The 124,970-nt window shown below is 30.2% G+C and overlaps 8 protein-coding genes across 12 annotated transcripts; 6 read left to right on the forward strand and 2 right to left on the reverse strand.

The window, feature by feature from the left end:
- Positions 1-18,500: 18,500 nt before the first annotated feature.
- LOC109597244 (farnesol dehydrogenase) lies at positions 18,501-19,545 on the forward strand. Its single transcript, XM_020012891.2, has 4 exons — positions 18,501-18,658; positions 18,712-19,173; positions 19,230-19,373; positions 19,433-19,545. Exons 1-4 carry the CDS (start codon positions 18,554-18,556, stop codon positions 19,475-19,477), a joined length of 756 nt encoding a protein of 251 aa, XP_019868450.1. The 5' UTR covers positions 18,501-18,553; the 3' UTR covers positions 19,478-19,545.
- Positions 19,546-51,506: 31,961 nt separating this feature from the next.
- Positions 51,507-67,842, forward strand: LOC109597236 (proton-coupled amino acid transporter-like protein pathetic). 2 transcript variants are annotated; one of them, XM_020012880.2, is made up of 9 exons: positions 51,507-51,736; positions 60,571-60,643; positions 60,703-60,810; positions 60,940-61,090; positions 64,454-64,575; positions 66,020-66,104; positions 66,165-66,441; positions 66,496-66,682; positions 66,742-67,842. In XM_020012880.2, exons 2-9 carry the CDS (start codon positions 60,582-60,584, stop codon positions 67,148-67,150), a joined length of 1,401 nt encoding a protein of 466 aa, XP_019868439.1. In that variant the 5' UTR covers positions 51,507-51,736; positions 60,571-60,581; the 3' UTR covers positions 67,151-67,842. The 2 variants fall into 2 exon arrangements, with proteins under 2 accessions (XP_019868439.1, XP_019868438.1); XM_020012879.2 differs by lacking the exon at positions 51,507-51,736 and adding an exon at positions 54,770-54,903.
- Positions 67,843-72,362: 4,520 nt separating this feature from the next.
- LOC109597248 (cilia- and flagella-associated protein 298) lies at positions 72,363-75,927 on the reverse strand. The gene is made up of 3 exons (XM_020012895.2): positions 74,834-75,927; positions 74,178-74,434; positions 72,363-72,678 (listed from the first exon to the last, which is right to left on the reverse strand). The coding sequence occupies exons 1-3, from the start codon at positions 75,222-75,224 to the stop codon at positions 72,448-72,450; spliced, it is 879 nt and encodes a 292-aa protein (XP_019868454.2). The 5' UTR covers positions 75,225-75,927; the 3' UTR covers positions 72,363-72,447.
- A 1,339-nt stretch (positions 75,928-77,266) lies between these two features.
- LOC109597247 (uncharacterized) lies at positions 77,267-80,746 on the forward strand. Its single transcript, XM_020012894.2, has 4 exons — positions 77,267-77,878; positions 79,463-79,663; positions 79,732-79,880; positions 79,935-80,746. Exons 1-4 carry the CDS (start codon positions 77,855-77,857, stop codon positions 80,542-80,544), a joined length of 984 nt encoding a protein of 327 aa, XP_019868453.2. The 5' UTR covers positions 77,267-77,854; the 3' UTR covers positions 80,545-80,746.
- An 8,397-nt stretch (positions 80,747-89,143) lies between these two features.
- On the forward strand, positions 89,144-94,373 carry LOC109597246 (uncharacterized). Its single transcript, XM_020012893.2, has 2 exons — positions 89,144-89,282; positions 93,355-94,373. Exons 1-2 carry the CDS (start codon positions 89,280-89,282, stop codon positions 94,192-94,194), a joined length of 843 nt encoding a protein of 280 aa, XP_019868452.1. The 5' UTR covers positions 89,144-89,279; the 3' UTR covers positions 94,195-94,373.
- A 6-nt stretch (positions 94,374-94,379) lies between these two features.
- LOC109597240 (spondin-1-like) lies at positions 94,380-109,547 on the reverse strand. The gene is given in 12 exon segments (XM_049970059.1): positions 94,380-94,804; positions 94,857-95,026; positions 95,188-95,217; positions 95,271-95,366; positions 95,420-95,593; positions 95,646-96,495; positions 96,553-96,807; positions 96,866-97,072; positions 97,132-97,323; positions 98,429-98,628; positions 106,075-106,274; positions 109,220-109,547. Coding segments are annotated over 11 exon segments (2,631 nt in total). The 5' UTR covers positions 106,268-106,274; positions 109,220-109,547; the 3' UTR covers positions 94,380-94,540.
- A 99-nt stretch (positions 109,548-109,646) lies between these two features.
- On the forward strand, positions 109,647-112,953 carry LOC109604391 (probable DNA double-strand break repair Rad50 ATPase). Of its 3 annotated transcripts, none has more exons than XM_020020910.2 (10): positions 109,647-109,784; positions 109,856-110,020; positions 110,072-110,118; positions 110,169-110,267; positions 110,316-110,804; positions 110,860-111,026; positions 111,083-111,196; positions 111,251-111,501; positions 111,561-111,691; positions 111,741-112,953. In XM_020020910.2, exons 1-10 carry the CDS (start codon positions 109,754-109,756, stop codon positions 112,848-112,850), a joined length of 2,604 nt encoding a protein of 867 aa, XP_019876469.2. In that variant the 5' UTR covers positions 109,647-109,753; the 3' UTR covers positions 112,851-112,953. The 3 variants fall into 3 exon arrangements, with proteins under 3 accessions (XP_019876469.2, XP_019876470.2, XP_019876471.2); XM_020020911.2 differs by having other exon boundaries at positions 111,561-111,685; XM_020020912.2 differs by lacking the exon at positions 110,169-110,267.
- An 811-nt stretch (positions 112,954-113,764) lies between these two features.
- On the forward strand, positions 113,765-116,075 carry LOC109604392 (titin). Of its 2 annotated transcripts, none has more exons than XM_020020914.2 (9): positions 113,765-113,935; positions 113,988-114,031; positions 114,081-114,246; positions 114,303-114,512; positions 114,569-115,011; positions 115,065-115,214; positions 115,270-115,509; positions 115,564-115,730; positions 115,785-116,075. In XM_020020914.2, the coding sequence occupies exons 1-9, from the start codon at positions 113,896-113,898 to the stop codon at positions 115,972-115,974; spliced, it is 1,650 nt and encodes a 549-aa protein (XP_019876473.2). In that variant the 5' UTR covers positions 113,765-113,895; the 3' UTR covers positions 115,975-116,075. The 2 variants fall into 2 exon arrangements, with proteins under 2 accessions (XP_019876473.2, XP_019876472.2); XM_020020913.2 differs by having other exon boundaries at positions 113,766-113,935; positions 114,300-114,512.
- Positions 116,076-124,970: the final 8,895 nt, after the last annotated feature.

The raw sequence follows: 124,970 nt of genomic DNA on the forward strand, positions 1-124,970 counted from the left end.
TCGCTTAAAATTATCTTCGCCGAACCGAATTTGAAGTTGTACAATATCGCTGACTGTTAATTTAAAATGGAGCGCGCCTCGTTAACTAAATTATTTACCTTATTGTTGCCTGGCCGAAAGCCGAGAGTAAACACGAAAAGTGTGAATCGACGGAACAATTAAGGAAACGTGGAAAAGGCTGGACGTTTAAAGCGTAATCATCGAGTAAGGGGTTGGTTGGGGGGTAAGGGTTGGAAAAGAGTTCTGGGGCAGCCCGAGGCCAATATCAATCAGAGTTGGGGAACGGAACGTGAGCTTTATTTAGAGAAATATTCCGAGACTTTCGGCATTCGACTTTTTTTTTCTTGGCTGCAAGCTGAAATATAAACGAGGCACTATTGTAAATTAAACTTCTTCCAGATTCGAAGTTTTATGAATAGTGAAGTGCTTTTTTATTGGGGAATGGAGCGCGCGCACACACTATTGTGCGAGCGATGCGACATTTTTCTATTAAATTGTGTTTCGCCCGGGACAATATTACTATACGTGTACCCTTTTTAAGGGCACAATCGGGTTCAATCCATTGTTGGCGGGAGCTTCGTGATAAATTATGCGGACGGCAAATAAAATCGGCTTCGGAATTCTTAAGGATGTTTCACTATATCTATAACAACAAATTGCAACTCGAAAGTTATTTGTCCAATTTAAAGTTCATTTTTAAAAACCACCATTATTTGAATTATTGTACGATTTTGTATTATATAAAACTCCGTAATATTGGAGAATTCAGTATTTAAATATTCAATAGAGAGTTAATTATTCAAAAGAGATAAATTATATATATTTTTTACGACGTTGTTTACCACTACAATCTTTTTTTTAATTCAATCTAATTGGTAACTGTTAAAAAATTATTTCTAAAAGACATAAAATCTTCAACGAAAAAACTGTCATATCATATGCATCAAAATATATACAGGGTATACAAAAAACAATATTATCAATGATACAGAATAAAATAAATCATTTAAAGTCAATCCATAAATAATAAAATCGATAATATTAAGGGAGAATTCTGGTCTAGAAATTTGAAAAAATCGATTTTTCTTTTTTCTTATTACCAAAACTTAACCATTTAAGAATATTTCCTCAAAAGGATTTTTCGAAATTCAAATTATTTTCGGAGATACAGCTATTTTAGTGACGCAACATCCAAACCAGCTTGGCCGGAACGAACAAAAGACATTAGAGATGGTCCCCGTCTACCTGCGAGATCATCAATTCTTTTGCTTTTTTCGAAGTCGGGTGAAAGTCCCATGTATGAAGCAGGAATGACAGATTGAATAAATGTAAGTATAAAATATCACTTTGTAACAGACTGCACGTAACTTTACCTGAAACTTTAAACGCGTTTTTCTCGTAACTAACATATGTTTTTTTTTATTTTAATTCATGATTTCTCAAGTTCTACTATGAGGGTTACAATTGCCTATATCTTTTTCAATTTTAAATTTATTCTTTAAATATTAATAAACATCTTTTAAACTAATGAATAGTAAAAATATTGTTTGTATTTTTCTTATTACACTTGAAAAAGTACTTGAAAAATTAATTCCAGACAAGAATACCCTCTTAAGGTCAATTAATATATTATTGTTATTATAAGAAATCTATTTGTTCTTAAATAGATGACTAATCCAACACCAACATATATATCATATAAATTTTAAACAATTACACTTTTAAATTACCAAGATTACATTTGATAATTTTGTAAAACTGATGAAGGATTCCTTTATAAAGTATTATGGTTTATTTTGTTCCATTTATGGTACACTATTTATTCAGAGTCATTGCTCCTGATTATAATATTTACAATTTTTCAAGGAAATTCATTACACTTCCTATTTTCATTTAATATTTCTGCAAAATTTAAATAATTCTGTATTTAAATTATGTTGAAATATTAAACATTAATGAAACATTAAATCTCAAAAACTCAAAGGGAATAAAAGCAGATTTATGATGATGTCATTCATGACATTCGTTATAATTTGAATTAGAAATATAATTTCGTTTAATAAATGATATAAGACACAAATTATGAGTTTAGAAAATGTGTAGGTGGAAGAAATAATCGTCATCAACGCATTAAGATTTTCTAGGAGAAAATTACTTTAGGTGATGTCATTCAAGAGATCATTATCTTCAATATAGTCATTATATATATATATATATATATATATATATATATATATATATTTCGTAATATTCTTATATATATATATATACATATATATATATATATATATATATATATATATATATATATATATATATATATATATATATAAGAATATTACGAAAAATTACAAATAATCAAATATCTCAAGAACTACTAATTTTTGGATAAGGCAATATGGGATTCGAAAGACTGTAGAATCACCCTGTAAAATTAAAGTATCTGCTTCTGACTCACCCTGTACATATATGTCAACTTTATATATATTTTTATATGTCTAAGTTGCCAAAATAAATTTTTATTTTATTTTTCATAATCATATCCTTTTCTTTTTTGAAAAGTCTGCGTATTAGATGGCGGTGTCCGAGAAAATATTTGCAGTTTCTTTAAGAAATTCATTATACATTAAATTTCCTTTAATATCCTTACAAAATTTAAAGAATTTTTTATTTAAAAAGTTAACACAACATTAAATCCCAAGAATTTGAAATGAATAAAAGCACGTTTTCGATGGCGTTGTTTATTAGGTTAATATTTCCTTTTAAATATTAATTTCCATTGGAATTTGAAAAATATTTTTCTTTAATGTTATTACAAAAATTAGCGAATTATGTATAGGCAGGATGAAAGAAAAGTTAAACCATACTTTAGATGGTACTGTTCAATTTAATTAACATTAATTGGAATACAAATCTTAAAATTTCGATTTTTTATTTATAATATACAACAAAATTGCCTAAAACAAAGTCACATCTTAAGAATTCGAATGATATAAAACTAAATTCGTGAGGCGTCGTTCGTGAGGTCAAAGTTAGAATAGGCATTTCGCGAACAGGCAGTTAAATAATGTGATTTATTTAGATCAGTCGTAGAACGTATGTTCCCCGAAATAAAAACTTTTGTTATCTAATATATAGTTTCCGGGCCGCGGCCGTTTTACACGCCGACTGAATATTTATCCGAAACATCTTGCCGCGTCCGTGCACAAAAACTGCGGCGGGAAGTGAGCAAAATAAAAAATTCAAAACCGTAAAACCGATAATGGCCGCAACTATAACAATTTCTGTTTAGATAAAGGACGCATAAAATTTAATACAGATCGCAATAATAAACGATATACGTACGTACGGCTGTTATCATTGCTTTGGCCTTTTTAACTTGATACGCCCGACCGCGATCCCAACTTGCGGCTTGTAATTTTATTTTAAACCGCTCCATTCGAGAAATTGCAAATTGGACCGGTTTACGTTTTATGTTTCACGTGGATTTTATAGACAGCTAGGTGCCTCATTTATGTCCGCTTTATGCAAACACATTTACCGAACAATCGCATCCGAAACTAGCAGAACGCATCCCGCATAAGCTCTCTGCATTGAAAATTGTGAGCTGAGAGAATTCAGGTTGATTTACACGTGTACTTACTTATTCATCACACACACATCAATACGTATCGCGTACAACGGGAATCAACCTTAATGTTAATTACCTGAAAAAGAAATTTATGTTTTTAATTTTATACAAAGCTGAAATTGATGAAACAAAATTTAAATCACATTTATAAAATCAATTCAATTAACTTTTATCCTCCAAATATGACTCCAACCTCTTTATCAGGGTATTATAAAAAGGTTTAAACTTCTTTACCGATGCCGAATCTACTTGGCTGTGTTTATACTGGAACGTAGATGTAAATCTGAAGAAGGTATTGAAATTGATGTTGCTTTTTTCTTTAATTACAAGAATATCGAATATTAAAATTAGTTTTTCTAAAAATATTTTAACTATTTTTGTTAAAAAATGGTGAATGCGTCAGATAAAAAAAACACTCTATAATTAGAATAGTATTTACCATAATAATCATTAATTATTGTTGTCAATTTCCATCTCAATATTGTGAGTAAAAATCTTTGTTTCTGTTACTAACAAAATTTAATTAATTTTGAATGGGAAGTAAAAACTAACAAGGATATTTCAACCAACGTTGATAAAAATGGTGGATGCGCTATTTATTCATGCAAATTTAATTAAATCTGATGGGGAGGTAAAAACTGACTAAGAACCCACAATTTTTTTCTCGTGATATAATATGCATGTAACGTTATTGTAAAATAAAACATTAGCTTTTAGCTGGATGCGCCGTTAATTAAAATTATTTGTTACTTTCCAAATTTAATTAAATCTTAAGGGTAGGTAAAAATTGACTATCTTTTCTTCGTTCTAAGAACCCACAGCTTTTTTTCTCGTGATATAATATGCTTGTACTAATGTTTTTAAATTAAAATTAGTTTTTCCAATATCTAATAATTCAACCACCCTTGTTAAAAATGATGGATGCGCCATTTAAAAATCATATTTTAATTATAAGAAAATTATTTAATATAATAATCATTATTATTACCTCCCTTCTCGTTATTATAATTAAAATTATTTATTTCTGTCACTATCTAAATTTAATTAAATCTGATGGAGAGCTTTGACCTTTTCTTCTTTCTAAGAATGCACAACTTTTTTCTTGTGATTTAATATACTTCTACTAAAGTTTTATTATTGTAAAATAAAAGGTTAAAATTAGTTTTTTTAATACCTAATATTTCAACCACTTTTGGTAAAAATGGTGGATGCGCAATTTAAAAACCATATTTTATTTATAAGAAAATTATATAATATAATAATCATTAGTCATTATTATTAATTTCTTTCTCATTACTATAATTAAAATTATTTGTTTCTGTCAATATCCAAATTTAATTAAATCTGATGGGGAGGTGAAAACTGACGTTGATCTTTTCTTCGTTCATAAATCTACAACTTTTTCCTCGTGATATAATATGCTTGTAGGAAAGTCCTGTGACAGTAAATTGAAACATTATAATTAGATTTTCTGATACCTAATATTTCAACCACCCTTGCTAAAAAATGGTGAATACGCCAGTTAAAAACCATATTTTAATTATAAGAATATTATTTAATATAATAATCATTCATTATTATTATTAAATCCTTTCTCATTACCATAATTAAATTTTTTTGTTTCTGTCACTATATAAATTTAATTAAATCTGAAGGGGAGGTAAAAACTCATGTTGATCTCCCCTTCTATTCTAAAAACCCAGAACTCTTTTCTTATGATATAATATATTCTGATACCTAATATTTTAACCACCATTGCTAAAAAAATATTATTTAATATAATAATCATTATTATTATTAATCTCGTTCTCATTTCTATAACTAAAATTATTTATTTTTATCACAGTCCAAATTTAATTAAATCTTTTTGTTCCACAATGATCCTTTCTTCAGAATATTTTTTCCCGTACTTGACAAAAACTTTTTAGTTATATTTATCATTATGCTGATTAAAAGTTATTTCAAAGAGTTACGTAATTTTAAAGTTAAATGTTAAAAACGTAAATTGCTTTTTCTAGTAACTAATATTATAATAATGCATTGTGGAAATAGCACCAATAAAAGAACGACAACTTCAGCTAATTATGTAAAAATTTTATAGTATGGAGTTTTATGTTACGAGTTACAAAAAAACCACAATTTAAAAAGGAAATTAGCAAGTAAAATTCCAGAGTCGGATAACAAAAGCGTCATTTTAGTTGTAAAACAAAGTTTGAAATGTTCTAAAACGTAACAGTGACCCAGTTTGAATTGTACAATTAGAATCATTTATTATACATTCGTTTTTGTGACGCACCACTTTAAATTGAAATATTTATCTCCGACTTCCACACCAGATTAAAGGGGTGAGTTCCCGAGTGTTTCCTCGGAGCGCTTATCGAAGTTTCTTCGGGGTGGATTTCGCAAATTTGAATTGTATTATGGCACTTGACGCAGTCAACGACCCAAACTTTCATCAGAGCACATTTAAATTCGGATCCGTCACATTCCGACACCCCATTAACGTTAATACCAATAAGAAAGTGCATATGACGTCCTTTTAGATAAAAACGGCCATAACGGCAACGGTAATTATTATTCGGATTGGGGCGCCGAAAAGTTAATTCGTAAGAGGACACGTTTCAGCCGGGGACATTAAGAGATTGTGCTGAAGCGAGCAGCCAAAACATTCCGACCCTCCGGTTTTTAACTGCTCGGAAATGCTGAGAATGTAGTTATAATATTATCAAACTTTAATCCCCCACACGTTGTTATTTTAATTGTTGAATTTGTCTGGCGGGCGTAAAGCCCACTTTATTTCTATGGTGCGAAAAACGTCTCGCAGATTTCGCCAGTTCTACGTTCTTGACAAACTTAAATTTCTTTTTTAACCTTAAAAATATTAGGGTTAAAACGCCACCAACACAACAGGGAGGTGCGTTTTTAATTTTTTAACCATTGCTGCGGATAAAAATAATAGTATATATTCATTCAGTAAATTACTCGAAAGGCCCAAAGACAGTTGTACAAGTGTTGCAGGCCGAAAAGCCATTTTACACAAGCGCATAAAGATACGATTTGCCTATAAATCAGAAATATCTCCCTAATAAATCCTTGCGAAACTAGCGTCCCGTGCTTATTTATCATTATTTTTTCACCGCGCACACCGAATCGTTTTTTTATTTGCTGCAGGAAATAAACTACACTCCATTTTCCGTAAGCTGTCCCGCGCGAAAAACTATCCTGTACCAGACCATTGTCTGTCCAGATTTACATCGCGGCGTAAAACTTGGATTTATACGCTTTTGCTGCCATTAAAACCGCAAGCAGTTAAAATGTTGACAATAAAAAGACTCAACGACTTTAGCCCGAATTAACCCTCCATTCGGCTCGATGTTAAAGCATCTTTGGAATTCTTTGAAATCCGTTTATTATTTTTAATTACAACTAACAATATTAAATTTAATAATCTTCACAATTATAATCTCAATAGTTAGTAATTTAATTTTAAAACTTAAGCTTTAATAGTTTATCACAATGTTAAGCAATTTTTGTCGTAAAGGCGAAATTGGAGCACGAACATTAACCCTTCCATTCAGCATATTGTTAATAACGGCATAATAAAAATATATCGCAGCCCTTAAAACGCAGATAGTGTCTGTGGGCTCCAGCAATAAGATTTTACGGCATTAATCTCGACCGGTGGGAACGTTTCGGAAGAACAAGGGGGAGGACAAGAAGTTAATGATTTTATGCAAATGTCCTACCTGAGCAAAAACTTGCCGCCGTTATTAATGAAGCCATTAAATTTATAAATCGGTTTTTCATCCGATACAAAAGGGAGGGACTCGATGGGGATGCGGTTTTTCCGATTGCGGTTTTTAATTTAACGACTCGCTGAGAAAACGTCCTGATTTATAACCGAATGTCCGTTTTCTGCCACTGTGGCACAACCAACGAAAACACTCAGGCACAAATTTAAAAATAAAATTAAAATAAATTCAGTTTCACATATTTTTCATATTTTTTATTAATTTTTGAATATTACTTATAATTATTAATTAAATTATAAAATTATTATTGTATCTTTAAGAAATTGATTATTAATGATGGGAAAAATAAAGGTATAAGCTATTTGTATTTTCTATAAAAATTCCTTTCAAATTATCTTATGGAAAACATAATTTAAATAAAAATAATTTAATTATAATTTTCTTTAAGTTAAATATAAATTTTATTTAATATTGGGTATCTTTAGTTAGAATTACAGATTCACGCCGTCTTTTCTTACTCAAAATCAGCCTTCGAATTTTGTTTTGATCCATATTATCCCAAATTATCGTTTCACTTTCTCTAAGTTCTTGGGAATGGAACCTTGATTATCTTCCAAGTCTGTTCCAAATAAATTCGATGAGTTTAAAGTCCGGACTGTGGGCTAGCCATCTTAAAATACCAGTTCCAACTTAAGTAATACAATTTTGGACCACATGAGCAGTATGTGGAAAGCTGATCATCAATATTGACTTTATTTAATACAAGTAAGTCAGTACATGTTAAAAAATGCTTCGTCATGCCATAGTAAGTTACATTGGGCATACCTCTCATTTATCAAAATCTGTTGTAAAAACGATTACATTAAAATCCAATTAATAGATGAAGTTTAAATTTCTTGGATGGGTCTAATGTAATAAAAAAGTAGATAATTATAAACTCTATCCCTATTTTTTGGTAATATTTTAATTTTAATAATCCCCATAAAAGAAAATGGATGGGGGAACTCAATAAGCAATATTAACGGTTGGAGGCGTTTTACCGGCTTGTTACCCCCAAGCCCTCAATACTGCATCGTCCCTCTTTGTTCCCATCAAACGAACTAACGTATTTCCATTTGCACGAGGAAATCCAATTAATTACCGTCACTGCAGTTGATTAAAACACTGCCTAATTGCGATTTATCAATGCATCATAATTCATTTGTTGAAACAGAAGTATATTTTTAAATCATGAATGGAATATGGTATAATAGAAAACTGTTCGTGGGAAATATAAATGAATTTAGTGATTGATGCGCCAAATTTCGGCTTGCGGCAGTATATATTTATCGACAGGTGCGATGCGACCGCAAAATCCGGCCGTTTCCGGAACGACGTACCGCCAAAAGTCACGGCGTCGCGACGCTCCCGATCAATCTACGTCGGTGACTCGGCGCGCTCAAAACCACGATTAATGGAACTTGCGTACGGTTCAGGGACTATGCGGGAACGTATCAAAGGGTGGAGGCCGCGAGACTATCTACTTTTAATTGCATTTAAACTCGTACGGATAAATTTCAGTTTTTCTCTTTGGGCGAAAGATCAAAGCGTGCAATGAAAAATAGGATGCGGCGATTCTGATGACACAATCAATTATTTCGAGGAAACGGTCATTAAATATGACCGCGGAAATGCTAATTTCCATGACATAGGTGATCTATCACCCGGGGCCATTGTCTTATTGATTGCATATTATTTTATCGCTTCCGGTGAACGTGACCATTAATTTTGGGGCAGCGACAGCTTCTGTCATGTATTCAATATCGCAGAAAGACAACCATCCTCTTTTCAATAATCATTTCAATTTGCTACAACATCAACAAATTTGTCTTCTACCCTCATCGTGATTTTAAATTTTAATCAACTGAAATATAATGTATGAACAGTCTCCATTCAGTTCTCGGACTCCGGAAAGAAAAACAAATATTTTAAAAAAGTCTGAACTAATTTGGCGAACACCTCGTAAACAGATTTAATACAGATCCGACTTCCTAAACTACAAAACGTTTAATGTGGTAAAATAAAACAAGGATGGAAACTTCGTGGGGAGTTAAACAACCATTAAACTGAAATTTCGATAAGATCTTGTGATTCTTTTGCCGCAACCAGAACTTAGGGAAGTTGTTCCCATCATTAGTTTGAAACTGCTTATGAATGATCTCATTTTCAATGTAACCAGTTTTAATACTGTTTTCTTTTCCTCAAGCAAAAATCGCATGAGTAATTGATTCTTAAAACTACTCGGATTCAGTTAGTATTAAAAATAAATCTATCAATTGGGAAAAAGAGGAGTTTTACAGTTGAAAACGGAGCTTCCTTTATAATCTCCTACAAAAAACCGCAAAGAGGAAAAGAACTTTTATATCTTATTGAATGATACCGTTTCTAGAATAGCCATAAAACTGTTTAATATCAAATCCTGACTGAAAAATGACTCTAGAAATGCAGTAAAACGCTCTATACAGCATTCATTCCCTTTCGTACAAGCTAAAACAACTAATATAGCTTAGTAAACATCAATTTGATTTGATTTGATTTTGTACGTTCTGTATCTTTCGATCCGTTACACAACCGAACGAGCTTTTGTAAATCCGGGATTAAACATAAACAAACAGAACTAACTGCGAGCGGATTGATTCCAGTTTTTTGTTTTTCAAAAGTTCTGAAACGGATGCAAATTCGAATGGAAATAGGGACTGTCTGAGGGATAATTGTGTGCCACTCATTATGCACACAAAATAATCGGCTTGCGGTTTTAATCAAATTAATGGCGGCCCACTGTTTTAAATGAGGACAAATTACACTTTGCCAACGAATTAACGCCGATAGTTGGGATTCACGTAATAACAAGGATCGATTTGGGTTTAAGAATCATCGTTTTGCAATTAATAGCTTTTTACAACAAACATTAAAACCCGTACATAAATTGAATTGTTTCAACAAGAGTATAATTAGAGGCTTAAGTACATAATATTTACAATGTACCTTTTGGAACATTGAGCTTTTTTTACGAGGCACGTGTCCATTAGTTTGGAGTTGAAGCACGCCAGGAGTAATGTCGACGGAAGTGGACTTTTCAAATATAAAACCTAATACCGTCACGTTCCAATCGTAACTTCCAGTCAGTTTATGTATTGTATAATATAGAGGCAACATAGTTTTCTGACTGCGAGACTTTTAAGACGGTGCGCCGCATTTAAAAGCCCCCCTTTGTTTTCGGACTTCTATTTAGTTGGTTTGGTTGGTTTTACTGGGGCGCTGTTTAAATTGAAATTAATCTTGGCTCCATACAATGTTTCCACTTAATAATATTGTACACTAAATAATTAAAGGAGAAAAAGGCAATTTCGTGGAGATATGAATAATCCCAGTAATATTTAACACGTTTTTTACGAGGAGTTTATGTAGATGGGCCACAATGAAAGTTCTTTTATGTTTCGAAATGGGTCAAATTTGCGTTCTTTTCATGGAGAAAAAAATGGGGGGATACAAGCATACAACAAAAGCGCCAAATGCATACATTGAAAATTAAATTTGAATTCGCCCTTCGGAAGATTTAGGTGCCCCTATAAAATACACTCGCGTCACTAAATCGTTGCGTCGGCCAATTTTTCAAGGCTGATTTGAATATTTTGGTCATTTCGTTCGATATAAAAACATTATTTATTAAAATAGGTATTTTGTTGCCGGGGTTTTATAAAACACTCATTCCGACTTTATGTACTGTTCACATCATATTGGAAATGCATTTGGGTTCATCGCAGCACTTATTTCCATTTCCTCTTCGACTACTTCCCTCACGTCATATATGCGATGTATTTTCAATCGACTCGCGTTTTTCCGTATTGGAAAATTACAAAAAGTACACGGCAAAACGGATCTTCACCTTTATCAATGTCTGCCAAAGTTCAAACACCTCCTTCTTTTACTAACGTGCCTCGAATCAAATTTTTAAATTCTGTATTATTTTCGGCAATTTCGAAAGATAAATTGGTTCAATATTTGTCATTGTTAACTCAATTTCCTTTCCACTTTTTTTATTTATCTTCCCTTTCGCAATCAACTCTTAAGATTTTTTACGACAGGATAATTTTATTTAGGGAAAAATTAGAAATATTTACAAAGATCAAAGTTCATGCTTTGATTAACCGGAAACGGGGACAAATAAATCCAAGAACACGAGAAAAAGACTACGAATGACATTTTGAAATTTTGTGATGTTTTCATCAGATAAAGTCGTACATTATTTATCGTTAAAAGCCTAATTTGTTTCCTACTTTGTCGATTTATTTGCTTTTAGCTGTTGCTTCCATTTATAAGACTTGTCAGATTCATTCTTTGAAACTGGCGTAATAATTATAAAACACGTGATAGTACTATTCAAATGGAAGAAAATTTATAATTTTTTTATTAATTTTAAAGAATAAATATGTATAATAATTATTATTAAAAGACTTAATTTGTTTATTTTTTAATTAGTCCTTTAGTCTTCAAAAAACTAGCCCTTTTTTCATAATGAAAAAATGAACAAATATTTACAAGTGCCAAAGTTTGGAATTTGACTTATCGGAAACTAAGACAAAGAAATTCTTGGAAAATCTGTCCATCGAATATCATTCACCTTCTTATTTCTGTCATTGGCAACAAACAAAATATATTTTTAAAAAATATATATAAAATTTAAAAAATGACAAAAATTAATGTTCATGATTTGATTAACTGGATACAAAGAAAAATTAATTAATCTTCAATCAAGACAAAAAAAACCTCTTAGTTAAATTGTTACTTATTATTGTTTCATATTTCTTTGATTTATGTGCTTTTCAGATTTTACTTTAATGTATAAACTTTTTTGACTTGAAAAAATTAAAAATTTCGAAAGATTATTAAAAGATTTATGCTTTAATTGACGTATTCTGAGGAAAAAAATATCAAAAACGTGAAAAAAATCATCAAATTCATTCATATCTGAAATTTCATTCCAAAGAATGAAATTTCAGATATCCTAAAGAAATGTTTGAAAAAAATTAATTTTAAAAATTAATTAATTAATGTAGCAATTTATCTACAATAGTTATTATTATAAACTAAATTTGTTTCAGGTTTTTATACTTATTAACCATTTAGTTACTGCTTTTGTTTTTAAAAACTAATCTTGTTGTCATAATGAAACATTGTAAGTTTTGTACAAATATTTACAAGTTTAGGATTTGATATATCGGAAAAGAGGGCAAAGAAATTCTTGAAAAGTAATGAAATTATCTGTCCATCGAAAGAATTTCATAAATTCTAAATAATTTTCTTTGCTTTTAAGGAATTTCCCACTTTTAATTTTTATTTATCTTTTTATCGCTTTCGTTTACAACCAACAAAATATTAAAAACAAACACATAAAATTTAAAAATTCTCGTGACAAAGATCAAAATTCATTCCTTAACTGAAAACTAAAAAAAAATTACGAGAAAAAAACATCAAATGAAACTTTTAAATTTCGTCAATTTTAGGAGATAAATTCATACATTATTTATTATTTATTGTAAACTCAATTAGTTTTTTTTTCCTTTTTTGTTATTGTTCTCATTTACAAAACATTTTTTATATGAAAAAATTGATAATTTTAGTAAAATTTTAAAATAACCAAGCTTTAATTAATCATCAACTAGAGCAAAAATTGTGGAATACCTGAAAATTTTTTTCATATTTCCATTCCATGGATTGAAATTTATAAATTTTTGATAATGTTCGTTAATTTTAAAATATAAATTGGTTCAATTGATTCTATTTTTTCTACTTATTTACCTTTTGATTACGGCATTTGTCTTTAAAAACATATTTTTCCTAATGATAAATTGAAAATTTTGAAAAAATAGTAAATAGTATTGAGTTGAGGAGTTGATTTACCAAAATCGATGAAACGATACGTATTTTATTAATTTTTAATCATTTTCTTTAGTATTAACGACTCATACTTTTTCTATTTATTGACTTGACTAATATCTTTACTAATAAAAAAAAAATATATAAAATTTAAAAAACCTCTTTAGAAAAATCAAAGTTCATGCTTTGATTAACCGGAAACGAGGGCAAAAAATCCACGAACATGAGAATAAAAAAGCGATAAAAGCATCCGGAGCAATATGGATATAACCAAGCGCTAATTCGACATAATTGATCCTTTTAACGTACACAAAGTGAAACAGGAGGTTTTATCATGCGGAATTGCAACCGTAGTAGCTGCATTAGCGAGAAAGCTAAAGTAAGTGGGAGACGAACAAATAGCAAAAGTACTGGGCTAAATAAAACTCTTCAAGGAGAATTGAACTGATAAATATTTAAAGCAATTGTTCGTAATACACCACAGACAACTCTTGTTTCTTTCCATGGAGGCTTTCACACGAAATAATCAACTTGCATGTTGTTAACCAGCAGATAGTGATTAGAAAAGCGTTGTTGTTTATTTGTGTTTGAACGTTGCTGCACTAACGAGTAATTTTATAAATGTATTAGCATGTCGAAACACGTTTTCCCATTAATTTTCGGGACATGAGCAATTTAGCGGAATCCAAAATCAGGTGTAATTGATGAAGACCCGATATACAATATTACCATCATGCAACGTACCCAATTCCAAGTTGGAAACTGTGTTTGACGCGGTTAATGTACAAATCCAGAAACTTGTGTTCCAATCCCGGGAAACTTTTGCGAACCGACTCGCATTGATGTTGACGTTCCGCCATTACGAATTAACTCCATTTAAACTATGTGGCGTAATAAATTGTTTATTTGCATTCGAACGTGGTACTCCGTACAGGTGTTCCAGCTAGCCGGTTTTTTTCCAAATGATGAACGTTCGTGAGGGGCGACGCGTCTTGAGGGCAGTAAATTATCAAAACCGGGCGAATTGGGGTCAGCAAAAGCGGCGCGCCGGCACCAAGATAACTACCATACATTATAATTGTGGAACTGGACAAATGCTGAATTAGTTTTGTTCCCGCTGAATTTTTACGTGTTTTCCGGACTTGTCACACTACAAATTCAAAATACAGTTGGAGGCGAAACATCCATCGAATGATTCCGGTGAAATTTTTAGATGTTATCTGGACGTATCACTGTAAAATATACAAATAAAATTGCGGAACATTGAATGACCTGAAACGTTTCAGGTCCAGATTAGCATCGATAAACGTCGATTGAAAAGTTTGCCTTTCAAATGCGGATATTGGACGTAAATCTGTACGTGGATCATTGAAAATTTTTAATGTAACGACTTGAATTTGTGCGCCGGATAATCGATATTAATGGCTTTCGCACTGTTGACTTTTTTATTTAGGTTCTGTGATTTTTATTGAGGAGTATTAATACGTTTTACACTCGCAATCAATTATTGATGGCTTCAGCCCTCACAATCAATTCTATTTGAATATCTGATTTATTTTGCACTGATTAAATAAACTTTCCACAACAATGAATTTTCTGATAAAATTGTGCCCAATGAAAATAAAAATACAGTGTTTTTTTTTTTTTCATAAACCAATATTCTAGCTTATATAATGTTGTAACAGAGCTAGAAAACCGTTAATAAATGACTTCGTGGGAGAATTTTTAGACCACCACTTTGTTTAGATTCTCACGAATTTTTTCATATTTTTATGGGTTTTCTTAAAATTAATCTTACATTTGGTAATCGTAAAATAGTCGTAAAATACAAAATTTATTTTAAAAATTACTTATCTTAATCTAAACGTTCGTTGATTTTTTTTTAACACATGTGTTCTTTTCGAACCCTTATCTAGTGTCAGGGTGTGGTCGCACAGTGGGTTCGAAGTTTAAATAGTGATATTTCTATGTAGAACTTATTCAGTAATTAAATTAAATTAATTAAAGGAAAATGTAATAATTTACCCCAACAGGAAATTTTAGAAAATTGTAACTTTGTTCTTTTATTTTGTCTTATTTAAGTTAATGAATTGATTTTTAAAAAAGATTGAAAATGTTTGTAAGTACAATGGTTTTTCCTTATGCAAATAACATCAGAATTGTAATATTATTGAAACAATGAATTGTATTGTATTTTGAATTGCATTAAGGTTTTTTAGACCAAGTACATTATTATTATTTAGATTAGGGTTTCATATAGAAAAACTCTTAAATTAATTTGGCAACAATGTTGAGAAAAGGAACATTTGTTTAGTTCATCTGATTGGTTGAAGTAGGATCGTTGTTGGAGACATTCAGATTCTTAAGGGTCTTAAGTCACCACCTACTTCACCCCTTCCTAGAATCCGAGTTTATAAAACTCTGGGATTCATTTATTTCGGTAGATTTTTACCCGAATTTTTCAAGTGTCGAGATCAAAGTTCTTTTAGTTGTTTTTACTTACTGTTTGTCAAAGTTCAACCTTTTTGCCAAGAATTTAAGTAAATTTAAATTATTCAATTTTTTTCTATTTATATTTATTTGTTTTTGTTTTTCTTATATTTATTTTGTTAATATAGTTAGGTTAATTAAAATTGAGTTTTAATTAATTCCGAACTAGAAATTAAAGAACAATAAAACAGTGAGTTGAAATTATCTAATATTTCGGTTTGGTGAAAGGTGTGAGTATTGAGTGTAATACATCACCTTAGTTGAAGAAGATCTGTTCAACAAAAACAAAGGTTAGTGATATTGAAATTAATTATGGAGTAAGAATTGTATAGTCTAACCTCATAAATATTTTGTGTAAAATTAAATCGCTCCCTTTAACCTGTTGTAACGAGTCTTTCAAAAAGACTTTGGTTATACCAACTGAATTATCATCGGTAACCCGTTACAATGTCTTATATGTCCTATTTTTACCTCAGTTGAAAGATATTTTTATTTTATATTTAATGACTTCTTCTGACTAAAATTATTAATGATTGACTATTCAGATTAATTAATTTTTTAATAACTAAATTTGTAGATTTAGTATCAGATAGTCGCACTCACCATTTTTAAAAATGAAATTAAGGGAGTATTTTGGTTTCAAGACATGAATTTTAGGTACTTTTTCAAGTGCAATAAAAAAAGACACGTGGGTAACTGATTTGGATGCCAATTTTGGGTTAAATTTTTAAGTCGTCTAACATTTAAAATCCCATTACTGCTAATCAGATTAAACTTGAAGGATACAATCTGTGATTTTTTAGTTGCTCTACTTTCTACCAATACTGTGTATTGGATTTAATTTCAAGTAGTACTGTTCATTTTTTAAAACAACACACAATTATAGCTACTGAATCAACGTGGATATATGTTAATTTTAACGAATTTATATTATTAGAAACTAAACGATATAAATTATATTAATTAATTCCATTTGATTGTTCTACTCTGTGTTGTTAATTTAAGAAATAATTATCAAAGTTATAACTGTAAAGATTCACAATACCTTGAAGGCAACAGCAAAAACTCCCAGCCGATGAAAACTCGGAGCTCAGTTCGTTAAACCCCCAAAACCGATACTTTAATAATATGTGTACAATGTGAGACAATTTACGTCTGCCATTCGGAAACTTTCGAAAACCGCGACAGAATCATAATTGAAACATAAAACTCTGTCCTGGCTTACGTTTCATTATTACGGCCGTCATTTTCAAAAGGGAGGGGGCGGAGGACGAGCCGACCGTAATCCCCTTTATGCACGATAAGCATTAAGAGTTCACTTCTCATAATCCCCGGCAATTTAAATTTTCTTTCAGACGCCCGGACGAAACTTAAAGTGGATGCCGTAACGTTGTTACCACGTCCGTCGAAACTCCGCTTCCGTGTCACAATAAACCGGATTAAATCGACAACTTTCCCTGCCGAAATATATTCGAACGGCTGCCCAAAAGTTAGTTCATGAAGGAAACAATATTTGCCGGCTTATGTTTTCAAACTTCGAGCTTGTATTTTCAAAAACAAACCTATTAAATAAATTCTTCCGCTCTGCACACTTTTAATAACAACTTTTCTTTAAAAAACCTGTAAAAAGGAGCTTATTAAAACCGATAACTCAGACCGAAAGACAAAAAAAACTGGGGCTATTACGCTGTGAATTAATGACAGTAAACGGTCCGTATTAAATTTAGCGTTTCGGGCCCTTTTACTGCCCCGTATACGCATAAGCTTGTTTGGATTGCAATCGAAACCGGTCGGAAAGTTTATTTTAATTTGCCGCCTCCGAAATGGACGTATAAAACAAGTTATAAACTACTGTTTACTGAGCCCGTTTTAGTGTTGGGTCTATTTCTAATGCCGTTTTGATTCCTTCGATTTGATTAATGGCTATAAAATTGTTTCCTTTTCGAAGCGGATTAGGTGTATTAAATTAATGTTTCAAAACGTTGAACTTAATAGTCTGTTTCAGCAAACAAGAACTTGCTAAAAAGTGGGTTAAGATCGTATTATCTCAGGTTTACTGAGCAAATTTTCTTAATGCAGATCGCTTTGTTAATAATGTGAAGGTATTAACATAATCCACGGATATATAACTAATTTACTATAGATACGTACGTAATTAGGATAATCTCGTATTACATACATATTAAACACGTAAACAAATTAATGTATTGATCACCGAGACAAAGAAATATATCTAAACTTAAACCCTACATTTAATAGAAACTTCTTCATTTTAAACAAGAAATCAGTCAATTTAAATCAATAATAAAAATTTAGATATAGAAATAAATGACTACTATAAATAGAAATTTATTTTTTTATTTATTTAAATAGAACAGAATTTTTAAATAATAGTGAAATATTGTGGGCTTAATTTAAAAATTTTATTGTATAAAATTAAAATTTGCAACTTTTAATTTTTTACATAATTATTCATACTAAGGAAACTGATTATTTCCATTATTTTAAGTAAAATGTTGATATAAATAATTTAATCGGGGAAATTTTTCCAGTGCTCATAAATGTTATTAACATATAAATATTAATTGCACTAAAATATAACCTATTACATAATTTTACTCAATATGTTTATAATTTTTAAATGTATAAACAAGATAAACAACCGATAATAACATCTATAAATAATTGTTCAAGTTGATTGTGTTTTAAACTATTATATTCTGTTGAAACGTAACCTATTCTACTGTTTTAGCTTAAAATAAAAATGTCAGGTTTCGACAGGTGGGTTGGAAAAGTTGCAGTTGTGACTGGTGCAAGTGCTGGAATTGGGGCTGACATAGCCAAACAACTAGTTGAAAAAGGACTTAGGGTAAATTTAATTAATAAAATTAACCAAATCATTTTTACACAAATAACCTCCAGGTTGTGGGCTTGGCAAGACGCAAAGAAGTGGTCGAAGACCTCAACAAATCCTTGAAAAAGGCACCAGGCAAACTCTACGCCTTAAAATGCGACATGAGCATCGAAGAAGACATCGTCGCCGCCTTCAGGTGGATAAAAACAAACCTCGGCGCTGTTCACATCTTAATCAACAACGCCGGAATCATCCAGGACACCACGTTAATTGACGGCGATTCAGACAAATGGAGGAAAATTCTGGACGTCAACGTTTTGGGTCTTCAGATCGCGACCAGAGAAGCTATGACTTCAATGAAGGCGAACAAAGTCGACGGTCACATTATACACATCAACAGCGACGCAGGCCACCGACACGTCTTCTTCCCCAAAATCAACATGTACACCGCCTCGAAATTCGCCGTCACCGCCCTCACCGAAACCCTGAGGCACGAGATCAACGCCAATAAGTTAAGAATTAAAGTCACGGTAACGTTTTAACAATTTGTATTGCATTTGTAAAGTAATAACAATAATAATTTTAGAGCGTTAGTCCGGGAGTCACCAAAACTGAAATCGGGGTGAACAATGGGTTTGCGCAGGAAGTGTCAGCGGGAATGCCCGCGTTAAATCCGGATGATATTACTGAAGCTGTAATCTATGCTCTGTCTACTAAACCACATGTTCAGGTTTGTGCTGTTTTTATTTATATCATTTGTTGGTTTGAAACAACGTTAATTTGTTACAGATTCATGAGATTATGGTCCTTCCACTTGGGGGCACATTTACTTAATTTTTCTTTTAGTTTTAGTTGATTTATTTGTAATATTTTATATTTTAAAATAAAATTTTGTCTATTAATTGTTGTTTACCTTTAAAATTTTTTCAGTTCCTTTAATTTTTCTATATCTCATTTAGTTTTAGTTGATATATTAGTGTATGTGTGAAATTAAATTATTTATGTGTTCAAGGTTGTTTTTGTTTACTTTTTGATTTGTGATAATCTTACGGTTGACCTCTATACCCTAAAGAATCCGCGTTTTATCAGTTTAAATATTATTATTTACGATTAATTAATAAACACGATATTGACAAGAAGTCACTTGTAGTTTTAAAGTTTCCATTTAAACATTAGGGAACTTTACTATTAAATTAATCACTTTAATGAATTTTTCCATTCTGTACAAAATCCGCAAAACGTCAGTTATACATCTCGGATTATATTTAATGCACTCAGAAAATAATCAATCAACCCCTTTCCAACAATTAAATCTCACGGAAAGTTGCCAGTCAAATAAAGAGGTTATTGATGTAGGATTCAATTAAAATCGAAAAGTTTGCCAACCATTCCATGAACGTGCTGAAAAGAAACGCAAATAAATTCCACGTCCACATCAAAGCCACGTTTGTACGTACACACGTGTCGATCAAACGTTTTGCAGTTGCAGTGTTAATTTCACGCCGATCTGAACAGGATTTATTGGAGGCGGTGGACGGTTTTTTATTCTTCGGGAGTTTCAACTCCATTCAGTCCGTTTTTAGCTCTTATTTACTTTGATTGCTGTCTTTACAACTGTAAATAATTCGGCACCTACTCCCCCATTGTCCGTGTAATAATTCATCTCCTTGAATATTAATAAACCATCCACGGACGTGAAATATATTGTGATGGTTGTTTATCGAAAGTGGACATGAAATCATGAATACATAATCCACATAATATACAGGTTATAGTTGTGTACATTCACAATTGTCAACATTCTGTCCCGTTAAGCATAAATGTCGATTGTTCTCTCTATTATCGCCCCGTTTAGAACATGCGCATCAATTCTGTACATTATTAGATATATAGATATGCGATTTTGGTATAATGGCTCGATGCAGAATAATATAAGCTTTAATTCAATATTAAATTGAACTGAACGTTATGCCGCACGAGTTTACAACTAAAACTAATTGAACTATTATAATTATTTACATCTTTTATCTCTCTATGGTTCTATTCATTCGGTTGTGCACTAACTTATTTATACACTGTTCCAAGAAATTAAGGCACCACCTATAATTTTGTAAATAAATTTGCGTATTTAAGTAATTAGTACATTGCTTGTATTAAACTATCCTATATGGTTTTTAAAATGAATTTTTCAGGATGATGCACGTACCAACTTGGTGGTAATAAATTATAGCACCTAAATGCTGGGTGTTGCATTTTGTTCCACTTTTATGTATCCAAATTTTTTATTAGTGCAGGATAATGCACGACCACATACAGCCTAAGTCTTAAATTATCTTACTGACATTGTGATTAATACTACGGCCTGACCAGCTCACAGTCTAGAGTCAATAGAACATATCTGAGAAATTCTTGGGAAACGTTTAAGGGACCATCCTAACGGTTGGAATAACTTAGAGGATGTGGAACGTCTTCTACTCACAATTTAGAAGAATTTGGACTTAAATGAAATTCAAACCCAGATTTTGAGTATGGATTAAAGATGGAAATACCCCATATTAAGTTCTAATTTTTAATTTTTTAGATAAACAATGTTTTTCAAGATTTTCTAACAATTATAAATAAAAACATATTTTTAAATAAATATATAAGTGTAGAGTTTTCAGAAAATGTTATTAATAATCAATTATTAGTGTAGTAAACTGAAATAATGAATTCAACTGAAATATTAAATTAAGAAATAATGTTGCGTTTGTCACAACAAAATTGATTTATTACCATAAACTCAAACAAAGATGATTCTAAAACAGGAAATCAGCCGTTTAGTATGTGACCCAATTTCCGGTTTCACATAATCCGGAAGCTATCGCCCGATTTTCCAATAGACCGATTCAATCACACCGAAACATTTGTTTTAATTTCTAGCCTAATACATTAATAATGTCCGACCTAGGATCTCGAGACACATCTGAAAAATAAAGAAGAAGGAGAGAATAGAATAGGGGCCGTTTTCTGCTAAATAACATCGGGGAAGTATACGTGGAAAACAAAGGGGAAAATAAAACACAATGCCGGGAAAGTGTGGTAATAAAGTTAACGTAATAACCCTTACGAGCAACGTTTACATCTTTAATGCAAATTCAAACTCCATGAATAATTACAGGGACAATGCATCATGACACTGTTACTCTCCGACGAATTTTATTCACTGGAAACGATTCTCGTTCCGCCAATCACAACCCCTGCGTCCTCTGTTTTTGTTAGATAAGAATTTAAACAATACAGCTAATTAGAGTTTAATTAAAGAAAATCAAATTAAATACATTTACATATTTATCACAGTGACGAATAAACAACGTTTCGAAACTGTAGCTGAATTCGAGCTAATTACAAATATGATTATGCCGGTTTACGTTTCACATTAGAACAACCTAGAATAAATTAACGCCTGCGGTATCACGTTACAAGAGATCAGCGAAGGTGTAGCATCTTGCCCTAAATAAACAGTTCGATGTGATCCACAGTCGCTTGTCTATAGTCGTTAATTAGCGATATTCGTCGCGCCCCAACGCAAACTCCATCCGTGACGAACAAACAATAATATTATTAGTGGAGACAATCACCAGACGACAATGATAAATCATGCTGTGGCCCGAAGAAGTTGACAAGCCATTGGCATAATTGGACGGTAATTGGTTAATTGGAAACGATTATCCATTGATTAAGGAAACGCTCAAATAACCACTGTTTTATCCTCGCTCTTTAGCCAATAGTTTTAATTTAATTCACTTTACTGAAATATTTTGACTATCGATTTCAACAATATTTGTTTGATTTATATTAATACAAAACAATATTTTTCGCTAAAGCAAACATAAAATTAATCAATCGCTTAAATTAAATCCAAATCTAACGATTGTTCATAACACCGATTGCGAAATTCGAAACGGCATTATTCCAGATTTATTATTCATAAATTTTAAAATACAACCGATGGCGGTTATAAACTTTGTTAATTATATTAATAAATTTCGAGCGCAACGTTAATATGAACTTGCATTTCGAAAACAATAATAAAAATAACTATTTACAAATGTGGCTCTCTACATAAATTTATCAACAGATGTGAAAACTTAATGAAATTTCAGATTAAACTATAACGTTATAATGCATAACATCTTAAACACAATAAAAAATATAATTTTAACATAATATAGTATATTAAAATATGTACATAAAATTGTGACAGTAAAAATGTTTATTTAGAATTTATTTTTAAATTGTACGTAATAAAGGAAAGCATAATAATATGGATAATATAGAAATTCTAATAAATCATAAGGAGAATTTATGATCAACAAATAAAAAAATTAATAAAAATATGATATGAAACAATTTCAAGTCAATATTAATCGTTGATTACAATGAGGCTGTAATAAACAACAATAAAAAGCTATAGAAAATAAACAAATGAACGTCACAATCAATTATTATGATAACTTACGACTTTTATCAAATGAAGAAAATAATTATGATGAAGAAAAAATAAACAACTATGATGATTGATAATAATCATTACAAAAATTAAAATATAAAATTATTATGGAAATGGAAGCTGCATTAAATCACATTAAATATGAAATATAATATTTATTAAATAAAAAATATGATAGTTACAACAGTGATTAATTATAAATATAGTTTAAAAAGACTAAAATAAATTCACTGACATTAATGGATTAAGATCAATGTCAAATAAAAACAAAAAAATATATCATAAATAATTGCAAGTTAATCTTAATCACTGATCATATTTATAATCTAATAAGACAAGAATAAAGAATTCACAGTCAATTATTTATTATGACTTACGATTTTTTTCAAATGAAAAAAATAAATTATGATGAACAAAAAAATCTTTACTAAAATTGAAATATAGAGTAATTATGGAAATGGAAATTGCATTAAATCATATTGATGGATTATAGTAATTGTCAAATAAAAAACAGCAAAATAAATTCACATAATAATGGATTATGATCACTGGCAATTAAAAACAATAAGACAATAAAAATAATTAATTATTATTATGACTTATTATTATGAAAAATGTAAATTATTATGAATAAAAAAGTCATCAACTATGATGGTTGATTCTAATCATTACTAAAACTGAAATATAAAACTATTATGGACTAGGAGAAGTTAAATTAAGTCGAATTTACGAATTATAATAATTATCAAATAAAAAAATATTATGGTTACACACTGTGATTAATTATAATTATAATTTAATAAAAGTAAAATAAATTCATTCACAATGATCGATTATAATCACGGTCAAATAAAGACAAAAAAAATATGATAAATAACGACAAGTTAATCTTAATCATTGATTATATTTATAATCTAATAAACATGTATAGAAAATAAATAAATGGAAGTTACAGTCAATTATTATTATGACTTACGACTTTTGTCAAATGAAAAAAGTAAAATATGATGAAGAACAAAATCATCAACTATGATATATATGATTATAATTATTACTAAAATTGTAGTATAAAATTTTTATGGAAATTAAAGTTACATTAAATCTTATAGATGAATTATAATAACTGTCAATTATTAGTAATTATTATTTAATCATAATGATTAATAATAATTGATTAAAACAAATTCACTCATAATCATGAATTATGATTACTGTCAAAGAAAACAATAAATAATCATAATCATCACAAATAAATATCTTAGTTCAATCAATAATAAGAAGTTATGATCCTCGCTAAATCAAAAAAATAAAAATACGATAATCAAAACAAATGGAAGTCAAATCTGAAGTAAAAAGTTGAAAATTCATGATAAAGAAAATATCAACTATAATAATTGATTATGACCATTGGTAAAATTGAAATATAAACATATTGTCACACCTGTGACATATTGGGGGTTGGAGAGTAGCTCAGATAAACAATAATAATCCTTTTTTTAATTTACGCTAAGAGTATTCTTTAAGTATGAGGATGGCACTAAACCCTCATGATTGTACGTACTTCACCTTCTCTCTCACAGTCATCCATACTTCACAACTAGTAAACTATTGAGCTTTTATATTTTATTTAAACAATATACTATTGTTTATTAATACATAATCCGACGATTACCTTATTCAGTAGGCAGTACAATCAAACTCAGCGTCAAATGTAATGTTACCATAAACAATAATAAACATTGGAGAATGCTTTATTGTCCATATGTGACAATATTATGGAAACGGGAGTAGTACGAATGAGTCTAGAAAATAAACAAGTTACAGTAAATTATGACTTATGATTTTTGTCAAATTATGATCAACTAAAATGATTTATTACAATCAATTATTGTCAAATAAAAAGTAAGATACTCAATTATGACCACTTATAAAAATTATTTACTAATGCTAAAAATAGACAGTTAATAAATAATTTTTAATTTATTTTATTTAAAAGAAATCAAAAAATGTTGTGTCCCAAACAATTATTATAAGAAATTATAAACATTGTAAATATAATAAAGAATACCCTAGATACAAATTAATATTAGTAATTGGTTATAACTATAACCATAGGTTAATAAGGAAAGAGTAGAAGAATAGAAAATAAAAGAGTAAGAAGAAGTATTTACTATAAATTATGATTTTAGGGAAATTCAGAAATATATTGGAAAATTGGAGTCGATCAAATTGATAAATTATGGTCATTGTAAAATAAAATACTCAAAAAATAAATTAAATTAATTATAATAATTGTCTACACTCAATCAAATAAAAAAAAATAGTATAATAATAATTATAGCATATAGTATATCGTAAAGAAATATTTTTAAAAAAAGAAAAATCATATGAAGCATTATAATCATAAATTGTGGCGTGTAGCAGATAATTTGAAACACGTACATAAAGTTACATGCCATAACTTTAAACTGCGCCTTTTATCATTACAACATATAAAACGAGCAAAATATTAAATAAAAACAAACAACAACATAACTTGATGTTATTTAATAATAGATCATTTTATTTTTCTTTTCTGCCGCATTGTCGGCGATCCCGACGATGCCGGCCGGGAAAAGCGGCAAACGAAATTCCCGCGAGCACCGCCCTAATGCGTTTTAGTGTATCACTGCCCCCGAAACCCCGAAAATATTGATACCCCCGTCCGGACACAATGTGTCCCGGACCTTTCGCTCCCTCGCGCACTAAACGTATTACTACTTACATGAAGTAGTCAAAGATTGGGCCGGAGCGTGAACCGAATCGAAAAGCCCGGAACGGACGTCGTTTATTTCGACCGCCTGCTTAAAAATACATTGCGTCCGATTCGGTTCGCGATTGGAAAAGTCACGTGCCAAATGCAATCCTTTAATGCCGGATTAATTAAGTGACGAAAAATTCACCTTCTTCAACTCCAACGCCTTTTTTTATTTTCTACAGAAACTTATTCAAGTGTCAGTTAAAATAAAGTGAAACAAAGTGAAAGAAACAATTAGATAAGAGAGTGGACAATTGTGCAAGTAATTGTCACAGGATGGAAGGAAAAAGTTGCCGATTTCGTTCATTTAAGAAACCGTAATCCGAACAAAACACTTTCCTTTATTATACCCCCCAGTACATTCGTTCCGGATTAGGAGGCGCCAGTAGTGAAATTTGAACGGCAAACGTCCGGATTAGCGTTCGAGTCGTTTTGCGTAATTTCCACATTAAAACACGGCCAATTTGTGACCGTTACGAGTGGGAAAACTGTTACGGGATTATATTGATTATGAACGTGGCTTGGATTACACAACTTACCAGACATACATTATAGTTTGCGATCCAAGATCCATAAGTTAACCCATAGTATGGCTTGTTCCACTCTCGCATGTTTTCCGTTGAGATTATTAACCGAAACGCCGTTTATTTACACTTGGATAACGGATTATTTACACCGCGCAGATGACTTGGATTTAGGCCCTATTAATTTTAACTTTTGCTCTAATTAATGGCTGTCTAATGTGTGTACTAATGTGGATCTAATGTGAGTTTGTTTGCTTCGATAAATACGACCTTACCGTTTATTTTCCTTATCAAACGTTTAATTACTTGAACAAACACATAATATAAATATGGGTAATTAAAATAATTACAATAAAAAATGTACATTATTCTATATATAATATTATAAATACAATTATATGTTCCAGTTACAATCAATGAATACAAATAATTGTATATATAAATAAATTAAATCGTAACTATATTTATTATAATGAATTGACACATTTCATAATTATGATGAATGTACAATACATAATCCAAAATTTAAAATTTTGTTGAAAAAAACACAATAGAAATTAAAAAATTAAAAAATATACAAGAAGATATTTTATTATTAAAATAATGAATGAATAAATGAATACATAAATAAAAACCGAAATGAATCTTTTGAAATCTTTGATATCCTTAAAACTTCAATATTTTGGGAAAAAAAAACAAAAATAAATTGTATATTATTAATTAATCGAAATCGTAAACAATTAAATTATAATTATTGACTCATTTCATAATTCTGATGAATGTACAAATCCAAATTTAAAACTTTGATGGAGGAAATTGGAAAAATTAAAAAATATATTTTATTATTTAAAATAAACACATTATAATGTAAATAACTGAACATATAAATAAAATAAATGAATACTTTGAAATCAATTACTTTAATTTAAATTTAATATATATGTCAGAATAATATAATAGAAACCTTAAAAAATAAAAATAATTTATATATTATTAAAAATATAAAATAATATAAATATACAATATCTAAATAAAATAAATTCATGTCGAAAATAAAGATATTATAGTTAATTGATTGATTTCATAATTCTGATGAAGGTATAAAACAACCCAAATTTAAGAGTAGAAAATATACAAGAAGATATTTAATTATTTAAAATAAACACATTATAATGTGAATAAAATAAATAAAATAAATAAAAACCTAAATGAATTCTTTAAAATTAATTATTTTAATTTAAATTTGTAATCGATATATCAGAGTAATATAATAGAAACCTTAAAACTTCAATAATTTGAAAAAAGAAAAATAAAAATAAATTATATATTATTAAATTTATAATAATATAAATATACAATAAGTAAATAAAATAGATCCAAGTCGTAAACAAAGAAATTATAATTAATTGACTCATTTCATAATTCTGATGAATGCACAAAATAATCTAAAGTTAAAATTTTGGTAAAGGAACCACAATAGAAATTTCAAAAATTAAAAAATATACAAGAAAATATTATATTAAACACATTATAATGTGAATAAGTAAATATATAAATAAAATAAATAAATGTAAAATTAATTACTTTAATTTAAATTCTTAATAGATCTGTCAGAATAATAAAATAGAATCTTAAGGGGCCACAATAGAAATTTCAAAAAATTAAGAAATGAATCTTTTTAAATTAAGTAATTTCTTAATAAGAAAATATAATAGAAACCTTAAAATTTGAAAAATAAATAAATATAGCGAATTCGCCATTGATTTTTATTAATTATATGTCATTATTGTCGATTTTTGATCATTTACCCAAATTGCTCTAAAAATATAAAATTGTTGCTAAATTAGTCAAATTTTAACAACAATAAATAATAATAATAAACAGTATTTTGCGGCCATTTCCATTAACGTCCATATAAAGTACATCATTACATTACTGATCGAACATAAATAGCGACGCAATGAAAACAGCATCTAATTAATGTATCTCGTTCGTTTTCAACGTTTGAATGATTAAATTTGTCCGAATGCATGTGTGTATTGATCGATTATCGATACGATCGATATAAATCGTATTGTCCAACTGTTAATATGCCTCCGTTGACGATAATAAACAAACCGGGACCCGGGAGATTAGTGGATAGCTTCGGTGTCGTTCGTCATGGAAAGCGGGGATGAACAATGTTTTGATTAACCCCCGTTAAGGGTATTTATCGCCACCACTATTTGGTTTATTTCCAACTACAGTAATTTTGTTCCAATTTATTGTATTCGTTCATAATTATGCTCTGTTGTTTGATTTAGATCTGGTATATTTATTTTGTAGTATTTATTTTAATTAAACCATTAGTTAAACGACTACAAAATGTTTTAATTATATTAAAACATTTACGCTAGAATTATTACGTTAAAACGACGTTAATTATACTCAAATAAATATTTACAAAAGAATCTTCCCCCAAAAGAGTCATTGTGTCTGATACATTGTTACCAAAACAGACGAACTTATCGTGGGGTTCCTGAGGAGAAATCCCATCAACAACACTCCGCGATATTAAAATAATATTATCCCCCCTGCATAAAAGGAAATCTGTTTCGTATTAAACGTCATTAGAATGCGTATCTTCGAAAATTAAATAAAGTAATCGGAAACTTTGCACTCAAAGCCGGAGTTCCATTAGGGCCACTCAAGCATTCGGGCCCGTTCGTCGGATTCTAAAGATTAAAATCTCTTTATTCGCGCACTAATGTCTCGTTCGATGAATTAACAGAGTGCGCCTTCCATATTTCCCATTGTATCGAGCATATTTTGCATGTCTGCAATCGAGACTGAGCCAAGACAAAAATTGTTGCCCGCATCCTTTTTTAAATTATAAGGAAAACTGGGAACTGCGGGTGGAGATTATGTAAAGTTCCCGGCCAAGTTTGTTGTGCACGTATCAGTCATTTAATTTCGAGTGTTTGTGTTGGGGAAGTTCAAAGTTTCTAAAAGGTGAAAGTTTCGTTTAATTTTACTGTTGGCACAAGAAATATTTGTTTAATCTGTTCCTTTTATGACTATTAGTGGAGATGAATTTTGGTAAATTCAAATAAAATAAACTTTATTTTTTCCTTTATTTTTTATATTGTTTGAGAAACTTCAAATATTTTTTTTAGAATTAATGAATCTTTAAAGTAAAATGTGTATTTACTTATAAAACTTGTTGTTGTAGCATATCCAAAGTATTTACAGAAAGTATTACTTTAAATTAAAGTCGCTAATGAAACATTGTCACTATCTAGGGTGTTTCACGTTCGTAGTTCATTAGAAATTTCCTCGGAAAAGCAAAGTTAAATGGTGTCTCTGGAATTATCAAGATATACGAAATGGCTCGCTGATCGAAAGGTTTTTTAATTTCTCTCAGGATTTATAAAACCATGAAGATTTTTACCGTAAATATAATAATTTATTAATATTTCTCAAAATTTCCACGCTTTTCTCAAGTAATTTGTTGAGAAATTTTAAAATCTTGACTTGCTTCCAATATCGTGCCAGCAAAGCTTTATTGTTCCAGATGGACTATATTAAGACATTTTAAATAACAATTTTTACATATTTTCATGTAAAAATTACATTTTAATTTTAAGAAATCACTATCAAACATCGTAATTAAATTAAAATATTTGTTTTATAGTATTATAATTTATTCATTTTTTTAATATACCGTACGAAAAATGCTCTTCGTGTCTGGATGTTGTAAGAGATGGATGCACGACAAAGAGAGAAAAGTTTTGCCCGGTAGTAAGAATCCCTACTCTCAGAGACAATGCGCCGTGCTGGTGCGCGCCGGCGCACAATGTAAATTAATCTTTGCGAATGCATTTAGTAACTCTCCGTATGCGTAGGGATGTAGTTCGAGTTCTTCGGATGCTCCATTTAAATTCCGTAACTTTGTATAATTTTCAATCTGTAAAATGAAATATTTTTTGAGGGTATATCAAAAACAAAAATAAGTATTCTAAAAATAAACTACTTTTTTCAAAATAAAAATGTATCCCAAAAATTAAATAAAATATACTAAAAACAACGTCTGCGGAGACGAACCGCATGCTAAACGCAGCAAAACCAAATGATCCCCTCCAGTCAGTTCGGCCCGCCCACATAATTGAATGTATATCTTTCCTTTTTGTTTACAAAGGGGTATTGATGTTCCGTCTCAATATACGAGTAGACACGCTCATCATTTTTGATACGGTATAAGAGATTATGGTAAATCGGTATAGTGAAAATATTCTTATTTATTCGTCTTTTTCTGAAGATTTCTAAAAACTCTTACATAATTATGAAGTCTCTTGTTTTTCAAAAAATCTATGAACCACACTCCTCAATCACAATCAAGATTGTATAACTATTTTCATTTAATTTCTGCACAAATTTATAAAATTTGTCATTTATATTAAGACTTTCATATGTGATACAATTAAAAAATGTTAAAATAGAAAATGTCTCATTTTAAATAACATTTTTTATATATTTTCCAATAATAAATATTTTAAAAAATCACCATCAAACATCATCATTAAATGGGAATAATTATTAAAAATATGAAAATATTCTTGGAAAAATTAAATAAAAAATTAAAATTTTAATGCAATTAGAAAATGTTGAGTAGTCCCCAATTCTATTATTTATTCGTCAAACATCATCATCAAAAGGAACTATTTGTTAAAAATATTTAAATATTCTTGTAAAATTTAACTAAAAAATTAAAATTCTTATGGAATTAAAAAATATTGATTAACCCCAATTTTGAAAAATAGATATTTTTATAATAATTTGTTCATTCCTTAATATAAAAGAGATACATAGTAAATTGATATAAATGAGAAAATGGATAAGAAAATACTATTATTTCTTCGTCTTTTTCTCCAATTTTCTATAAACTCTGATAATTATGTATCTTATTGTTCCAAAAACTGTAAACCACACTCCTCAATCACATTCAAAATTGTTCAACCATTTTCGCTTCATTTTCTTCATTTTCCTACATCATTTATATTAAGACTTTTATGTGTGATACAATTAAAAAATGTTAAAATAGACTGAGTCCCATTTTAAATAACAATTTTTATATATTTTTGTATAAAAATAACATTTTAATTTTAAAAAATCACCATCAAATATCATAATTAAATGAAAATAATTGTTAAAAAAATATAAATATTCCAGAAAAAAATAATTAAAAAATAAAAATTCGTATGGAATTAGAAAATGTTAATTAACCTCCAATTTTGAAAAATAGGTATTTTTTATAACAGCTTGTTCACTAAGCTGAATACATATAAGATGGATTAATCGGTATAGATGTGAAACTGGATGTGAAAATACTCTTATTTATTCGTTATTTTCTGAAAATTTCTAAAAACTCTTACATAATTATCAACCCCTATTTTTCAAACAAACTATGAACCACACTCCTCAATCACAATCAAGATTGTTCAACTATTTTCATTTAATTTCTACACAAACTCCGTCTTCCTGTAACAAGTTACCGATGTAAGATATTGTAAAATAGGGCTATTACATTTAAAGTCAATAACTTTTATTAAGATGAGATTCATTTGGAAAGGTTGCAATATAATGTTTTTTAATTGTATCCATCTATTTAGCAATGGCTTATTTGTATATTTTTATTTTGGAGTCAAATAAAAGCGTTACACCGCTAATTTTTATTATATCTTAAAGTCTTACCTGTTTTGTCCTAATGGTCATCATCGGGGGCTCTACAATAAAAGAAAATCACAAATAAAAATAAATTAAAAATTATACATAGATTTTATTGAAAAAATTATTTTATTGAAATAACAATTGACAAATAAGTAACACTGAAGAAGTAAGTTATAATTTTTTTATTTAAATAAATATATTTTATTCTATCACAGTTTTTCTTTGTCCATACATACATTTTGTTTCCTTGTTGTGAGATTATGTATTTCATATGCTTTTAATAGTGTTACAAAATCTTCTTCTTGAGTGTATAGACCCCCAATTTAATTTATTTAATCGTGATTGTTTCCGAAACATTAACTTACTTTAAACTCTTACAAATAAATAAGGAACATATATACCACCAAAGCTGAAAAAACTTAATTATTTTATGTAAATTTTTATCATAGAAAAATTAAGAATTATTTTTACCAAAGAAAAAGTCATTTCTACATAATATTTTTCAATGTAACTTTTCTGTGAAATGGTAATTTATTGCACAGATTTAAAAAAAGTCCATCCCAAATTGGTTAGTTTTCATAAATATATCAATATTAATGATATATTTGACGTGACTTTTATGATCGTTCAAAGCTGATATATATTTTTGCATATGCAAAACAATTCGTCGCACAATAAATCCACCCACATGTATAGTGTGATGTACACAAAAGGTCCCGGTTAGTTTTTCCAGCGTACACTCCGGAATTTATAATTCCGTAGTTTCTGTTTTCATTTACATTTGCAATTTGCATGTTAAACATGTTTAAAATTACTGCCCCGTCCCCGCATTTTAATAATTGCGAATCCGCCAGATTTTCCGTCTCCGTTTCACTTAATTATTTCCCGACGCCGTTGTAATTTCTCCAACAACATGCCTCCGGTTAATGCGGCGGAATTTCGGAATTCGACTCGGACGAACGATCATTTTCGCCGCCGAATAAAATAATATTTTCGTAGGTAAACAAACGGGATTTATTTTTGGGGAGCGGCGGATATTCGCGACACGATAATAATCCGAAACGCGCACAAACAGGAACATTAAAAGTTGCAGCGCGAGTTGAAACCACAATAGAGACACATAAACGTGCGCCCTGAATTATTTCACCTCCCGTTTTTGCACTAGTTCCATTAAATTTAATAAAAGACTTAATGAATATCTGGAGGATGGTGGCGTAAATTTTCATTACTGAAGGGTTTGCGGTTCACGCAACTAAAATAAATTAGATAGGGCAAAAACCGGGCGAATAAGTTTCATAATTAAATTTTTACTTTATCCCGTCACAAAACCAGAATTTTTGCATATTATGTTCCAGTCAAACATTTAATTTGTTTTACTTTCGTACCATTTAATTATAATTTATCTTAACACCTTGTTTTTTGTGCCCCTTTCTCTACCTACAAACCGTATTTCAAACTAGGGAAACATTCACAATAAATCCGCGAAAGTTTCACCAACAAGAAATGTATATATTTTCAGTTTGGATGCTGCAGGTTTCTATCTTGGCATAATTCCGAGAAACTTTCACATTAACATTAATATGGATTTGCATTTCTAATTTAAGATACGAGTATCATTTTCAGTTGATCTCCAAGAATTTTATACAGAAAATTAAAAATGGTTTTATATTCAATTACTATTTATTCATCTCTCAAGTAGCACAAACTATTTTTATCTTCTATTATAAATAAAATAAAAAAGAATTTTGTGAAATCTATCAATTAAATTTTATATTTTTAATTTAATTTCTTTTTATTAAATGGAATATAAATATTAAAATACAAGTTTCTAAAATAGGTGAACAAAATTTGGGAGCAGGTAGAACGTGTCCAATAAGGAAAAAATCCCTTAAAATTAAAAATCAATTTTTTGCTCATATTTCACTAACCTTTGATCCATTTGAGTTTAAATTTAGTAAGTAATATTCTAAAATACATAATTATTTAAATGTGATAAATTTTAGTTTTCTATATTGTTTACATAATTTAGAAAAAAAAAATATTAATTAAATTTGCTTATAAAAAATAATTTTTCTATCAAAGTTTGATCACCTATTTTAGAAACATCTTTACTGAGATAATGTATTTGCCTTTCATTTATTGTTTTTAAATTTACTTACTTTTACTTTTTTTAATATAATATTAAGAAAATATATTCTCTTTAATAATATATTGAAAAATTAACATCAAATATTTAATTTTAAATACGTATACCAGCCATTTTAATACAAACCTAGATTTTCAAACGAAATTAAAAATAAACTTATTTATTCAACAAAGATATTAATAAAATTGTGAATTAAATATGCCAAAGGCGTTGTAAAGTAGAGACAAACGTTTTCCATAATTATTATTTCTTTCATTTTATATGTTTAATTTTATAAAATATTAATTAATGTACTCGAGTGCATTTATAATTTTTCTTTTTTGTTACTAAAATGAATTATTCCTGGTTAATATTTATTATTCTCTCTTGCATATGTCGTATTAATGTGGGAATTATAAATAATAATAATAATAATAATGATTTTCTTTGAGAAATAAATTTTGATATTGGCATAATGGCATATTTTTCTCATAGAAGCTTATCAAAAAATGTATTTATAATTATTATACATATAATAATTTTTATGTAATATAATATTATATACCATATATGGGTATTCTGAAAATTTGAAGCCGATTCGATCAAATTCGGCAACTGGAGAATTTTTTGAAATTTGAAAAGTCAATTTTTTAGTCATTTTCAAAAATATGTAATTCAGTTTCTACATAAGATGGCTTAACACATTGAATTTTATCAGGTTTTACTTTGAAACTACTTCAGAACCTTATTTTTTAATTTTTATATTTAATGATATTTTGCTGACTAAAATTATTAATGATTAACTGTTTAGAAGTTATTAATTAATTAATTAATCAATTAATTACTCAAAATTTTGTATACTTTGTATATGCATATAATAATATAATGAAATTATATGCAACGCATTCGCCATTTTTCGTAATTAACACATAGTAGTTCCTTCGCCATTTTTAAATAAAATAGTCGCATTCACCATTTTTTTTTAAATGGAATTACGGGAGTATTTTGGTTTAGAGACATGAATTTCAGGTACTTTTTCAAGTACAATAAAAAAAACACGTGATTAACCGATTTAGAACCAATTTTTTCTTTCAAAGTTCATAAGAAATAAGTCAAATCCGGCCATTAGAGAATATTTTGAAAAAGACAATTTTTTAGTCATTTTCAAAAATGTGTGTCTCATTTTATATATAACTTAGAGATTCCGTTCAAATGACATTCTTCTCTGTGAACCCTCTACTTACAAGACAAAAATAGATATTACTGTTAAAGCTTCCAGCTAGCTGGAAGCATCCATCTAATCCACTGCATTAGCAAATTTTTACCTTTTTCAAAATACTCTCAAATCTACAGCTTCTAAAGTATACGGTTAAATAACTGCTGATATTTTTTGTGAAGGAGTATTTTGTCGATATCTGTCCATTTTTTCCTTAATTTCTTCAAATTTTCAGGGAAGTTGGGCTATTATGGTGCCAACAAGCACGAAATCTTTTTTATTACTCTGCTTTCTATATATTTTTCTAAATATTTAATAATTTACTACTTTATTTAACCATAAAGGTACACCAAAAAACAATGAAATTTGATAACAAAATCTTCCTGCTCAATCTTTTCCACCGACTTGTGAGAATAAATCCCGGAAACGATTCCGTGCAGCTTTGACCCGGACATGTTGTTGGGTGCAAAACGGCGAAGTGCGCCCGTATTTCTTTTATACGGCCGTCGGATTTCCGTGCGAGAGATTTTAAAGTTTCAAGGACCCACTCCGATTATAATTAAGGATTGCATTCGGGGTTTTAAAGTGCGCGCCGCCGTTACACTTAATATCTTCCGCGGCCGTAAACCAGCCGGCGCGTTCGAGGGGGGTGTAAACAAAGTCCAGCCCTGCGGGAGGCCCTCGCGCGAGGCACGCTGCATAATAAACTCCTTAATTAACTGACATTAAAAATTCTTGAGAATTTTTTTTTTTATTTTATTTTTTTGATGAGACACGTCGACACTTCCGTCGACTGCATAAATCTCGAGGGTTTGCAATAAAAAGGCGACGCGCCACGGCCTCGTACCGGGCGCGATTATTAGAATTTTCGCCGGCACCTAATTTAATTTAAAGGAGTCCGGTTCAAGTAATCTCAAGTCGCCAACTAGAAATTATAATTTTTATTTATAATTGCTAGGAGACGGGTGAGATGGTGGGTGCCGGATTATTTGTGCATAAAAGCGGCGGGAACAGCTGTTGTTTTAGGGTTGTGTTTTTACAGGTTCTCGGCACCGGAAACACTTCCAGGTTGGTTTTATGAAACAAATATTGAACGCGTTTTATAAATTATTTATGAACGTTTTACCTGGCATTACAACATGTTCTCCGGCTTGTAATTTTAGTAGACGTATCGTTCTTAAGTGGCCTAGATTTTCTGCACCTAATTTTCAAGCGCATGTGTATCTTTTGTTGTTTGTCTTAAGAAAATTTAATTTGCGAAACTTGCACTTAATTTATAATTTATAATTTATACTGTGAATATTTTTTTTTTACTTAAATGAATACTAATTTATTATACACATTAATTTTCTTATACATTGGTCACTTATTTCAGATTTCAGAAAACCTTATTCCTTGTTAAATATTTATAAAAAATATAATAAGTAAATGTATAATAAAATTGATGTATGTAATATGCAAAATACATTTTTGCTGATTAAATAAATTAAATAAATAAGAATTAAATAATTTATATGGAATGCTTGTGCTTATACAAAATTATTGTATAAATATATTAATATAAAAATCAATATAATTATAATGTTGTTTAATTTACAAATACGTTGCTCCTTTGTTTGGTTTTCATATTATTTAGACGAATATCCATAAATGATCGACAGGTTTACAAATGATTTTGATTTGAATGTCAGACTCAATTTTAAAAACATTGTACCAATCAATGAAAATATATAATGCATATAATTGTGTTGATAAAATATATTTTAATAAAATTGTAGTCTTAGTTGTTACAGTAACATTTCTATAATAATTTATTTATAATTTAGATGTCAAATAATATTTTTTATTAATATTACTAATTGGACTCCATACATATTTTTTATATAGTTTTAAAAGAAGAATTTATATTGAAGCTGAGGTACAAATATTTGAAAATGACTAAAAAATTATATTTTTTAAATTTCAAAAAATTCTCCGAAGACCAGATTTGATCAAATCGGGCTCAAATTTTCAAAATCATTTTTATGTCTAATGTACTTTCAAGGAAAAAATCGGCGTCGAAATCGGTTACCTATGTGCGTACACTTTCGTCGATAAGTAATGGATCACCCCATATACAGTATTGGCAAAAAGTGGAGCAACTTTTTTAAAATTCAAATAAATTTTGTCTTGGCTATTTTGTTCAAAAAATGTATATTGAAAATTAACTTACATAGTACAATTAAAAAAATATATTATAAAATTCACATTATTATGAATAACATCCAAACCTTGGAACTCAGGAAAGTATCTTTTTTGGAGTACGATAAAATTTGTTTATTCTGGATTCGTTGACATTCGGTATAGAAACTCTTTTTATAAATCACTAAAGGACTTATTCATTGACATAGTTTACCTTATTTTTAAAACATTTTTTACATATTATATGACCAAGCAGACAACTGAAAGACAAATGAAAACAGAATTATGTTAAAAATGGACTCCTAAATCTAAGTCATCTCCGACTATACTTTTTCGAACAGAAATTGGGCGTTAACCCGACAAAATCCACAAATTAAAAAACACAGTCGGCCATAGTTTCGAAGAAATCGAACGTCAATTCACTTCAGGAACGATTTTAGGTGGCGCCTAATGGCCGTTTAATCTGCGAGGTCGCGTCATAAATTTATTAAAATGTATTAAACGAAAATTATTGCGACTTTAGTTGCGGAATCAATGGAGCCCGGCCATCGCAGCCGGGACGAGGCCGGTGGAGCCCGTTTTCGGGAATTAATTAGCCGTGTTATAATCCATTTTATTAAATTTTAATGCCGTTCTGACACCGGTTTAACAAAGTTGCCAATTTTATAATTTATACCGGCCACTAAAAACACCGCGCGTTCCGAAATCGCTTTTGGGACCGAATCCGTGATCTGTTTGAATTATGTTGTCGTTTCGTTGCAGTTTTTTTCAGGCCCTCGGTGTGATGGTTGTAATTAATTTTGGATATCGTAATCTCGTGTGATTGGCGACTATGGGTTATTAAATTCGGTTTTAATTAACTGTCAGGCTCACTTTTCATTAGAACGTCTCCGTTAACGTTTCAATCATAACATCCCATCAATGAGGTTAATTTAGAAAAACCCACGAAATGAGATTTTTAATTATAATTCATCAATCTTAATCTCCTCGAACTTTCGGAATCGGTAAATTATCACAGCACTTTGAGTGATTTGCATTTTTTTACCGACAAGATGATATTTTTAATTGCATTTCTGTTGAAAATCCCGCTTTCTCGTCCGAATTTGCATCGAGTTAAACCGCGATTACACGTAGTAACTAATGTAATTTCGCTTATCCACTAATTAAACATCTCTGTTGGATAATTGCACCTGGTTAATGTTTAAATTCTGTTTAGTCAGACAACATAAACTAATATAATCGCATATGAAATTTCATTGCATTATTAAACATACACAACATTGTGTCAATAATATTTGTTTCTATATTTGGACTCGTACAAGTTAATGACCAAAAATTTGACAGTCAATAGTAATATTACAGTATATTAAATATTGATTGGAATTTAAATTTAATTGCTTTATCTTACAATAAGAAGAAAATATATTTATTGAAATTGTTATTCTATTTTAATAACATATTGCATTGCAAACCTGATTTTGACATATTATTAAAACACAAAATGTGATCAATTATTTAGAGCAATTTAAACATAACCGCTCATTTATGAAATTCAACCAAATTATATACATATGTATGAAGTACTAACAATAATTAAACATTATATTAAACATGCATGTATACAGGGTGTTTCATAACTTAACATCCAACAGAACACGACATAAAAAATGTTACCTTTCACTTTCAGACCCCAACAGGCTGCAGTAGAGGAATAAAAAAATATTCCCAAATCTTTATTCATTAATCTAAAAGACTCACTTAATAATTCTTCTTTGATAATTGTTAAAAGACTTAAGGGTCCTTTAAAGATGAGAAGATATACGCACAATAACAAGAAATTTGTGTCAGTTTTAAATCACATCATAGCTTGGTAAAAAACTTTTGAAACTGAGTGTATTAAAGAGAATATATTAAATTATTTGCCCTTAAAATTTGTATTCTGCTCTACCCTCTAAAATGGAATCAGTGGGCATTTTATCCATCCATTAATTCCCAACATTTAATTGAACATTTTCATTGTTTAGTATTACATAATCTGTTAGCATATTCAAATGTGGTGTAGGTCAATTATTAAAATAAAAACAGTGATCAATTATTCAACTAAAAATCAATTATGAACGTGCAGCTTACATACATAATCCTAGTAGATTATTAGCCGAAAGCCAGAATTAGAAATAACGTATTTGTGCAGCGAAAACAATAACTAAACAGTGTATTAAATATGTCAAAAGGGGTTGAATATAGTGGAGATAAACGTGTTGGAAATTACACGAGTAGAAAATAATACATGTCATCCCTCATTGTCGATTAAATTTGCGTGAGAACACTCGAACTGAAAATTTTCACTTTCCACCCGAACCACTCGACATCCCGAATCCGTCTCTCGACTCAATTTTTTCTCTTGTATTTCAGTTTTTGTTTTTTTTTTTTTTTTTTCATCGGTTTAGTAGCTTGCAACGTTGATGAACGTTCGTTGTAAATGTCATTCGAACGGATTATTTCGATGGTGGATTAGTTTTGTCGGATGCAATTTTAGTCCTCGTGTAGTACAAACGGATGGTGTAATATTAAAAACGATCGTTCTCGAAAATAAGTTGATTGTAATTTAAAGTACGTGAATTACTTTTTCGAATTTGGTTGGAACGGGATTATTAATTCGGATCCGTCGCATTGGTTGACGTTTGTATGTGTTTTCAAAAAATTTTATTGATTTAAGAGAATTTTGTTTTGAATATGGGTTTTACGTTACCAAAATTATTATCATTTTGTATGTAAGGTAATCAGAACAAAGCAATAAATTACAAAAACTGGAAAAACGTAAACTAAAACTATTACAATTTTGTTTTGCATTTCAATGCTTCGGATTATCATTCAAATTACTCCAAACATAAACATCGATACGATGATACTCTTGAAATGAACCCCAACTATCTGCTTAGATTTAGACCACTCAGCTGAAGCCTCAAGGTTACTGAACTAATCAGTAATGATTTCACCTCTATGGAAGCCAAGTGTTTTGTAATCTGGTGGTGTTTGGTTTTTGTTGGAGTTTGACATGAAGGTCTGACCTGGTATTAAATTTTGGAGACCAGATCCTTCTAAATTACAATTGACACCAAGTATACTCAGTAATAAAAAATTGTAAGTGGGGTGTTCAAATTTTATATTGTTTTGGTAAAACTCCGAGGATTAAAATTTGGAAACAAAATATCAAAGATTTTAGATTTTTTTAATAAGGTTTTCTAAACACTCCCTATTCAATGAGGTGGTCTATTTCCTCTAGAGATATAGTATCTCAAGCTACTTGTACATGAAGTACTTCATGTCTTGGAACCTTCAAAGTCCATGGGGGTGAATTTCCTAGCTTTCTACTCATCATATCATGTTTTATGGGTGAAAGATCAGAGGATCTGGCTAGCCATGGTATCAGATTCACATGGGTCTCTTCAAAAAAAGTTTAAACTAACCCTGACAACATGGGTTAGAGCATTATATTGCTGAAATATTGGATTCCTGGACCGATTAATGTACATGATAAAACCTATACCAAACAATACCAAATTTTATATGTTTTACCAAAAGACTATTAAAGGCCATGGAACGATAAGAATACCAAATCGGTCCCAGAAATGTACCGAGTTCATAATTTCAGGAAATATTGGTACTCATAAGATACTTCGATGGTGCAAGTTTCAAATCTTTAAAATATTTTAATCCCAGCAACTTGTGAATCGATTGATCTAAATACCGGATATGTTTGGTGCATGATGATAGCTTCAAGGAAAAAAATAAGAGCTATATCTGTTCAGAAGAACCTTAAAAAAAAACGAGGTTATTTTCTTAATTTTGATTTTTAACCACGTTACGAGAACGCTAAAAATATAAAACTATTTTTTTTTTTTTTTGAATTTATTATTCAATTTTCGATGAAATTATGAGCTTCGAGATTTTTTAAAACGGTATGTCTCATTGAAAAAAAATTAAAAATTGATTTTTGAACAAAAAATCGATTTAATATTTTTTTTTTTTTTTTTTTCAAAATACTATTGTTTATATAATTCAACTACGTTTTAGAGAATTTAAACTTTTTTTTAACCTTACAGTTGTGTAGTTTATCATTTCAAGAGTTAAATCATAAAAATAAATCGATTTTTGAGCAAAAAATCAAATTTTAATTTTTTTCAATGAGACATACCGTTTTAAGAAATTCCCGAAGCTCATAATTTCATCGAAAATTGAATGAGGAATCCAAAAAAAATAGTTTCATATTTTTATCGTTATCGTAATATGGTTTAAAATCAAATTTAAGAAAGTTAGCTTCGTTTTTTTTAAGGTTCTTATGGACAGATATAGCTTTTACTTTTTTCCTAGAAGCTACCATCATACCCCAAAACATATCCAATATTTAGATCAACTGATTCACAAGGTACTGAGAATAACAATTTTTAATGATTTTCAGTATTTTTTTATTTAGTCTGAAACGGTAACAGATAAAGAATTATGAGCCTGATACCTCTCTGGAGTCGAGTCGGTATTCTTGTCATCCCATGTCCCTTAAACACCCCCTTCTTGGTGTTGCAATTTCATTATCTGTGAGTATATTTGTTAGCACAAAGTAGGTGACCTTCAGGATCCACCCTTAGATATACCAGTATGCTGGTGATTCAACCTTTTTGTCCTGCTCTAGAAACATCAACAGAATTCTTGATTTCTTATTATTAGCAATGTTACATCATGTGAAAACTAAGTACTTTTATGAATTTATAACAGACCAATTAATTATTTAATAAAATAACTCGTTTTAAATATTTACAAAATGATTAATCCAATTAAATCGCAACAAAACAAATTAAAAAACAAAAGGCAATATAAATTTCGTGTTTCCATACTTCTGATAATGATTTAATAATTGCAAATACGTTTCCAGCAAATTATTTCACACACAAAACATCGTATTAATTTTTAATTAAAAGGTACGTAATTAAAAAAATCAGATTGTCGATAAATCAGACAAATGAATTGGAAGTTCATCCGTGCATTTAATGTTTACTCTAATAAAATATTTTTTCATTACGTCTAAAACATCATTCGTTGAATACTTCAGATTGATTTGTGTTCGATTATTCTAGAGGCATTTTTTATAAAATAGTATGATCGACTGTTTGCGGAATGAAATCGTAATTAAAAATAAGCTGATACGTTTAGCGGAAATCGCAAATTTAGTTTAGTAAATTGGATTTTTGAATTCGCAAATTAATTGGGAATCGCGGGTAGGATTACCTATTGTCTATCGATCGTAAACGCATACTGCTGTATTAATTAAGTTAATTGTACAGAGGGAAAACATGCGCATAAATTGCAATCTTCGCTGAATATGAACAATAATAAATCGAGGCACGCATTTAACAAATATTTTGAGCACTAATGCAGATGCAGAGATAGTAATTGGTTATCGGAAAAAGCCAGCAATGGAGGAACTAAATCAGCGTATGGAAAGTTGAGGTCGATTCGTGCGGGAATAACTCCATTATGAAATTGATAATGGGACCATTACAGCAAAGCCGGAAATTGATTTACACCAAACTACATCAAACTATTTAAAACTTTTGAAAATAATTGGTCGCAGCTCGACGCCCTCCTGGTAACACTGTACGGGTTATAATTAAGAGTAAGTGAAGTGTGAAGGGAACATTGGCTCCGGTCCCCGTGGATCCCATATACCAGATAAATGTTCCCTTTCAGTCCTCTCCTTGGTGCGGTGCCCGCAACACACGTCCTGCCGGATTAACCGTCCCCAAGACACTTCTGCACGACGCGTCCTCCTGTCTTTTTACTAATTGTCTTATTAAACTGCCGTTCTAATCGCCACAATTATCATGCATTGCCTCCAGTTCGCTCCTCCTTCAATTGCTACGCTCTCTAATTAAATCGACCGAGTATGAATGGTAATAGGCTACGGACTCACTTCACAAAACTGTCCCGTTTCAGCTCTACATTTCATGTTTTTATCGGTTGTTCAGGTGGATTTCAGGTTACAAGCTTAAATTAGGCACCATAATTTTGTTGTTTAGGTTACACAAACCCTAACAACTATGTATTGTAAGTTTTTTTAATGACATAGAAATTGCCAAGAGGAGGGAAAACTTTGGTAAAACATAGATATTAAAGCAAAGAGTAAATTTATGTACAAATACTGCTTTATTTATTTAATATATATTAATTTAATATTACCCAGGCAGGTCATTTGTTTGAACCACATGAGATACAGAATTACATCCGATAAAACTAATCCTCGTCCAAAATAATCAGTCCGAATTACATTTACAGCGAACGTTCATCAATGTTGCCTGCAACCAAACCGAAACAGAAAAGGAAGAAATCGGATTCGGAATATCGAGTCATTCAGATGGAAAGTGAAAATTTTCAGTTCGAGTGCTCTCGCGTAAATTAAATCGACATTGAGGGATGACATGTATTATTCTATACTCGTGCAATTTCCAACAAGTTTATCTCCACTATATTCAACCCCATTTGACATATTTAATACACTGCTTAATTGTTGTAGTTGCTGCACATATACATTATTCCTAATTCTGAGTTTCATCCGGCTAACTGGTTAGATTTCAAAATGAGATTCTTGTTTGCAATTGATTTTAAACTATCTAATTTGACACAATTTTAGTGTTAATAACTAGTCAAAACTAATTTTGAATATATTAGTGTATAAATGTTCAACTGTATGACATTTTTTTTAAAACTACGAGAAAAATCCAATAAATTTTATTAAAAAATAGTTAAATCAATATTACTTTACCACTGATCAAATATTAAATTTTTCACAGTATCTGAACAAATGTAGCAATCATTGAAAATAATAATTGCAAGTATAAAGTTTCACATGTGTATAAATAATATAGTAAAATCCAACTAGATTTGAGGCAAAATGGATTTTGAATTTAGTAACTGGAAAATGTATGGAAAATTTATGGTAATAAATAGAGAGGCGTAAGTAACCAGGATGCATTTTTTTTTAAACGTTGAATTTTATATACCATTTTCACCTCTTAAACAATTTCAAATTAACAAGAAATTAAAATTGTATTTAAATGTATTTAATTATCTTAACATATTAGTCAAAAATACAATGAGCTTTTTTAAAGGAGAATTGATACTGTTATTTCATAATAATTTATTTAACAGAAATTGAAAACAATTTATAAATAAAGATGTTTAAGTCTATGGCACACACTTTATTTTACTTCAACAATTTATTTAAAATATTAACGCAGTTCTATACTTCCTATCCTGGGATTTGGAAATTCAAGTCAACTTTAAAACCATTTATCTCACAACTGCCAAAAATGCACTTAAACCCTTTTACTTCCTGATCCCTCAATTGCATTTCTTTCATAAATCTTTTCACTTTAAAATAAGTAAAAATAAAACAAATGTTTTATTTTCAAGGTTATATGTTTTGAATACCCTAATATTAAATATGATAATTTTATATTAAACTAAGTATAATATATTAAACAAGTTACTAACCTTAACTAACACTTAACAACTAGTTTGTGTAATAATTTTTAAATACAGAAATTATGATCTCAAAATATCTTTCGTCTTTTCCTTTGTAAATTTTGACAAACTACATAAAATCCTACATTAAACATAAATCAGTCGGAGAAAACAAAATGTATTATTAAACAAAGTCATAGCTAACTACAAAAAAGTATAGTTTAAAATTTAGATTTAATATTTTATTTCCTAGATTAATTAATTATTATTGTAATGCAGTAACAACAGTATCTACATACATATATAATAATATATAAAATGCCCAACCCAATAGACAACATAAAACCTACCTAAAATTTCTTCAATTTTCATCAAAATTCGTTCGTTAAAATCACAGGTATGAGTCAAGGAAAACATAAAACACCACGCGATACACTTTCATAATAATAAGAATAGAAATATTGATAAAAACCGGCAAAAAACTACATACCTGTTTGATTAAAGCCTTTTTTTATTTTTTCATTTTACTCATGTAATATGTCATGGCCAACTATAAAAATGTATAGTTTAAAGTTTATAATTAATATTTTGTTTCCTATATTTAGAACATGTATTTAGAAGATAAAGGGGCAATGATTATTATTCTAATACACTAGCAACGGAGATCTATAATAATATATAAAATTCCTAACCCAATAGACAACAAACATAAAAATTACCCAAAATAACTTCAAATCCATCATTAAAATCACTCAAATCACTCAGGAAAAACATAAAACACCGCGCGGCACACTTTCACAATAAAAACACTAGAAAAATTGCTAAAAATTAATGAAAAATAGGTTTAAATACGGACGCGTCTCATTACAACCGTTAAAAAGTTTGGTTACCGTCAACCAATCAAAACGCAGTATATCGAATGCAGTGATTCCTCGAAACGATACATTTGGCCTATTTAGAGACAATTGCACTTCTTAACCTACAATATTAAAATGTTGTTAATTATTATTATTAAACTAAACTGTTAAAAACTGTTTAAAACTATCCATTCAACCACTAAATAGGTAAAACACGAACATTTATTAAAATCGATTTTGCAGTGCTTTGAGTTACGATCCTTTTATTCTAATAAAAAAAACATATAAAATTCAATGTTAAAGACTAACCTTGTTGAAAAATTTATGATCATGGGGAGTTCGGTAATGTAGCACTCACGTTTACAAAAATTGTTCGATATGATTCCCGTTTGGTTCGACATACGCTACACAGAAAAGTCAATTTGCGAATTTAAATCGCATTTAAACATCGCGACAACAGGAAGATTACTGAAAAAAGCACATGCACGTGCAAGGCCTGGCTTAATGTGTTTTTCCTGAAATACTAAATTCTGCTGTTCCTGGAATTATTCCGCGTTGAACTAAAATTTAAAAATCACCCATTGGTTTAGTATTATTAAATTTATGATTGAATTAAAAGCAAATTTGTGTCAGTTTTGTCCATCAATTTTTGATATGTATTTTTATAAACTAAAACATGTTTATAATCTGTTAATAAATGACGTAATAACAGATTTTGATGGAACGAACTACGAAACTAATTAAATATTATTCGTTTATATATTGAACAATGAAATTTTTATTGTGCCATATTTTATATAGTGTAATAAAGACCAGTAATATTAAAAGCACAATATAATCAAATACAAAAGAAAATCAAGTATTTTTAATACAGCTGGTCGTAAAAAATTTAATAAATTTTTTAACTTAGCCTTTCAGCAACTATAAATAAAACTCCATTATAATAAAAATACATTTTTTAATTATAATACTGTTGGCTCGTAAACTAATTTCGTTTATGAAATTTTAATTTGGCGCATCTAAATTTTAATTAACAACATGCACAAGTTCAGAAATGCACTTCACAAATTGGCCACGAGTACCCAATTAAATTTTAAATATGTATAATTAAATTAACGCGAATTTATATATGTATTTGTCACTAAATTAATTAACTCAATCCGAATTAGACAACTTTAATTAACGGATTCATTCCGGATGGTGTGGTGGCATGATTCCGTTTACATTTTTAATTGTGTTCTTTGAACCCAAACAAATTTAATCAACTACACATTTTATTTAATATTTAAACACTTTTTTGTCGGTATTTGTATTTATTCGGGTATGTAGGTCCACGTTTATTTGAAGTATTTCCTGCCTGACGTTTAGCTCGCACAAGTGGCAAGCATCTTTTTGAAGAACTCAACTCGACAAACTATCGAGAACTAACTAAAGATCTAACACAGAGAAGTTAATAAACACCAACCACATGATAAAGAAATCCAGCAGAAATCCAAAAGCAATTAATCAAATCAGGAGCAAATACCGCTTATATGGTCTACCGAAAATACCTAAATAATTGTCTTACTAAATTACTACAATCTCATGTCGGAAACACCCCAACTCTTAACAAAGATTTTATTCATTTTGTTGGGATCTTGATATAGATGATCCTTAAAGATGATGCTGTAGCTTCCAAGAAACACAACTACTTGCCTGAAGAAGTGGATATAGTGGACACCAGAATAGTTACAGAAGCAAATAAAATCCACACACACAACAGAAAGACTTTAAACAGAAAAGTAGAAACACTAAAACTTGATAAAATGTGGACACCAGTTCTCATAAACAGAGAGAGAACAACTAGATCAGATCTCTGAAGATGTTAGCCACTCGTGCTAGTTAAATGTCAGGAAATAATTTCAATAAAAATCGACCTACAAACCCGAACAATTATAGATACTAATAAAAAGTGCTTAAATACTAAATAAAATTTGTAGTTGATTAAATTTGGTAACGGAAACAGTACCCCTTACACATTTTTTTGTCATTTTCACTTTCCGGTAAAGATAATTCATTACAGTAACAAATAACTGCGGGATATTTAATTCTCATTTTACACTGTCATATTTTATATGACGTTATAAAAGCACGGATTAAACGCTCATTCCGACACAATAAAAGAATTCCCCTTTTCCACAATAGGTACGTTAATGTCTCCTGTGTTTTATTTCCATTTTATGCCTGGACTTTATGTAGATTAGGCTTTTTTGCCCGACAGATTCGATAATAATTTAATCCAGAATCTCCGTCCGGATCATTTCCAAGGGAATCGTCGTGTGGGATTAATTTTAATCGGCGTTTTCGTCTCGTCGGCCAATAAGGCTGCAGGCAAGAAAATTCGGCGTCGAAAAAGCATCGCACCTGCGGACAACAAACCGACAATCGATCCGCGTATCGGTTTGCGTAACAATTACGCGATCATGAAGGCAATTTCCTTGGGATTCGAAAATGAATAATTAATGGCGGTCCGGGAGGCGGATAACTGGGCGATAATGAGTGCCGGATCCGATAATAGTTTCTCCACTGGCAGATTGACGGAATAATTCCCCGATAATCCCTTATCGGTGACGCGGGCGCCAGCTCTACATCTTTATCCCTGTTTTGCGTGATGGGAATTTATTATTGGGGTTGCACGGCGCGTTCAACAGTTTTCCATAAGAACCACTCAAACAACTTTTGTCCAATCGTTTAAAATGTGTTAAGACAGGTCCTGGAACTTTTAAAACTCTTTAAATTATTAATAATTTGTGTTCGAAAGTGTCTCAAACTTGTCCTAAGTAATGTTCAAATACATTTATCTGAAGAAACTACTTAAGTTATTTGTATGTAGTTTTAACAAGTATTTAAGATCATTTCATTAGTTATAAGTGTTTAAGTGACTAAATTTATTGTTAATTACAATGTTCCATTAGAAAAATCTTCCTAGTTTTTGTCTAACACTTTAAATTATTGAACCTTTGCTGAATCGTTGAAATGTTGTAAGAGTCATTTTGATAACTTTTATTACTGTAATTTATTTTCAAAAGTATTTAGGAATCTTTTACTTATCACATGTTATGTTTAAATATTGTCTGAAGAAGTATTAAACAATAGTTCAAAACTGTATAAATAGTTTATTAATTATACTAAGAAATGTTGAAGACAATTTAACTAGTCATAAGTCGTAAGTAATGTTCAAATACTTTCAATTGTTTAGAGAAGTGTTTAAATGTCTTAATTTATTATAAATTACTGTCTTCCAGGAGAACAACTTTCCCAATTTTATTGTCTTTAAATTATTTGTAAATTATTTTATTTTTTATTATTATATTATTTAAGAATGTATAACTAATTATAAATAACTTTTAAATACTTTTAATTGTTTGAAGATACGTTGAATGGAATAAACTTTGTTTTTGTCGAATCGTTAAAGATGTCCTAAAAAACATTTTAATACTCTAATTTTTGTCTTTAAAAATGTTCTAGAGTTTCTAATTTGTCATAAATACTTTTTTAAAACAATTGTCTGAATAAGTATTTCTCATCAGTACAAAACAACAAACAAAAGTATTTAAATTACTTATAAATTGTCTTAAGAAGTGTTAACCATTTAACCAGTAAGTAATGTTTGAATATATTCAATTATTTATAAAAGTGTATAAATACCTTAATTTGTCATTAGTTGCAATCTTGCAAGAGAACAAACTTCCTCAACTTTTGATGAACTCTATAAATTGTTTTATGAAGTATTTAAGACTGTATAATTAGTCATAAGCAACATTTAAATACTTTTAATTACTTGAAAAATGTTTAAATAAATTAAAATATTATTAAAAATGTTTTTTAAGTAACAAACGTTTTAACGAAATCATTTGAAATATCCTAAAAATATTTTGAATACTGACAAACCTTTGCCACGGGAAGAATTTATGAACGTCTTACCTTGTTACACTGTTTAAGAGCTTCAATTATTTAAAGAAGCGATTAAATAATTTTATATTTTATAAAGCCACTGTAGCATTCCAGAAAGAACAGAGAACGTTTTGTAAATCTGAATTCCCGAAATGCCAGACCCCGAAATCAGACACCGCAGCAACATTGTAAATCTTAGTTTGTGCCCGTGCGATAAAATCCACCCCCCGAAAGATGATTACATCGTTGTATTTACCGTATCGCTTCACCTTAAACAAATATGTACGCAGTCGTAAAACAAGCCATTGCGATCCCCACATTACGCACCCGTTCCCACATATTAATTAGCGTCCCGCTCTCTTTTTCATCCGGCATGTTTTCGACGTGTTATTCATCGCAACAATTAAGCGTGTGTTTCGCTTTTGGAAATGCGAAAATTGAGAGATCATCCATTAGTTTGGTATTAGAGCGTTACCACCGGCTGAAAACATAGCGGCACTGCGTTAGGGTTTGTAAGGGGATAAATAGATTCGTGGAAATCTGGGCCGTAATTAAGTTCTTGGCTGGAGGGATACGCGGATGGGAATTAGATGTGCTTGTTTCAATGCCGAATGCAACTTTGGGGATGCTCTTTTTACTACTTGTTTACTTTGTAGTCCGTGTACTCAAAACAGTATTACGGGAAGTACGAGTAAATTTAACGGAGTTTATGCATGTAAATAGGACTTCTGTGTTTTATTAAAATGTGTGGAAAATCCATGGAAAATTTAATATTTTCCTATTTATCTTTCCAGCGAATGCAGAAACGTTAAATAAATATTAAATAGTGGACTTTGTAAGCCATTTTCAATTCAGATTTAAAGAATATTTAAAATAAATGTTAAAAATCAAATTTTATATTTACTTTTCCAATAAAAATAGAGCCAATAAGTCGATAATAAATATTCAACCTGTACATGATTTTCAATTTAAATTTGTAAGTAATTTCAAAGAAATTTAAAAAGTCAGAAACTTAATTAAATTTCTCTAAAGTTAAACATCTGTTAATTATTTCACAAAATACCCCTTAATTAATATCTGTATTTTAATTAAATCAATATCTAAATTATGCAGGAAATTTAAAAATGACTATAATCCGCCAGTTTTAAGATGGTGGCGCCATCTACATCAAAACACATGAACTAAACTATTACCTATTGCAGAGAGCAATTTTGTACTTCGCGAAACCCTCAAAATAATTACAGTATTCTGTTACCGATGTCCATATTGAGCAACAATTTAAACAAACAATCACAGGTGACCAATGTGATATTAATGTGCCAATTTAATTTCGCATGCAAGACGAACATTTCGATTACGGCCACATCTTTACGATAATTTTTTATGGATTTATTCGAAAGTGAATCAGGCACCGTCATAAATATTAAATTTTTACAATGCTGAAAAAACACAGGGATTTACGTATGCAATGCGTGACATCGAATCCTTTTGTGTGTAAACAAAATTAAATCGGCGGATCCGTTATTTTCCCAACCGCATTGTTTCGTCGACAAACTTTTAATCAAACCAATTTTTATATTTGTATGTAAATAAAATGACTTGCGAATATTATAATAATTTGCTGTTTTGTTATTTTACAATTGTTTACGGATCGTTGACGGAACTATGATAAATTTCTGTTCGTTATTGGCTGTGACATTTTGATATATTATAAATTCGTTTAGGAAAAAACATGTTTATTTAAGTGGTAAGTACATAAATTTTAAGGCAGTAAAAATGGAAAATCACTGATTAAAATACATGTTTTTATTTATAGCATGTTTATTTTATTACCTGGATTAACCTTACTTTAAATGAAATAATTGGACTAAATACATACATATGAAATGTTTACCGACTGGTATCGACTTAAGAACATTATCTGCCAAAAACCAGAAAATGTTAGTAACAATAAACTACTTTATTTATTTAACTGTGCGGAGGTTTAAAACTAATTAAATGATAACTTACTGAAGTGACTTTTTTAATAAATTACTACAGTGACTCACAGTAAAACTAAAATCAGTTACCAGGATTCGAAGGCTGATAAATTAAATACAGTAATGAACAATGAACAAAACAAAATCGTGGTAAACAACACGGAAATAATCACATTAAAATGGACACATAAATTAGCCACTCACTTAACATATGAATGTGGAATGCATATGTTAAATATTCGAAGAATTTTTTTTATGTTTACTAAGGAATCAATTAAATAATAAAATAAACAACTTCCCCAGATTTTGAACAAAGTAATAATTACCAGAATTCATCCTTTAAATTTTGTTTTTAGTATACAAGGTGTTTCTAAAATGTGTGGTCAAGTTTGGTAGCAAGAACAGAATTATTGGGGGTTCTCCTCTTTTCTCTCCCTATTCTCTACAACACAGTTTTAATATTTGAATAATGTTAACATAATTTCTATATAATACAAAATCAACTAGGTATGATAAGGCATTTTTTATTTGTTTTGATAATTAAAAAATGAAACTAAAAACATTTACTATATATTTTTTTTTTAATTTAATAAACATAAATTTAAATTCAATTGTATTGTTCGAAAATCATTTTAACATTCTTCAAATTTTAATAGTAAATTATTTCAATCACGACTGTGATATAGTCAAAATCAATCATGAGTTTCTTTTAAATTATACAAAGAATTTAAAAAACTTAATAGTTTAAATAACTATTTAGAGCCTAATATTTATCCTGCAGATTTTGGTGGTTTTGAATCAAAGAGCGAGAAATTTTTTCTACATATTTTCATATTTAGAATTGGAAAAAAAGTTTGTCAAAATCAGATAAAAATATAAATTTTATGAAGAAGTCTCGGTTTCAAATGGGCGACACTATAATATAAGTAACATTCAAACTAAATAGATTAATTATATAAGGTTTAGTAGTTAATTCGTATACTTATTCATTTACATTGTTAAATAATTAAATTAAATAAATAAGAGTACAGACTAAATAAATTTTGTATTACAAACAAATTAATTATTTATCATCACACAAATTACCTGGTTCTTATTTGAAATTACTTTTACCAAGGTTAAAAAATGTTTGTATCACAAAAGTTTTCTTCCATGTAAATTTTATGAAATGTGAGAAAAAATTTGGGGTGCTTTAAAAAAAATTATTTAGGTGTTGTACCGGGTCCTAAATATTTATCACCAGTTTTAGATAAACCTCACTTTCTAAATTTTAATATCTGTTAAATATAACTAATTTAATGTACAATGTGGTTAATTTGGAAGTGAGACACCCTCTTAAAATTTGTAGAAAGAGTATTTTTTCACAAAATTATAAATACGTATATTTTTTTATTAATTTTAATATATACCCTTCAGAAAGTGCTTAATCCAGAAATGTAGTCAGATTTTCTATAAAAAATTTGTTTGTATAATTTTTTTACTTTTTATACTCAAAATTTACCCTGTGGATTTTGGTTTTGAGACAAGAAACGTGAAATTTTATCTATAAGTGCATATTTTCGTGCTTATATTGAGGAAAAAAGTCAAAGTCAAACAAAAAATACAAATTTTTCATCTTAATAAATTATATAATGTTTATTAATAGTTAATTAGTACTATTACAATATCTCCTTCTCTTTCTATTTTCTTTTTTGTATACTTATAAATAAGAGTGCAGGTTAAAAAAATTGTATTACAAATGTTTTCTGTGTTCGATTTTGTTTCTTCTAAACACATTAGCTATTTGTCAACTCATGCATTTACTTATTGAAACTTTTACCAATTTCGTTATTAGTTATCTAATATTTTTCTTTGTTTCATCAATAAAAATTAACTATTTATCAACTCATGAGCTTATTTTTTAAAGCTTTCCTAGAATTTTTGTTTAATACGAATGAAATATTGCTTATTTCACATTATTTTTAGTATTTCTTGAAAGTTTCCTGTGTTAGGTTTTACTTCTTCTATACATAGTAACTATTTATCAACCCACGTATTTAATTTTTGAAGCTTTATTAATTATCTTAATTCTTTTATTACAATATTATCTTGAATAATTTATAAGACTCCTTTTCTAGGAGAATTATTCAATTTTTTGATTGATGTGTAGATTATCAACTCATGTATCTACTTTTTGAAGCTTTAATAGTTCTCTTAATTCTTTTATGACAATTTTAACTATAAAAAATATACAGTGGAAAAAATGTGAGAAAAAATTTGAGGAGATTCATAAATGATTTATTTATATTATCTTTATTATTGGATGTGTTTTTATTTGGTCCTAAATATTAATCATTAATTTTTATTGATATTTATTTTTTTTATAAACTTTGTTATCTATTAAATACAACTAATGTAATAAACAGTGAGGTCTATTTGAAAGTGGAGCACCCTCATTTTTCCAATTCCACAGAATTGTGAATGCCCATAATTTTTCTATTAATTTTGGTATATACCAACTTCAGAAGGTGCTTAATTCAGGGGTGTAGTTAAATTTTCTATTAAAAATTGTTTTTGAACCAAAAACAAAATTTTGTCAAAATCAGTCAAAATAAAAAAAAAAAAAAACAAATTTTATGAGAGAGTTCCGCTTTCAAATGGGCCACACCGTATAATAAAAATATGACGCTCAAAATTGAAAGATGGAGATTGTCGCGCTGCGTCCGAACAGAAAACCAAGAGACAGAAATCCATCATCGTCGGAGCCGCGAATTACATATATACTAACACAGGTACCACCAGTTACCTTAGTTTACGTCGGTTACCATTGACAACGGGTCGAAAACCGCGAATCTCTCTCCCAGTTTCAAGAATAATCTCGAGTTAAGATTCGCGCTAGTGTCGGACAGTCTGTCGCGCATTTCATGCTCAGTCGTCCTGGATTTATGCACCAACAGTAAGTAGGTTAGGAGACAAACTGTCTCGTGTGTCATCACATCCGAAAATTGCTTTGCTTGTGTCTTTGTTTTGGGTGATTTTTGGTAAATTTATTTGGATCTTCACTAATAGAGGGAATCCCACTCTGGAGTTTAATAATTTTTAGTATTTAAATTTAATAACAAAAAAAGTGAAGTTACTTATTAGCACATAAAGTGTTTAATAGACTATTGGCACTTAAGTATTTCCGCAATACAACAATGTATACAATAGATTTAATAGAATTTTATCATTACAGAATTTTTTATTGTGAAATTATTTTGTTATCAAGTTTGAAATTATAATAAATTCTAAAGAACTATATTTATAAACATTCTTTTACTATCTATGTAAATTTTTAAACTATTCTCAAGTGTAAATTTAACGTCAATGACGATAAAAAATAAAATATTCATCGTCACTGAATATTTATTTGCACGTGATTTCCAAGTAATATAAATAAAACCAGTTCGTTTGACGCTGAACAAAAAAAAATTGGCAAAAGTGGTTTTTGACCAGTATTAGTCATTCCTTTACCGAGAATAAAAATTTTGAAATACAAGGGGAAAAACCAGAAGAAGACCTCCAATTAGACTAAAGAAAACTGAAGAGATTTTTAGTATTATTTTTTTAATCACGACCCACAAAATAAACCCAATGACTTTTAAATAATGATTAACACATTCATAAAAGTGTCCTCGAACTTTTCCAGTCGTAAAATTCCTGTGTTGAAACCACCAATAAAAAATTTCGTGTATGCGGTTTAATGAGTCGATTTAAAAAAAAAAAAAAACAATTTGATCGAAGCCCCCCACCCAATATTAATATCGAACTGTGGCAATACCGTAACGGATGTGCCGACAATTAATTACACATTGAATTTTAATTCGTCTAGGTCGATTGTGCGTAATTTACATGTGGCAAGTTTGAGTTGAAAGTAAATAAATCCGGGATCCGGTTCTGCACAAACTGGAGGTAATCAATCAAAATCTGAGTGTGTGGTGATTTGGCAAATTCCTAAACGGGGATTAATTGTATTAAGGATAAACTGGGATTTAATTAATAATCGGAGGATTTTCTGTTATTAACGAATATCTATTATTAATAATAATGTTATTAATATACGGGTGCAAAATATAAAAACTGATTATCACAGTCCTTCGTTATCAAGGCTGATGCGTCTGTGTGTGCGATGGTACTTGAGATTTGAGCAAGGCCGATCTCATTTAAAAAATCAATTGTCAATATTTATGATACAATGTATACACAAATACACAATATACAATAATTGATTTGGATATAAAAACGTTAATTCAATAAATTACGCTGCTTTGTTTAAAATAATTTAGTGTTCAACATTTTTTAACGATAAAATTCATAAATATTTGTTTTAAAAGTGGGGCACGTGACATTTTTTAACAAAATCTATCTAATTTATTATATGCTATGGTTGGTGAAACACTATTTGTTAATGTAATTAAATATAACTTTAAATAATAAATTTTTTAAAATAAATTATAATTAAATATTAATGGGATGACAAAATTTATTAAAAGATTGCAACATCTTTTGATATTAATCTGTATTTAATGATGATAATTCGATATTTGAAGTGTTATGAAGTATGTAACTGGTAATTCACATTTTTTAAGTGTTTTATTAAAATTCTGAGCATATTTAAAAATAAAATATTTCTCCAAATATTTTATATATTAGAATTTTTTATAAAATTTAAAATGTTGGCAAATATTATTCGCAACTTAATTATGCAATTAAATTTAATGTTATTATAAATTTATGTCAATTTAAAAATGGGTATTATGTCATAATGTTTTCAAAAGAAATCGATTATATATGGATAAAATATAGATGATTAAAAGGTGCAATTAAAATTCCCAAGAAAACAGTAATAGACTAAAGTAAAATCGGTCGTTAACATGTTTAATCAAAGTTAAAAACAATTTTCTACGTCACCAAAAAGCAATTTTTAATATCGCAATTTATTCGAATGAAATAGTTGTTCAAATAAATATTTAACGAACATAAGTAATATTATTATTAGTCAACCACTCGATCTCTATTGTTTTTGAAATCGGATTTTTCAATTAAAAGTGGTTGATTAGCATATCAGTGTTTTAGGTGTGAATAATCTGTTGGTGGTACTAAAATCAGATCGGATTTAGTTGGGTAGTTAATGTCGAACATTGTGGTTACAGTGCTGATTTAATTCATACTTATTTGTATTAAGCAAGGTAACAATTATCCACTTTTTAATTATTTTTAATTGCACTGTTATTTAAAGTATAATGCTTTATTACTATTATTTAATTTGCAGTTATTTTGAAAAATGTTTAAAATTATTAATCTCTGGAACATTAAAAAAACAACATTTACTTATGAAATCAGTAACCATTCACAAGTTATTTATTGCTTAGTTTTATAATTCAAATATCAATTGTGCAACGCATTATTACCAATTATAATAAGATATTTACGTATCAGTTTACGACCCACGTCCCTAATTAACATTAAAAGTGACTTAAAACCTGACCATCTCGATGGTGCGTAATAAAACCAACGACGAAGTGGCAAATCTGAAACGGTTTCGTTGTACTTTTATTGATAATTGAAATAAATAATGGCAGGATGACATTGAACCGAAACGCCTTTCTCGTTTCTTCGCCGTTCCAGATAGGAAATTAAATTACTGCCTGCCTGCCTGCATGTGGAATTATATAAGCACCCACCGGACATTGTGTGTGTGTGTTTTTTTTTTATTTCGTCTATCATAGGAATTATGCGTCGTGGGGAAAGAGGAAGTTTCGACACGAGCAACCGTGCATTGCGCAATCGGGAATCTTGGTACCCGCAAAATGAAGAACCAACATGCACGTTGTTTGTACAGTTGGATGCGTTTTATTTCCTTCCCCCGCTTCGATGATCGATCACACGTTGCACCATTTCTAAATGTACATTGATTAAACGCTGTTGAAAAAATTAGATAACTATCAATGTTTGCACACTCTTTGCGATCAATTATTATAAACAATGTTGTTGGAAACGGGGATTTTGTAAACAGATTCGGATTCTCGGAATGTAAAATGTCACGAACGTGTCCAAATCGTCGGTTGGAATTGCAAAAAGGATGTTCCAGTTCAATGTTGTTTTGAACACAAGGGCGAGGACATTTACACGTCGTTGAGTCGAATTACAATATAGAAGGTTGTTAAACGTGCTCATCTCTGGTAATTTACATGGACGGTTGTAAATTTTATGATTTGTTAACAAGTTAATAAGAAAATTGAATTCTAGATCCACATTTAATATGACTCCGTAACATTTTAACCTTTAAATGTTTAAACAACAACGTTTGTTGTGTTACGAAAGTTTTCTCTCCTCTGTTTTGCTTTTTAAATACAAATTAACTATATCTTATTTGAAATTATTTTCAATGATTCTATTCTTAAATGTATTATGAGATTCTACTTCTGTTCCTTGAATAGGAAGTTTCTCATAATTTTAAACTATTCTTCATTTGAAATAAGTTTTACCTTACTTTTTGAACATTTCCTAAAATTTTTCTGTAGGTTAAAACATCTTTGTATTACAAAAGTTGTCTGTGGTCGATTTGTTTATTTTAAACAAATTAACTATTTATTTCTCATTTGAAATTATTTTTACCAATTCTCTTATTAGTTATCTAATATTTTTCTGTTTCTTCTATAATAATTAATTAATTATCAACTCATGAATTTACTTTTTTTTAAATACAATTGAATTATTCCTTATTTGAAATTATTTTTAGTATTTTTTGTTATTTGAATAGAGCATAGGTTAAAACAATTTGGTATTACAAAAGTTTTCTGTGTTTGGTTTTATTTTTTCTATACAAATTAACTATTTATGCATTTAATTTTTGAAACTTTCTTAGACTATTCCTAATTTGAAATTATTTTTTCTATTTTTTTGAAATATATATTTTTATAAGTTATTAGTTATTTGAATAGAGTGTAGGTTAAAAAAATTTTGTATTACCTAAGTTTTTTGTGATCGGTTTTGATTTTTCTATACTATTAAATATTTAGTAGTAGTAGTTGCTTTATTAGTTATCTTAATTCTTTTATGACAATATTATCTTTAATAAGATATATATAAGATTTCTCTTCTAAGATAATTAATCAATCTTTTGATTAAAGTGTAGATTATCAATTCATGCATTTACTTTTTGAAGCTTTATTAGTTATCTTAATTCTTTTCTGTCAGTCTTAACTTGAATAATTTATAAGACTCCTTTACTAGGAGAATTATTAAATGTTTTAAATAAGTGTAGATTAAAAAATAATTCTATTACAAAAGTTTTCTATGATCCATTATGTTTCTTCTAAACAAATGACTATTGACCAATGAACTTACTTTTTGTAACTTTCTTTTTTTCTTAATTAAAATTTACTATTTTTCATTCGAAATTATTTTTATAAATTTTCTTGTATATTTTATTAGTTAACAATTTTTTTTATTATTGTCTCGCCTTCAATTTATTATAAGCCTCCTTAAAAAATTGTAAATATTTGTCAACTCTATGAGTTAATATTCTTAAAGCTTTCTTAAAATTTTTCTTAAATTCAATTAACTATGTCTCATTTCATTATTTTTATTAATTTTCTTATATATTTTATGATGACCTTTACTTTATCACTAGACTCTGTATTTTGAATAGAGTATAGGTTCAAATCTGTTGTATTACAGAATTATTTGTGATAATTGTTGTTTCTTGTCTACAGATTGACTATTAACTCACCCACGTATTATTTGAAGATTTCATAGATTTTTTCTTAAATGCTAATTGTCAATTTCTTAATTGAATTATTAATTTTCTTACATTTTTTTATTAGTTGGTTAATTTTTTTCAAATCTCTTCTTTGAATAAAGTATATGTTAAAAAATGTTTTCTATGATTGCTTTAATTTCTTCTGTACAAATTAGAAGAAGTGTAATCATCTATGGTAATTTATATGGATAGTTATAAATTTTGTGAGTTATCAACAAATTAATAAAAGAATTGAAATAATGAATTAACAGCTATAGAGCATTAAGTTGACATTTTATTATACATTTTGTTTAGTGATTAAACGACTAATCAGTTGTTTATGCATAAAAACGTATTATTCAAGGAATGACCACTTAACCATAACAGTATTTCTAATTATGCACGTTCTTGTATTAATTTTCGTCAGGGTTATTCATTCAAACCAACCAGTTATTTATATCCAAGAATCTAAACAACAATTTCTATACATTGAGATTTTTTATTCCAATATTTACATATATTTTAGACATTTTACAAAAACACCTGATCCTGAAATCGTCAGACCGTCATTAATGGATTACCACTCATTCTTCTTGTGTTTAGTTATGCAGATAAGAGAAATCCTCAAAACATTATTAGCTGGTGAAAATTCGCGGCCGATTAGTACTGCCTTAGTTGAGGTTATTCAGTTCCTGAGGTATGACCAATAAATCGTCACCACTGCGGTTCACTCACCGGAATTTCTTTCATTCACAATATTGTGGTTAAAATAGTACGCGGGGGGAAATTTTAGTCCTTGAGTATATTATGGAGGTAATAACGTTAGTTTTTTCATTACAGATACTGCAAACATGACAGAGAAACAAAAGGAGAAATACCCATCGGTATTTACAATCGATAATTTTAGTTCCACGTAAGTTTTCATTTTATTTTTATTGGAATTGTTAGTAAAGTATTTTGATTATGATTTAGGGCGACATTAGCAACGAACGAAATCAAAGTACCGATTGGAAGTCAGGATACGTTGAACGAAAAAGTGTATGATCCCTTCGAACATCGACACGTGGAACATCCTAACACGTAAGTGATTTTAAAGTCAAGTGGTTGATAAAACATGAAAAAACCCCTTTCAAAATGTCGGTACCACTTGAAAACTAATTAGGAATTCTATTCTTACGTCAAGAGTATTTCAAAGGGCTTGATTTGCAGATTTGGTGGCGCCTTGGTGCATTTAATAAAAAGTTCGTTGGGAACAGGAATTCTAGCGATACCCAGAGCCTTCAAAAGTGCCGGCTTAGTGATAGGATTTATCGGTACGATACTGATAGGATTACTATGCACCTACACGATTCACTTGCTGGTGAGTAACATGCAAAGGTCGATTTTGATCAGTTTTTCGTTATGCATGAACCACGCACAAATATGCATAAGGTACCATTATTGTTTATGCAACGATTTATGGTACTAACCTTGGTCAACTTTCTATTCGTTTGTAATGATAATGGGTCAAGGTTCTGTTTGTAAGCTAGACAACGTGCACGTTTCATTTTTACTTTGATTATTCACTTTCGTACTCCAAAAATACACCTTTATAAATAATGTCGCAGATGCAAAATGACCATTGACAAACGTCGTGGTTGTGTGCTAACAAGGGAAACAAACAGTTTCACAAGTAACAAAAACAATGTTAACGATTCGGTAAAACATTTTTCGCATCAAAAAAAAAAACCTTTCCAAAGTATCAGAAACGTACTTTCTACTGCCTTGAGTTCGCATTACGGACCGCCACAACCTAATTATATAGTAATAATGTTGCAATAGTACTTTAATAGGTTATTGACTTTCCCACTGTTTTGTTTGTTTTTTTAAAGTATGCATTTTATTATATAATTTTCGTGTCTCGACACCTGTTTAGTTATATGACACCAAAATAGCTCCATTGTGTTATGAAAGATCGTTTTTGTTTCTTCTATATAGATTAACTAACTCACATTTCAAGATACTTTGTATTTATTTATCTACATTTGTTAAATTTAGATTTTAGATTTTATCTATAATCATGTTATCTAAAATATATTATTAGACGCATCTTAGAGTACATATACAAGTTGTTAACAAAAACAACTAATTTTTGAACTTTCTAAAATATTCTTCTTATAATTTTTATTCAATACAAAATAATTATTTTTCATTTAAAATAATATTTATTAATTCTTATATATTTTTTATTAGTTATTTTAATTTCTTTATGACAATCTTATCTTGAATAATTTATAAGATTCTTCTTCTAGAAGAATTATTCTGTGCTTTAAAATTTTTATATTAAAAACGTTTTCTATGATCAGTTTTGTTTCTTCTATACAAATTAACTATTTATCAACACACGTACTTTTTGAACTTTTCAAAATCTTCTTCCTAAAATTTTAATTAAATACAATTTTTTTTTGAAATATTTTTAATTAATTCTTTTATATTTTTTATTAGTTATCTTAATTCTTTTATGACAATCTTATTTTGAATAATTTATAAATTTTTTCCTCTAGAAGAATTATTCTGTTTTAAAATTTTTATTTAGAAAAGTTTTCTGTTTACGTTTTTACTTTTTGAAATTTCTAAAATATTTTTCTTAGAATTTTAATTAAACAAAATTTTCTATTTGAAATGATTTTTATTAATTTTTATATATTTTTTTATTAATTATTTTAATTCCTTTATGACAATCTTATTTTGAATAATTTATAAGATTCCTCTTCTAAAATAATTATTCTGTCCTTTAAAATTACTAGAAAAGTTTGCTGTGATCAATATGGCTTCTTCTTGTAAACAAGTTAATTATTTATCAACTCACACACTTACTTTTTGAACTTTCTAAATTCATTTAAGAATTTTATTAAATACAAATTAATTGTTTTTCATTTGAAATAAATTTTATTAATTCTCTTATATTTTTTATTAGTTATTTTAATTTCTTTCTGACAATCTTATTTTGAATTATTTATAAGATTCCTGTTTTAGAAAAATTAAATTAAATTTAAAATTTTTAAACTATAAAAGTTTTCTGTGATCAATTTTAATTCTATACAAATTAACTATTTTTTATTTGAAATATTTTTTATTAATTATCTTAATTCCTTTATGACAATCTTATTTTGAATAATTTATAAAATCCTTCTTCTATAAGATTGATTCTGTGCTTTAAAATTGTTATGTTACAAAAGTTTCTTGTTCTCAATTTTGTTTCTTCTATACAAATTAACTATTTACCAACTCATATACTTACTTTTTTAATTAAATTCAAATGAACTATTTTTTATTAATTATTTTATATTATGACAATCTTATTTTGAATAATTTATAAAATTCCTCCTCTATTAGAAAAGTTTTTTATGCTGAATTTTGTTTCTTCTATACAAATTTACTATTTACCAACTCATACTTACTTTCTGAACTTTCTAACTTCTTATTTCTTAAAATTCTAATTAAATACAAATTAACTATTTTCCATTTGAAATAATATTTATTAATTCTCCTATATTTGTTTATTAGTTGTTGTAATTCCTTTATGACAATGTTATCTTCTAGGAGAATTATTCTGCGATTTAAGTAAAATATAGATTAAAAAAATAGTTGTATTACAAACGTTTTTTATGATCTGTTTTGTTTCTTCTAAACAAAATAGCTATTTATCAACTCAAGTACTTACAAATTAACTAGTTCCCATTAGAAACCATTTTTATTAATTTTCTTGTATATACGTTTGTTATCAAAATTGTTTTATGATAATCTTATCTTGAATCAATTCTAAGTCTCATTTTCTAGAAAAATTAGTATATTATTAGAATAGATAGTAATTTAAAAAATTGTTTTATGACAGGAATTTACTTTCATCAGTTTTGTTTCTTCTATAGAAATAAACTATTTATCGCCTTACGTACTTACTTACTGAAGATTTATTAGAACTTTATTAATTACAAATGAACTAATTTTCATTTGAAAATATTTTTATCAATTTTCTCATATTTTTTATCGGTTATCAAAACTGTTTTATGTCAATCTTATCTTGGATCTATTATAAGAGCCCCCTTCTAGAAAAATTATTATATTTTTTGAATAAAGTGCAAGTTAAAAAATTGTTTTCTATGATCAGTTTTTATACATATTTTTATAAATGTTTCTATGATGATCTTCGATAGATTATAAAAATCTTCTTTTAGAACAAAGTGAACGTTAAAAAATTGCTTGTTGAGACTTGTTATGGCCAAACAACTGTCGTATTAAGATGATGGACCGTTTAATCGGTCCCCGAATCGCATTCGTAAATAATGGGGTGCAGAAAGAACCGGATTCCAAATTGGTACACTCTGAGTAGGAAGTTTTTGATTTAACAAATTATTATATGAGGTCGACAGACTTTGAGCAATTCTTTTCAATCAAAAAGTAGCACTAAACAATTATCTTGTTTTGGAGATGTTTTATCAACAAGATTTAACTTACAACAATTTATCTTCATTTTTATTATATTATTATTAACAATTATGTTTAATTGTTTCTTCAGAATATTCCACAAGATCTTCCTTAGATTCTCATCAGTCGTTTACTGATACTGTTTTGTTAATATTGTTAATTGTGTAAATAATATGCGGTTTTGAAGCAACCTTCAATTTGACATTTGAGTGAAATTTTTGCATGAGATTGTAGTTAAAACTGTTGTTTTGTTGTTCAGGTGGCCGCGTCCCAAGAAATGTGCAGAAGAACGAAAAAACCCAGTCTTGGATTCGCAGAGACGGCCGAGGCGGTCGTCAAACACGGCCCGAAAAAAATACAAGGATGGTCGAAATCAGCTAGGTAATTCACCGTCATTATCCCGACTAAAAAAGGTCGTAATAAATTGTGGAAAACGTGATTTCCGCGTGTCCATTTGTGACAACCGATAAATAAAACGAATTGCGTTTATTTGCATCACATTTAAATTAACAATTTAATCGCAGTTATGTAAATTGTTAAACGACTGCATTGTTCTACTAATCCTTACGCAATTGTGATATTAAATTAAACCTGTCGAACCTGGGGCATTTTAGGCGAATATAAATTTGTTCAGACTTGTTTTATTTGGGTTTTAGTGTATTTGTTTTTATCAGTCCAGACGCAAATTCATTGTCAGCCTGACTAAACATAAATTTCTGAAAATTAAACTTTAAGGCCATATTAATTGTTTTATATGTGGATTTTACATTTTTATTGTTTTAAATTAGACGTACAAATTTATTTAAACAACTTACGTATGCATTTAGATTTGATACACCACTGCCATAAAATGTTAGTTGTCGTTTAAGGTAAAAACAATTTCAATTTATGCAATTATTTGATTAGCGGTCTCACTTGACACGCTTTCAATTGCAGGACAATTATAACATTTTTCCTTCGGAGAAAAATAATCGTCCTGCCAAACCTTCAAGAAAAAAATGGAATTGAATCACATTTCCTGCAGCAAATGGATGTAAATGTAACATTTACATAAAACGAAACAAAAAACTCACGGTCGTTTACAAATAATAACATTCCTCTTCAATTTGATCATACGAAAATTAAGATAGAAGGTCGAAAAGGAAATAAATTGTGCAATACCAAACATTCTAACACGTAATTAGTGTTAAAAAGTTAGAAATTTAACACGACAACCGCCGTTGAATTGATAGTTTTTAATCACGTTCTCGTAATTCCGACAAAAAGATTTATTTACACGTGTAACGCACGAGTTTCTTCTCGTTCTCGGTTACATCAAGTGCGCGATGAAAGGCACTGTCGCGCGCGCAAAAAAAGAAGAATAAGGTCAATCTGCAACTGCGCAACAGACTGCCTGTCTTCCACTTTTGATAGACCGTGCAATTTTTTTCTATGTCGGTCGTTTGAACTGACTACATCAATCTACTTTCACTCATTAATATGGACGCTGTGGCTGAGACAAAGACAATTTTCTTCGTTACAGTCGAAAATATTGCACCTCCTTGGTTTTCTCGTTTCAAGGGAACAACTCGTTAAATGCTTCGCATTAATCAACAATAACTGAAGCAACACAAACATAATTGCCGCTGCAATTGGTAATACGAAATGAATTTATTGCACTAACAACCATTTAAAGAACGATACATTAACGAGAGTGTTGAAATGCCATAATAATAAGGAAGTAAAAATCACTCCTTTCACCATTGAACATTGTTCAATCATCTCGGCAACAACAAAACCTTGGTCAAAGCAATTATTCATGACTAATGTTCTTTTCAATTTGTAGGAACTTCGTCGAAATTGCCCTTCTGCTCACTTACTACGTAGGAAATGCCGTTTATATAGTCTTCATAGCCACATCGATCAAACAGGTAAAGACGCAGCAAAATGGCAACGGTCGAACATGCTAAAACCATCAATTTTTGTTGTAGTTGATCGATTATTTGGAACCTAGCATTAGCGATTGGTCCGATCGGCTATACATGCTCATAATTATGGTGCCGTTAGTTCTGTGCTGTCAAGTGAGACAACTGAAACATCTGGTACCGTTTTCCTTCATCGCCAATACTGCTATGGTGGTAGCTTTCGCCATCACTCTCTATTACACCTTCAAGGAGGTGAAAGACGTGGACCTAGACAAGGTTGATAAGTTCAAGGACATTAGTGGCATCCCATCCTTCTTCAGCACAGTAATATTTGCCATGGAGGGTAAGACATTCCATCCCCAATCCCTTCCAATTATCTCATCCACTCACTTTATAGGTATTGGAACTGTGATGCCGGTGGAGAATTCCATGGTCAAAGACAAGTTTATCGGTTGTCCCGGGGTTTTGAACTCCGCCATGACGGTCGTTGTGGCCTTGTACTCAATCATTGGTTTGTTCGGATACATGGCTTACGGCGAAGCTACCGAAGCTACCATCACTAAAAATTTACCTATTGATGAAATGTAAGTTAATTTAAACAAAGTCTACGTGATTAGTATTAACCTATTAATGTTGATTTCAGACCGGCCCAAGTGGCAAAATTGTGCATATCTGTAGCAGTCTTCTTTACCTTCATGCTGCAGTTCTACGTCCCCATGGACATAACGTGGAGGAAGATCTCCCACAAAATTAGGGAGGAACGTCAAAACATTGGCCAAATCGTCCTTAGAACATTGGCCGTCTTTTGCATAACAGGAATTGCCATTGCTGCAGGAGAGCATCTTGGTCCCCTGATCGACCTTGTAGGTGCCATTTTCTTCTCAACTTTGGGACTTTTGGTGCCTGCAGTCATCGATACGATCGTCCACTGGGAGGGTGACAAAGGTTTCGGTTACTGGAAAGTTTGGAAGAACGTTTTCATCGGAATCCTCGCCATTTTCGGTCTTGTTACTGGAAGTTACTACGCCATTTTGGCCATGACAGAAGAGTAATAGATTTTTTTGTGTAGTATTAAGGAGGAGCAGTCTGTCTGTTATACAGGCTTTTCTGTGATATTTTTAAATTTAATGGTTACTAACAAAAGCATTTATATTAGTTACAAGACATGCTTTTGGATATTTACGGTGACCATTAGAAATTAGAAGTATTTGTTAAAATCAGGTTTTTGAATTGCAAATACAACAGATCAATTTATTAACGTTAGAGAATCTATAGTATTAAGCTCAAAACTTTAATCAAGATTTACATAATATAATAAGGAAAGTGTTTTGTCAATTAACACAAAAAAATGTAGTTTGTGATAGTATAAATCAAATGAATTAACAATAACAATGAAGAAAATTGTGCATTCCACATTTGTGATATTTTTGTACGTTCTAACATTCCATTAGTTTAATATTTAACGTTTTCACATCTGAATCTTCAATTTTCTTTAAATCGTTTTATTTATTATTTTCGTCACGTCCTTCATCCTATTATCTAAGAAACTTTAGTATTATGTTGTATTAATTATTGTTAGGTTGTTCTTTTAATTTTTTATTTTTGTTTTCTTGAATTGTAGATATTTAATTGTGTACATTGAAATTTGATGCAGGTGTATCTGTGATTTTACAAATAGTTCTAAAAAACGTTTTACAAAGCTCAAAAATATATACAAATTTAAATAAAGTGTTTTTTAACCCATGGTTTTGTTTATTTGCTCAAGAAAAAAGTATGTGGATATACGGCGTGTCCCTAAATTGAATGCACAAAAAGTTCAAAGGTTCTTCCAATTAATGTAATGCTCTCAATAACTAATCTTACAAAATTCTAAATTAATTTTGATTTTTTAATATTTGTATACAGGATGTTTAAATTAAACATATTTATTATTACATTTATGAGGTGAAACTTCAAAATTGATTTTGATTCAACAAGAAAACCATTTTTAGGCAAAAACTTCATATTGTGATGTCAAATTAAAACAAACTTACAAAAAAGTTATGGGTATTTTAAGCTCCTCTTCACCCCTTCCAACACCCCTGTAGTAAAATTTTGAAATCATTTCAAATCTATTTTATTAGACTTAGGAAGTTATGTAATTATACAAAATTTCGTTATTCTATCTTTATTAATTTTAGATATATATCATGATAACTACATTCAGTAACCAACCTTTGAAGGTATGTGTCTCTTAGGAAGCATATTGGTATATAGGTAAATTGGATCTAATCAGATCAAGAATATGTGGTTACTTTTTGTACACTAAATTTAGAGACACATTGTATATTACCATATACACAGTACGTTGGGTTGCATACCAATCGAAAACCGTTTGATCCGACTGAATTTTGAGAAAGATTATGCACGACAGAGACAATAGAAGTCTGCAAATATGCTTCATAGTGTTTTACTGTCTCTGTCATGCATGCTATCTCTCTCAAGATGTTTTCAAACTAATTTAACATTTAATTAATGAAATCTCTTTAAAATTTATTAAAATTGGGCCCAGAAAATAGAAAACTATATTAGATTAAAAGAAACAAAAAATAAAATAAAAATAATTGTTCCAATTCACGCATATCTATTAAAATTACATGATATACCTCATTTATGTCTAATTATTAGATCTTATTTTATGTTTTCTATTGAGAATAATTGCGTACGTGCATATGTCTATTTCCAGTTTACACATTTTTAATTTATACAGATCAGATGTTTTATTGATAACAATATAATTGCCACAGTAATTGGTTTTTTAAACAATTAATAATAAGTATAATTAATTTAATTTAAAACTAATGACAAGAAATAATCTATATATTCTTTGGCATAGTTACATAGTTTACCTATAATGTATAAATTGGAAACTAAACTTGGTTCAAATGGACCAATTTTAGAAGATAAGAAAATAATTAATCCGTATTAGTTACGTACATAGTTTAAATAAAATAAACAATTGAATTTTAATAATTCAATCATAAACTGCTTTGTAATTTTTTTATTAATACTGCCATACTAATCAGGATACTTTTATTATATTAAATTATGTGATATCAATCACTATTTTACGTTAGAATACGTGACAAATAAAACTAGAATTTGTATAAATATCTTTATTAAATAAATTAAATATTATGGGAAATAAATAATAATATTAAATATATACAATTAATTTATAATATTTTGTAACAGTCCTTAAGATCTCTCACTTCCTAAACGATCAATAAAAATTATGGTGATTGTAATGATACGGTTGCGAATATCTCCTATTATAAACATTACCTCCACCATTTTCGTACAGTTCATTAACTTTAAAATCGTTCCTCCATTCGATTTGTTTTGGTGAGTGCATTGCCTCCTTAATCTTCGCCAGCAAAACAGGAAGCAAAATAGCAGCTGCCATTATAAACTTCTTAATCACAAGGACCACGATTAGGGTGAAAACCAGGATGAACTTAATTGTGCCCAGCTTCGTGAGGACGATGAGGAGCCACAGCAAACCGAGAGGGCTCTTTTTGCTACCACCCAAACCCCCTCCTCCCTCTCGAGGAGTTCCTTGGGTGTCCACAACGAGAACAGTTAGTAAAATATAAAAATTTTGTAAAGTAACTCACGTTCTTCGCAAAAATTGTTGTGCTCCCCGCAAATCTCTCGATTCTCCCGCGTAACATTCCGGCTGTCCTCTTGCTTCAGGCTTTTCAGCATCGAACACTGGAGCAAGGAAAGGAAGACGCCGACGAGCACGAGCTGATTGATACGAAAGCGCATCGTTCGGAACTGAGAGAAGAAATGAGCGGCGCTGCGTTATCAGCTAATTATTTCACGGCGTTTTCTGGGTTAAACTCCGGAGATATGAGCCGTTCCTCCACCGCGTGACATTCTTTCGCTTTTCGATTTTGTGTAACGCAATAACTTGATATGATCTGTGTTCTAATGTTTAATTGGCTTCAATTTACTGACATTCTTCTGACGGATTATATTATTAATGTGAAGGTGGTAAGTCTTATTAATATTTTTCTTATATTTGAAATACTTTTAGTTTTATTTGACATGAAACTTTACCAATAAATACTTCTCATAAGAGACTACCAATTAGATTAGATAATAATCTAATCTGATAATTTTAACGCATTGAATATTCATGAGTCGAAACTAAGTTAACTTCAAGATAAATCCAATAAAACAGGAACTGTCACCGATGGACTATTTAATTATAATCCCCAGAAAATAAATGCCACTGCGACGTTAGAAATTTTCATAATTAATCTGCAGTTTACGGAAACAAGTTGTATTTGATTGTTTTTTGGACACATATCGCATGCGACTTGTTTTTCCGTAATCTGGGTTAGTGGATCTAACCAGTGTATAATTATATTTACCCTGAGAAATTGCAAAAGCGAAATTTGAATAAGATTCTTGTGTTTTTTTTTTCGTATAAGTTGTAAGTCGAAGCCGCAAGAACCTACATGTTCATCTCGGATCAAATCACATTGTAATTTGATATCCAATAAATATCCGGATTAGAAACAATCGCATATTTTATTAATAACTCATACCTTTAAGCTACAATTAAAAAAAACAGATCTTGCGTTGGTTTCAAGTAATAATTTTACTGAAATAATCATTTTAAACTATTTATGATATATTTTACGACTTGTAAATAGCATGTTAGTAGAATTTATTAATTAATACGTGATTATAAATCAAGTTAAGGAGAATGTAGTTATTTTTTATGTTTATAGAAATTGATACATATGTCAGATGGAAATTCAATAATTTAAAGATATATTGTTTATACTAAATTTTAATAATAAAACTTTTATATATTTGTATTAACCTGAAAACCTATAAATTTTGTTAAGAAACTGGCAAAACTAAGTACTTTCAACCAATTAAATAAGCAATAAGATAAACCTATTCTTATTCTTATTAACGAGACTCGCTTCATTAATAACCGCAATAAAATTAAAGCATCAATCCATAAAACAAAAATATTGATACATATATCGTCCAGTTTCGTCCCCACTTGACATCATCTTCAGTAACACTCGGATCGTAGCACACGCTACGCTAACCTGATTTACGGCCGATTGATAAGAACGGGAGGATTAAAACTGGGAAAATTGGGGTCGTTGGCGCATTCGTTGTCCGTCTTTCTCCCGCGGAAGATGAGATGGTCCAAGTTGATAGTGTTGTTCGTGGTGCTGCCCGGAAGTCTGCATTTCAAGCTGGATGACGGTTCCGGTCTTTCGAAGTACGAAGAAAGGAGTTTGGAGGGTGAGTGGTGAGGTGTGAATTATTGTTTTTAAAAATTTTTAAATGGTCTTTGACAATTTGATAAATGTTCTTCAATATTTCAATTATTCCAAACATTATAAAATATTCAAACAAATTTAAAATAATTATATAACATAGTTAAATATTTAATAATTTTAACATTTTTTCTTCACCGAATAAACAATAACAATGTGTAAAATTATATTTGTTTCAGTAACGGGGAGGAAAAAAGGTGACATACAATTAGAATCGTTCAAAATTCCTCTCGTCACCTTAATCCTGGTGAAACTGGTCAACATAAAACTTATCGCCACTATAACATTAATCGGAGTTATTTTTATAAAAAAAGCATTCATCGCAGCAGCCCTTTTCATCCCTGTACTTCTTGGTAAACTGAAAGGATTGCTACACAAGGACGAAGACCATGTTTATGTTCACCACGAACACGAAGCTCAGTATGGAGATGTAACTGATTATCATAATAGACGACATTTTATTAGGAATTATTAATAAATTAGTTAGAAAATGAATTGTTTTTAACACAATGTAAATTTGTTAAATGTTTACATTTAGGTCGGGACTTATACATTTAACAATATTAATTTATTTATGTAATATTATTTATTATAGTTGAATTTATTTATTTATTTATTGAAAAAAATTATAAAATGTTTTATACTTAATTAAAAATATTTGTACATTTTTTTAAAAGAAAATTTGGTGCTTTATTTTTTCCCATTTAATCTCTATTATTTATTCTTATTTACTTATTATGTTAAATAGACATTCATTTAATAATAAATTATTAGAAATACACTATTTATTTTTCAAGATATATATTCTAGGACGTGAAGAGATGAATTATAAAATGTACTGTAAATTAAAAAAATGTTTGTAAACTCTTTGTTTGATAAGTTTTTCAATAAACTTTTATTTTCTTTGGAATCCTTTTATTATTATTTATTAATTATCTAAATCCTCATTCAATGCACATTCATTACATTATAGTGAATAATTAGAAATAGTTTCATTACTTTCCGGGTCTCCATGATATATTCTCGAGACCATGAAAATGTCTCTTAAGATTACCACTATCAGACCAATCAGCGTTCAAGTAACTATCGTCTTCATCTTCTTCCAATTTCTTAATTTCTTCTTGCCTTCTGTAAGCGTGAAGCATCAATTGTTTCCTGTCTTCTTCGCACATCAGCGGCTCACGTGAAGGCGCCCCTTGTCCTCTCTTCGAAAGTTTCATGATCACCTTAAGAATCATTTCAAATATTAATTTATTTGAAACTGACGCGTTTTGTATTTCAGTGTATGCAACCAACATTACGTGCCTGTTATAATATACACAATTATTTTACTTGTAAATATGTAAAACCAATAATTATACTAGTTAGCACAAATTACTATAATTATGAAGTCCTGGAATGATTTAGAATGTTCATCTATGTTTTCCCTATAAGTTATAGTGGTCACTTAGTTTTCATTAGAGGCAATATGATATCCCACTAATATGTGGATGGCATTTTGGAACCTCCTCATCTTCTTCCCTACATAAGAAGAGATCTCAGACTAATTTTTCAGCGAGATGCCCGTCCACATATTACCAGGAGTACATAAGCCTCTCATGTGAATTTACTGCCTTGGCCACCCAGATCTTCAGATTTTTCCCCAATGAACACCTGTGGGATATGATGAGGCCGATCTTAATGCATTTACAGCGCCCCCCAGGGACTTTCTTAATCAAAGGAGAGGTCCGTACCATTATTAGCGTCTGACACAATATTTTAATCAATTATTATTTTGTAATCAGTTAATATTTTTGTGAAAAAAGGAATAAATCAATTATATCTAGATGTTGCATTTTTCTGCAAAGAATCTAAAGAATCTAAAGAATCTAAAGAATCTAAAGAATCTAAAGAATCTAAAGAATCTAAAGAATCTAAAGAATCTAAAGAATCTAAAGAATCTAAAGAATCTAAAGAATCTAAAGAATCTAAAGAATCTAAAGAATCTAAAGAATCTAAAGAATCTAAAGAATCTAAAGAATCTAAAGAATCTAAAGAATCTAAAGAATCTAAAGAATCTAAAGAATCTAAAGAATCTAAAGAATCTAAAGAATCTAAAGAATCTAAAGAATCTAAAGAATCTAAAGAATCTAAAGAATCTAAAGAATCTAAAGAATCTAAAGAATCTAAAGAATCTAAAGAATCTAAAGAATCTAAAGAATCTAAAGAATCTAAAGAATCTAAAGAATCTAAAGAATCTAAAGAATCTAAAGAATCTAAAGAATCTAAAGAATCTAAAGAATCTAAAGAATCTAAAGAATCTAAAGAATCTAAAGAATCTAAAGAATCTAAAGAATCTAAAGAATCTAAAGAATCTAAAGAATCTAAAGAATCTAAAGAATCTAAAGAATCTAAAGAATCTAAAGAATCTAAAGAATCTAAAGAATCTAAAGAATCTAAAGAATCTAAAGAATCTAAAGAATCTAAAGAATCTAAAGAATCTAAAGAATCTAAAGAATCTAAAGAATCTAAAGAATCTAAAGAATCTAAAGAATCTAAAGAATCTAAAGAATCTAAAGAATCTAAAGAATCTAAAGAATCTAAAGAATCTAAAGAATCTAAAGAATCTAAAGAATCTAAAGAAAAGTTTTGTGTGTGATGTTATTTAAAGTATTCTACTTTTATACGACTTTTCTTGATTTTTTGTACATCTAAAAAACTAAAATCACTTTAAATAATACATTACCTTACAATTTTCCTGTTTTCCGACATAATCACCAACAGTTTTGCCCTCACGATACATTTCCTTGCCACAAAACCACATTTGAGCAGTAGTCGGGTCGATAACATCCAACGATGCTTGAGTACCACTCAAATCCTCAATGTTCTCGAACTCCATCCTTATTGTGTCATGCGGTGGTAATTTCATCGGGTACACAATCGTTACTGCGCCTTTAAGCACGTTCAAGCCCTCTTGAATTATTTTCATTGTCATGCATTTACCTAAAATTTTTTTATGAATGTTAATTACATAACTTTTTGGTTAATATGAAATTTAGACATGAAAGTGCCATTAACACACAAAAGCACGTTAATAACATCCTTTATAAATTAGAAATTGTTGTCACTGTGCAATTTACAAAGTTCTCATACATACTTAATACACTCATATTATTTTAGCAAAATGATAGAAGCTTTTAAATGCTATTAATGCAATCCTTTCATATATTGTAGTTCTCGAGCAAGACAATAAAGTGTAGGTGAAAATCTAATTTGAGTTTATTTGACATTTGAAGTCGGTGTAATTTAACGGCAAATTACAAGACGTTTGTGGCAATTTAATAATTAGTTTCAGTACTAAAAGGTAATTATAAATATAAATGTCATTTTAGAGACATTCACCTTCCTGTACCAATTTCTTGGACACCATCTCCTTAACATCCTTGACCGCCTTGGTCAGCACCTCCTGCATATGCTTCTTGGGCTGCTTCCCGTTCCTCCTCCCGATCGGATCCTTGTTGTAAACAAACCCGCCGCTCGGCATGCACTTCTCCCCCCACGTGTCCTCCAACTTCAACTCCTCGACCTGCTCCTCCAACAACCCGAGGATCTCGGGCGGGTACAACGTGCCGTGCTTCGCCAGCTCCTCCATTTCGCTACAGATCCGGTCGATTTTCAGCTGACCGTTGTAGATGGCGGTCACCGAAGTCACCAGGTCCTCGACTTGGGTCTTGAGAGTCGTCTCGTACAGGAACAAACTTTGGTCGCCTTTTTTCACGTGGATTATCACCATTTTTTTACGGGCGAGTTGTAATGAGCGTTCCGAATTGAATGCAGTGGGAATTGTTTGATCTATAAAGTGCCTGGCAACGGCAAACAATTTTTTCCTAATGTCATTGACCGAAAATTCTCGATGTAACCATCATTTTTTTTACTGGGGTTATTATTTTCTATTACGTAACGATTAAACCAGTTAAATTACACTTTAAGATGTGAATTTCCAGTTAGAAGGCACGCGATAGAAGAAAGTGAATTTATTAAACCTTATACAACAACATGAGCTCGCAAGATTAACGATAACGATGTGATCTTAATGGATACATCAGATGCATTGTAATGATACATTTCAAACAGTCTGTACAAATTGTTCACGATAATGTATAGGTGAAATGCATTACATGGTTATTTATTACTGTTTTTAACCATTGTGGAGAAATGAAACAAGATTATACAAAACGGTTTGGACCAATAATAAAACAATAGGATTAAACTGAATTAGAACTGACCACAGTAATTTTCTTGATTGTCTTATTGATTGAAAGCACCTGAAGATTTAAAGGAAAAGGACCAAGTTACATAAATATGATTTAGACTTAATGACATTTTAATTGTTTGGCACTTTCACATTGGACCTTTGTTTTGTTTAAATGGGTGTGTTTAAATCTTTACAGATGATACAGTTTTGTCGTCTAAGAAAAGTGAAATGCGTTGGTCAATAAACCAGCCAAGATGAAGGTTATTGTTGTTGTCGATTTTCTTTTGAACAGATTCACTTTCTTGTCGTAGGTGATTGTGGAAAATTGTTTTAAGTGCAGGAAGCCAAAGTTGTTCTGCAATTATAAAATTGTGAGAATTTCATTTCACCTCTGCGAGAAGAAGAAAAAACTATATTTTAACGGCGTCATCTTAATCAAATTACACAGCGGTTAATTGATTTATAAACTTTGTGCCAAATCGATTATTTGCTGAGGCGTCAAATTAATCGATTAGTTGCAAACTTGTAAATTAATTTTGCCTCCAGCATCAGCTTTTGGTGTAAATTTTATTTCATTTCCGACAACCTTAATTTAATTATAATTGGTCAATCTGACGAATTCCTTTCTACATTTGACATAAAAAATGGAATGCTTACAACGCGTTTACCTGACAAAAATCATTTCAATTAAACAACAGTGTGGTTCGTTAGATACATTTCCTTTCTTAGTACAAATATGTATCTTTCTCCATCTTTCACTCATTGTGCAAAGTCAAATTAACTTTTTAATACGGTTAATCAATAACACAAACACAATCGAAAAGTTTATTTTTTGACTCGACCTCGATGGTCAACGCCAAAACGTTTCGATTTCAACGGTGAATGTCAATGGCGAAGAAATTACGTTAGTTTAACGCATCAATGGCTTAAGTAAATGTACATTTCCGAAATGCGTTGATTCGGCCAGTGTTTTTCGAGAAAGTCTATTTATTAATCGTTTTTAATATTTATTATTCAATTTGTGACATGCTCATTTTAATTGGTTCAATGATTTACGCAGGATATGATCACTATCTCTTTTTATTAATACGAAATGATTATTAATCTTAAAATACAAAAACTGAAAGAACAAGATTAATATAAAACATGAAAACTGTTTTATTGCATAACTGTGGACAATTTTAACATAGTAATTAAGAATGAAATGAAATTCCAGCACTTTTACTCACAAACTAGTTATTAAAATTAATTATTCATATTTGTCCACTGCCATTAAGCCTACCTTTTGATTCGTAAGTTTTGTCAGATCTATTTCTTGCCTAACAAGAGTGAATTATTATTATTTCTTCCATAAGCCATCAATCCATTAAATTTCATAAGCCGTGCCATCCAATTATTCAATCAATACCTAATTTAAAAGGCTTCCGTTCACCTCGTCAAATAAAAAATAATTAATCGAGAGCCTAAATTAGCAATTATTACTTCAACAAGTCAGTACCCAAACGAAGGAGCTTTCTTGCAAATGATGCAAATTGTTATAGGATGTTTTTACGTTAATTTATGAGGAAAGTATAATTTTGCGTTAAGTGTTCGTCATTATTGATGAAAGATGGACTTTCTTCCTAGTACGTGTCTTATAAAAATTTTTTGCTTCTGTTAATGCTAATTATCTATGCATTAACTAATTATCGATACCAATTAACAACGAGCTGAGCGTTTGTGTCTTATGAATGGATTCGTTTCACAAGGAAATGTTTCGTGGTAATACATGCACCTTTCAAATAAAAAAAACAGGTGCAATTATAAGGCTAATACAAAATAATAACAGCAATTCGACTGCTTTCTTTGTTCCAACCCAATTTACCCGAACAACCGACTTCCGCACGCCAAAAACAATGACGACAACCGGCTCTGAAGATATGCAAACGGATATGAGCATCATCAAATACGGTTCTGAAAAAGATGAAATAATATGGCGGGCAGCCTTCAGCGAAAGTGGCAAGTGGCTGGCGGAGGTGAAATGAGTTCGGCGTCCCGATCTGGGGCACGTTAGGCCGCTGAAAATGCTATTTTACAATTTGTTGTCTTCCAGCGACGTATAAATATTGGAGGGGTGACACGAACATGCCATTTGTTCTTTACTCGTGACTGTGAATTGTTCTCTCTAGATGTTTGGTATGATGAAGTTGCTGGTAGGTCGTTTTGTTATTCATTAGTGAAGTGGTTTTTTTTCTAATCTGCTGTGTGGTTTGTGTGGGGTTGGTTTCTTTGAGGTAAATTTGTAGTTTTTTACGGTATTAAAGTGGTGAATTTTTATGAGAAGAATAAAATTTTAATATTTCTAATTTTCCTGTACAAAAATTTTGGTACTTATTATTTGTTTTACAAATTTTCCTTTACCAAATCCAGTTTTATTGTGGCATTTATTTTGTTTTATTTTTTAATTATAATGAAAATAAACCATAATAATATTATAAATAAATAAATTTTAAAAATTCAATTGTAATTTTTACATAATTTTGTTATTTTTTAATACTATAAATTTCAATTTTGTATAAATTAATTATAAACTAAACTGAACTGTATAAAATTCAAGGATTAAATCAGTGTTTTCCATATAATGTATAATAATTTATTTATTTCCATTTCTTATAAATTTTAGACTCAAAAGATTTCTTGAATTGAGATATAAATTTATATATTTTTTTTACATATATTTGTTATTTTATATATATATATATTTTTACTTCTTGTTTTCTCAAAAATTTTCAATATTTTATTTTGGTTTATCTAATTTAACTTTTAAATTTAAGATTTCTTAAATTAAAATGTAAATGTGATTTTAAGATTTGTATTATACATATTTTTTATTTTTAAATTGTATTTCGATTTTATTTATATTATTATTTTTTGTAGAAAAATTATTTATTTACTATACTGTTTATGTTTCAAATAAGTTACTTCAATAAAAATTAAAAAAAAAAAATTGAAAACTGACTGAATTAATTAATGTGTAAAATTTTAAAATATTTTTACCTTATTAATTTAATAAATGATATAAAACCATTCTTGGGCAATTCGTGCATAAAAATCCATTAATTCCCAACATACAAACACGAAACATTAATTGCCGCATTTTTTACAGACATTGTTTAAAAACTTTCCAAAACAAACTAGTGTTAAATTCATGAAACGTAATAAACAAATGTAAAACATTAATTTTATGTCACCAGAATCTCATTAGTTCCGGTAAAGTCATGCCATTTCTACAGCAACAAATTTAACTCTGAATTGAACCTTCAAAACATTTTTTCTCTCCTTCACAAAAGGGAACAAAGATGGATGAATCGAAATCATCTAGTTTCTTTATTATATATTGAACATCTATTATTATTATACAAAAGCATTAGAAAAACATGACAGAAGGAGAAGAAATCGATCTGTAACATCCAGATATATAATTAGCCATGAATAAAAAGTGTGCAATGAAAGTACTTTACATTCTCTTCTGTTTATCATGTTCATTGAACCGTTCCGTTCCGAACATGAATATCGAGGATTTAATATTTTATAATTACCGTCGCATCAATTTCTTTAATGCTATTTATGTGTGGATTTGCATGTGGTAGAAGAAACTGAAAGTAAAATGTAACAGGCCCCACCCTAAACTACTATTACTAATACATCTTTTATGAAAGAGATTGTTGTATCATTTCTACTTCCGTTTAAGTGTATTAATTACATAAGAAAGGAATAAATGATGATTGAATTTTTAGGTACAATTTCTGTGCTTGGTTTGCCTTGCGACAGCAGAAGTGGCAAAACCTCAAGATGATAAAACGAAGCTAACACAAAATGTTGTAAATGTGCAGAAGCCTGAACAACAGTACTACCCCCAGCTTCAATACCAACCTGTACAAGTACAACCCCAGGTCCTTCATGCAGCTGTTCAAACCCAACAACCACAATACGTCCAGGTAAATTTAAATTTTATTCAGAGTGTTAACATTAAACATATGGTTTTTTATTTTATGTTGCATTTTAGGTAATACCAAAGCAAGTGTTTGTCCAGCAACCCCAACCACAACCTGCCATGATCATAATAGCACAACCTGCTCTAGTACCTTCGAATTTACTTTATGGAGGAGCAACCCAACAGTTACTTAACTATTTCCACAGCAATCCTCAAGCTAGGTAATGTATTAAGGGAAACTTGTACAATTTTGTATTAATAACTGATTGTTTTAGGTACCAACTTCTTCACGGGAACTACCAACAAGCTCCTCAACCCAAATTCATCCATCAACCAGTAGTGAACGCTTTACCATCGATTGCAAACTACCAAGTCGTAGCACCAGCCCCATTCCAACCACAGGCACCTCAACAACATTATCAGATTCCAGTGGCCCCACCACAACCCCAGTACCAAGTGGCGGCACCCCAATTCCACACAATCCCAGCCAGTTCGGTGCCCACAACTGCACCTGCACAAGAAATGTACGCACCATCCAACAACTACCAGCCCAAAAACATGCAGCTCAATCAGATCGCCCATCTGGCCCAGCTGGCCGCGCAGCAGTACCTAACCACTAAGCAAACGCCCGCCATCATCACAGGATTCGAGAACTTCACGCCCGAACAACAGGCGCACATCAAGTCGCAGCTGAGCGCCCACTTCGGACAGATCAACGACGTGTCACCCGCCCAACAGCAGGCGGGCAAAACTCAGTACGCCCAGCAGTACTCGTCCAAATTTCAGGCAAGCCTGAGCGACTTCGTGCCCAGTCCACAAGTTAAGGGTGGCGAGACCACCGGGGCGGGCATCGCCGCCCCCAAAGCCAAATATTCGAAGATGTAATTTTGAATCTGTGCCTTTTTCGTTTCGTCTGTGTTCTTATTTATTTTTCGTTCTAGAAAATACGACTATCATTTTTTTTATTGACCGGTACAGTATTTAAGTTTCGGTGACAGATTTCCGACAAGACTGAAATTCACACCAGTATAGTTTATTGTACCATTTCGTTTAGCGTTAGGGTTTTTTGTGTATTTATTCATTATTGTTTTTACCAGTACTTGTTAATAAAGTTGTTTATGTTTTTATTTATTGTGTTGATGATTTAATCAATCAATTAGTGAGTAAAAGTTTGGATGAGCCTGTAAAAATATTTCCTTAAACTTTCATACATTCTAATTCCAAATGATCTTATCCATAAAACTACCGTTTTATTACGATTCAACTAATTTTAAATTACAACACATTCACTTCTGTAAACGGGCATATTTTATAGATAGTAAATCTAAAACATTGTCAAATATCCTCATTTATCCCATTCACTTCGCCTTATTTAAGATCACCTACAATTTATCATTTTGTTGTTGTTCCGTTCTTGTTATTAAAGTCTAAGTGACCAGTACAATTTATTGGGACTTTCTATTTGGTACATTTACTGTGTAATTTATATAATACCAAGATTTTAATTAATTTTTTTAGAATTGCTAATAATATTTTATTAGTTACATACTGAGAACAAAGATTAACAGAAATCTTTATATTTATTTTAATAATAATAACTTTTTGTAACAATGTAAACTATACTAAATTATTATATTACATTAGACAGAGCGAATAACTGTATTTCGATTAAATGTTTGGTAAAATTGTTAATTGTTTCAAACATTCAATAACATTATTGTTTTATGCAGTTTCTGTATAAACAAAATAATTCTCATTTCACAAAACACTGAAAATGAATTGGGGTGAGAGAAATATAATAATTGAAATAATATTAAACATTCTCTACATCAGAAATTAATTTATTTCATTTTCATACTACAAATAAATAATTTATGCTGTTGGCTTAAAACATATTATCTATTTTAAACAATTGTTTCATAATTTTGTAAACAAATTTTATTAAAAATAGTTTTGGTTGAATTATTATCACATATCATACTTAATGATTTATTAATTTTTAATTAAATTTTAAACAAAATTATTTTTCAATAGCACAAAGAAAATGAGTTTTAGATAAAGAAAGAAATAATTGAAAGAATTTTACCAATTAATATTAAAAACTCTTTACAGGGCAAAGTAGATTATTTCATTGTGTACCTCTAATATATAATTTAAATCAAGTTTTAAAAAGGTATTATTTATTTTAAACAAATACCAATTTATCAATTTTGTTCTTTTATGCAGTTTTAATAAATAAATAAAAATAAATAGTAGTGAGAATTTTAATAATTAATATAAAAAACTGTATATATGACAAATTGTTTTATTTTGAACAATTATTACCTGATTTCATAAACAAATTTTATGAAAAACACTTTTGATTGAATTATTGTGGAGCATCATTATTATGTTTTCTATAGCTTCAATATAAACAAAATTATTCCTCGATTGTATAAGTCACTGAAAAATAACTTGGGGAAACGAAATAGTATTAAGAATTTTAATAATTAATATAAATACTGTGTGCATGACAAGTTTTAAACAATTATTACCTAATTTCGTAGACAAATTTTGTTACATCAGTGTTGTCTGACTTATTGTGGAAAATCATTATTCTTGATGTTCTTTACAGCTTCAGTATTATCAAAATTATTTCTCATTTGCATAAAACACTGAAAAACAATTTGAGAAAAAGAAATAGTATTGATAATTTTAATAATTAATATAAAAAAACTGTCTACATGACAATTTAGTTAATTTTAAACAATTATTACCTAATTTCGTAGATAAATTTTATTAAAAACAGTGTTGGATGAATTATTGTGGAACGCTTCAGTATTATCACACTTATTCCTCGATTATATAAAACACTGAAAAAGAACATGAGAATAAAAAAATAGTATTGATAATATTAATAATCAATAAAAAACTATATACATGACATCATAATTCTTAATGTTTTGTACAGATTCAGTATTATCAAAATTATTCCTCATTTGCATAAAACACTGAAAAAGAACTTGAAAAAAAAGAAATAATAGAAGTTTTTTTAACAAAGAGGGGAAAGTCTTATAAAAGACTAAAAACCCCTCTTCGGGCACCGATCTGAAGATCATAGCCAAATGTCTCACATATATGACAATTCATATTATGGGTGAAACAGGTCGTATATGCAGAGCATATACGGGTTTGCTAAACCAGAAGACGTAAGACTGGCAAAGATGCCAACCCCCTGTCAACTGGAAGGGCAAGACTAATCTGAGGAAGATCCGAGATCTTCCTGGGGAAGGATTGGACTTGCGGGGTTGGATCCGTTAGCTTCCCACTGCCACTGGTTTGTGGAGTGGTAATGAGCCCCAGGACCACGACAAGGTGGATCCATCCTGGGGAAATAGTAGTAGTGAGAATTTTAATAATTATTATAAAAAACTCTCTACATAACAAAGTAGTTTATTTCATTATGTACTTTTAATAAATAACACCTGTCGACATAATTATCCCTGTTTAAATTAATGTTAACTATTTTTACTATTTTTATTGCACTGAGAACGAATTCAGTCCTCATTTTATCGTATCAGGTTTTTAATAATTAATTTAGTGTTAATTTTCACTTAAACTTCATAATTATAATGTTATTTGATCAACAATCAGAATATACGAAATATTCTTATTTTTATATACATGAAAACACAGTAAAAAATGATGGAATCTTCGAGGTAAACTTGAATCTGGAACCAAAAATATTTTATGATAAAACTTATCATAGCAAAATTTATTCTTATTAAATTGTTCTAAATAATGAAAATGATAGATAGCTTCAAGTACCTGAGTTGAAAATTCCCAACATAATCAGATGCAAAAGTTAAGGAAGGTATTTTCGTTGGACCCCAAATAAGATTCGTAATGAACGATACAGAATTTGAAGCAACACTAAATATTTCTGAATTAAATATTACGATGTATCATATTCTTAATGTTTTATACGGTTTCAGTATAAAAAAAATATTTCTCAATTACATAAAGCACTGAAAATGAGTTTGACAAAAATAAATAATTGTAAGTACATATTTGACTAATTCTTTACATGTCAAATTAGTTTACTTAAAAACACCTTTGGTTGAATTATTGTAGATAATCATTGTTTTTTATATTTTATACAACTTCAATATAAACAATTCAATAATTCTCAATTGCATGAAATACTGAAAATAGGCTTGAGAAAAAGAAACAGTAACTAAGTATTTTACTTACTATTAAAAACTCTCTATAAGTCAAATTAATTTATTTCTGTGTGTATTTCATAAAAAAAATTATTAAAAACTATTTTGATTGAATTATTTTTTTCTTCAGTTTTCGTGTAAATAAATTTGCATCTTTGCATTTGCATTACATAAAACACTGGAAATTAGCAAAATTACTAATTAATGTAAAAACTATTATTTTTACACAATTAATAATCAATATTTTAAAATATATTATGTATTATAAACAACCATTATATAAATTTATAAACAAATTTGATTAAAAACAGTTTTGGTTGGATTATTCTGCGGTGCCATTATTCTTGTTGTTTTACGCAGCTTCCGTATACACAAAGTTATTTCTCGATTGCATAAAACGCAATTTGAAATCGTTTAGCACACAACAAAACTAAATAATTACAGCTTAATTGCAGTCAGTTTCCCACATGAAACGCGTACACATCAATAAAACAGATAAACCGTTTACACAGGCCTTTTTTGCACTCCCCACACTGTCCGTAAACTAATTACTTGCACGTCGAATCAATCTTTGACACAAGCAATTTGTAGTAATTAAAAGCGCTAGATTGGATTTTGCATATTCGGTGTTGTGTTGCGGGTGAAATGGAATAGATGGACAAAAAAAAGAAAAAGGGAACGGTTTAGAGATGTGTAATTATATACGTATAAACTACTGTGAGTGAAGATTTGAAAGGTGAGGTCAATTTTGAACGTTTTACGTGCGTACTCTTTCACGGACAAAAACACTTCAGTTACATTATATTATCATATTAATTCCTATGGTAAACTTACTAAAGACACACTAAATCATAATTCGATATTTTATTACCAGCAATGAAACCATTTATGTTGGCAAGAAATCAAGTTGTTTAAGGAAGAATTAAATTAATAACTTCTTCACTATTATGTGCACCAAATAGAAAGTCTCAATAAATTCAAAGGACTGGTCAGATTATGCTTGTAAAAAATTACAGAATGATAAATGGTGTGTGATCTTAAATAAGGCGAAGTGAATGTATGATAATAATCGAATGTTTTGCCAACAAATTGCACATTTGCATTCGACTTTGGCCACAACTATGTTTGCCTTTTGTTGCAAATGCAACATACTAATTAGCAGAAGACACAAATATGAGGAATTAAATGGTCGGCCCGAGGCGAACATACATACATTAAAAATCAAATTTAATTGACCGTTGTGCACCGTTACCGTTTGATGGAACGTTTTGCAGGTGAGGAATGCCACACACACAAGTGAAAGGATTTATCTCGGGCGTTACATATCGGTAGGATTTTCACCGCAGGTTGACCGGACATCCGAAATTCTTTTCAATCATTTCCTTTATTTGTGCGAACAATATTAATGACAATCGAATTATTGTAACGGAAATTGGGAGCCGTTTGGACAAGTTTTTCGGCCACTTTCACACTGATCAATTGTTAATGAAGGAGTTAATTAATTCTGAACAACAGAAGAATGTTTTTGTTATTTGGGTCAGTTTAAAATTTAATAGTTTTTATCTTATCGCCTCAAACGTCTTAAAGAAGCAGCAACTAAATGACAAGATTTGAATATTTACAAAATATGGAAATTAAGTTATCTCACACAGGATTTAATTCGCTGATCTAATACATCAAGTGTAGTCTCATTCCATTCTTTATGATAATATTAGCTTTGTTAACTCTCACTTGCATTAATTACCTAAAATTGCATAACAGATTAATAATTTATCACAATATAAATCGTATTAGGATGTTGGAATAGATTAGCATACCAAATTGCATATTAAAATCGATTTTGTCTCTTGAATCACACTAATTAGATACCATTGTTTGAGAATTGAACGCTTAGTCGGATATTATGAATAGTTTATATAAATGTTGAATTAATATTGTGACGGTAATTTTCTTCTGTATATCTGTACGTTCATCTCTGTTTCTTTGGACGAATTGTGTATAAATAATTACGTATCTATGGTTAATCGATTTTAAAATCTTTCAGTGCATTAATTGCTTAATTACCCAAATTAAAAGAAACCAGAAGTAAAAATAAATTGTTTAAGTAGAGAAACTCAATAATTTAAATTATCCACCCACAAATCGAAGTCTCGAAACAATTAAGTGAACAATACAAGAAAATTATCCGTTTAACAAATTAAACGATTCTTGGACGACTTTTTCATCATCCACTCTCTTTCCTGACGATCGTTTTTTTTTGTGGACCGATACGACCGCAGGTTATTTCTAAAATCTAATGTCAACAAACGACTTCCTTTCTAAATTCTTTACTCGTGCAGATCAAACGGGAAAAAAATCTGAAAATCAACCTGATTTTTGATTTATGTGAAATGGGTGGTGAAATTCGTGTTTTTGAAGATCATGTTTATCGACTAATCGAACCAGTAATTCTATTAATTAGTTTGGACATTGTGATTTATTTGTTTTCAATTATCGAAGACACGAAAATATAATTATTTGTCTATTAATAATACTTGACATATTAATGAATAAATAAAAAATTAATTAAGCCGAATTAAGTAAAAGTAACTTTAAAATTTATTTATATTTTAAAAATTTAACCAACTTGATAATATCTTGAAGATTATCTAAGTAACTGTTTTTAATTTTTAAAATAAGTTAAGGTAAAAGCAATTTGAAAGGTATAAACAGTACTTCTCGATAATTTAAAAAATTAATTTACCGCCAGGAATAAATGAGAGTCCATTCACTAAAGAACGTCTTTAACCTCTTGACCATTAATCTCATAAAAACGTGTAAAATTGAAAAGTACCGTCGAATCCCATTTTAGGAAATGTCTAAAATATTGATTTATCGAAATGTTAACCATTATATAAAATTAAAAGAAGACAATTATCAAAATTTAATTGAACTGTAACATAATTTAGAAAGTGCACACACATACACACGTTGTCTTCATTTGCCTTATTTGTACGAAAAACAAAAAATAATAATTATAGATTATTAGGCGTAAAACGTTTTTAAATAATTATCGATAATCGAGATATTGTTCGTTCCATATAAGTTATAGGAGAGCAAAAGTCGATTTTTTTGTGAAAGGGTAACAGATGAGCACTTACAACTTTAAGAGTAATGTTTTAGCAGGAATAATAACTGTATTTAATCTACTGTGAAATTAGATAGTCCTCTTAATTCGCTTCGATTTGGTAATTAATGGATTTGTAACTGTTCATTAAGTCGTCATGGTTATTAAATTGTGAGATACTGAATTATGGCCATTTTTCACTTTTATTTTTTTATAATACGGTCCCACAATTCTCTAATTAAATTCTGTTTAGCACAGCAAAGATTTAATGTTAATAATTTGATGTAAAATGTAACATCTCTTACATAATGTGACACAATATTTCATTGCATGTCAATTTGACACATATTTTTTTCTTGCAATTAAACATAACAAGGTGCTTGCTCACGTAAAAAGCAAATTTAATGATCTAGATTGTCCAAAATTTCACGTAGATTTAGATTAACTAAATTAAAAAAGTTTTTGTTCAATTTTTTTCTTAACCATGTGTAAATCAAATTGGACTTAATAAAATATTTCTGTGATTTCTTCATTCAGTTTAAACATGTAACAAGTTTTAAGTGTGTTATATGAGTTTTGTTCTTCCATTTTATTTTCACACTGATATTTATACAGAGTGATTCATCTAACTTATTCATTAAGAGTTTACGGAGAACGAAAAGGGTATTGATTTGAAATTATTATAACGATTATAACTTAACTTGAATTACTTTTTTAATTGATTTTTTCCAAAATTTCATTTCCGGTTTCTCCGGATAACTTAATTATTTTCAATGGCACTCACTGTATATTTTTGGATTTTTAAATTCTACATGTAATTACAAATAAAATGGATATTCCATGTTCTATACTTAAACTCTATAGTTTTTGAGTTATTAATATTTTTTCAAAAATTTTGACAGAAAGATGGTCTAACTAAAATGAGTGTAAAGCCGCCAATTTTGTTGCTGGAAGGGTCATTTTTGGTATACACGTTAACTAAGTACCATCGAGTAAGGGATATTATTGACAGTCCCAAATTTTATACAGGGTGTTCAATGTTTACCTTTAATTTTGTCATCTTAAAATGCCAATTAATTTCATATTTTCTTTGGAATTGCCTGAATATTTTTGAATTTTTAAACTCTACATATAATTGTAAATAAAATGACTATACCCTCTACCTAACCACAATAATTTTTGAGTTATTATTAATATTATTTTTAATTTTAACAGATTTATAGTCTAACAATAATGTTTATAAAGCCACCCATTTTGATGATAGATTTTGTTTTTGGCATACATATTAACCAAGTACCATTCTTTAAGGAACCATTATTAGTACTTTAGTATTAGTACTGAATTTGTGATGGTGTTCCGTTGAGACTTACAAAGTTATTGATGTTTGAAGATGCTCTTAATTAAAGGTAAATAACGAACACCCTGTATAAAATTTGAGAATACTATTAATGGCTTCTTATAGGATGGTTTTTGGTTAAGGTGTATACAAAAAATGAACTTTCCAGCAACATAATTGGTGGCTTTGAAGTCATTTTTGTTAGGCAATCAATTTGTCAAAATTTTTGGAAAAAAATAATAACAAAATAACTATTGAGTATAGAATATGGTACAGCCATTTTATTTGCAATAACATGAGGTATAAAAAACCTAAAATATACAGGATGTTCCATTGAAAATAACATAGTTTATGTCACTTCCGGTAAAACCGGAAATGAAATTTAGTTCAAAGTAAACTAGAAAAGTAGTTCAAGTCAAGTTTGAGATTTTAAATGAATATTTTGTCCATTTTCCATAAACTTCTAATGAATAAGTATCCTAGTAAAATGATCATTTGAATCTGTCTCTAAAGTAATTAACTTCTCATGTAGTAGAAAAATATTTTATTCGTTTCAAAACATCCTAAGATTGATAAATTTTCCTTTAAAAAAAACTTAATTCATAATCTTCACGCCTTTAAAAATTATTCAAATCGCATGTCACACTAAATTTATTTCCTTGGCGTGTAGAAATGAAATTAAAATAGCTGTTACACTTTTTCGACTTGTCGGATTGCTGATTTCGTAGTTTCTTCACGTTACATATTGTCCGGGTCCGTTCCGCCTCCGTCCATCCATCCGTCCATCCATCTTCGAGCCGTACCCGAGATCGGCGTAATAAAGAAGGGTTGGGCCATATCTCTAGATACTGGAATTGTGTAGCAGTCCGTGGGTCCGTTCACCGTTTGTCGAAAGTACAAATGGACGACGTCCGCAACTGAAACTGTTAATTTGTGCCGGACCGTCAACCTAAACGTACACACGAGACACGCGAAAATGGTGAGTACTGAACACGCGCCAACTTTTTCTCGGTGGTTCGAGTGATGCTGGATCGAGAGTGATATTAGTGATGAATTTTTGTGGATTCGTGGATTTTTCGTGTTTCGAATTAATTTATCTTTTTCCTAATGATTTCTTATTTTGTACATTCTAATTTTGTGTTGTTTTAAAATTGTGGTTTACTTAGAAAGTGTTTCTAATGTTGGTTTTTCTTAGAATTCAATTATTTGTTGATGGAATCTAATAAATGAGAACTTATAATCACTTTTTTTTGTTCTCAAACGAAAAAGAAACTTTCAGTTTTAAAATTTTAAATAATTATATTAATATTTGATTTATAATTTGTTCTAGTTTCCTTTGTTTTATTGTTATTATTTTTTAATATCTACAATTAATATACATATTTTATAATTTTTTTCTAATATAATTTAATTTTTTTATTAGAAATTAAATATTTCTTTTTGTTTGACTTATTCACTTTTCTTCACAAACGAAGTAAATATATTTAAAATTTTAAATAATTAATTAATTAATTATTAATATTAATATTTGATTTAGGAAAATTATTTAGGTTTTATTTTAATTCTCTTCGTTTTATTTTTTTAAAAATCTGTAATTAGTATAGTAAATATTTTATACAATTTTCAAATATAATTAATTTATTTTATAAGATTTTAGTTATTTATTTATTTACTTTAATTGTTGTATTCACTTTTTTTCACAAATGAAGTAAATAGAAGAAACTTTCAGATTTAAAATATTAAATAATTATTTTATTAATTATTAATATTAATATTTGATTTAGGAAAATTATTTTGATTTTATTCTAGTTTCCTTTGTTTTATTTTTAAAAAAAAACTGTAATTAGTATAAATATTTTATACAATTTTTAAATATAATTAATTTATATTATTAGAATTTTTTTTTTTTCACTTTAATTGTGTACTCATTTTTTTACAAACGAAGTAAATTGAGGAAACTTTCAGATTTAAAATTTTAAATAATTATTTTATTAATTATTAATATTAATATTTGATTTAGGAAAATTATTTATATTTTATTCTAGTTCTCTTTGTTTTATTTTTTAAACAATCTGTATTTAGTATTGTAAATAAAATAAATATTAAATATTGTATACATTTTTTAAATATAATTAATTTATTTTATAGAATTTAAATATTTTTCAATTGTATTCTCTTTTTTTTACGGAGTAAATAAAGGAAACTTTCAAATTTAAAATATTAAATAATTAATTTATTAATTATTAATATTAATATTTGATTTAGGAAAATTATTTTGATTTTATTCTAGTTTCCTTTGTTTTAATTTTTTAAAAATCTGTAATTAGTATAAATATTTTATACAAGTTTTAAATATAATTAATTTATTTTATTAGAATTTTTTTTTCACTTTAATTGTGTACTCATTTTTTTACAAACGAAGTAAATGGAGAAAACTTTTGGATTTAAAATTTTAAATAATTATTTTATTAATTATTAATATTAATATTTGATTTAGGAAAATTATTTATATTTTATTCTAGTTCCTTTTGTTTTATTTTTAAAAAAATCTGTAATTAGTATAAATATTGTATACATTTTTTAAATATAATTAATTTGTTTTTTAGATTTTAAATATTTTTCAATTGTTGTATTCACTTTTTTTACAATCGAAGTAAATTGAGGAAACTTTCAGATTTAAAATTTTAAATAATTATTTTATTAATTATTAATATAAATATTTGATTTAGGATTTTATTCTAATTCCCATTATTTTATTTTATATATGTATAAATATTTTATATACTTTTTAAAATAATACATTTATTTAATTAGATTTTTTTCACTTCAATTCTTGTAATCATTTTTTTATCCATAAAAGGAATAAATAAATGAAACTCTGATTTAAAATTTTAAATAATTATTTTAATTACACATAATATTAGTATTTTATTGAGGAAAAAATATATAATTACCCCCGTTTTGTTTAAAATTTACTATTTCTCACATTTTTAAAAATATCTATAAGTAGTATAGGTATTTTACAAAATTTTTAAAATAATATATTTTAATTCGTTTTATTAAAATTTAAAAATCTCTGATTTCACTTAATTAATTAGTTTTTTATAATTATACATTTTATAATCTTATAACCAATATTATATAATATTTTATTCATAACTATAATTAATCTTCATTTTTGTAGTATTGCTAAGGTCACTAAAAATATATCTTTTAATGGCTAACTGAAGAAACTTTTGGAAACTCCCCTGTTAAATTTAAATAACAATAATATTTAATACATTCAACTTTTCCTTGTTTCTCTTTCATTATAATTTTTTAGACGAAAAACCAAACACAACAATACAAAGTAATAAATAATACTTTGTCGTTAATGCAGATCGAGTTTTCATTTTAGAAATCGCCGTAAAACCACCGAACAGACAATAAACTTCACATACACGTTTATATCACTTCTTCATATATCAACAATGAACTGAATCATGTCAAATATGACAGTAAAAGCTTGCGGTTTTTTAGTCATTAAATAATTAGAACGTCGAGTCGAATGATTGTGAAAGCAAGATGGTCGGAAATTGAATCATTATTTTAAAATTTTTGACAGTTAACATCACCAAACTTTGTACCATGAACAAATGATTAAATAAGAGTAAAAGTTTTAGTCACATTTTAAATTGTCCGACTTATAGAAAGCCCAAACACAATAAACTAATTTACTAATTTGATCTTAAAAAGCATCTGCTTTTAAATAAATACAAGTGTTAATGAACTATATTTCTAAATCTGTCGATTTTGCTTATTTTTCGCCAATTTAGTTCATTATACAGAAGTAATTACCGGTAAATAACAATATTATCGATTGACCGTATTCAGTTAATATCAACTTTCTTCTGGTTTTGGTTTGTTTTTGGTCTAAGGGAAAATCTAATTATTTGAATGTATAAATTATTTAAGTTCTTGATTTCCAAAGTGTATTTTGTATATTAAATATAAAAAAGTATTTTTATCGCCTTATAAGTAGATAAGTTTGTAAGATTTCCCCAAGAATCTTGATATTGCAATTTACGTCGTTCTAATCAAGTTCTCTTAAGCCAATTAACCTAATATTTATAAATATGACTCCTCGTATTTCACGCTGCAATTTATTTAATGCCACCTAGTTACAACTACAAAGTGAAACGGAATTTACACTAAATTACAGTAATTTTAATTTACACCTAATAATACTCCCATTATTCACAGAATCCTCTGTTATCAACAACTACAATTACACCTATTGTAAATTCTTTTGTTAACACTTTCACTGCTGAAAAACACATAAACAAACAGCAAAAAATAAACCCTTTTGTTTTTGTGCTTGATACATATCAAAGAGAGAAGTGAGGAAACTTGAAAATTAATCGATCTGATTGTGAACATCGTTAATTTCTGCGCTAGCAGGAAGCGGAAACGATTTATAATAATAAGTCATCAAGTTTAAATGACACATTTCATTTACACATAAATTCTTCAAATCGATTTTAGGGCAATTTGTTAATTAAAATCCTGATTGTTATACAACCAATCCATAAATGAATCACACAAAAACGATTTATGTATAAGCTTCCTACACAGCCATAATATCTGTTTCACTTTCACTTTAAAAGATGCAAAATTTTAATCGCCTGAACTAGTCCGTATGTTAGAAAGTATCGGCAATTTTTCCACCGATATGATTTTCATGTTTTGAAATGTGTAACGTCGCTTACGATGAAAGTAGATTTAAGTAATTATCGATGATGTTGATGGTGTTTAATTCGCACCAGGAAATATTCCAATTCGAGGTTTATGATTAGGATGAGTCTCACTTTTACTCCACTCTACGTGTGTGGTAAATGATATTTAATTAATATATTTTCATGGAAATTGTTATTTAATTGAAACTGTACAATTATAAAGTTTTAATTTAATTACAACATAGAAAGTAAATTCTTGACAATGCTTCGGTTATGTGTCAAGTATTCAACTATAAGTTATTGTGTCGTCAATTCAATTATGTGCTTTTGTTCCAGAAACCTTTCTTCATAATTTCTCTGTTCCTTCTGGGTACTTGTACGGTGAATGCCGAGAAAAAGATCAGCTTGGAGGACATAGAACGTGACAATCTCCGCAACGAAAACCGCCCAGCACCACCATCGACAGCAGTTAAATCACCAACACAATACGGCTTCGTACCCACCAAAACGATACACGATTACGCTCAAAAGGGCCCCAAAAATCAATACGTCCAACCCCAATATGTACCAACACAACAATACACTGAGGCCCAATATGTACCCACACAACAGTACTACACCACTCAGTACCAACCCCAAACCGACCAATATCAACAGTACGAAAATGTGCAGTACGTAACGGACAACAGCATCGCCCAAAAGCCCCAACAGTACGTCTACTTGCAACAGTACCCCTCACCAAGCAGTTCGGTACAACACATCGTCGACACCAAAGGGCAGTTGCAGTACATCATGTACATCCCGTCTTACGTAGCCGACCAGTCCCAAACCTACGAAAACGTCGTGTACCAACCACAACAAACGCAACAGGAGGAAGCAGTACAGTACACCGTTCCGGAATACACCCAGCAAAAGCAAGTCGAAGTTGCAGTACAACCTAAAATCCAGTACCAAGGGTCGAACACTCAGTACGTGCAGCCACGCGAGCCTAAGAGCTTGTTGGATTCTTACGTGCCCTCGATTCTACAGATCCAGTACTACAAACAGCAGCAACAAGGTTTGACTAATTCCTTGGCGCAGCAAAGGAAGGTTTCGCAGCCGGTGACCGGGAAAACCGACTACGTTAAGAGCTACAGAGCCCAAAACAGCTACAGGCAACACAGATCCAGATCTTAAAATGTGCTTGGGGTCGTTTTTTTTTTAATATTTTATGTAAATAGTTGATTATTGTTATTGGAATTACGCCAAGGAGTTATTCTATATTAGCTTTGGCCAGTTGCTCTGTTATTATGTACTTTAATATTTATTTTTTTAGAAACTTTTTTATTTTTTTATAAATAAAGGAACTACTAAGGTTTGCTAGTTTTTTCATTATTTATTACTGACAATGTTATTATCGGATTTCAGAACAATACAGCCTAAATCCCTCTAATCCAAACCTATTTATTTCATATAGTTTAACTTTATTGTCATCAGGATGAAACGTTTTAATTATGTATATAGTAAATTAAACAGTTATCTTCTATTTGATACAAGGACAAGGTTTTCTTTGTATGGTTTCACCACAGGGTTTACCATTTTTTGGTTGCACCAAGACAAATCTTTGTCTAACAGACAATTCTTTAGAACAATTTGAATCGCACAAAGACCAAGAAGTCCATGACGATAACAAACAATCTACAGTTTCATTTTTGGGTTCATCTGCTACTTTGTTGCAATTAATAAAACATTTTTTTGACTTAATCAATTTCTTAGGACAAGTTCTTCCACCTGGCGAAGGATGAACCTACAATTACAAACATTTTTATAAGGCAAAATTGGCAATTTTTAAACATTACTTTGATGCTCCTGGTTTTGATCTTTTTCCCAGCTCCACAGATATGTTTAGAAATGCAAGGTCCAAATTTCGACCAAGATGATACAACACAATCGGTTACAGTTATGTTTCTTGTCACAATACGTTTCTCAATTCCACGTGCTGGTCCATGTGATATGTTTTTTGAAGTTTCTACAAAATACACAGAATCCTGTTATTTATTTCTATTACATCACATCATTACATTTTACCAAAATAATATTATCTTTATTAACAACTATATAAAAATAAGAGAGAACGAAATAAACAATAAGATGATTTGATGATGATTATTATCATTTAATTTTTATTACCTAGAGATTCATTTTTTATAATAATAACACCTGAAATAACAAACATAAATCGACAGAAGAAATGGGTGAAAAAACATACTTACCATGTGGCATATCATTTTGAATACTATATGAAAGTACTCCTGAAATGCTCACATCTAATTCTTTCCTTTTTGCGTTGTAGTTAGCCAATAATTCTTCTAAAATTTCAAACGATTAAGAAATATTATTAGAGAATTTACATAAATCGTACTTTGATATTTTGCACAGAGTTTTTGACATTGTTCCAAAGTGTTGAAGTTATTCAAATTGCCTTCGCATCCGCTGTAACTGAAAATCTCACATTCTCCTCGAATATTATTGAAGTACCATCTGTCATAATTACTCTTGCAAGCTCCGACATCCATTGGTAACCTACATACCGAATCTACAATTTATAGAATTATAAAAATGATATTAGATAAGATTCGATAATTAACCATTTAGTTTGATTTCAACTTTAGGACAAGCAGGTTCGACACATTCGACGGTCTCCTTAATTCTTTGTCCCATACAAGGATCCTCCTCGTCCAACTCATCCCCTTCATCAACCACCCCAATTTTTTTGTAAAACGGCCAATAAATCGTATCCTTTTTGCTGTACTCGAACGACAACCTATATCGTTCCTTGTAACCTTTACCACAAGTAGCCGAACAAGGCGACCAATCACTCCAAGGTCTATTAGGACAGTTTTCCGGCACTTCGTCCTCGTAATCCTCGCACTTCCCCTCGCCGTAACACTCCAAATTCTGCTGCAGAATTGGCGGCTTAACCTTACCGGACATGCAAGTCTTGGCAGCTAATCTGTTCTTGAACTTTCTGTCCCTAGTTTTGGTGCCTTTTCCGCATGACACGCTGCAACTCGACCATTCGGACCAAGAACCCAGTTCGCACAAAGGATTCGGTATGTCCCTGTTCGGTTTCCTAGGACAGTACACTTGTACAGCTTCGCAATTGGCTCTGACCGTCAGTTTTTTGTGGCACAGGTATTTGCTCTCTTCGTTCTTGTATTTTCTTTGTTTGTACTTGACTCCACGGCCGCAAGTTGCTGAGCAGGGCGACCAGTCGGACCAATCCCCCGTTTCGCATTTCTCGCTGTTGTCGTCGACCTCTTCGAAGTCGGTGTGGTCGCAGGTTTTCTCGTACAGGCGCTGGCGGGACAGGGTTAATTTGGCGAAGGGTTTCATTTCGGATTTTTTAGGGTCAAAGAAAGGGGATCTGGGGTCCATATTACTTGATGATTTTATCTTACGTATTGGTTGCATTGGAACTGTTGGCTGATCTGGAGACTAAAAACCACTCAAATGTGTAAACTAAGAATTTAAATGGAGATGGAAGAGTTTTACCAAGTATGATACTCCATCATCTGTCCCAATATCCCATGGATACAAGTTCAAAACTTTCGACTCAATCCAAGTGCAGTTACGAAGACACAACTCCAAACTGGAGACTCCGACGATCCAGTCTGGAGAAGGGTCGATCATCGAAACCATGGACATCAAATGATGCTTGTTGTCTACTCTAAATACTGCGAATGTTTTTCCTGTGATGTTTGGGTAACTTATTCCTCTTGCTTTGATAATTGTTCTTATATGATCACTCTATAACAGCAACAAAATTAATAAGGTTTAATTAATTAATTAACGTTGGAAATGGTACCTTTGCTTTAAGTTCACTTTCGAGCATCCTCGTGTTACCAAGTTCACCAAGTTGTCTTAATCCTTCGCTGGCAAAATCACCATAGCTCCAAAATGTGTAATTTGTAGTATGTGACGCTCCGATTATGTCACTAAACCTTGTCAGTCATCCATTTGTTGGAAAATCCTTTGGATGAGTGTTCCTCGACCAAAGTCCTTCGAATGTTAACTAGAAAAAACACCCACAATTAATACAGAATACAAAAACAACAAATAAAAGTGTCTTACCTCGTACTTCGCTTCATCGCAGGTGCAACAATGTCGCAGGATTTTCGGTTGTGAGTCGTCCGAATCAGGAGACTCCTCGCAAATGATCTTCGTCAAGCTCGCATCCTCGCTGAACCACATATCCACGGATTCGACAACGGTGGCACGGAATTTAATGCAGCCACTTCCCTTGGCCGGTGCCAACCACAACACCTAAAAAAGTTCATGGTTCGCATTATCCTTTATCCGACTAATCTGGAACGTTGAATGGAAAAAGTTTTCGTTCGAATAATAACAAATGGAGCAAAATCAAGTTCCAGTTCATTTCCAGAGGGAATAGATTAACCTTTAGCACATGCGATCCCGGATTTAATGCAGAAGGTTTCCTTAAAAATAGTAGAGATGTCGGATTTTATTAGAGGAGAAATAAATCGTGAATTTTTGCATTGGCCGGTGCTGTCAATGGGGAAAAATTACCTTCGCACAGTTTGTAAAAATATCAGCTGCAGTTTTTTATTTAAAATGCTGTTTTTGGGAGTAAAATTCCTTGTTAATTTGTCTACTAATTTGTTGATAAATAAAGACTTACTAGTATTTACATTAAAATATTTAACTTTTACTTTTTTAGTGGGTTAAATGATAATCTAAACAAAACAAATAACCCACAACTATTTTTGGAGACATTTCTTTCATATTGCTTCAATTAAGTTTGAGTCTGTAAGAAGTATTCTTAAGAAATCTCAGTAAAAATTGAGATTTTTCTCAACGGTGTGTCAAGACGTTCGATTTTATTCCTACTTATCCTTTTGCCTTGATTCGTATGCAATTACGATTCCATTCTCCGAACCGTAATATTAAAATACCGGTCACTAAAAGTATATACCTGCAAGATTTACATTTCCTTCCAATTGTCCTTTTTTTGAAGGATCTCAATGAAAGTGTGAAATTTCTCGGATTCGATAAATGGCTGTAAAAGAAAGTGGAGCTGTGATAAAGGATAGGATATTTCCATTGTGACTTGACGTCCATTGTTACAAGTTAGTCTTTTTTAGGTTTTTCAGCCAGTTAATTAATGACTTGGACGTTGTTAACCATTCATCAAATATGTTATTTATAAAAAGTATTTCGGTTAACTTTTAACAATAACTTACATCAATTTCCTACTGTTGGACGCCTGTTGTGACAGACTGAAAGAGTTTACGGATGGAAACTCGAATACATTCTAAAATTGGAGTCTCGCAGAAGTTTGACAAGTGAAGCAAAAATAAACGGCGTGTGTGTTCGATAAAACTAAGCTAATTTCTCATATCCAATTTACCTGGATCTCGCTTTTGAGCTGTGAATCGGTCTCAATGATGGCGTTCGAACAAAGCTTGCTGAACTGGGTTAAAGAGTCACCGTACAATTGCAATGTGCCTATCGACGGTTCCTCCTTCTCTAATTGATCGTTCACCGTCGACAGGATGAAGTGCCTGAACTTGTGCTGGTGCTGTTCTTTGCCGCTACCCCGCAAATACACTGCAACAACAAATTCCATTTAATCCCCTGAAAAAGTTTCAAGATTTATCACGGCAACACAATTAACCAGTCAAAATTCCATCCATCCAACCCTCATGAGAGACAATCCTTAATAATAAAAAGTGCCCGGATGCTTAATCCCGCCAGGATTAATAACAACGTATTTATTTTTGAACTTCCAACCAGCTAGAGAAACGTCACAGACACACGTTTTGAATATGCAACTGTGACTGTCACAAAACACAACACGGATAAGATTTATCGTTTTGCTCGAATTAATGACGGTTTAATTCTGGACAATGTACGAACCTGCTGCTGCTGATGAATTCTCGGGATTTTCAACGTTAAATGTTTGTCTAATTCAGAACTATGCACTGGCTGCAAATAATTTATCATCTATCGTGTATTAATCTAAAGTATTCGTGTTGTTTTGTTACGGTTATTAAGAGATTAAACTAACAACCAACTGATGTTGTTCTTATTTGTGTAATAACAGTGGGTTCAGCAGGAATTGGCTTAAAATGGAATGAGAATAAGGGTTTCGGAAAGCTTTAAAAGTTTATACAACGACCCAGCTTAATATTTATTTTGAGGTTTATGAGGTAGAGAAGAGATGTTAATAGTCACAAAGGAAACCTTTCTTTTTTTACTCTTGACATTCGTATACACATGCAATAAAAGTTTAAGCTTATTTTATGTAAATACATATAAATTACTTCTAGTTATTTCATTTTACCGTACTGATAACTGTCTCTTGTATCAATATTATTGTGTTTTACGATAGACCGACCTCATTCAACTTTGTAAGAAACCAGTCAAGCACTAGAAGAGCTTTAAGATGACTTAAGGCAAACTAAACTAGCTGAGAGGTTTAGTGTTTCCCAAACTGTCATTAGTTGGTTGTGGAGGTGCCATAACATTTCATGTTATGCTAAAAATCAGTGACTGTTGATAAACTACACTGCTTCAAAAATTTGAGACACGACATCAATAATAATTGATATTTATTTAAAAATAGGTTTTTAATTATAATTGTTACAAAAAATCTATAAAAATATTGTTTTTCCATAAAAAAAATTTAACTTAATATGGGGTATTCCCAACTCTACTACTATTGACTGCCTCATATCTTCATACTCAAAATCAGGGTTCCAACTCCATTTTGATCCAAATTTTCTCAAGTTTCGGGTAGAAAACATTCCACATCCCCCAAGTTATTCGGATGGTTAGGATGGTACTTTAAACGTCTCCCAATAATATTCTAGATAAGTTACATTGGATTAAGGTCTGACCTACCAGCTGGTTAGGCCATAGCATTAATTCCAACATCAGCAAGATAATTTCGGATAACAAGGGCTGTGTGTATCGTACATTATCCTGCATTAGAAAAAAAATTGGACCTATAAAAAGAACATAACTCCAGTAATAAGGTTCCCATTATTTATCACCTCCAAATCAGTACGTGCTGTTAATGAAATGCCTCCCCACACCATCTATGTTTTACCAAAAGAATATTAAATTTGAACATCTTCTTCTTCGTGTTAGAATTTCTTTGTCACTGAGTACATTTATGGTATATATTAAATTTAACAAATCTTTAAATATTCTCAATTTAATTTGGCTTCAATATTATTAAATTGTGTATTGTATATTTTAAAATAAAAATATCCCAATAAAATGAATATCTTTTAATAAAACATTGAAGTGAAAAAAAATTGGGGTTTGTGTTGTATCAAATCGATTAAACCCGGTCTAATTAAAGTGGATTCAACAATTGAACAACTTCTGAACTATATATTTATCGTGTGGAGCCTTATTGATACCCTAATGGATCCTCCGCTCCTTCTTTCCCCAATCCTAACGTATTAACGTTTGTCACAATACCCCCAATTACTTCAATATAATTAATCGACCAAAATTTATACATTTCATCCATTTCCAGGACCCGGTTAATGAAAAATGGAAAATGTCCATTAAATTAAATCGTCTGGTCGGCGTCGTAATGAAATTTATAAAATCGCCGTTAAACCCGTTGTTATTTGATAAACAGTGTGTCGCATTTGCATTTTAACGGCGTTATCTCTGCCACGAGTGGATTTAATGTTTTTTAAGTAGCCAAAAGCTTTTATCCTAACACATTTTGTGGCCGATTGTATAAGTAAAACAATGAAGGAGACGCTAAACAAACCATACCCTGTTTACATCCTTCTCAAACTGTATTTTTTATCAACCGTCAACACACTGTTACCACCGCAAAAAGAAATTCTAATCTTATTTATAAAAATCGAGCCGGAAATAATAGAAATAATTTATTTGGGTAATTGAAAACAGAAGCTTCGATGAAATAAAACGCAGGCAAATAATATAGCTTTAATGAACAACAGAACTATTGATTTAGAGTATAAGTTGAAACCTTTTAAGTGCACAGACTATTCGTATTAAATTTCTTCCGGCTCGTCCACACTAATAAACATAATTTTAATGCTATTCTCATTTTGTTTTTCGATTAATTAAAAATTTCAATTATGCAACGTAACTTTAAATGAATAAGTTTCACGTCATTTTATTGTTGGTGCTCTCAAAAGTTTATAATAAACTAGAATTTTACATTTACGACCTCGACAATATAAGTTTTAGTGACTTTAAATAAGTTTCGCTAGCGGAATTTTATTCTGAAAAGCTATTTGCAAACTCATTTCGTTCAATCATATTCAAATTGCATAATTTCGTACAAATTGTTATTATTTTTATGTAAAATTTTATTAATTTATACATAGAATAGTAGTTATTAAACGTTAATTAAATATTATCATCATAAATATTTTATTTCATATGAATTGTCAAAATAACATGTTTTATACTTTAATCTATAAAATGTTAAACTAGCAACTTTAATTTTGAAAGGAATTTTTGTTGACCGGATAAATAATGTTTGTATTTAAAATAATTATGTTAGTTACAAATCAAAAAACTCAATCTTCTGCTGTTAAAACGTAAAGCAACTCTTTAATAAACTCTAATTAATCTCTACAAAATCCAGAAAAATTTTTAGTTTTACATAATACATCATAGTAAACTGAATTAATATAGTACCTCGTGGAAAAAAATTACTTTCCGAATTAAAATCACGGATTATATCATTCTTTCAATCCGATGAGGGAAAAATCAATATCACTTGATTGTAACCCACGTTATACAACAATTTTGAGGATTTGGTAATGTTGAAAAGGAAAAAATAAAACTGGACGAGCAAGAAAAATCAATAGGTTTCAGGATAAACAAATTTTATCCTACTCCAAACAGATCCTTTCCTGAATTTCAGCAAAATAAAAGGTCTATTTGAAACACAATTTGGAATTAATGTTTCTACAAGAACCGTAAGAGATTACTACAAGATGAAATCAAGTTTAATTTGGTTAGAAGTGATGGAATTTTATTTATAAGGTGAAAAATTTAACCCAAAGTTTACCATACTCACTGTTAAACACGGTGACAGAAATGTATGGTATGGGGCTTCTTTTAGAGATTTGGAATGGGCCTTTGAATAAAGGGTATGTTTTATGTATAAAGAAATATTGAGGAACAACATGGTTCCGTATTCAGATAAAAATTTGCCACTAAAGCTTTATTTTCAGCAAGATAATGAATGAAGCACACTTCAAAATATTTGAAGCAGTGGCTTTTAAGGGAAAAAATTAATGTTATGATCTTGCCATGTCAATTTCCTGATCTAAACTCCACTGAAAACTTATGAGAGATAGTGAACAATAATATAAGACACACAGAGTACAGTAATCAGTAAGATTTATTCACGGTTCTGCAGAAGTCCTGTCAAAATATGGATCCAATGATTATTGACCACCTGATGCTTTCCATGAAAAAAAGGTATTTTGAAGTTATTCATAATAATGGGAAATTTACAATGTATTAGTGTAGAATCTAAAGAATCTAAAGAATCTAAAGAATCTAAAGAATCTAAAGAATCTAAAGAATCTAAAGAATCTAAAGAATCTAAAGAATCTAAAGAATCTAAAGAATCTAAAGAATCTAAAGAATCTAAAGAATCTAAAGAATCTAAAGAATCTAAAGAATCTAAAGAATCTAAAGAATCTAAAGAATCTAAAGAATCTAAAGAATCTAAAGAATCTAAAGAATCTAAAGAATCTAAAGAATCTAAAGAATCTAAAGAATCTAAAGAATCTAAAGAATCTAAAGAATCTAAAGAATCTAAAGAATCTAAAGAATCTAAAGAATCTAAAGAATCTAAAGAATCTAAAGAATCTAAAGAATCTAAAGAATCTAAAGAATCTAAAGAATCTAAAGAATCTAAAGAATCTAAAGAATCTAAAGAATCTAAAGAATCTAAAGAATCTAAAGAATCTAAAGAATCTAAAGAATCTAAAGAATCTAAAGAATCTAAAGAATCTAAAGAATCTAAAGAATCTAAAGAATCTAAAGAATCTAAAGAATCTAAAGAATCTAAAGAATCTAAAGAATCTAAAGAATCTAAAGAATCTAAAGAATCTAAAGAATCTAAAGAATCTAAAGAATCTAAAGAATCTAAATCTTAAATTTATAAAGGGAAGTTAATGTTCAATATACATTTTTTAACGTAATAATAGGACAAAAATTATTTGAATTTTAAAAAAGTTGGTCTACACAAATGAAACTGAAAAGTAGGACATTTAGACAAATCTACTGTGGTTGAACATACACTGTTAGATGGAAATATCAACATAAAATTCCAAGAAATACAACTGCTTGTCTCCACAAGATCACATTAAAATGACTAGAGGAATAATAGAAAAAAATATATTACATGTACTGAAATCTATTTCAAATAGTGAAGTTGCTATAATTATGTCCATTATTGTAGATACTTGTTGCACGCTGGACAATACAGTCCACGACATAGAGGACATTAACCGGATTATATTAAGGGCGAAGCTTAATTCACATGTAGATTATTAATTAGGGGTCTAAGTTCATTAAGCTAAAGCGCGAAATTCGCATTATTCCCCTCACACAGTTTATCGCGACAATTGTCAAACTTCCCCAATTTATTAACCCCATTTAATCGTTTTATATTATTTGTTCTATCTACGGTTCATGTACCGCCATTATTCGCAAAATAGAACATGCATTTCCACTGAAACGGAACGGAAAAATAAAATAAATAAAAATAAAAAAGGACGAGACCAGTTGAAAATTGCAATTGCAACTAATAGGTGAATGTTAATTAAACTCTTGAAGCGCACTAACAGCGGGTGGTTTACATTGTGGTCGGATCCATCAATGTATTGCTGAAAATTGATTTCAATAACAAGAGCACATAGCCCGCAACCCCCTACGTTGGAATGCGTTAACGCTAAGTTAATTAAGTGCCGTGTGAATTTATCGAATTTCTACGGCGCAATTAATGCGAGCAAACAATTTAAAATCGGCGACGTGGTGATTGATAAAATGTTTCCGGATTTGCGGTGTTATTTGTTCGGGGCGTACGGTGCGATTCCGTGGCCGGCTGATGCGGTTCGATGTTTGCGGAACGCCCGATCCATTATGGTGTCATAATTGATCAAAACCGTGTACAACTACCAGTGTAAACAACGTTCACGGCTCAGGATTATCGAATTAATATATTATCGGATTATCAAAATTCTGAATTTGTTCAATGTGTTCGTGGTTTAACAATGTTTATCGCTGAAAATTGCCCAAAGGATCTGTTTATTAATTAAAATTTAACACAACTTTGAATTTACCCATATGAGGAAGAGATGTCAGATAAAAACCAAGGAAAACAGAGATAAGTTGATATGATTTAAATTATACTAAAAACATTTTAAACAAAATTTAAATTAATACTTATTTTAAGAACCTGATGTACAAGAAAATTGTGTTAAAATATTCTTAAATAAATTCACATTCTTTTCAAAATTAAATTTCATTATTACCAAATATTTTCGAAACAATAATGAGTGGAAAAATATTTATAGGAAACAATTTCCACTAATTTTTAAATTAATTCCAATTTTTAAAAACTGAGATAAAAGTAGAAAAAGTATTATAATTAACAAATTAATATTATTAATAATATTAGTGAGAAATATTTATAGAAAATTTCACCTTGCAAATAGGTTTAGATAGATAAACAATCAATTAATTTTTAAATAATATTATACTTAATTGTTAAGTACTTAAGAAATTGAGATTCAAGGAGTAATTATTTAATAAAATGTTATTTTATAAATATTATACATAATCTTTAAGTACTTCAAAATACTTAAAAAAAATAGTGAAAAATATTTATAGAAAACATTATCTTACAAAGTAATTTAGTCAGAAAAGTATTCAATTAATTTCTAAATTAACACTTGTTTTAAAAAAATGAGATTCAAGAAGTTTATATTTAATAAAATTTTAATATATTAATTTTATACCTGAATTTTAAGTACGTTAAAATGCTTTAAACAAACAAATAGTGAAAAAAGTTTATATAAAACAGTACACAACAAATAAATTTAGACAGAAAAGTAATCAATTAATTTTCAAATTAATACTTGTTTTAAGAAATTGAGTTTCAAAAAATTTATTTTTAATAAAATGTTATTATATTAATATTAAACTTTATTTTTAAATACTTTAAAATACTTTAAAGAGAAAATAGTGAAAAATGTTTATAAAAAACAGTATCTTACAAATAAATTTAGATAGATAAGTTATAAATTATTTTTTAAATTTACATTTGTTTTAAGAAATTGAGATTCAAGAAATTAATATTTAATAAAATGTTGTTATATTAACATTATACTTGATTTTAAAAATACTATAAAATACTTTAAACAAAACAATAATAAAAAATATCTTATCTTACAAATAGGTTCAGATAGATAAATAATCAATTATATTTTAAATTAATATTTGTATTAAGAAATTGAAATTAGATATTATTATAATAATATTATACATAATTAGAAATATTTTAAACAAAAAAAATAGCGAGAATTTTTTAGAATATTTTATCTTACAAATAGATTTAGACAGATAAAAAATTTATTTTCTGAAAAACAAATTGATAAAATTATGCTGAAACCAAAGTTTTATATTTAATTATTCATAAACATTTTATCAAACATAATAATATTGTAATATTCTAAAAGTCTGCTTTTTATTATTGTATAATAAGAACATTTTTATGTATTTTTAAAACAATTTTATGATCAAACATAAATAATAAAGTTATAATATGATTAAAACGATTTTAGTGAGTTCTTTGATAAAAACGTATGTGTTCTTTAACACGACGTCCGTGCATCTCAAATAAATCATTGAATTCGCTTTAATTAAGCTGCAGAATCGATCAACACCCCGAAGTGGAATAGATGAAAGTAATCCGCGAATCCATTTGTATGAATCCCATCGTCAATTAAAAGTTCAATTTGCAATTACCTGTGTATTGTTCGCCCGGAACGTAAGAGTCCGGATTTCCGGATATTTCGATCCGGTATCGATCGGCGTCGTCCTTGCATCTCGGCGACGTCACCCCCTCCGGTATCATGTCGCATCTTATTTCTATGTTGCAGGTCACTTGGCTGAACAACAGCCCGTAAGCGATTATTAACGATTTCAATCTCGAAATCATCGCCGATCTGGAATGACACAAAACGTACAGTCATGTGAAAAATAATGGGAACGCTTGTGTGCAATAAGTTCAAATTGCCTCTGGGTTAGGGACAAAAAACTGTTGTCTGGGAGTAGCGTCAATGAGTGCCTTAATCAAAGAGAGGATCCGACTCATCGGTTATCTAGGTATTGTGTTTTTTTTGCACGCTGTATACATTAATTAGAGTAAATGTTCTAAAAAAAAACGTCTTTAAAGACCAACATGTATATTTTATGTACTGCAATTTGTATAAATATTATTGTTTTTCAAAAATAGAAGTTAATATTTTCTAAGAAAAAAAATTGGAATAAATTAATTATTGTTTTTTTTTGTACGCAGTATACATTAATTAGAATAAATGTCCTTTACAGACCAATACGTATATTTTATGTACGGCAAATTGTATAAATATTATTATTTTTCAAAAATAGGAGTTAATATTTTCTAAGAAAAAAATTGGAATAAATGAATTATGCTGTGTTTTTTTGCACGCAGTATACATTAATTTGAATAAACGTCCTTTAAAAACACCTTTAAAGACCAATATGTATATTTTATGTACTGCAATTTGTATAAATATTACTGTTTTTCAAAAATAGAAGTTAATATTTTCTAAAAAAAATTGGGATAAATGAATTATGCTGAGTTTATTTGCACGCAGTATACATTAATTTGAATAAACGTCCTTTAAAAACGCCTTTAAAGACAATATGTATATTTTATGTACTGCAATTTGTATAAATATTACTGTTTTTCAAAAATAGGAGTTAATATTTTCTAAAAAAATTGGGATAAATGAATTATGCTGAGTTTTTTTGCACGCAGTATACATTAATTTGAATAAACGTCCTTTAAAAACGCCTTTAAAGACCAATATGTATATTTTATGTACTGCAATTTGTATAAATATTACTGTTTTTCAAAATAGGAGTTAATATTTTTTAAAAAAAATTGGAATAAATGAATTATGCTGCGTTTTTTTGCACGCAGTATACATTAATTTGAATAAACGTCCTTTAAAAACACTTTTAAAGACCACTATGTATATTTTATACACTGCAATTTGTATAAATATTACTGTTTTTCAAAAATAGGAGTTAATATTTTCTAAGAAAAAAATTGGAATAAATGAATTATGCTGCGTTTTTTTGCACGCAGTATACATTAATTAGAATAAAAGTCCTTTAAAAACGCCTTTAAAGACCAATATGTATATTTTATACACTGCAATTTGTATAAATATTACTGTTTTTCAAAAATAGGAGTTAATATTTTCTAAGAAAAAAAATTGGAATAAATCAATTATTCTGTGTTTCTTTGCACGCAGTATACATTAATTAGAATAAAAGTCCTTTAAAAACGCCTTTAAAGACCAATATGTATATTTTATGTACCACAAATTGTATAAATATTACTGTTTTTCAAAAATAGGAGTTAATATTATTTAACAAAATTGGAATAAATCAATTATTCTGTATTTTTTTGCACGCAGTATACATTAATTAGAATAAAAGTCCTTTAAAAACGCCTTTAAAGACTAATATGTATATTTTATGTACCACAAATTGTATAAATATTACTGTTTTTCAAAAATAGGAGTTAATATTTTCTATGAAACAAAATTGGAATAAGTCAATTATTCTGTATTTTTTTGCACGCAGTATACATTAATTAGAATAAAAGTCCTTTAAAAACGCCTTTATAGACCAATATGTATATTTTATGTACCACAAATTGTATAAATATTACTGTTTTTCAAAAATAGGAGTTAATATTTATCTAAGGAAAAAAAATGGAATAAATCAATTATGTCTAGGTGATGCATTTTTTTTTGCACGCAGTATAGTTCCTTCTTACTCCCTTGCCCTGTCAATAAATTCAGAAGTGACCCAATTAGGGCATCTAAATCTTGATACTCGCTTCCAGAATAAATAAATTGAAATTTGTACCGCCTCCTTGAAAAATTTCAATTAAACAGATAAAGATCTTCGAATCCCCCGGCTCTAGACAATTAAACGGCCCGCTCGGTAAATAGTTGCGAACTATTTAATCCCTTTTACATAGTTGAGAGCCCGTGACAGTGGCGTGATTGTACCGTACGTTAGTTACGTACCGGAATTTAAAATCCGTGCGCCAAATCAAAGTTATTCATATGAATCTCGAATGAAACGCAACACCCTTAATTCCGATGGGAATTTAAAAACGCCATCGAACCAGAATTTAATTAACGAAAACAAGAATTCCAAATCGTTTTGTTTTTTATGATGGAGAGCACAATTTTAAATGTCCGGACAGCATTAAACAATATTGATGTGTCAAATGTATCATTTTAAAATTCAATTTCTGCCACTGTTCGCAAACAACACAAAAGGGGTTTTATCGCGAATATGATAAATAAATCGCATTGGATTTTATTAACACATAAATTCGTTTATGTTGCACAAAAGAAAATGCTCTTTCCCTCTTTCATATTTATAGGTAGGTATATTTTTACGTCGAACGGAGCACATAAAAATGTTTATTGAGCTCTCGATTTTACACCCATTTATTGCACATTATTTTTAATTAGGAGCTGGAATTTTATGTGGAAGATTAATTAAAATGAGTATTTAAAAATAAACTAAAATTAAATACTCGTTTTAATTGGAAATATGTTTATTTTGGAAAACATCATATTTATTAACACTTTTATCAATATGAATAAATCTGAACGGATTTACATTAAATTGTTTATTTGCTTATAAAAATAATTAAATGTTTCATCAACATCCAGAACTGTGACAACTGTTAATTTTATATTAAAAATATTCATTTAGATCAATTTTAAATAAAGTCTAATTACTACAATTTAGTACATATTTAAAAACTATATAATAATTATTTAATACATTTAAATTAATTGAAAAAAATAAATAAATACAACTGACTTACGTGCCGTCGCGACGCTTTTGAAAATATGCTTCGCACACCGAACCGATCGTGAGCAACGTTCGGAACGAACTGATTGTGGAGCGTCGCGACGCTAGAGTCGCGCTAGCGGGACAGAATTCAATTTCCTATGCACCCGACGGGACGGGACAAGACGGGGTCCCAACTGGATGGAGGAAATGAGTCGCTATTAGACACGGCTTTTGGATTGTTATTAATCTTTTGTTGAGGGTTTTCCTAGATGAGGGGGCGGCCAGGAAATGGACCAGCACGACGTGGATTTAATGGGGGGGACGAAGCGGATGATGAATTTTCATATGTTACTAAATGGTGCAAGTGTAACGAAAAATATATTGCTCAAACTTAATGACAGTCGTTACTATAGTTTCTAAAATGTTTTCAAAACTCAAAATCAATTATTAATGTTTTTTACTTGAGACAAGCCTTTAATGTTGTCGATTTATGTTATTATTCTACATTTTTTACGCAACTTTGTGTATCCACCTAAATATTTATTCAGACCATTAAATTATTGGAATGTCGCTGCAGGAAATTGTTAAAACCCCAGGTGAAATTCATCAATTAATTGATTTCAATGTATGACATTTCACACGTCACTTGTCATTTTTTTTAAAGCAGAACCCAAAATTATAAAGTCACAAGTGGACCTGAAAAAGCATGAAAAACAAACAAGTGTTGAAAGCCCCAAAGTCAAAATTAAAATAAAATCCTGCTTAAAAAAATCAGCTGTAAGAGAAAGTAATGGTCATCCAAGCATGGTGTTAATGGATCAAGAACCTAGACGTGAGTGCTTCATTTTCCTCCCATTTAAAATTTAAAATCGTGCATTTTTAGCGAATGCTGAAAATGTGGAGACGCCCCGGGAACAAAAAACATTCGGGGTAAGTGAACTGAGTGAAAGTGATCGTTGAAGCTAATCATTTTGAAACAGATAAATTCTTGTGAAAAAAAAGTTAAAGTCTCTCCTCGGAAAGTTTCTCCAACTAAGATGCCGTCATGGAAAACGTCGGGCATTCCAGTTTTAAAAAAGGTTCTACATTGTAACCAACACGTAAGTAGTGTAAAATTGTTTTTTTAGCCCAACTTGGTGCCTGGTAAATCCCTGATGAGCCGCCGCCCCAAAGCTTTGAGCATGAACACCCAGTCATTGGAGGTGCAGTTCACCAACAAGAAGAAACGTCTGCAGCTCATGACCAAGGACATATCCGAAAGGCAACAGCCAATCATGGAACTGTACGAAGAACTGGCCATCATGAAGCAAAGACTCAACCTTTTGGGGAAGAATGTGAACCTGAAAGACATTAAGATTTTAACCTTTGAAGAGATAAAAGAACAAAAGAGGCAGCAACAACAAGTGGAAAAAGAAAAGGAGAAACATCAACGGGGTTCCGGTGAAAATATACCGAAAAAGTTTCGAGAAGAGTTGGAGCGACAGAAACAAATTTCCGAAGAGGTGACTTCACAGGTTTTGGAGCTCAACAAAAAACTGGACGACAAAGATGTTATATACATCAAAGAGCTGAACCAAAAGGACATGTTTATAAAAAATCTTTCAGAAAAGATCAAGGTAATAAATTTGTGCTTCAGTATTAAAAAATATACATATTTAATTTTATTGGTAGAAATTGGAAGTGTGCGTGGAAAACGAAAAGAAAACAGCTGCAGAGTTTAAAAATAAAAACGTTACAAATGCTCAAACCATAAAAACGTTAACTAGCAAAATTTCAGATTATGACTGCAAATTAAAAACTGCAGAAGAGAAAAATGTTGATCTGAACAAAAAAATTAAGTACAACTTAAGAATAAACACAACGTTAATTGTTGTTTTATGACTGTTATTTTCAGAGAAGCTCAAGAAACAATCAAAACACAGGAGAAAAATTGGGACAAGGAGAAGACCGATCTAAATGCTACAATTAAAGAACAACATGAACATCTTTCCAAATTAATTGAGTCCAGGTAAACAATGTAATGTTTTAATTATGTCATTTACTCACTTCATACTTTTATTAGAAAAGACAACACTAAAACCGAAGAAATCAACCAAAAACTGGTGGAACAAATGGAGGAACTGAAAAAACAATTAATATTTAGTAACGAAAAACTTGAACAGGAACGTTTGGAAAAGGAACAACTAAGCAAAAGTCGAGTAGAGATCCAAAAACGACTGATGGAGAGCAACAAACTTCTGGATTTGGAACGACTTGAAAAAGAAAAGGCACAACAAAGGCGCATCAATTTGGAACGATTCCGATCTGGAGGAAGTAAACTTTATTAATTCTCTGCAATAATAAGTGACTTCATAATTATTTGTTTCTATTAGGTTCACCAGCTATAGATTTGGAAGTAGTGGAAATTGCTTCGAAAGTGCTGATCAACAAGTTCAAGGACAGATTTGATCAGCTTCAACAAGAAAAAGTCGGACTGAGTCCAATGATCACACCACCTGTTATAGTTGTAAATTTATATATTGTATGAGCTTACCTAACGGTTTAAATTGCAGCCTCCAGTAAGAAGAGACAGCAAAACAGAAAAAGAACTCGAGTCCGCCACTAAGAAGATATTGAAGTACCAGCAACTCGTGGCGGAAAAGGAAGAAGCCTTGAAGAAAAAAACTGACGAATTGTCGGGGGTGGCGTCAGAAATACGTCGCCTGAAAGTCCAACAAGAACTCCTGGATGAGCAAAAAGGTGAATTTGTGAATATCCTGGAGGAGTGCCACTCGGAACTAGACAGACAATCGAAGCTGAGCGACGATAACATCAGGAAGATCGCCGAATTGGAAACTACTATCCGGAATCAAATTAACAAGATGGACGAGATGCAGCATCTATTGCAACAGCACGAGAAAGTCGTCGAATTGTTGAGAACCTCGCTTGAATCACTGTTTTTGGAGAAGGAGAATCTCACTAATTTCGTCGTTGAATTAAAACTACTCGTGCAAGATGCAAACAACGAAAACTGGAAGAAGGGCCAATTAATAAAAGAGCTTCAGGATAAAATAGACGTGAGCGAATTAACAGTTTCGGAACTGGAAAAAGATTTGGCTGCCACGAATGAAAGACGTCACAAGTTGGAAAAAACTATAGGTGCGTTGGAGAAGGAACTGCAATCAATTAAAGCACAGAAGAACCTCGTTGTCAACATCCAAGCCGGCAGAGAATCTCGCAGGTCGTCCGGAAAGTTGGACTCAAAGATAGAGGGGCTGGAGAGATCGCGCCTGGATAAATTGGATATGTTCCCCGAGAAAGTTTCGCAGGAACAACTACCAACTGATGCCAAGTCGTTGCTCAACGTCTCGTTGCAGAAGATGGACTTCCTGAGGTCCCGCCTGCACATGTTGGGAGGGCAAACGAGTCGCAATAATTCGATGGGGAGGAAGACCCAGACGTTTTCTAATCAGAGATCCGGTAGGAATTTCGAGAGGGTCATGGCTCTCTCGGCGGGAAGGAGGAACTCGGAATCTAAACGTGATGTCGGATGTGAAGGTGGAGGTTATCATTGCTCAGAGTTTGATTATGAAGAGGTGTCTATGGTTCTGGACAAATTGCCAGTGTTGACTGCTAGTGCTATGACTCAAGAAGACGTCGAACTGCTTGGGCAAGAGCAGTGATTTTTTATTAGTAAACTAATTAGGAATAAATTGTGTACGTGATAATGAACATAATTTCTTTGTACTATTTCATAATCTAGGTAAATATACAAGTAGTACTGTATCGGATGAATTTTGTTTTTATATATATATATATATATATATATATATATATATATATATATTAATCACCTTTAAATACAAATAATTTAATAATTAATCTATAAAACAATTTCTACGCATTCAAATAAATAAAAATACTATAATAATATCGAGATACTTTTATTATTGAAATTCTTACAATATTATTCATCTTGAACAATGATATATCTCGAAATCAATACGGAAATACTACAAAATCATATCAATAAAAGCAGCGGAACAGGCATCGTATCAAATTTCAAAAGTTTGACTCGACACCCATTCGACTGCTTCTATTTCTATGACCCTGCAGTACTCACATATTTCTTCAATCTTTGATCAGCTTCAACGTCCACTAAGACAGAGTTGCGCCACATTTTTGCTCTGGAACAAATTAAACTTCAGCTCCTTTCAATCTCCATGTCTTTTCATTGCTTAACCATTTTTAATTCTTTTCTGATCTTGCTCAGTTTCTAAACATTGAAGAGATTTGTACAAAATGTAACTGGCAAATAAATCGTTCTCCTACATTTTTTGAACATGTTTGTTAGCAACGTTATGTTTATGTTTCTGAAAATTTAGATATTGTTTTAACAATACAATTTCTGTAAAGTACATGTAAGCATCTGTTTTTTATACACTACCATGCAAAATTATTGTAACAATTATACACATAAAAATCATCAGAATAATTTATCATTTTCTTCACAAAATATCTTGTAAAACCAAATCACATTAGCCATTTTTTAATGAAGGTAAGTTTTGTGTTTGTTTTATTTATTAATAGTCACTATGGTTTCCTCGTAGCAAAATTACATATTTTATCGAGTTATGTTCTGCGGCTGTAATTATCTTAATTTATATTTTTTTCCTACCAAATTGCACGTTCGAACGATTTTTTTAACAGTAATCACGACAGCCCAAAATGACCCAGCCGCAGTCCGAAATTAATCCGGACCTACAAAGTGGGTTTAACAAAACAACACAATGTTTCAATTATTAAACATTTAATTTCAGCAACACCAGAAGGACAGTCATCACAAGGTTGTCAGTTACCCATGGTAAGTAGTACCATTAGTTATGACAAACACAAACTCATTGTTATAACAGGAAAAACCTGAGAATGTTTCCTACGAAAACCCAAAGGACAAAAATTATACTTTAAGCAAAATTGATGTTAGTATGAAAAAATCTCCTTCAGAAAGAGCCTCTCCAAGAGGTTCTACAAAACATCTTTCCCCTAAAGTTATGTCTGAAAATAATCTGTTAACTAAACGTAAGTTTAGCAAATTCTATTTAATATTCGAATATTCGAAAGTTTCTTTCTAGCAGAAGATGTGCCCCAGGTCGACAAAACACCAGAAGATGCGCCGGTGGCTCAGGAAAAACCTGAATGTCCCGAAGACGTAGTGAAAGATGACAAAGTGCCAGGGAAAGATCTGGAAGTTTGTCCAAGGAAGGGTTCCCCCAAAGGTTCAACTAAACAGTTAATGCGGAAACAATCAGTAAAGACCATTTCAGATATTCCTCTAAAACAACAACGTAACTTCAATTAATTGTTTTTGTTTTTAAAACATAACGAATTTCATTTGTCACAGAATCGTCTCTAGAACTAAGTAATGATGCGATGTCTTCGATCACTCCGTCAGTGACAAGTATAATAATCAACAACAATTTGGAGCAGGAAAAGCACGAAAATGAGAAAACTGAAAAAGAAAACTTGTCCACGGAACGTTCAGAAAGTCCTTCAGCCAAAACGAAGGAGAAAACTTCCACGAAAAGTCTTACCAAGGCGCCTTCTAAGGTCGAATTCGTCGAGAATGCGGAACCAAATGTTGACCTAGTAACCACGCCCAACACTGAGGGGTTGAAACCGAAGAAGGAGGAATATGAGAAAATACTGAATGAGAACCTGAAAATTAAGAACTTGTCACCTTGTACTCCGAGAAGAACATCTCAAACTAGAAAGCCGGGTACAGTCGCCAAAAAAAGTGACAAGGTCGTTACGGAAGTGTGTTCGCAGGACATGAAAGTATCCATGGTGAGTGTTCAAAATGAGTTTGTTGTTAGTTTGACAGATTCGCTTTTGTTTAGGAAAAACACGACAAAATAGACACCGAAAGTGTAAAAGTCAAAAGTCCGCCTGTCAAAAAACCGGTGATCTGTTGTTCGAGAAAGCCTTCAACGGATAAAACAAGCATCAAATCCATCAGTATTGTTTCCAAAATTCCCATCTTAAAAAAAGTATTCAATCAAATCAATTTCAATTTACTTCATTAAAGTTGTGACTTTCACACAGCCCAGCACGCCGAAACAGTCGAACGCCTCCAGCCCAAAAACGGCGCCGAAACTACCACTAAAAGCCAAAACGGGTAAGAAACTGGGGACAAGCGAGGGGCAGAATTTGAAGGCGGAGCTGGAACGCCAGAAACAACTAGCTGAAGATCTGACCAACGAATTAAGCGAAAAGGATGCGGCCCATGCCAAGGCAATTGCCGAATTGAATCTGACAATTAAGGAGCTCGAAGAAAAAGTCGAAGTGAGATAAAGTGGCTTATTGTGTTGAGATAATTCATAATGTACTCTTTATTAGAAACTGGAAAAGGAGTTGGCGTCTGAAAGAAGAGTGTCGCAGGAGTTCAGGTGTAAAATTTCCGCCGACTCGCAAACCATCAAGATGCTTAAAGGAACGCTGATCAGCATGGATACGAAGGTGCAGGACACCGAAAAGAAGCACGCCGACCTCGCAAAGAGAATAAAGTTAACACTTTTAATGAATTATGATTGATAGAAATTTACAAAAATTATTTCTAGGACTATTCAAGACGGGCACAAGTCGAAAGAAGGTCAGTGGCAGAAAGAGAACAACGAACTGAAGAAGACAATGAAGGAACAAGAGATGGTGTTGCAGAAGATTGCGAAGGACCGGGATCAGTTCGAGACCCGGTTCTTGGTTAATATTACGCTGAGAGCCATCACCGAATTCATCATCCCGGGAATGTAGCGTAATGCATCTATCCTAATACCCCGCATAAACATTTTTGTGGTGTCTATTTTTTATATTTATATTAAGTGTGATGAATATACATTTTATATACATTTTTATATACTATTTGTTTTTTTTTCAATATTGCTTTTGAAATATTAAAATTTGAAAGACATGAGCATGTCGGTGGCGCGAACTCTTACCAAAAAGAAGTTTTCACTTCAAAAATTAGATTTTCTCTTCATAATTGACTATGTTCTAACTGGTAATTTAAGCTTTTAGTTATTGGAATCTTACACCATTCATGCAACGTCAAATTAAGATAATTTAAGCTTTTAGTTGAATTGTTGGAATCTTACACTATGCACTAATGCCACCTACACATGGCGGAACAAACTATTTAGTTTAGGTTAGTAAATTACTGTATTCTGAAATCTATACTACCTTCAAAAAATTGTTTATTCAATGTAAAATTAATTAAAATTTCTATATTAAAGTCGATGATTATCAAAATGAAAGATATTTTAAATTTATTTTATATATTTTGGAAACAAACAGTAAGCCGATGTGAAACATTCGTATAGTAACCTTTACCATCCATACCTCTTTACTTTAATAGTTCTTCATATTTTTTCTAGATGGCGCTCTCCCAATAGTTCTAATGTTTAAACAATTATGTAGAAACATACTTTATACAGTGACCATTGATATATAATTTGGTAAAGTTGCAGAATCGGTCACTCTAAGGAATATTTGTAGCGCATGCGTCAACTGGATTTGAAATCGTCTGTTTCGGAGATTTTAGACAGCATAGTTGCCAGATTTCATTTTTAACGAAATATGTAGAGAAATGATTTTTAGAAAAATATATATGTAATTTATTATGTTTTTCATGTATGACTTATATTATTTATGTGGTTGAATTCGAAAAGAGATAAAATTCGGCAAATCACTTTATTAATTAGTATATTCATTTTTTATTTACTCTATATTTCTTTGGTAGTTTAACTATCTAATTAAAAGTTCTTTATTAAATAATTAGGTAAATTTACAACATTAATATAAAATTAACAAAAAAGATATATTTATATATTTTATAATAAAAAAAAATTAATTAAAACAAAAAAAACTATTCCACTGGATATTGCTCACTAATACAATTTAAAATGCTCATAAACATATTATGATTTTTAAATTTATTTCTCCATATGAATTCGTGGAGGTACGATGGAAACAGATCTTCCGAGGAACAGTCATGGTCTATGTAACTCGAAAAAAATTGTTCAATACAAATATAGTATAAATTTATTAATAAATTGGAATAAATTAAAAAATAATAAAAATTAAAAACATTTTTAATTAAATACAATACAATTATCTATATAGTAAAATATATTAATTAATTAACGACCCGTATCAATAAATTAAGATTGTACAAAAAAAAATAATAAATGCAGCACACAAATAATCTATAATGTAAGATAACTTAAAATATGACTGCTAACAAATTAAAAATAATCTTACTAAAGGAATAAAAGTATAATATTTTAAAAATGAGAAAGATCTATAAAGTAAAATATATTAAATGAGCATACAAATAAATTAAGAAAGTAATTAGCAGAAGAATAGGAATAATATATTGTTTTTAAAAACGCCATGAGAATATAATCTGTAAAGTATAATATTTTAATAATGAGCAATAATCATCAAATTAGAAGAAATAATATACTTACCAAAAAAATAAAAAGTATAATACATACACAACAACACAACAATAATTCAACCATAAAAAATGATTCGAATATTTTGACCGTTGCAAACCGACAACACTGCACTTCAAAATGTTCAAGAAGCGCGAAATCAGCGCCTTACGACGCATGCGCTATATAATGTTCCTTAGAGTGACCGATTCTGCAACTTTACCTATAATTTAATATTAAACTTAAAAACTGTAAAATATAACGAATTATATAAAAGGAAAAATATAGAAAACTGCAGCATTTTAAAATATATTGGAAATTTATATACTATAGAATTCTATTATTTATACTTCAAGGTATAGTTTACAATACTGTTAAAAGGTGTCTAGAATAAAATTTTAAAAAATATTCCTTTTAAAAATTAAACCCCAATTTCCAAATTTATTTAGTATCTTATCTTTACCTAAAAATCAATTTTCCTTATAAAGTAGCTTTTTAAAATAACTTATTTGGCATCTTTTAAAATATCTAAATCATTATACATACAATTAAATTGTGGAAAATGAATTTCCCTAATGAAAAATCGCATAGAATCGATTAATTTTGTAACAACTAAACAAAACCAAGAGGAGAATGAGAGGAAGTGGGTGTTGATTGGGATGCAAATGAGCATCCTTGAAACGCGATTCCGAGAAGCGGACACTTAGTTACAAATACACTACAATATTTTTCCACGTGTTCTTTTCATCAATTTTTTCAGTCTCAATCATCCTTTTCTCAATCATCATGCATTGCGGTTGATTTATACCAAAAATCAATTAATTAATGTAACATTTAATAAAAAATTAACCATTTTATATTAAAAATGTATGAAATTTTGATCAATAAGGATTTCCAAAAAAGATTTTGCTAACTTAACTACTAAAATAATTTGTTTGACTTTTTGAGGCCAATTTTGTACATATAAAAATTGTTAACTACAAAAATAATCATTGTATTAATGACTTTTTAAATTAATATTTATTTTATGTTTAAGTAAAATGAAAACCGTGTTTTTGGAGAAAATCTTTAGCTATTGTTTGATAGATGTCGGTTAAAGTATTAATTGTATAATGAGGAAATATTAAATGAGTTAATAATTGCATATTCCACATATTTTTACAACTTCCTGGATTGTTTTATTTATTAGTTCCCATTTTGTTTTAATTATTTCGATTTTACATTATTGTCAGAATTGACAAATTGGGAACAATTATTTTTTTATTAACTTATACAAGGGGAAGACGAAAATGATTAAGATAATAACTGATGAACAAAAAAAAAGATTTTGGTTTGTTAATTGGACATAATTTGTTATAACGAAAAATACTTGTAAAAAATGCAAGATAATTATTAAATTCAGGGAAACGATGAAACACACACAGTGTCTGTGTGTGTGTGTGTGTGTGTGTGTGTAATAGTTGAAAACACGAATTAAAGTTGGTTAAAGAACGGAGGAGACAGTTTTAAAACGAACGTTTGAAATGTAAACAAGTTGGTGTAATGACCGTAGGTTCATTGTTAATTTGTTGCCCGGTTTACATTAATGAGAATTATTTGGACTGGCTAAATTTAGAGACCGGCCATGTGATTTGTGCGGTTGCATCCGTTTATTTTTAACTGGAAGCTGCAACGCCGATACAAAAACGTCACCGAAAATTTTGTTTATTCCAAAAAATCAACCGAAAAACACGACGTTGATTTATTTTCGGCGTTCCGACTGGATGAGTTACGTGTAAAACTCGCCCCCCCCCCCCCTTAGGGACGGCATCTTTATTGTGCGCTTCCGGTTTTTATGGGACACTTCCTCGTGTTGAAAAAAAAAAGAAAACACGCATTAAAATTAAAGCCGTAAAGAATGAAAAGCAATGAAGGAAGATCAAGTTGAATAAAGTACGAGTGTGTATCTCGAGGGACAAGTTGTTTATTTATTGACGACGTTAGTTTCGCTATATCCGGTCGGCTCATAAATAATTATATAAGCCGTCTGATGCGATGCCTTTTTCAGACAGGAAATCATATTATTTTACATTATGTTAAATGCCAAGTACAATATATGTTAATGCGGGCGATCGCATGAATTGAAATAATCGCAACGCCAAACTCAAATCGTCCACGATAAAAACGTACGAAACGCAAAATAATGTGGGAAACGGCAATCCGCAATTGTCACATGTGTTTCTGGTGTAGATTTCCTGATCGCTTGCAAATACGCGAAATTCAATCGTTTTTAATTACGGACTAAATATAAAATTACACGTGTGGTACCACAATCGGGTACTTCCAATTTATTTATGCCGAATCAGCGGCCTGCGGTGATGTTTCAGCTTGTGCGTTAATTTGTTGTGGAATGGAAACAGGAGCAAATAAATAATGAAGAGGAGCCGATCGTCGGTAATTAAACCGGTACGTATCGGCATTAGTTAGAGGATATTCCCGTCTATGATCTCTCTAATTATCGACCGGAAAAACGCTTCGAAATTTATTAAGATTATATTATATATTGGTATAATTTTTTCGAAACCGTCCAGTTACGATCTGGTCCTACGGGTCCGGTTGATTTCTTCTCACGGTATACGATATACGATATATACGAACGTCGCTCCATCGGAATAATAATGAGAACGATTTTTTTTACACTCAACTATAAACCATCCGAACGTTCGATTCATTTCGAGTCCGCCGTTTTTTCATAATTGATTAGATATGACCGGCAATAATTGTTTCCGTTGCTTAATGAGATCGAATCGCTCGGACGGATATTAGAAGAGTCGAGAAAACTCCTTCAGGATAAGGACAATCAACCAGTCCCGGGGAAACTTGCTGCCCACACCACACTAGACAAAACACGATAAACCACAGACGTTCCGAAACAATACGGGGCGATAAAACACGGCGATGGATAAAGGTGCTGAATATCCGGCGTGACTAATCCCATCAATAAAACCAAATTCCCCATAAGCGAGATAAAAACCAAAACGAAGCGAATGAATCGAACGTTGTTTACGACGTTCCCCACGAATTTAGGCCGGATGATGTTACGATTTCGAAATCGATCCGAACAATGTTGTTACAGCCAGCGTAAACGACATCGTGACGTGGTGACACGAAATAATAACAATTTTACAGCTTATTAATATCGTAACTGATAAACCGAACGGCCACCAAATAACTAATTTGTAGGCCTTCGACCTTTTACGATCTCTTCGCTCCCCGAACAGGAAACCGGGCAACCGCCGACCAATTTCATTCATTCACCCATTGACGGCTCGTCAAAGACGAATTTTCGTGTTCGGGAAAAGGTAGGCGAGCCGGAGCGAGAGAGGAGCAAGAAGCGATGGGAACAGAGGAGACGAGTCGAGCGAGCGAGTGTTTTTTTTTTGTCGGTAGAAAATTCCTTGCCGCGCTGAATGAGGATGTGGCCGATGTGACCAGATGGAAGTCATCCTGCCTCTATATAACTGGCGTTTCCGATGGGACGGGTCACGTGAACATCGTGCCACAGATTCGTTGCCATCGTTTCTATCGCCTCACCAAACCTAAACACCAGGGCCGTACTGGGGCCACGCAACTGTTCGTAGTCACGTCTCTTCTTGCGTTTACCTCGACCACGGCTAGTTCTTCGTGAATTGGTGCGGGATTAACAGGAAACGGTCCCCCACGAGGTGGGCACAACAAGTCAACGTACGGAGGACGAAGGGAAAACGAAAGAGTCCGCACCTTAAGCAACGTGGACAAGAAAGTATGCAAGATGGAAAAAGCTGGAGAAGTAATAGCTTAAAAGTATAGTGGTTAAATGTTTTTTGTTCGGCGCACAAACGGCTTCTAATGATGCAATAGAAGAAGTGAGGCCTTCCTGTCCGCTCGTCCGTCCGCTGGTAATCACCGCGACCGTTCTTGTACCTCTTTTTTTCATCCTTTTCTCCTCTTTGTTTTCATGGACATTACACCGTCCTCGGTTTACTACATAAACAACAGTTCATCTTCAAAGTTGTGGTTTAAATTTTACAAACGCAACCTGTTGATTGTTCTCGGAAGCATTAACTGAAATAGTCAGCCAGTCAATCGATGAAGTCGACGAATTAATTGGCTCCCAACAAACATAACATCCTTTTCCTTTCGGATGAAAATAGTTCTAGGAATCCGCCTACGAAAAAAATTCACATGCATCGTATGAGCGGCTCCCGAAGTCCGGCCGATTACTAATTAATCTGACAAAGACGTCAGCGTGCGGATATCCTGTCCGTACGCGGGTGACACACATCAAAAATTATTTCTAATCGCCGCCCGGAATTTTAATTAGCTTTATTTGTGGTTTTCGCCGACGCCGTCGTGGACTTCTTTGGAACCGGTGAAAAATTGTGCAGGTCTTGGGACAGTATGTGTTTTTAAGCGGTCGTAATTATAATAAATGATGAGCTGTAAACGGTTTGTTTGTCTACGGGGGCATCAATCGGCTCCGAAAATAGGCGCCGTTTTATTAAAACACGGTCTAGGACGCATCCTTTCAGCATCCACAAGTCTAGACGTTCACTTCCTTAAAATATCATGGGCTGCTGCGTTTTCGGCTGCCCATTCACTTGACTAGTTGACTATTAATTAATTGTGGACGAGATAGGGAAGAACAAATTTACCCAGACCCAAAATTTTGACGGTAAATAAAAGTTAAAATTGTATAAACACAGCACGATAGGCGAGAGCCGAAAATATTCGATATCACCGATATAATTACGAACGAATGTTTGTTTGTTGTACAAATTGGGAAAAGTCCGAGCGACGTTCCAAAAATAATCAACCTCAATGAACGAGGTTAAGGTTCCAATCGAAAAATATCCCATTCATATCGTCAACAATTTTAATTGCCCCGTCCGCTCTCCGTCTCTCTTTTCAATCAACCGATTCGGTTTGCAACGGGCAACAAGGGGGATTGGTATCGGGTGCGTGTGGCGGTCTATTTCGGTTTAACCGTAAAGTGCACGGCAAGGATCGGGTCTCGTTCAACCGCGGGGCACTTATCACCGTGTTTATTACACCCGTTCGGAAAATAGGTTTCCGAAAATACCGCACGGATATTTTAAGGTTTGCGAAAACACTTTTCGCCGCGCCGATCGAACGCGTCGTTTTCGACGGCGTTGGGGAATTTTTCGTTTTTCGTCTGCGCCACTGGTGCGCACCAGGTAGGCACGGGACGCGTGGTCAAGCTCATTGATTGGGGTGCCGGTGGTTTGGTGCGTTGAATGAAGTCGGGCGGATTGACAGGGCAAAGGATGACGGTGACGGTCCGACGGTGTTCCGAGAATCGGGGCCCTTTTTGCGTCCCGGTTCATTCTTCTCGTCGCTTTTCCGAAAATCGTCCGACGCGAGAGTCTCGGGTTCCGAACTCCTGAATGGTGCCGGCATACAAACGACGGTTAATTGTTGCCTTCCTATTGTTGTCTGACTGTTTGATTGTTAATTAAATGAAATTGCAATAAAAACCAGACAATATGACTGCTTTTTATTGAGGATTATTGCACGGAATATTAATTTTAATGCAACTATTGTGTTTGTATTTGTTGGTTTTCAATATTACTTTATTTTAATTGATATTAATGAGTGAATACTATCTATTGATAGACCCTGAAACTATTATTATATTATTATACATGTTGTTTCCTAAATACAGAATAAAAATTTAGAAAATCATTTTGTATTTTCATAATTTTTGGAGAAAAGCTTTTTGATACATATAAAGGTGATTTACTCAAAACTTTTTAAACATTTTTATTAAATGTCTTTAGGTGCTGCAGCCGTTGGAAGAAAATTACTTCAAAGAACAAAAAATTCTTAAGATATAACCCAGTAAATTATTATTTTTTGAATTTAGATAATTTTTGGGACACGCCCTATATATATTAAACAATATGTATTATCACAGCTTTTAGATACACGCTTTACAAAAATTCAACATTAGAAAAAAGTAATTTAAAAATATTTAAAATATTTATCAGTAATAATATCGATAGTACCTAATTACTAATCAAGTACTATCAATATTAGTATACTAATTTTTACTGCTATTGAAGAAATATCCTCATTAAAAACCGCTTTGGAAACCAAAGTCACTAGAGACTGACATTAAAAATAAATAAATTCAAGCATTTTATTTAAATAATAATAAAAAATATTAACCCTATTCGTAAGAATTTTATATCACCAATATATTACAAATAATTCAAAAGTATTTGGAGTACTTGGCAGTAACTAACTATTGATAATGTCGATACTAATGTTGATAGTACCAGAATACTTTAGGTACTATCGATGTTAGAATACTACTCTTCACTGTTTATAGATAAACAGTCAGCAAGGAACATTTTGCTAACAAAATTAAGATAGAATATCGATATGTCGTACTGATTGACACTAGAAAAAAATATTTCAAGTATTTTAACTAAAAATAATGATAAATACTAAACTTATACATAAGAAATTTATGTAACCAATATATTACAAGTAATTCAAAAGTATTTGAAGTATCGATATTATCGATAGTACTTGATTACTTCAGGTACTATCGATGTCAGTATACTTCTTTTCATTGTTTTTAAAGTAAGACAGTCAACAAAAATGTTTTGCTAACAAAATTAAGATAGAATATTAATTCATACTAGAAAAAAATATTTTAATTTTAATAAAAAATTAAAAAGATTTTAATTAAATAATAATGATAAATACTAACCTTATAAACAAGAAATTGATATAACCATTATATTACAAGTAATTCAAAAGTATTTGAAGTATTTGACAGTAAGTAACTATTGATATTATCGATAGTACTTGATTACTGCAGGTACTATCGATGTTAGTATACTTCTTTTCATTGTTTTTAAAGTAAGACAGTCAACAAAAATGTTTTGTTAACAAAATTAAGATATAATATCGATGTCGTACTAATTCATACTAGACAAAAATATATCAAGGATTTTAATTAAGTAATATGATAAATACTAACCTTACAAACAAAAAATTTGTGTAACCAATATATCGATATTAATGTCGGTAGTACCTGATTACTTCAGGTACTATCGATGTTAGTATACTTCTTTTCATTGTTTTTAGAGTAGGAGAGTCAACATTAAACCTTTTGCGAACAAAATTAAGATACAATATCGATATGTCGTACTGATTGACACTAGAAAAAATATTTCAAGCATTTTAATTAAATAATAATGATAATTACTAACCTTATAATACCAGAAATTTATATAATCAATATATTACAAGTATTTGAAG

Source organism: Aethina tumida, chromosome 7, assembly GCF_024364675.1.
Source record: "Aethina tumida isolate Nest 87 chromosome 7, icAetTumi1.1, whole genome shotgun sequence".
In the NCBI taxonomy this organism is placed as follows: Eukaryota; Metazoa; Arthropoda; class Insecta; order Coleoptera; family Nitidulidae; genus Aethina; species Aethina tumida.

Bases quoted from the DNA above. Each gene is read 5' to 3' on its own strand.
- LOC109597244 (XM_020012891.2), top strand. From the start codon at position 18,554: ATGTCAGGTTTCGACAGGTGGGTTGGAAAAGTTGCAGTTGTGACTGGT. The intron at 19,174-19,229 runs GTAACGTTTTAA...TAATAATTTTAG, and splicing joins AGTTAAGAATTAAAGTCACG to AGCGTTAGTCCGGGAGTCAC. The intron at 19,374-19,432 runs GTTTGTGCTGTT...AATTTGTTACAG, and splicing joins CTACTAAACCACATGTTCAG to ATTCATGAGATTATGGTCCT.
- LOC109597236 (XM_020012880.2), top strand. From the start codon at position 60,582: ATGACAGAGAAACAAAAGGAGAAATACCCATCGGTATTTACAATCGAT. The intron at 60,811-60,939 runs GTAAGTGATTTT...CTTGATTTGCAG, and splicing joins CACGTGGAACATCCTAACAC to ATTTGGTGGCGCCTTGGTGC. The intron at 64,576-66,019 runs GTAATTCACCGT...TTCAATTTGTAG, and splicing joins GGATGGTCGAAATCAGCTAG to GAACTTCGTCGAAATTGCCC.
- LOC109597248 (XM_020012895.2), bottom strand. From the start codon at position 75,224: ATGGTGATAATCCACGTGAAAAAAGGCGACCAAAGTTTGTTCCTGTAC. The intron at 74,435-74,833 runs GTGAATGTCTCT...AAAAAATTTTAG, and splicing joins CAAGAAATTGGTACAGGAAG to GTAAATGCATGACAATGAAA. The intron at 72,679-74,177 runs GTAATGTATTAT...ATGATTCTTAAG, and splicing joins GAAAACAGGAAAATTGTAAG to GTGATCATGAAACTTTCGAA.
- LOC109597247 (XM_020012894.2), top strand. From the start codon at position 77,855: ATGTTTGGTATGATGAAGTTGCTG. The intron at 77,879-79,462 runs GTAGGTCGTTTT...TTGAATTTTTAG, and splicing joins TTGGTATGATGAAGTTGCTG to GTACAATTTCTGTGCTTGGT. The intron at 79,664-79,731 runs GTAAATTTAAAT...GTTGCATTTTAG, and splicing joins AACAACCACAATACGTCCAG to GTAATACCAAAGCAAGTGTT.
- LOC109604391 (XM_020020910.2), top strand. From the start codon at position 109,754: ATGTCGCTGCAGGAAATTGTTAAAACCCCAG. The intron at 110,119-110,168 runs GTAAGTGAACTG...ATTTTGAAACAG, and splicing joins GGGAACAAAAAACATTCGGG to ATAAATTCTTGTGAAAAAAA. The intron at 110,268-110,315 runs GTTCTACATTGT...TTGTTTTTTTAG, and splicing joins GCATTCCAGTTTTAAAAAAG to CCCAACTTGGTGCCTGGTAA.
- LOC109604392 (XM_020020913.2), top strand. From the start codon at position 113,896: ATGACCCAGCCGCAGTCCGAAATTAATCCGGACCTACAAA. The intron at 114,513-114,568 runs GTAACTTCAATT...CATTTGTCACAG, and splicing joins TATTCCTCTAAAACAACAAC to AATCGTCTCTAGAACTAAGT. The intron at 115,215-115,269 runs GTATTCAATCAA...ACTTTCACACAG, and splicing joins AAATTCCCATCTTAAAAAAA to CCCAGCACGCCGAAACAGTC.